Source organism: Tenrec ecaudatus, chromosome 17 (genome assembly GCF_050624435.1).
Source record: "Tenrec ecaudatus isolate mTenEca1 chromosome 17, mTenEca1.hap1, whole genome shotgun sequence".
Taxonomy (NCBI): Eukaryota; Metazoa; Chordata; class Mammalia; order Afrosoricida; family Tenrecidae; genus Tenrec; species Tenrec ecaudatus.
The window spans coordinates 15546498-15690676 of NC_134546.1; the positions used below are offsets into that span (position 1 = coordinate 15546498).

General features: G+C 48.0%; 2 protein-coding genes across 3 annotated transcripts; one reads left to right on the forward strand and one right to left on the reverse strand.

The window, feature by feature from the left end:
• Positions 1–5848: 5848 nt before the first annotated feature.
• On the forward strand, positions 5849–66738 carry ARHGAP25 (Rho GTPase activating protein 25). Of its 2 annotated transcripts, XM_075535390.1 has the most exons (11): positions 5849–5980; positions 6145–6344; positions 19330–19417; positions 22709–22825; positions 43491–43698; positions 50206–50338; positions 52976–53049; positions 55428–55549; positions 56352–56548; positions 62480–63015; positions 65868–66738. In XM_075535390.1, exons 2-11 carry the CDS (start codon positions 6162–6164, stop codon positions 66073–66075), a joined length of 1866 nt encoding a protein of 621 aa, XP_075391505.1. In that variant the 5' UTR covers positions 5849–5980; positions 6145–6161; the 3' UTR covers positions 66076–66738. The 2 variants fall into 2 exon arrangements, with proteins under 2 accessions (XP_075391505.1, XP_075391506.1); XM_075535391.1 differs by lacking the exons at positions 5849–5980; positions 6145–6344; positions 19330–19417; positions 22709–22825 and adding an exon at positions 29793–29945.
• Positions 66739–93840: 27102 nt separating this feature from the next.
• On the reverse strand, positions 93841–100219 carry BMP10 (bone morphogenetic protein 10). The gene is made up of 2 exons (XM_075536024.1): positions 99886–100219; positions 93841–94781 (listed from the first exon to the last, which is right to left on the reverse strand). Exons 1-2 carry the CDS (start codon positions 100217–100219, stop codon positions 93841–93843), a joined length of 1275 nt encoding a protein of 424 aa, XP_075392139.1.
• Positions 100220–144179: the final 43960 nt, after the last annotated feature.

Below are 144179 nucleotides of genomic sequence, written 5' to 3' on the forward strand. Positions count from 1 at the left end.
CTATAAAACTCTCTCTTATACATATGAGTTTCTGTGAATTTGTTTCTCTACAGTACCCAGGCTAACACAGCAGGCCTCTCTTCTGAGGCACCTCCAGGCAGGAATGAACCTCCCACCTTTCAGCTATCCGTCAAGCCCGCCACTTGCTTGTACGACCCAGGGAAGAATAACAATAGTGTCCATTTACTGCGACTGTATTAAGAGACAGGCACTGGCTGGGGCTTGCCCATCCTTAGAATGTAACCACCCCCCATGACACCTATTAGGAGCAAGATGTCACAGAGGAGCAAACGGACTCTCCGAGGCTGACCATGGCTTGTCCAGGTGTGCATACACAGAGGTGGGCACACCTGCTAGCTCGTCCTTTGTCAGGCACTGGGTTAGATGCTGGGGATACAAGATGAATAAGGCTCACACCCCACCCAGAAGTCCCATGACTTCTTAGAGCGCAAGTCGAGAAGGAGGAAGACAATGAAGCAGGGTGAGGTGCTGCTTCGATGGATATACTGCAAGTGAAGAGGAAGCAGTGCCAGGAAGTGACCGAGTCTGCTGCGCCGGGGAAGGCTGCTCACAGGAGGCACAGCCTCAAGGGAGCCTTGAAGGAGGAACAAGAGTTTTCTAAGAGGTCAAGTTGGGGTGTGTGTGTGCGCGCGCACAAAGAGAACACCCCAGCAGAAAGGACGGCATATGGTCCTGGGTGAGCCTTGGGATGAGTCTGGAGGAAGAGAAGGAGATACACTGGGCGGGGGAGGGGGGAATCCACAAACGCTAAGCCAGCGGTTCTCAACCTGTGGGTCGTGACCCCTTTGGGGGTTTAAATGACCTTTTCCAGGGGTCACCTAAGACCATCAGAAAACACATTTCCTATGGTCTTAGGAACCAAGACAACCACTCCTCTGTCGGTCTCCAGGTGGGTCCACCCACATGCAGACCTGCCCACATAACACCGGCATGAATGAAGACTGTTACCCATGCTACATCAAGCTTCAAGACAAAATTTCATTTATGTGTCATTACAAATAAATATTTCAAAATATAGACTTACATATTGTTTTGTGATTCATCACTGTGCTTTAATTATGTTCATTTGTAGCAATGAAAATACATCCTGCATATCAGATATTTACACGATGATTCATCACAGTAGCGAACTTATAGTTATGAAGTACCAATGAAAATAATGTTATGGTTGGGGGTCACCACCACATGAGGAACTGTCTGAAGGGGTCGCAGCATTAGGAAGGTTGAGAACCACTGCTCTACCCCAATGCGAGGGTCCTAGACTTCTTCAAAGATGAAGCTGTTGGACCGTTCGTGGACACATTTAGGCAGGAGATTAACAGAGCCAGGTTTCTGTTTGTTAAGGAAAATATCCATGAGGGATGTTCTCAGTGGACAGGAGGTGAGACTCAGAGGAGGGAGACAGGTGTGGGGACTGTTGTCGAAATCTAGAGGAGAGGATGGGACGAATCAAACCTGGTGAGGGTGGAGAGGCCCTGAGTTTTCACGTGTTGAATTCATTTAAATGTCCATAGCCACTCATGGCAGGAGTGCACTGAACTGCAAAGTGCTAGGGCTTGTTCTTGTACCCTCTTCTTGTCCCCCTCACCGAGACCCTTATTTCCCACGTGGTCTACAATATTCTGTACGTGCTTAGCTGCCGCCTTCCCGGCTTGCTTCCCTGGTCTACCTGCAGCTACCTCCCCAGCCCTGAAGGACCGGGGATGTGTACTTAATGCACAATGACTGACTCACAGCAGAACCCACACGACTGTTTATTTTCATTATGAGAAATAGTTCTATTCATAGTAACAGCTTTCTTTGTTTACTTTTTTCCAGAACAAGCCACACCTACAATGCAGAGAGCCTGTTTAAAGGGACTAACTAGGAAAGTTTGTCAAAGACTAGGCAGACTCGAAGCCTACCGGACTTTCTTCTCCAATATTTGAATCATTTCATGATTGGCTTTGTCTGGCTGGTGATCAGTGCTGAGGGATCAGGTCAACAGATGGCTCTTCAAAGGGCCCAAAGCTACCCTGCTGAGCCACTGGCTAGCTTGAGCTCCCGGATGCAAACTCTCCAGGCTCTGGGCAGAGTTTCCACCAATGGGGAGGTTTGCATGGGAGCCATCTGCACGCCAAAATGTGTTCTGAGTGGCCCGGAGGGCATGGGCATATCAAATATGGTGCAGATGGGAACAGGCATTCATGACATTGGTTGGATGCAGAGGCTCCTGGCATCAATTCTGAAATATGGAAGATGCTTCTTGATCATCTGTAGGTAAAACCAAGGACATCGCGTACGTAAACCCAAAGGGGTCTCAATGGAGAATGAAGTATCCTTATTCAAGGCCATTTTGAGGAGAGGTGTCTTATTCTTTGACTGGTTTCTCCACAACAAAGTTTAACTCCCTCCTGCCCCCACAAGTAAGCATAGAATCACATCCCACAACGCAGTCCTTGGTGAATTAGTGCTCTGTAGAGTCCTCTCCGCTTCTCCCACCCCTTCACTTCTTCAACACCATTCCATTTCTGCAGCCCGGAGACTGGTTCCAGCAAACTTCCGTAGCTCTCTGGCACTCGCCACCCGGAAGCCAGGTGAACGCTTCTCCCAATGGCTGCTGTGAGAAGGGACCGCCTCATGGGTTGACATTGTCTCTGGGAGATGGTCTCAAGGCGTCTCAGAGCTGGGTGGCATGGAAACAGCTCTCTGGAGGTCGGGGGAGGAGGTCACCCTTGCCTCTCTGTCTTTACCAGCTGTGTTGTGTGTAAACCAACTCTTCTGTTTCTTTTGACCATCTGTCCTCTTTAGAGGACGCATATGTGCCTTGTAGGGTGCGACCTCTGGCCTCGAAGGTCCAGAGCTGTCCTTCAAATAATCCTTCCTCCCCATGGCATTCCCCCTCTCCTTCCTCCAGCTCATTTACATCGTCTTAGAGTACGGGATATTGGAGACCTGGTGACTCAATGGTGATACACTTGGCTCGCCAATCAAAGATTGGCGACTGGAATCTACCGGTGACTCTAGAGGACAAAAAGAGCTGGCAATCTGCTCTTGTAAAGATTCTAGCTGGCGCTGCCCTATAGGGTTCTGTCGGAATCGACTTGAAGACTCACACACACAACTGCAGAGCAAGGGACTCATCCCAGAGTGGCTGTTTTGAGTTGGAGATGGAAGACGCTAAAGATAGCAGGTCGCTCAGGAGCCAGCTTTAAGACAAGGTTCTTTGATAGGGTATCTGAGCACACTGATGCCAACCCTTTGTCGGCCTGCGGCCAAGTCTTCATCACCATGGAGAACACGGCTTTGTTCCACAACTGAGTGTGCGCACACACTTATGATGGTGTCTTTGTCCAGTGGGAGATTGGAACGAACCCATCTTGCAACTTCGTGTACAACCTAGTGTGGCTTGCATAGGTCAGTGGTGGGAGGGGAGTGGAGGGAAGGTGTGCTGGCCAGCTGGCCCCCAATGCACTGGGATATGAGGGTCAAGGGAACCCACTTAGGGCAGAACATTCCTTGGATAGCAATACAAGGCCGAAGGAGCAAAATGTGTCAATCGGGTGGTAATCCTGGATATGATTCGAGTCATCGGAAGGAAGACTATGGTGTCGTGCAAAAGCCTGGAATTTCAAACAGCGCCAGGGACACAAGTGAAGGCTGAGAACCCCAGGCCCCCAGGGAAGGAGAGAGAGAGACTCAAAAGCAATGGGAGGCTGTTGGCAAGGAGAGCCACTGACGATGGGATCGAAGGGAACAAGCAGGCTGGATGACAACACCACGGTTTTGAGTGAGGACGGACGCGGGAGAAGCGCCCCAAGACCACCTGTGACTTTGCAGCAGGAAACAGATATGTGCTGATGGAAAAGAGCCTTCTGGGGTGCTATGTGGTGGTTCAAACCCACTCACTAACCCTTGCAAGAGCTACAGAGCTGCTGGTCTGCTCCCAAAATGATGTACAGTCCTGGATCCCCTCTCTAGAGTCCTCTTGAGTCGGAACCAACTTGGCAGCGGCGGGTTGGATTGGTGAAACGATCGAGTAAATGTCTAGCGCTGACAAGGTACTTGGCTAAATTCTTTGGCTTCACAAAGAATGTGGGAAAATCCCATGTTGGGAACCCCCACCCCCACCCTTATCTAGTATTATTGTTGTTGATTCCTACCTCTGGTGACCCCATAAGACAGAGTAGAACTTGAAAAGTCTAGGGCTTCCTTGGCTGCTTGGTCTCGAACCGGTGACTTTTCACATTGCAGCCAAGCACTTAAACCTAGCATCATCCATTCACCTTCAAGCCCAGTCCAACCCACTGTAGCCATGTGGGCTCCAGTGGCACTGACCGACAGAGCCCCCCGGGCTGCGCAGCTTCACGGCAGCAGGCTGCCACGTCTTCCTCCTGGGCTGGCGCCACCAACTTTGAAGTTAGCTGCTGAGTGCTTCCACACAGTGCCCCCAGAGTTCCTCTGGTATAGCATCAGGTACCCTTATCAATATTAATCCCCACAATGATTCCATGAAGGGGATTGTTATGACCCTAGGAGTCCCTGCGTGGCTCAGGGAGGTTGTCTACTAACCGGAAGATCATCCACATCCACCTAGCGGTACTGAGGAAGAAAGACCTGGTGATCTCCTTCTCAAAGACAGCCGCTGTTGAAAACCCCACAGAGCACTGTTCTTCCCTTGCACATGGGGTGGGACCACTACAAATTAACAGCAACTGGTGTGGCACTGGAAATGCTCATGTTAGTCTTGCCGGAGGACAGGCCAAAGCTCGGAGAACTTGCCTCCGTTCACCCAGGTTTACAGAGGCAGGGAGGGAAGAGCGGGTCTGAACCTTGGGAGTGGGGGACACTGCGGGCTCAGGTGGGGTTGGTGGGGTGAGGGATGAAGACGAACTGAATGAGAGGCCTGGGGGATGGAGGCTTTCTCCGGTGGCACTCGGCAGGAGAGGAATGCACACACAGCGTGGTGCACATGGCTAAAGCACTCAGCTGCTAACTGACCGGTCAGGGGTTCAGGTCCATCCAGAGACAAGTTGGGGAAAAACGACCGATGATCTGAAAAACTATCGATTGAACATCCCAGAGAGCACAGGGCTCCCGTGACACGCATGGGGCCTTCATGTGTTCGAACCACACCCATGGCAATGGATGGTGCTGTGAGAGCCTTAATGGCTGGCTGGTATGGCCGCACAAAGCCCAGGGAAATGTGGAGGCCCCTTGCGGTCCCCAGGGCTTTGTTGGCCTGGCTGGAAAAGCAGGAAGGGGAGGCTGAGAAGAAATGATTGAGCTGAGGCCACAGCCAGCAGGAGGGTCACAGAAGTGAAGCAGGGAGGGGCCGTGGATCCGGGCGTGTGGAATGACAAACCTGGACCTCATCCAGTGACAGGCTGGACTCCAGTCTGAACCATGAAAGGCAGCAGACCAGGGAGTCTGAGTTCAAATTCTGCACCCGTGCTTTCTTGGTAAATGCTCCTTCCTCCCACATGGGAGTGTGCTAACAGCCACCAGACAGACAGACAACCACACAGAGGAGGGCAGGCATGGTGAGGTCCAGCATCGAGTGCTGGGACCATGGCCTCTTGGAGGGAACATTCAGGAGGGCCCCGCTTCAGCACACTGCATTGTCTGGGACTAGGGTGCTCGTGGGGTCCCCCCACTCCCCGGGGAGAGGGGGACGGTCCACACTAACACACTTAGCTCCTCCCCAAACCGGCCACCGTGGGAGAAGAAGGCTTCCGGCTGCTTAGAACTCACCCTTCACCCTCAGGCCAGGCATTCTTTTCTGCGCCCTCTTGTCAGATACTGACTCCCACGCAGGGAAAAGGAAGCACCTTTTCTGTCGGATGCTGGGGCCACTTCCTCTTTACAGGCTCGGGCCACTCTTTCACTTTGCAGAATGAGGGGGCCGCCCGCCATCAGCGGCCGGACTGCCTGTGCGCCAGGCCGCTGGCTCCCACCTCCCAGCCCTCCTCGGAAGCAGGTCTGTGGGCCGTCTGGCTGGCAAACAGTGGTTGTGGCAGACCGGCCGTAGCACCAGCTCGGGGTGGGGTGGGGCTGGGTGTCTCCTTCGTTCGCCTCTCCCCGGAGGCTTGGCATGTTGCTTCAGAGCCCTGGGTCAGCCGGCCTGTCCCTTCCTCTCCGCAGTGCGCTCCCAGAGTGTGATGACTGGCGAGCAGATGGCTGCCTTCCACCCCTCGTCTGCTCCCAACCCGCTGGAGAGGCCCATCAAGATGGGCTGGCTCAAGAAGCAGCGGTCCATCGTGAAGAACTGGCAGCAGCGGTACTTCGTGCTCCGGGCACAGCAGCTCTATTACTACAAGGACGAAGAGGACACGAAGCCACAGGTACCGCCCGGCCTTTCCTCCGCGGGCAGGTCTGGGGCTGTCGCCTTCTGGCATGGAGGAGGGCTCTTGGTAGAGACACACAGGGGCCACTTCGAGCGGCTATCTGATCTGGCCAGGAAGGCAGGTCCCTGAACTGTGCAGGGGGAGGCCGGGTGTCAGCTCTGGGACCCTCCTCCTGCCAGGACCCCTTTCTCTCCACGAGGGCCTTCTCACTGCCATGAGACAGCTGCCTTTTTGGGGGGAGGTGGCTCTTTCCAATGCACCGTTTGCTGAGCACGTAGGCTGGCTTGCAAAGTGACTGTGTGGTCCTTTGGGGAGCTCCTGAAGGGATGAGCCTGGCAGGGTTTGCTTAGATGGAGCTCCGAATCCATGCTGGTTGCATGGTCACGGCGGCGGCGGTGGTGGTGAGGATAAAGGCTTGGAGGGCATGGGGTTGGTTCAGGGGGCCTGATGTGGTGCTTCATTGATTTGTCTATGATGTGTCACAGACACATCATACGTGTCACACACTCTGCAGGGGGACTTAAAGAAAACACGTGAATAAAACAGATCAAACACTAGACGTCATGGCACTTAGACTCCGGGAGAGACAGAAAGGCGACACGACCCTACAAGGGAGGGATATAATTTCCCAGAAAAAGCTGAGCTCTGCTGTGGAAGGAGAGAAAGATAGCCTGAGTGAAGCACGCGGGCCAGGGGCTACACGTTCACATGGGGTGTTCAGGGCGGACCTGATGGACAGAGTGACTTCTGGGTAAACACAAAGGAAGCGAGGGAGATGGCTGGGCCAAGGACCTGCAGAGGCAACAGCCCGTGTAGAGGCCCAGGGTGCAGTGGCTGGAGCAGTGTCAGGAATCGCGAGGGGCACAGGGTGGGTGGAGCAGAGCCAAGGAATAAAACAATAGGAAGGCGGTCGGAAAGACGGATGGCAGGGACCTGCCGAAGGCTTTATTGGCCATTATAAGGACATGGCCACGAGGAGCTGTCATAGGGTTCTGAGCAGAGAGGTGACATTTGGGGGCCCATGCTATCGAAGGAGGGCTCTGGCCTTTGTATTCTGAGAGGGACTTTGGGCCAGGATGATGGGGGGGTGCGGCGGGTGCCGGCAAGGCCAGGGCAGAGGTAAGGGTGTTTAGAGCCGCGGGGGTGGCTGTGGCTGGAGGGAAAGGGTCCAGTTCCTGGTTAAATTTGCAAGTACACAACAGGATTTCTCGATGGACGGCATGGGGCTGAGAGAGAGACAGGGCTTTGGCCCCAAATCTCGGGCCCAGGTCTCTTGCCCCCACCCCATTGGGTTTTCATGGCCGTTGTGATACGTGAGTGAGAGAGCCACCATGAATAAATCTCCTGGGGGGCAGTAAAGCGCATGTCAGGGACAGCCAGCACAGCGGGTCCCCCGCCCAGAGCCCGTGTGCTGGAGATGTCAGGGTGACGGTAGTCGCAATGGACTGATTAGGCAAGGTAACCCTGAACCCACAGATAAGCCTCAAGATGGGTGAGGATAAGAAGTATGCGCACTGGGGAGGGATGGGCGGGCTGTGCAGTGAAATAAAGTGGTCATTCTGGAAGAGAACAGCTCTCTAAGGCAGGTTGAGGGCCCTTGACATGCCAGCAGGCCCCTGGTTAGGCCGGTCATTGGGAGGGTTCTGAGGGTCCCTGTCCCTGTGGAGGCCCTCGAAGGCCACACAGAGCTCAGGAGAGATGAGGTTCTTGTCCAGTGAACTGAAGTGTGGCAACCGGACTTCCTTCTCATTTATCAACAACCTAGACCTCGGCTAAGCCAATTGGTTCTAGGCTCCGACTGGTGATTCGGGTGTCATCTGAAGCAGGATGTCTTCCTGCCTCTGGACAGTGAGGGGGATGGCCGTCCTGCATTGGCCTCTCTGTCCATAAGAAGCGCAGCTCAGTGTCATCTGTCTCTACAGGGCACAGAGGCTACATAACTTCAACGCTTGGGTTCTTTCCCTGGCTCAGCCACTGCCTGGCCACAAGACCAGATGGGACAATGAGAAAATGGCACACGAACATCTATAAGCATGTGTCGTGCACCAAAACAGTATGGTGCACATGTTAAAAGTTATTCAGCAATATCCTGGTTTTATCAAAATTCTAGAGCCCCTAACCACCCCCTCAAAAAAGGAAATGAACTGCCATTGAGTCAATTCCGATTCACAGTGACTCAATGTAGGATGTCCAAGGCCTTGCTAGTATTTATGGGAGCAGACAGCCTCATCTTTCTCTGGAAGAGCAGCTGGTAACTTTGAACCATCTACCTTTCCATTAGCCATTCAGTTTACCCGACAGCACCTCCAGGGAATCCCTCAAAAGACTCACAGTCATGGAGTTGATTCCAACTCACAATGGTCCTACTCCTGTAGCGTAGAGCTGCCCCTGTGGCTTTCTGACTATGACTCATCTGAGGGATGAAAAGAATAAACCTTTAAGGAGTACAATGATAACTTCTCAGGAAGACTAAGAATGTGCTGTGGTCTCTTACTACTTATATTTTCATTACAAAAATGACACACGAACATGTTTAAAAATTGGACAGCGGAGAAGAGCTTACAGCATGAAAATGTATATAATCTCACAGTAGGGACGAACCTAAAATACCAACTGCTTCATTCTTTTTCCTATATGCATGAATATACAAAATTGTTATCTAATTGCAACAAGTACACAGTATTATGATATTATTAAATTAAAGTGTAACGAGGAGGAAAACACACACAACATCATACTGCCTGCGAGTCCAGTCAGACTCATGGCTATCCGAGACAGGGTTTCTGAGGTTGTGAAACTCTTTTTTTTTAACCTAGTTCAAGCTTCTTCCTTTCTTTCTCTTTTCACACAACCCTTAGCACAATCCATACAAACATCCCTTGTGTCAAGCCCAGTTGTACATTTGTTGCCCTCCTCGTTCTCAGAGGTTGGGAATCTTCATGGGAGTGGGGAGCCTTCCCTTGCCCCCTCGGGACAGCTGGTGAGTTTGAATTCTTCTCTTGTCTATTGCGATCCTTCGACATCGCATTATGAATCATGGGAAAAGAATCTTCTGTGGGGAAGTTATATCACGTATTTAGCAAATGACTTATTACTGGGAATTTGTGCTCAGGTACTGTTATTGCAAGCTAGAGTCTTTGCAGGATTTTCCCACTTAATTATTTCACTAAGATAACGAGAAAGTAATATTAGTAATAAAGTCTGAGCATAATATTAGCAATAAAGTCTTAGCATCATTTGATATTATGTGGGCACTTTTAGACATTGCAAATGTCTGGAAATGAAATGAAGCAGCTAAGAGATAAATTCTTGGGGGGAAGGGGGATGTAAAGGTACATTTCCATGTCACATTTCATAGCATTCATGATTTTGTGTAAAAATTATCTAAATTTCAAGATGAATTCATATAAATACTAGAAGAAAATAGAATTATTTGCATTATCTTTGGGGACAGTTTCTTTTAAAAAGTATAAACAACAACAAAGCTAGGACAAATAAAAGATGTTTAATTGCACAAGTAAAAATGTCTATACCTTTATAACCAAGCGCATACGACAGAAAGGCAAATGATAAACAGGTACAAATTGGCACATGTATCTAGTATATCTGCATATGGGTATATATACACACAGATGCCATAAGCAACTCCTAATGTTTTAGATTTTCTTTTACGTCTGTCACGGTGGTCCGCATAGCACATAAAATGAGCAAGTGATACAAATGGATAATTTACCAAAGATGTGTTTTAGCTGATAAGTATGTATAAAAAAATCCTTAAAAATCTCAGTAAGAATCGGATATGCTATGTAGACAAATGAGACATCAATAGTTCCTTTTCCAGCTGGAAAGGACTTTCCAAACAGCTCCGTGTTGGCAAAGACTCCAGAGCAGAACTCACACGCACAGTTGAAGGACACGAGCACATGAATAACCTGTCTAGAGGGGAGCATGCCTTTTGAAAATACAAACCTTTGATGCTGCATTTCTAATTCTAGGAATTTAGTGTAAATGATAGGATGAAGATTTATTACATTTACTTGTACATCTTTTCAACATTGTCTCATTTATAGGAAAGCTGTGAAAACAGTGTCCGTGAAGAATGGCTGTCTTAGGACACGTTTATATATTGACATCGTGCAACATTGTTCAGCCACAACTATGATGCTCTGAATGAACACTTTTTGAACCGCAAACACATCCACAATGTTATTGTTTTTATTATGGTCCACATAAAACCAGGTTATGACAGAGGATGCCGTATATACTGTTCGCATTCTATAGATATATATGTAGATATATATGGGAAAAAATCATAAACCAGTATTTCTAGGAAAAAATCCAGAAATAAAACCTAGAGTTAATGCTGTGGTTATATCTGAATACCAGGGTTACACACAATTTCCAATTTCCCACTTTTTGCTTGTTTTCTAATTTCCTATCATGTAATTTAATACCTCATAAATTAAAATGAATATGTTAGTAAAAACAACAGCATAGACACACCCTAATAACGCTGGTACCCTCAGATGAAGGGGGCCCTCTTCTACACCAGTGCTCAGTGTGTACGTTACTCCAACCTTTCTAGAAAGGTATTTGCTCACATTTATCAAGTGCCCAAACAATGCCGTACCTTGAGCTCTATTAAATCTGGTTTTCAGAAGCTGTCTAAAAGAATTATAAAAGACATGCAGTTATTTATAAGAGAAACGCCGCACCTCCATGCAACAAAGAGCAAAGATAAAATAGATGACAGGGCTCTACGTGAGGAGATTTGCGTCCGTGCTTTGGGGAGCCGCCTGGAGAAGGCCGTTTTGCACTTTTTTCTCTGAACTCCCAGAGAGAGATCTTGCCCAGGTTTAAGAGTATAATGCTCTATAACACTACATCCCATTCCAAAGGGTCTTAGTCAGGGAAGTCCTTTGAGGCACAGAATCTGCAGAAAGTTGTCCGCATGTCTTGGCTGCAATGATTTTATCAGGCAATGTTAGCTTCGTAGCGTATAGGGTGTGCCCCATTGAACCCCTGCCCTACATTCTGTGGAGTGATCGTAAGTGGCCATCTGTCTCTGGTGTGCTGGGAACAGCTTGATAACTGGCGCTCTGGGGAGAGGAGTCTTGATTGGCAGTGTGTGCTAATTCCTGTGGTACACCCCCCAGTCCAAGGTCGACTCAACCTACCAATGTGACATCATTGATTGCGGAGTCGAGAAGCATGCACAGGATTATAGATGGAAATCCCACGGCACAGACTGAAGAGATGTAGACAAAGCAGATATACAAAATAAAACAGTAACATCCAGAGGAAATGACAAGGTTTCTGTTTTATTTCTTTTGTTTCCCATATAAAATATTTCATTGTCATTTTATATCATTTGACTTTGAATAATGGATGCCTTTCATGACTGGCTCATAAAGGTCCTGAAAATGTGATTGCTCATGACTGTGGGCCAGTACAGAATCTGTAGCACACCACGTTCAAGGACATCTCCTCGATTTCATGGTCACAGGGCCTGTGGACTCCAGCATACACTCTGCTCTCTCCCTGACTGCCATTGAGTTGATGCCGACTCACACACCAACCCTACCGGACAGGGTAGAACTAACTGCCCCTGTGAGTTTCCAAGCCTGTAACTGTTTACAGGAGTAGAAAGCCCTGTCTTTATCCCTCGGAGCTGCTGGTGGCTTCAAACTGATGAGCTTGAGGATCCCAACCCAACGTGTAACCTCTACACCTCCAGGGCTCCTATATGTCCCTCTCCCCCCTTGAATCTTCATGCAGTTGTTGTTATTGCTGTTCCGGCTGCCATCAAGTCAGCTCCACCTTATAGCCCCGCTCTGTACAACAGAACAAAACTCTACCTGCCCGTCTGTCATCCTCGGAATAACTGTTCTGTCTGAGCCCCTGGTAGCAACCACTGTGTCAATCCATCCTATCGAGGATCCTGGTCTTTTTGTTGACCTTCTACCAAACGTGATATTCTTCTCCATTGAAAGGTCCAAAGTCCCCAACACAGAGTCTCACTGTCTTCAGTTCTAAGGAGCACTCTGGCTGTCTCTTCCAAGACAGTTTTGTTCACTCTCTGGCAGTCCATGCTGTTTTCAATATTCTTGGCCAACAGGTGTATCCATTCTTCTTTGGTCTTCCTTATTCATTGTCTAACGTTCCCATTCATATGAGGTGATTGAACATACCATGACTTTGGTGAGTTACGTCTTCCTCTTCAAGGTGCTTTAAAAGCACTTAACCTTGCTTGTTGGTTCAGTTATGAAGATTTTTTTCTGCTTTCTTTATCTTTAAGTGTAATCCATATTGAAGTCTTGGATCTTAATTTAAGTACTTCAGGTCCTCATCACTTTCAGTAAGCAGGACCGTGTCATCTGCGTATTGCAGGCTGTTAAAGAGGCTTCTTCCAGTCCTTATGCCTCATTCTTCTTCGGATAATCCAGCTTCTTGGATATTAGCTCAGTGCACACAGATTGAGTAAGGATGATAAAAGGGTGCAGCCCTGATGCATCGCTTTCCTGATTTTAAACCAGTCTGTATCACCTTGCTACATCTTTTTATAATGCTTCTTACTTCATTCCATAGTCTGCCCAAAGAATCCTTCAATATTTCAACTCTAGGCTTGATTCTTTTTCTCTCAGTTGTTTCGATCTGAGAAATGAGAAACGCATTCTTCCCTGTGATTTTCTAATTCCCAGTCTCTGTTCATTTCATTATAATACTTCACTATGTCTTATAATACTCCCTACATCTTATAATACTCGCTGTGTCTTATAATACTCGCTGTGTCTTATAATACTCGCTGTGTCTTATAATACTCGCTGTGTCTTATAATACTCGCTGTGTCTTATAATACTCGCTGTGTCTTATAATACTCGCTGTGTCTTAAAATACTCGCTGTGTCTTATAATACTCGCTGTGTCTTATAATACTCGCTGTGTCTTATAATACTCGCTGTGTCTTATAATACTCGCTGTGTCTTATAATACTTCCCTACAAATCACTCTTCTAAAGCTTCTGCTCTTCAGTTCACTGTACCTTCAAAGTCAAGTTTCAGAGTCCCTTCTGACATCTACTTGGTCTCTCCCCCCAGCCCCCGTCTTTTAATGAACTTTTGCTTTCTTCATATATGGTGTTCTTGATGTCATCCTACAACTTGTCTTTGGGCCATTAGTGTTCAATGCATCAAATCTATTCTTCAGATGATCGCTAATTCAGGTGGGATACCCTGAGAGTTGTGCTTTGGCTTTTGTGAACCTCTAATTTTCTTCAGCTTCAACCTGAAGTGTCATATGTGCGATTGGACACTGGGCTTGTTCTAACTGAGGAGATTGAGTCTTTCTGTCTTCTCTTTCCACAGATACAGTCAGTTTGATTCTTTGATTCCTGTGTGTTTGGTGTGGGGTCCGTGGGCACTCATTTGGTCACCATTTATGTTGGTGAAAAGAACTATTTGCAATGAATAAACTGTTGTCCTTGCACTATTCCATCATGTGATCTCTAGAGTTGTTTATCCTCAAGGCCCTATTGACTAGTTCTTGCTTCATTTCTGTGTCCAACTTTCACATTCTAATCGCCAGGAATTACCAATGCATATTGATTTCATGTTTGAACCAAAAAACCAAACCGAATCTGCTGCCGTGGAGTTGATTCCGACAGGTAGAGACCCGACAGGACAGAGCGGATCCTGGTTGCAGCAGGACATTGACAGGAGCTGCCAGAGGTTCAGGCAGATTCAGAAGAGGATATGGAACCAGGGATACTGTTGCTGACATCAGATGGATTTGGTTCAAAGCAGAGAATACCAGAAAGGTGTTTACTTGTATTTTATTGACTATGCTGAGTCAATATTCGCCTGCGTGGATCCTAAGAAACTATGGATATCCTTGAGAAGAATGAAAATCCCAGAACACTTCATTACTTCATTGTGCTCAAGAAGAACCTATACTTGGATCAAGAGGCAGTTGTGTGACCAGAACAAGGGAACAGTTCATGGTTTAAAATCCAGAAAGGTGTACGTCAGAATTGTAGCATCTCACCATGTATTTCAATCTGTATGTTGAGCAAATCATCTGAGAAATTCGATTATATAAAGAAGATCTGGGCACCAGGATTGGAAAAAGTTTTATTTACAACCTGCGATATGCAGATGACACAACTTTGCTTGCTGAAAGGGAGGAGGACTTGAAGCCCTTGCCGTGCTATCAAGGGATGCAACTCTCATGGCCAGTTATTCTGAGCCTTTTAAGTGCAACTTATAAGTAAAGGTTTATTGGCAATTCTGGAACCACACTGGCTGAGGTTTGAATCATGGCTTTCCTAGAAACTAACTTAGGGATCTTGGGTCAGTAAATACCTTCACTGAGCCTTGATTCCTCATCTTGACAACCTAGAAATGGCCCTTTCTTGATAATGTTCTTAGGAAGATTAGCTGTGACCCTATATTTGAGGCATGTAGTACAGAGTCGGATGCCTAGTTAAGTGTTCAACCCTATGTGTGTTTATGTGGTATATATGTGTGTATCTAGTGTTGTATACTTACTATCTTTTATTAGCCACTTTGGGGCAGCGACTGATAATGGAGAGAGGCATGGGAGGAAGTCCAGTGCCTCTGGAATGATGCTTCCCTTCTCTTTCCAACAGGTAGTAGTCCCCTGCAGTCCACAAACAAAGTGGCCTTAGCACGTGTGGTCCATTGGTTCGGTGGTTCGGTGGTCCAGTGGTCCAGTGGCCCCTGGGATAAAAGACATCATGATCTGCTTCTGTTAAGATGATGGATGACCTCAGCAGCCCTGTCCTGGCGGCCCCCTGGAGCCATGGCATATCCACAGCAGCAGCTTACCAGCCCCGTCTCAGGATCACTTTTGTTCTGAAGAGCTGAATATAACTTACTAAAGATGGAGGGGAATCGTGGGGCTGAAGGACACTTTTAAATAACCAAAGCACAGGAATCTTGAGAGAATGCAAACTTCCAATTTTAGAGGTTTCTCTTCCCTTGTCTCCTCATCGCTTTGCAAATGTCTCACATGTTGTAATCTCCCTCACCCCCCCCCCCCTTCCTCCTTCTTGGCCTCTTCCTCCTTCTTTATCTTCCTCTTACTTCTTCTTACTCTTATTTTTCTTCTTCATTCAGTCTTAAATGTTTTTATCGATTGGCCTTTCTACTTCATAGAGGAGACACCTGGATTCCTTCAGGCTCCTGAGTCCCTCTTCTTCCATGATTTCCTTACAACCTGCTTGCTTTTATAGCCGTCTCTGTCACCAATCCTCTTCATGCACCCTTTATTCTAGAATTAAGACAGCTGTGTTTGATCGGTTCAAAACCAGTCATGTCTTCCACGGCTAGGATGTTGTCAATTATGAGTACTGCCGTGGCTTAGTGTCTATGCACTGGGCTGCTAACTGCAAGGTCAGCAGTTTAAAGCCACAAGCCACTACACAGGAGAAAGATGAGGCTTTCTACTTCCGTAAAGTAGGTTTCACAATCCAAGAAACTCACAGGGGCAGTTCTGCCTAGGCCTATGGGATCCCTACCCAGACCTATAAGATCCTATGAGTCAGACTCAATCTCTAGAAATGATGATTCTTTTTTAACTCCACTACCAATTAGTTTAGACTCTCAAATTGTTGATTTCCTCATCTGCAAAGCAGAAGTGACCATTCTTGCTGTACTCTTGATCTAGGGTTGTTGTGGCGATATCTTGGGACATTGTATGAGATAGCGCATTGGAAAAAGTAATGCATCCTAGCTAGACACGGGAGAGGAGACTTTTCCCTCTGATAACTCATCGGTATATGAGATGTTGTCTATCTTCTGAACCCTCGCTCGCCCTCTCTGGATCCCCTATCTTCTTTCTCACTTCTCGGGGCAGATTTAATTGGCTTGCCCCCACCGTCCCAACTCTAATGACACAGAGCACAGGGTTTAAACTCACTTCCAAGGTGAATTACCTCTCTGCCACATGCTAGCTTAGTGACCTCGGGAAACTACAGAACCTTCTGAAACTCTGAGTCCTCGTTTGTAACATGTACATCATGCTGCCTAGCTCGGAAGATTGCTGGAAAGACCAAATGGTTCATGTGGTCAAGGGTGTGAGAAAAGGGTCTATTGCCTACAAAAGTGTTGCTCAGCAACTCTTATTGCTACTAATTATCCGCACTCTGTAAGTGATTCCCTGTGGTTCAGTCTTCACTGCGCACCTGCCAGGTGGGATGGTCCACCCGGACTCGAGATGGCTTTTGCCAAGATCATCTCTCCGACTTGACCATGAAGTCAGGTCCCAGGAAAGTGGGGAGAGGCAAGGGTGAGTTCTGGCACTCTCTTTTTTTTAAGGCATTTTATTGGGGGCTTGTACAATGCTTATTACAATCCATCCACCCATTGTGTCAAGCACATTTGTACAATTGTTGCCATCATCATTCTCAAAACATTTGCTTTCTGCTTGAGCCCTTGGTATCAGCTCCTCATTTTTCCTCTCCCTCCCTGTTTCCGCCTCCCTCTTAAGCCCTTGATAATTTATAAATTATTATTGTTTTGGCATAGATTATACTGTCTGACATCTCCCTTCACCCACTTTTATGTTGTCCATCCCCCAGAGAGGAGATTATATGCAGATCCTTGTAATTGTTTCCCCGTTTACCCCACTTTCACTCCACCCTCCTGGTATCGCCACTCTTACCACTGGTCCCAAGTGGTTCATTTGTCCTGGATTCCCTGTGTTCCCAGTTCCTATCTGTACCAGTGCACATCCTCTGGTCTAGCTGGCACCCTCTTAATGCATTCTCCTGCCAGGACCATTTCTGTGTGAACCTAGCCTACTCTGATAGCTACCACTTGATGTCATCAATACGTTGATCTCTTTAGGTGGCACATTGGTCCATGTGGCCGCCTGACTCTAGTGTTGTGTTAGTCTGGGTAGACTAGAGAAACAAAATCATAGACACTAATGCGTATATAAGAAACAGGTTTGTACACAAGAGCAATTGAACATTGAGGGAAAAAAAGGCCAGGCCAGATCAAGTCCTTAAGTCCAAAATTAGCCCATATGTCCAATATCAATCTACAAAGTCCTCTTCAGTTTGGCAATGATGTCGAATGCAGGAAGATCACAGGCCAGTGGGTGGAAGTCTTGTAGATCTAGTGGCGTTGTAAGCATCTCAGTGCTGGCAGGGGACACCACGTGGCTTCTCCAAGTCCAGGGTTCTGGCTGGATCAGGGTAGGTCCAGGTGGCTTCTCCTCAGGGATGTCTCACAGGGAGTCAGCCTTGTCACTAGAGAGTCTCCAAGGAAGTGAGCAGAGAGAGAAAAATGTCTCCTGTCTCCAAGGAGGAAATCCGGGAGTTCCCAGAATTCTCAGAAGAAGGCCATGCCCACACAGAGGCCTCATTGGCTATGATCTGATTGACAGTCTAGATTCCACCTCTTCACTCCCATTCCTCTCAAGTCCCAAATTGACACCAGATTATGTAACTACTACAGGGGTCCAGCTGCCCTGAATTTTAAGTTTTTCACTGCTTCATTGACCTGGTTTCCAGAACCGACATCCACCACCACTACCTTCTGTAGCTGACTGCCATTACCCCTTGGCTATCAGATCCTGCCTACCTATCCATGACACTGATCAGATTATGTGCCCTGGGTTTATACATGTTGAGTCAACATTAGACTGTCACACTGTACAATTGGTCTTGACGAAAATATTTATAGACAAATATAGAATCCTGTCCAGGTGACCGTGCAGAGCTGCCATTATTTGTGTGAAATATAGGCAGGTGACATACAAAGAGGGTTTTCATCACCTGGTGCCATTTGAGAACCTTTAATCATCTCGGTCTCTTGATTTGTATCTGTTGCCGGTGAATTCTGATTCACAGCGGCGCTCTTTGACAAAGCACGACTTCCCAGTGGGGTTCTCAAGGTTCTCATCGCCACAGAAGCACATTTCCACATCCTTGTCCCATCCTGCAGCTGGCGTGTTCGAACCTCTGACCTTTCTATTAGCAGCCAAGCCCGTATACAAGGAACCACCAGGGATCCTTGGTTTCCCAATGTTCCGTCCTTTTTGCCTCCCTCAGGGGGCTTGCCCTGTGTGGCATGCTAGGGGGGAAAGCCCCGCAGCAAGGGGGGGCCAATTCCTGCCCCCCAGGCAATTCTGGGATCCCTTTACTGCAGATTGCCCAAGGGAACAGTGAACAGAGGCACTGGAAAGTAGGGAGAAATAATTCATGCTTGAAAACAGTCAACCTTTGATCCAAACAGTTATGCTGGAAAAATAGAAAGCTGTGTGTTCGTGAACCTTACAACAGAGTTCTGAAGAAAATCTGGTGGGGGAAGAAGGCCATCACACCATTCTCATTGCTCTGGACCTTAATCTAGACCTAGGCACAGGGCCCGTCTTTCTAATGGCTGTTGCCTGAGTGAAGGACTTTCAGGTCCTGGAAGGGACCGGAGCCTCCAAGTATCTTAAAAATCTTACCTCATTGTCCCACACCTATCCCTCTGTAGTGGATGAGAAAGCTTAGTGGTTTGAAAGTTTGAGTAAGAAGAGTCAGGCACATTCACACTATGGTGTAAATGACTGACACTTTTCTTTCTGGATTTAGGTTATTCTGGAAGACATTTTGTGTCTGGAAGAGGCAATAGATAGAGACTAGAGTTTGGAGAGCAGTTACTTTAAGCACCTCAAGACAGTTCTCTCCTAGACTTAGCCAAATTCGCTTTAGGGAAAGGTGCCAAGGGATGTTTATTTGGGGATAAATGTTCCCAAGTGAATGTGACTTCAGACCTTACCATATACACGGGAAGGTGGGTTGGGGTAGAAAAGAACTTGCCGAGGTCCGAGGAGCAGAAAGGCCCCATGCACAACTGGAGAGCTAGCTTCCCATGTTCCTCTCATGATCCATCCATTCTCCAACTTAATTTGAATCCTAGGGGATAGAATGGCCGCTCAGCCTAAACATACAACGCTTGCTCTTTCAGGGCTTCATGTATCTACCAGGAAGCACCATCAAGGAAATTGCCACAAACCCCGAGGAAGCTGGCAAGTTTGTCTTCGAAGTCATTCCAGGTATGTGACAAAAGGTGGGACAGAGGTACATTAGGCTTCCTTGTCACTTCTTGATCCTGCATGTCAGGGAGTCAGTCCATCAGCCAACTAACCCGACAACCTCTTAAGAATACGATTTCTACCTAAAGTGAAATATTAACCTATATTAACCACAATCCACTGTCACTGAGTTGATTTCGACCCAGAGCCACCCTATAGGACAGAGTAGAACTGCTCCTAAGATTTCTGAGGCTTTGAATCTGTATGGGAGCAATTGCTCACATCTTTCTTTCACAGAGGAGCTGGTGGGGTTGAACACCAGCCTTGCAGCTCAGCACCTAACCGTTGGCACTGCCAGGGCTCCTAAACTCTACGAGCTCATTCCCTAGTATTGAATGACTGAATAGTGCCCACAGACGAAGCTGTGTATCGGGTTCAACTTTGCAAGCAGCTACCCGGAGCATGCTGGGAGCCAGGCATATGTCTAGGCATGGGGAGACTGGTAGGAGAAGTGTAACGCGTGTGGAAGGAAGTTCAGTTTGGAGAGGGAGCTGCCTCTGGAAGCTAACAGCTACCATGTACAAGTAACCACATGGAATTGCCATCTTGGAATGTAAACATGGCTGAATGTCAGCAGGGTCACGTGGCTCAATGAGACAGAAGAAGAAGTGACGTTCCAGCTCACTGACCATTGGGTATGTGCAGGTGCCGATGGCTTCCTGTCACGTGCGTGCACAGCACACTGAAGTGCTTCTTCTCCTAGAAAAGTTGCTTTACTGGAACGTGGAGAGAGGGCTTCTTCTCTGCTGTTCCCTGTTCCCACACCAGTACTACCCCTGATGGAAACCGTGGGCGTCCTGAGGCCACTGGGGAGCTCCTCTGTTTCCCACTGGGGAATGCCAAGCCTCTAGTGGGTCTGCTCCTCAAATTCCCTCTTTACCTCTCACACAAGGCAGTTTGTGCTTACGATGCTTTTTGGACGAGGCAGTGTCCAGCAGCGACTGGAAGAGAACATTGGAACAGAGGTTTCCTGGGCTCATTCTACATGTTTAGAAAACATCAAGGGGGCCAGTCTGGCTCGAGTGGGGTGGTGACAGGGGTGTGGGATAGATTTTATAGGCACTTGGAGGCAATGCTAAGGTCTTTAGCCTTTATAAAGAGACCTGGTGGTGTCGTGGTCATGCACTGGGTTGCAAAGTGCAAGGTCAGCAGTTCGAAACCAGCAGTAACTCTTTGGAAGAAAGATGGGGCTTTATACTCCGTCTCATCAAGAGCTGTAGCTTCAGAAACCCATAGAGGCAGCTCTACCTGTCCTACAGGGTCACTAAGAGTTGGCATTAATTTCATGGCAGTGAGTTTGGTGTGGGTTTGCTTTAGCATTGACGTGATAAGGACACAGTGGTTTTGAGCAGAGGAGAGGTGTGAACTGACTTGTGTGCTTTTCAAAGACTGCGCTCTGGGGGCTGACTCAAAAAGAGCAGAGGCAGGACAGAAGCAGGGAGGGCAAGTAGGAGGCGATCAGAGTTGTCTGAGCGAGGAGAGATGACAGTGACGAAGGTGAGAACCAATTCATTCTGGGCACATTTTGAAGATACAGATGATGGGGTTTGCTAAGGGGGTCGAGGTAGGAAAGAGAAGTCTAGGGGAACTCCAAGGTTTTATCTAAACAACTGGAAAGATGGAGCAACTGGTATTTCCCAAGATTTGTGCATGTAGCAAGTTTTGGAGGGAAGACCAGAGTTTCAGCTTTGGACAAGTTAAAGTAATGTCCTTGATCTTCATAATATGGAAACAAGTATTCCAGATAACTCAGCTGCTGATTATGTGCTGGGCTCCAGGAGAAAGATCGGGTCTTCTACTGTGGAAAAGAGTCACAAACTCCGAAGCCCACGGGGGTCGCTATGAGTCAGCATGGACTCAATGGCATTGAGTTTGGTTTTTTTTGTTGTATTTTTGGTGGTAGACACGATGCTAAGGGGATATAGAATCGGGACTCCCTAGTCAATTTGGAGCCTTGCTGGTGGATCGGCTTTGCAAGGTCAGCAGTTTGAAACCATCAGCGCTCCATGGGCGAAAGACGGGGCTTTCTACTCCTGTAAAGATGTATAGTCTCAGAAACCCAAAGTCCTGTTCTGCTCTATAGGATCTCTGTGAGTCGGAAGCGACTTGGGCACAGTGAAAGAGGGAGAGTTAATTTGGAAGGGGGAGGGGAACATTTAGAAGGGATGTCTAGAAAAGACAACTTCTGATTTGGATTTTAAAGGGTGGGTAGAAGTTCCTTAAGGCAGAGTCAGAAAAGACAAGGGAAACAGACCATGTTGCATAGACCATGTGCAAGTGAGAGAATGTGGTTTGTGAGGACAGTTATTAGTTGGGGGTCTTTTTCTTAGCCAGGGCTCTGACCAAACAGAAACAAAACAGAACCCCAAGTGAGATAAATGCATGCATGTAGAGAAAGGTTCCGCTTGATGGGATTGGCTCGTGCAATTGTGGAAGCTGGGAAGTCCACAGTCTACAGATCAGGTGGTAGGCTGGAGACTCCTGCTGGCTCAAGGGTCTAGCTGTGGCGGGCTGACAAATCTAAAATCTGTAGACCAGACGACAGACATCTGTGCGATTGTGCACCGAGAGCCAGAGGACAGAAACAGGATGCGTGCGGCGCCGAGGGAGTTCTGCCAGAGAGTTCTCATCTGGGGGCAGACCACACCCTAAGGACCTCCCTCTGCAGCTGCTTGATGGATGACATGGCATGAGATGGCCTTATGGAACTTCAGTCACGAGTGCAGTGTGTGGTCCAACCACCGAGAACCAGAGCCTCGCCAAGGTGACCCACACAATGAACCATCTCAGCTTTGTCTTCATCTCAACCCATTTCCCTCAAAGAGAGTCTTCCTGCCACGCGCTCAGGCTCAGTTCCTTCCCCTCCAGTCGATGCCGACACAGAGTAACCCTAGAGGACAGGGTAAAACTGCCCCTGTGAGTTTCCTAACTCTTCCAGTGCTGACCTTGCAGTTAGCAGCCCAACATGTAACCTCTATGCCACTAGGGCTCCTGCCTTGAGACTCATCTGGGTAATCTTTGCCTCTGGGGTTTTGAACCTGCCTTACTATCCACTGATCCTTACCTTCTTTGCCATTTGGCATGATCTGATTCCGAATCCATTATCTCCTCTGGGCACCAGCTGTCCTGTCCAGAAGGGTCCAGCCATGGAGACCCTGTCCACTCAGGTCTTCCCCGAGAGTTGAGGGTTTCCCAGTTAAAGGGCTCCCCAGGAATTGCAAAATTCCTAAATGTCCCTTCTTCCTCCTCCAGCATCTTGGTACCAGAATCGAGCAGGACAGGATGCCTACGTCCTCATGGCCAGTTCCCAGACGGAGATGGAGGAGTGGGTCAAGTTCCTCAGGAGAGTGGCTGGCACTCCTTCTGGAGGTAAGGGGCGCTGTGGCTGTCCTGGGCAGGGGTCGGTGGGACACCCCTCAGGTGGGGAGCAGCTCCAGGTAGGATCTGCAGTCTGCTCGAACAAGACTGGGGCCATGGCCAAGTCCTCTGCAGGGTGCGGAAGACCAGGGTCTCTATTAGCTGGAGGGACTGCCCGGCCTTTGTGCTGACCGGTGTGAATGACCACTTGTCTCTCTGGCCTCAGTATTTTCCTTTTCATTGCGGGGGGTGGGTGGGGGGGGGTGGAGGCTGAAGGCATTGGATGGCTCACCCAGAGGTGCTCACTGGGTGGATAGAGCGGAATTCAGGCCAGGGATGCCAAGAGACCTCACGAGGGCCTGCCACCAGGAGATGGAGCCTCAGCCCAGGGCCTGTTCTGTCTGTCTGCATCTCTGGGGAGTGTAGCTTTTATTCTTCATTTCTCAGCATAGCTGCTCATGTTTGTCTGGCCAGTGGTCCACCTCATGCCCATACCTGTCCCAGACACAGCTGTGGGAGCCTCCACCCCTCCACCGGCCTATGCTTTTCATTCAAGTCCTCAGGAGAATGAGCTCCGCCTCTACAGCCCATTCAAATTCCTGAGAAGGCAGGCCCACCTGGCTCAGCTTGGCTCAAGAGCCCAGCTGTGGACCCAGGGTTTGGGCAGGGAAGCAGATCCGTGGCCTGTGACCCCCTGACCATCCAGGGCCACAGGAGAAGTCGCTGGGATGGATAGTCACACTCTAGAGCACTGGTCCCAATCATTATTAGCAGCTTCAGCCTTTGCTGGAAAGCATGACATGGTTTCATGAACTGTTTTCCATAATTTCCTGCCCCCCACCCCCCCTACCTGGGTTGCTTATGCTAAGATGAGACTTTTAATTTACTGAAGCTTGATGACATACTGTTGAGCCTGGATAATCATGGCAGTGACTTCCTTTAAAGCGCTTGTCATGGATTGAATTGTGTCTCCCAAAACTGTGCACCAGCTTGGTTGGGCCATGATTCTCAGTGACTTGGCCACTATGTAAAGATGTCATCCTCCTCCACTGCACGATTTGATGTGGACAGCCAATCAGCTGTTAGCGGGTTAGCATGGGATGCGACACCCTCAACAGGTCACAGTCCTGATCTACATAAGGGGAGTTTCCCTGCCACGTGGCCACACCTTTTATCTGACGAGGGGATAAAAGGAGAAGAAAGTAGAAAGGAAGTATCTCACTACCACATAGAAAGAAGAGCCAGGGTAGAGTACGCCCTTTGGGTTCAGGGTCCCTGTGCTGAGAACATCCTAGACCCAGGGGAAGATCCATGTCCAAGGACATGGAGATCTCCAAGGAACACCAGACCCACAGACGTGGAAAGGAGACCAGGACCTTCCCACACAGCCTACAGATAGAGAGAGAAAACCTTCTCTCAGCATCTAGCTGTCATCATAGCTCTGGATACCTGGGACAGCCTTGGTGATGAGAGGGGAGCCAGCTAGCCACTGTCTGCCGTCCGTCTGCTTGGCTCTTGACCCATGGTGACCCCGTACACGGCGACTAGAACCCTGACCAGTTGCACATTGCATTGCTGGGATCCGCAGGGTTTTCACTGACTGATTTCCAGGACATTTCTTCTTCCCCTGGGAGCTCCGCTGAAACCCTGTCCATTCCATTGCACCATTCAAGCCTCCACGGACTGTGGCGTGGCCAGCCACTTGCTGCTGCCGGCATGAACAGAGGCAGCAGTTAACCTCACCAGAGGCCGCACGCGCTCAGAGCCAGCTCACTCTGTCGGCACTTTCACCCGGACACATGTCCTCAGGAAAGCCTGCCTGGGCCCTGGCTGCACTCAGCGCTATCATGCTTGGAGATTTCTCCCTCACCGCACCCTAAGGCCCCTCCCTGAGAAGCAAGTCAAGCAGAAGGCCTCGAGTCCAGGGGAAGAGGGGACCAGGGGACAGCACTATTCATTTACTCCTTTACTAGATCGTTTAGCTCTGATGTAACCTATTTTTTAACCAGAATCAGAGGTCGCAGAACAAGAAGACACTGCCAGACAGCAATGAGTCCAAGGTCCTGGAGCAAGTCAGGTATTTGTCCTGACTGGTTGTAAGTCAGGAGACTTAGGTTCCGGAAGAGCGAGTGGCTTGGGCTGCAAGGGGGCCTGGATGGTGTGGGGCGGGCCTGGGCACCTGCCCTCCTGCTTCCATCGCTTGGTACAAGTTGTAACCAGCACAAACCAGACCCACTGCCACCCCGTCCATTCTGACTCCCAGCCACCCTGTTCAGGGTTTCCAAGGTTGACACGTTTTCATGAGCAAATGGCAGAGAGCCTCGTCTTTCTCTTGTGGAGCAACCGGTGGGCTTGAAACCCCTGACTTCGCAGTGAACAGCAGTTCTAACCCACCAGCTGCTCTGAGGGAGAAAAACGAGGCTTTCTAAGGTATAAAGGTCTTCCCCCATCAGTCTACTGTGAATCCCCAAGCGGTGTCACTACAGCCTCTGGAACCCCGTGGGAAGTTCTCTAGGGCTGGCTCCCTCCCAGAAGCCCATCTCATCATGTTTGCTGCTACCACCCTGGTCCAGGTACCAGCCTCTCTTGTTTTCTCACTGCCACGAGGCAGGGCTCACTCAGAGTGACCCACTGGGTGTTTCAGAGACTGGCGCTGTTTACAGAAGACTGGAGCTGTTTATGGGAGTAGAAAGCCCTGTCTTTCTCCTGTGGAGCTGCTGGTGGTTTCAAACGGCCTACCATGTGGATCGCAGCCCAACGCATAACCACTACGCCACCAGGGCTCGGTAGCCTCCAATGAACTCACAGCCTTTCACCTTATCTTCCGACAGTCTCTTTTCAACAGAGCAGCAGAGCCATCCTGCCAAACATCAGGCCCAAACTCAAAAACTCGCTGCCCTCAAGTCATTTCTGACCCACAGCGACCCTGTAGGACAAGGCAGAGCTGCCTCTGTGGGTTTCCAATTCTTTATGGGAGTAGAAAGCCTCGTCTTTCTCCCTCAGAGCAGCTGGTGGTTTAGAACTGCTGACCTTGAGGCTGGCAGTGTTACTAGTAACTAGTAACCCCCTTCTCCCCCCCCCCCCCACACACACACAGCACCAGGGCTGGCCAAAGAGTCCTTCCTTGACTGTTTCTCTTACCAAGTCATCTTTCTTCCTTTTCTTTATTTTTCCAGTCTTTTTTCCCCAGACAGCCGCAAGACTTGATGCCTTGTTTCCTTCAGATCTTTGCTCAAACCCTCTAGCGGACACGGAGCCCCTCCCTCACCCCGACGTTAGCACTCCCTGGCCCTCTTTCCTGCTTCCCGTTCCTCCTCCTGAGGACCGACCCTGTCTGGCGTGCTATATAATTCACTTCCTAGTCTTGTTTATTGTTGGTCTCCTCTTACTGGACCAGTGTTTTCCTCTTGTTTTTCTCAATGCTATAGTCCCAGGACCAAAATAGAAACTAGCTGCGTTGTAAGTGCTCAAGAACCACTCCCTGGTGAATGGTCCCCTCTTCTCACCACAGTCCTGTGTTCTGCTCTCTTGGGCTCCTCTCTCTGACAATGGCAATGAGCTAGTCTGAGAAATGCTCCAGCCCACGGGCTGCTCCCCGCAGACTCACCTTCCTCTCTTAATGGTAAACTTTGGTGTAGAAAGGGGCGCTACAGTGATTTATGCTCATAATCCCTTTGATACCAAAGCCGTGGAAACACCCCTGGGAGCAGTGGGGGGGAAACACCAGTGCCAACAACGTTTGTCCAACTGCAAGGGATTCTCAGAGTTCTGTAGCCTTATCTCTATGGAGCCCTGGGGGTGGAATGGGTCACACATTGAGCTGCTCACCACAAGGTCAGCAGTTTGAACCCACTAGCCACTCTAAGGGAGACAGATGAGGCTTTCTACCTCTTTCAAGTTGTGCAGGCTCAGAAGGTTACAGGGCCAGTTCTCCCCTGTCCTATGAGGTCACTATGAGTCGGAATTGACTTGATAGCAGTGGAGCTTGGTTTGTTTGGGTTGCCATCTGTGTGCCCCAGGTTTTAAATCCCAGCTTTTAAAGTCATCTGGTGACCACTGAAGTCTTTCGTAATCCCCACCTGCTTCCTGGCCCCTTGTCTCCCTCTCACACCTCCCAGGCCCTCCCTCTTGGGTCTTCCGGCCTCCCAGTTCCTCTCAGGCAGTCCAGGGGTATTCCATGTCATCATCCTAGCTTTTCCTTCCAGCCGGCCAGCTTATCTGTGTGTCACCACCCTCTCCTAAGGGCCTGCTCAGGGAGGTGAGGCCAACTCTTTCCCTCCGAAGTTTCCGATGGAATTCCGGGCTGCTGATTAAATAAGAGAAAAAGAACAGAAATAATCACACCTTGACATCTGATGACTTGTTCCCAGGTTCATAGCTGCCTGTTCTTTCCAAGCCAACACCCCCTTCCCCACCCCAATCCATTTAGGAAGAGGTCAGGCCTTCCCTGCATTCCCACAATGAAACCTGGTCTCTAGCCCCCACCCACAGGGAGCAGACAGGCCACACTGCACATCATTCTCGTCCAGGGCTTGTTCTTGTCTTCTTCATGGACTGGTCATCGAATGTGTCCTCTGGCCATTGCTAGCCACGAAGAATCCATGCCTTAAATCGTGCGTAGAGACTGCCTTGCACCAGGTATACGATGTGCTCCCCCCACCCCCACCCCCACACACAACAAAGCCTGTCTATGTGCCCTTGCCAGTGCCGGGATTTTGGCTACCAATGGAAAGCTGGGTGGCTCGAACTCTTCAGCTTCAGCTTCAGGAGGAAGCCTCACTCTCCGAAACCCTGTGGTTCCGTTCTACTCTGCTTTCCAGGGTCACCAAGAGCCGGAACCCAGCGGGCAGCAGCAGGTTAGGTTAGGCATTTGCTGGGTCACGGATAAACTGTCATGGACTTTGGACTCCTTTTCCTCCTCACATCCACTTAAGTCCCCTGCGTCCTTCAGAGCATGACTTACCATCCACACAGCCGTTCAAGCCAGTTGGAATGCTCCTGTCTCTATGACTCATTGCCATTCCGAATGCTCCCGGTTCCTTCTCCCCAGCTCAAGCAGATACCGAGGGAAGAAGAGGACTCTTACTTGATTCCACCAACCACACCCCCAGCTTCTAACTCCAGAGAGACAATTACTCATCCCTTCACGCACCACGTCTTTCTTGAGTCTGTACAACACACTGTCCTCGCATAGAGACTAGCAATGAGAAAGAGAGGGGGGGAGGTGGGGAAGGGGTGGGGTGGAGAGAAGGCAAGGTCCCTTTTCTGAAAGACCCCATACAGTGGTTCTCAACCTTCCTCATGCCGCTGACCCTTCATACAGCTCCTCATGTGGTGGTGACCTCCAACCATAAAATAATTTTCATTGCTACTTCATCACTGTCATTTTGCTACTGTTAGGAATGGGGCAACCCCTGTGAAAGGGTCCTTTGACTCCCAAAGGGGTCGCGACCCATAGGTTGAGAACCAGCTGGATAGAAGAGGCAGATCTTAATTAATTAAAATGACAGCAACAACAAAATATTACAAGGGGGGGGGGGGAAACCACATAGAATTGCAAGGGTGAAAAGTGCCGGGCAGGAAAAGCACCTGATTCTCTGTGTGGGGGGAACCCCTTCTTTGCCAAGAAAGTGGGGGGAGAGCCCCTGAGAGAATAAGGCCCGAGTTTAGAGGTGGGAGAGGGAGCACCGGGATTTCATTCCCAGGGAATGGGGTGCACAAAGAGCCCGGGGCAGAAAGGAAAGCAGACTGTGGAAGTGTGTGGGAAAGGTAGCGACAGTGAACATGGGTCTTGCAAGGCTCAGGGCAATCATTGTGTGTGTGTGTGTGTGTGTGTGTGTGTGTGTGTGTGTGTGTGTGTGTGTGTGTGAAGCAGGACTGTGATGAAGTCAGCGTGCATCTTACAGCTCATTCAGGTTGCTGTATGGAGCAGGGTTGGGCTAGGGGGTGGCAGATCCAGGAAGGCAGGGGATCAGATGTGAAGCTCATGCCGTCCTCCAGGCAAACGGGGAAGGAGGAGCTTGTGGAGGTGGAGGTGGAGACAAGTGAATGGATTGACACCGCATTTCAGAGATGAGTATGTATGGAGAAGGCGGGATGCGCCCTGGTGGTGTCGTGGGTGACACATAGCCCTGCTCCCAGCCGGATCAGCCATTTGAAACCACCAACTACTCCTTAGGAAAAAGACGAGGCTTTGTCCTTCTGTCCAGAGTGACCGTCTCAGAAACTCACGGGGTATTTCTACCTAGTCCTGCAGGGTCGCCGTGAGCTAGAATGGACTGGCAGACTGAGAGGAATGCATGGTATCAAGGGTGAGCCCTAGAGCCCTGGATTGTTAGGAATGAACCAGGAGGAAAAAGCCACAGGCAGACAGCACGAAGCTGCCCCCCGGCCCTTCCTGGCAGCCCCGCCCTGCCCTGCCTGTGCCGTGTGCTAAGTCCATCTCAGGTCTCCAGGGCAAGTCAGCTGAGGCTGCTGCCCGTTTGCTAACCCTGCTCCATGGGCGGGGGCCTCTCCCTCTGCCCAACAACCACCTCCAAGACAACATCTCGGCCTGAGCTGCCTGCCACGCTGAAAGCCTTTCCAGAGGAGCGCAGGCTGGCTTCATAAACCCTAAGTGAAATCCTGTGTTGCTGCCAGACACATTGATATATGGAGCAGTGCTGGCAGAGGCTTGGGATGGGGGTGGGGGGTGGAGGTGGAGGGATGCTTTTTTTTTAAGCTCACCTCCAGGATAGCTCTTGAATGGCAGTTGACAATTAGCTGCTAAGTAAAAGGAGGCACTTACGCTTATTGCTGCCCTGACAGCTTTATGCTCCCTCTTTAAAAGCCAAGAGTCATGTGTGTAAAAGGTGAGGGTGGTGGGGGGAGAGAGGGGAGGGCCTGGGCAGGTGCCGACAGATCCCTTGGTTTCCGCATCCGCATCATCGGAGTGGGAACTCGCGTCTGTGCGGCATGTGCTGATCCAGACAGCCATTCCAGCGTGGGGTGGAGAGAAGGCCCCAGGCGGGCCAGCCGGCCATGCCTCGTATCCCCAGGATGCCTCGCTGGGAACTGGGCTGTGGCTTGCCGGCCCTGGTGCTGCTCTTTTGCTGGGATTTCAGGAGGAAAACCCCCAAGCGCCGAAAGAAAGGTACTTCTTTCTCATTTGGGGAGCAGGCCCTGGCGGGTGTGGGAGGGAGGGCTGGAGGGTAGGTCTCCCAGTGACCAGGGCTGGGGAGGAGGCAGGGGCTGGAGGGGCCTTGGTCTGAAGCCAGGGGAGTGACAGACGAGGCAAGAGGACAAGGGTGGCAGCAGCTCTACCATGTTCGCTGCCCCGAGCCAGCCCCACGCGTGGGGTTTTCTGCCAGCTCTGAAGTGGGGGCTGGAGGCACGAAGACGGGAAGGTGTCCTGGGGGCAGAGCCTGGACGCTGCCAGTCTCTGTGGTCATAGGACCAACCCCTTCCTGTGGTTTTGCTCGAAATGGGTCCCTCTGCCCTGAGCTTTAGGACTGGGGATAAAGGAAGGGGAGCGTGGGGGGTGGCCTGGGCAGCCCCTGGAAGACGGTGCGAGAGGAGCCGGAATTTCACCGAGACCACTTCAGGCCATCAGCAGATTAGAATCTCGGGGCAGACACACGGGACCTCCAACTAGTCATCAAATCGCAGTCTCTGAGTTCCCCTCTGTAAGGTGGTGGGATTCTAACCTAGCTCGTAGGGCTCTGCTGGGGGCTATATACGATAGGGCATCTGAAAGCGCCTTAGGCAGTTCCTGGCTGGTGCCCAACTAGGTTAATTAAACGCAAATAATTAGATGAGTTAGTGATTAGGGTTATTATGCTATACACAATACATTCAAATAAAATAATTAAAATGTCTCCCGATTAAGGTAGAAATGTCTCCCCTAACGGTGTGTAGCCCAGACGCGGTGTATCTATCAGCTCTGAATGGGTGAATGAGTTCATTTGATCCTCCCCTTCTGGCAAACCAAACCAAACCAAACTCTCTGCATGGGGTCGATGCCAACTCCTGGCGACTCTGCTGGCAGAGGGTAACAGACTCAGAAGGACACTAGGATGGGCTTTATCTAGAAGGCGTGGCTCAGAAGGCAACTGGGTGGCCCCTGGCTGCCTTTGGGAAGGTGAATGGTCTGGGAGTAGCTCTCCCCCACTGGGCTTGGTCTTCTCCTTCCTTGTTCCTTCCCTAGATCCTTTGGGATGTTCCTGCTCATCTCTTTCCTACACCTCACCCTTTTTCAACCTTTCAGGGGGTGATGAGGATTCCAAAGTGGGTGGCACACAGGATTGGCTCGAGGCATATGTTAGAATCTGACCCCCTCATGTGAGGTCTGAGATAAAGGGAGACAAATTCTGGCCTCAATGAGCTAAGGACACCAGGATGCTCTTTCTCTCGCATCAGAGAGGGGTGATCTTGACACACACACACACACACACACACACACACACACACACCCAGAGTCTCAAGAGAATGGAGTTATTTCTTATTAAAAAGGAGATCTTTCAACTGACTTGCAGGCTAGGGAGGTAAAGCTCAGAGTCTTATCATAGAGGTGATCTTCAGCGTCATGTGATCATAAGAAAGTATGTGCAGATGGAAGGTCAAGTCCTGCGGTCACTCAAACTCCAAAGGACAGGGAGAGAAGTTGGAGTCCACTGAGGAACCAGCGAGCCAACTTGGGACCTGAGAGAAAACGGTGTCCCCAAAAGTCATTTGACAAGTGTCCCCGCAAAGAAGCCCCTTGCTGTGTTGTGCGCTAGCTATAGAGCCATTAAGAGGAAGACTGAGGACTTGACCCCAGTTTCAGTGTGGGGATGCTTGTCCTCGGTGCAGGGACCCCAGATTCTATTCTGGTCAATGCACCTCCTGCAGGGTCACCCTGACAACGCCCCCTCCCTCCACCTCTGGTCAGTGGAAGTTTGTGGGATTTGTGATTCTGAATAGGTTTCCACAGTGCTTTCAAACCAAGACAGAGGGGCTTGGTGATCTAACTCAGAAAAGCAGCCAAGGAGAACCCAATAGATCCCAACAGCCCGGCCCACCACGGACCGTGGGCACGATGAAGGATGGGGTGGGGGACATGTTTTTCTGAGGTGCATGTTTTCTCAATAGGTCAGAAAGCAACTCCACGGACCCTTATAATAACCACAGATTGTTTAAAGTCAAGGTTACGTGTCCCCGTGGCCCAGAGCAGACCTGAAGGAGTTCAGGGAGTGAGAGAGCCTGATCAGAGTGAATGGGCAGAGAGCAGGAATGATCTGAGACAGCAGGTAGTGGCAGGTCTTCTTGGGAGGAGTCCATCGTGGGCCAGGCACCGTGCCAAGGGACAAAAATAGAGGATGAGCCAGTCGGCCTGTCTGCTTTTGCGGAGACCACATGGAAGAGGGATGCTTAAAAAAAAAAATCATCATCAAATCTCAGGAGATGTGATCAAATGGAGTCCTACAGGGTTAGTCTGAGCACCGTGCTTAGGACTCCATCTGCCAGAGGAGGGTGGCTGAGCTCTGCCCCAGGAACCCCAAGCCCTGGCCTCAGGGCAGGACATCTGAACTCCTGTGTTCGTGTGTGGTTTCAGGAACAAAGCCCACCCCCCTTCCTTCTATCAAGGTCTCTAGCTACCAAGGAGCCTGGCCTGCAGCAGATGCTCCGTTTGTATTTGGTGAATGGTTTTGTGAGTTTCAGTGGAAGGAATCTGCAAGAAACAGAGTTTTATCAGAAAACAAAAGGGCTGCAATCATTTATCCGGCAGCATCAAGGGTAGGAACAGAACCTAGCCAAAGGGTATTCAGAATCCCTGAAGGAACTCTACTGGCATGGTGGTTATGAATGGGGCTGCGGTTTGAAAGCCCCGGCCTCTCCTCGGGAGAAAGACTGGGCTTTCTACTCCCACGAAAAAAGTTGCCGCCTCGGAAACTCACAGAGGCAGTTCTGCCCTGGCCTCTGGGGTCACTATGAGCTGGCATCCACCTGGCGGCAGTGAGTTTGAGGAGCCCTGGAGGCATCCTGGAGCATCCTGGTTGGGCTGCTGACTACAGGGTTAGCGGTTTGAAACCACCAGTCACTCTGCGGGAGAAAGATTGGGCTTTCTACTCCCTTGAAGAGTTGCAGTCTGGGAAGCTCACAGAGGTCGAGCTACCCAGTCCCTGTGAGTTAGCATCGACTTGAGGACACTGCGTTAGAAGGTGCTTGCAATTAAGGAGAGGTGCTGTGGGCAATACTGAGGCTCATAATTTGGGATGTGGGGTTGGGTTAAGTGCAAGGCTTTGGTGTTCATGGCTTTGTGTTCTCAGCAGTGAGCAGTGTCTGGTGCGTAGCTGATGGACGGGCGGAAGGTGGCTGCCCATGAGGCAAGCCGCAGGAGAAGCAGGGGTTGGGTTGAGGGGAGATCGAGATGGAGAAAAAAGCTGAGAGAACGGGTGGGTTCCTTGGCAGCCTCTAGGGGTTCAAAGCAGGTTCCTTTCCAATGCCCTTGGAAACAACATTGGGGAAGACACAGAAGTGTGAAGGGGCACGGTCACACCATCTGTCCGTGGAAGGGGGTATGTGCTCTCTGATGCCAAGGAGGTTTCAGCAGAGCTTTCTAACCAAGACTGAATCGGTTTCTCAGTGTGATTCTCCTAGGACAGCCTCGCTCCCCTGAGCAGGTGCATTGCTCTGGTGGGAAAGCATGAATGACTCGGCACAATTTTCTGGGCCTCTTTTGGACCAGGGCAGTTTTCTGTTTCTAGAAAATCATCTTCATAATAAGCTTCCATATTATTCTGTGTCCTCCATGAAAGTGGATCAAGAGTCCGCCTTTGGAGTCCCACCAAACAATGAATACCATTGTCTTTGAAGCTGACCCTTGACCTCAAATTTCACTGCACACCGCCCCCACCCCCCCGAGCCACTATTTTGATTGGTCCTTTTTGTTGTTGTGGAAGATACCCTAGTGCAATGGTTCTCAACCTGTGGGTCAAGACCCCTTTGGGGGTCGAACAACCCTTTCACAGGGGTCACCGATTCATCACAGAACCAAAAAGACAGTGACAAAGTAGCAACGAACATGAACATGATGTTTTGGTTGGGGGTCACCACCACACTCATGTATGAAAGGGTCGTGGCGTGAGGAAGGTTGAGACTAAGACAGTGTCTAAGAGAACTTGGCTGTAGCCCTCCACTGACCACCAAGACATGCTTTGTTTGCACAGACCTGCCCATGGGTGAACCAGAACCGTAGCAAGGCTGACAGTTTAAAACTACTAATCCGGAGAGGTCTGAGGGGCCAGCCCCAATCCCAACTACATGGACACCTGCCCCTCCCCCCAGGAGAATTTATCTGAGAGGATGGCACTGAATCTGCTGCTCTGGGAGAGGGATCTGTCTGATCGGAGCACACGGGAGCAGATGAAGGGGGAGGAAGAGAGAGTGGAGCACATCCTGGCCCACCAGGCCTTGAGGACGATGATCCCAAACAGAGCAGCACAGAGAGGACCACACAGCCAGCCCCACTATGAGACACAACATCCCTCACTGACCCATAGCCCTACAGGGGACAACACGGGGACACAGTGTGGGAATTGCACCCGATCTGATTCCCCCACATCGAGGAAAAACACTAAGGGCGTGCAACAGAACAGGGAATGCTGAAGGCGGACATTGGGGCCAGGGCATGGTGCCCCAACAGACTGGACTGGAAAACACTCTTAAAGGCCAACAAACAGTCCTTGAACTAACTACAAGTTTTTCTTTCTTGTGTTTTGTTTTGACTTTTTGTCATTGGTTTGTTATTGTTGTTGTTTTGTTGTATATTGTTGCATGGTTTTGTTCTGTCTTGTTTTTGTGCATGTTATTATCTCCTCAGGTCTGTCTAAGATAGGCTGGATGAACAATCTACAGGATAAAACAACAGGATCAGCAGTTCCGGGGGGACATGGGAGAGGGGGAGGTGGGGGCGGGGGAAAGGTAGTGGTGTTAACAAACCCAGGGAAAAGGGAAGAGCAAGTGAACCAAATCAGTGGTGAGGAGGGTATGGGAGGCCTGGTAGGGCTTGATCAAGGGTAATGTAACCAAGAGAAATTACTGAAACCCAAATGAAGACTGAGCATGATAGTGGGACAAGAGGAAAGTCAAAGGAAATAGAGGAAAGAGCTAGGAGGCAAAGGGCATATATAGAGGTCTAAATAAAGGCATGTGCATATGTAAATATATTTATATATGAGGATGGGGAAATAGATCTATGTGCATATATCTATAGGTTTAGTATTGGGGTAGCTGGTGGACATTGGGCCTCCACTCAAGTATTCCCTCAATGCAAGAATACTTTGTTCTATTAAACTGGCATTCTATGATGCTCACCTTCCCGACACAATTGCTGAAGAAAAAGCGGGTGGTAAGTGAATGTGGTGGGGAGGGCTGGTGGTGCCCGGCTATCAAAAGACATAGCGCCTGGGATCTTGAAGGCTTGGGGGTAGGCAGGCAGCCATCTGGCTCAGAGGCAGCGGGGCCCACATGGAGGGGGCATGCCGGCCTGTGTGGTCACTGTGAAGGATCATTTGCCAAGTGTCAGAGAATGGAAAGTCGCATCGTTGTGTGCTCACTTCCCTGATGCGGTCACTGAAGACAAATGGGTGCGTAGGCGGATGTGGTGGGGAAAGCTGATGGTGACCGGCTATCAGAGGATGTGGCGTCTGGGGTCTTGGAGGCTTGGGGGTGGACCAGCGGCCGTCTAGCTCGGGGGCGGCTGGACCCGCGTGGAGGGGGCTCGCCAGTGCAATCGCGGGGTGTGGGCAGGGGATCAGGGAATTGGGTGTGGGGCCTCGTCCGAGTGGAGAATCAAGTGTCATTGTGAGTGGGTGGGTGGGGGAGTACGGGGTGGAGACCCAGGGCACATCTGTGGGTAGTTGGACATCCCCTTACAGAGGGGTCTCTGGGAGGAGATGAGTCAGTCAGGGTGTGAAGTAGCAATGATGAAACATACAACTTTCCTCTAGCTCCTAAATGCTTCTCTCCCCCACTATCATGATCCCAATTCTACCTTACAAATCTGGCTAGACCAGAAGATGTACACTGAAACAGACAGGAACTGGAAACACAGGGAATCCAGGGCGGACGATCTCTTCAGGACAGTGGTGTGAGTGGTGATACTGGGAGGGTGGAGGGAGGGGGAACCAATGATAAGGATCTACATATAACCTCCTCCCTGGGGGATGGACAACAGAAAAGTGGGTGAAGGGAGACGTCAGACAGTACAAGATATGACAAAATAGTAATTTATAAATTATCAAGGATTCATGTGGGAGGAGGAGCAGGGAGGAAGGGAAAACAATGAGGAGTGGATGCCAGGGGCTTAGATGAAGAACAAATGTTTTGAGAATGATGTGGGCAATGAATGTACAAATGTGTTTTGCACAATTGATGTATGTATGGGTTGTGATCAGAGTTGTATGAGCCTCTAATGAAATGATTTAAAAGCAAAATAAAAAATAACTACCAATCCTTCCACAGGAGCACTGTGAGGCTATCTATAGCAGACATCCTAAGGAAGACTATGTAATGTCACTGTAGGAGTTTATCAAAGTATACATACACATGTGTGTGTACATATATGGGACTGTGTGAATACATACATACATACATGCATATATACACACACATATTATGAGCAAGATCTGGACTAGATATGCAGACTGGTAAGTGATCAGTTTGTAAATGATACCTGGATGGTCCAGGACCAGGCAGTGGTCCATTATATTGTCACCTTGTGACCCTACTTAACCTACTCAAGCACCCAGCAACAACAACTGATGCTACCCACATCCATGGAGTTGGATGGACTTTCTCCAGGAGAACGTCTAGAATGATCTGAGAAGAAGCTTGAGTTGGAAGCTTAGGGAATGATACGTCAAGCAATTAGAAGTTCGAGAATGGATGGGTTTGTAGCCACACAGGGAGAAAGTCTGAGGAGGAGGGAGAGGTGACACTCACTTCTCTGCGGGGAAGTCTAATGGGGTGTACAATCACCATAGGCTGAGATTTTGCCCTTAAGAGGAGCCCGGAGAATGTTTGAATCTGCCGTCTACTTTGCAGGAGAAAGGTGCGATGGCAGTCTATTTCCATAAAGATTTACAGTTTTGAGGAACGCTTTGGAATAGTTCTCCTCTGCCCTGCAGATTACAGTGAGTCCAGACAAGACTTGGCAGCAGGAGACTCGATTTCTTTGGGTTCTTTGAGATCTTACTGAGCAAATTCACTGGAGAGAAGGGGGCAGATGAACCGAGCTTGCAATGGGCTGAGCACGGATGACTTTCAAGAGTCCACGTATTAATGAGTGTGCTGGTGACGAAAGGGAAGGCAAATATTCTTTGTTTGCATAAGAAATGGAGTAGATTCTCTTTTTAAAAAATTGGAGAAAAATGCAGACCCACGTGGCCCTTTCCGATTGAAAGAGGAAATTTAAGACGCAGCAAAAAAAAAGAGCACACCACATCCTCCCCAAAATCCTTTAATCAACTAAAAGTCAAAGAGCTTGCCTTCGGAATCAAGCCATCTGTTTCCAAAGTGCAGCGTGGAACAGGAATGTGGGAGGCATTTCCATTAGAAACATGGATGGGGAGCAATTGGAGGGAAGGAGGCCCAATCAGACCCAAGCAAATCTAAAACCCAGCCGGATAAATTACATTAGCTGTCAACTTGAAAATAATCCTCGGTTCTTTGGGATCACTTGGGCAATGACTCCTAGCCTCTGGCTGGTGGTCATGACCACTGGATTTGGGGTGGGGACTCATTGAGTCTCTGGGATGGCAACTTTGCTCCCTTGGCTTTAGGTGGTCCCATTTGTCCATCTGAGTGATGATCCCACCCTCTTAATCCTTGAAGACCTCATTATTCTGTCCGTTGGGTTTGCTACCCTGCCCCTTCAGCTTTGGGTTGTGACCCCATTGGCACTCATGAACAGCACCCTTATACACCAGAACCACGTGGGTGAAGGTCTGCCTCTCTCAGACCTAGAAGGTTGACTTCGTCCACCCTCTGAAACGAACACAGCCAGCATTCCTAGTTCCTTCAAACTATTTTTTCATCTCCAAAATGCTTCACGGTGGTCCTTTTCTGTTCTTAGAGGAAAAACCAATGCAGCTCCCTCGGTGTGTTTCCTGCTCTTTAGGAGACTAGGTGTCCAAATTTGGGATGCTTGATCCCTCTCTGTTGGCTCTGGAAGAAGGTTCTTGTCTCTCGCGGCTTCTGTGATCACCACGTGGCTTGCCGTCACGCGTCCCCCAGCTCTGCTTGCTTGTTTAGTCGCTCTTCAATCTCAAAAGAGATTGGCTCAAGAACACCCTACATTATCCCCTCCATATTGTCATACGGAAGACCGCCCACTCCCAAATGGCATGATAACCAAATGCACACCCTCACATTGATTCTGACTTGAAGTGACCCTCCATATATTTCTGAGACTATAAATCCTTATTTCTGAGCCTGTAAAGCCTCGTCTTTCTCCGGCGGTGTGCCAGCTAGTAGGTTTAAATCACCAACTTTACCGTCCAGCATGAGGCTCACTCCGCCTCCAGGGTTTCCTTAACACACAAACAGAAAGGTGATGATTTACAGCACATGTTTTGAGGATTACAATTCAATTCATAACACCTTTTTCAAAGAGGACTTAATAAATGGCAAAGGGTCTGTAATTAAAGGAAGATGACTTCAATCTTATCCTTTTCCTGTGGTGGGAAACCAATCTACACAGTGTCTTTCAGAGACAAATACTATATGATGGTTGATTTTTTAAAATTTTTTAAATGTATTGTTTTCAGTGACACTGCCATTTTTATATCTCAGTCGTGAGCGATTGGATTGAAGCAGGACCCAGGTCTGACCCTTCCTCTGTAGAACCCCTCCCACGTGGCCTCTGGCTGGCCCATGCCAGGATACTCAATAAATGTGGCCTTCACAGTGAGGAGATTCCTGCAGTTGATGTTGCCGTTCATGCTACCCAGTTGGTATCTCCGTGCCTAGCAGAATGGAGCTCTGTCCTGCACTAGCCCCTTGACAGGTTTCCAACCTGACCACTGTGATGCTTAAGTTCTTTTGTTTAGAGTAAACTATCCTCGCTATCCACAGCAGAGGGGAGGTGCACAGGTAGACCAGGCATTATGGGAAGAGACTGCAGTAGAAACCGGTGGGAGGGGCTGTGGGCCTAGGAGCTTGCCACAGCTCTTCCCTGATGGAGACCCCCATCCACGAGGGACCGGAGTGGTGTGGAAAGCCAAACTACACTGGTGCTGACTCAGTCACCCCATGCGGTTTTCAAACTTGTGACTTTTAGGAAGCAAGTTGCTTGGCCTTTCTTCTGAGGCAATTCTGTGTGGGTGGGTTCAAACCACCAAGCTACTGCTTACTAGTGGAACACTTACCCACTTGCGCCACAGAGAGTGCTTGAGAAATGCCAAGTGTCTAAGAGCTGGTATCCTCGGGACTAAAGTGCAGTGAGACCAAGCCCAATCTGTGAGCAGGGGAATCCCGGGAGGAAGCTTCGGCCAGGTCTTCTGAGCGTTTGGGCCTTTGAGAGGCATGCGGGGCCATGGGAGAATGGGTAGCCGATCCCTTCATGGTTGTCCTCTGACTTATAACCTAACCTAGTTGTACCGCTGGGGCAGGGGACTTGGAGAACCAAGAGCTCACAGGGCAGGGGCTGTGGGGGAAGGCCAGGCCCCCACAACTAATCACATGTTCGATAAGTGCAATTGTAGGGTATATATATATATATATATATATATATATATATATATATATGTCATAGCAAATAAGGAGAGATAGAAGAGAGATTGAAATAATGGAGTCAGACACAATTCATGGTAGCATGTTCAGCTCCTCTTGTTCGGGCCAGGAGAGCGGGTCAGGGGAAGGGGGACAAGGAGTGAGTACCAGGAGAGAGCTCTTTATTTTTAACCAAAGCTTATATAGCTTGGGGAGGGGGGTCATGCAAGCCCACTAATTACAGGTAAAGACATCACAGGAAAGGGTTGTACTATAGGTAGGTAATACAGTAATGGGGGAGGACAATCTAGGGGTATACATGCAATAGGAAGGGGAGGGATTGGGGACACACATATGACAAGAAGGGCAGATCCTAGATACAGGGAGGCAGCCTGACTTTGAACTGTTCTCTGGCTCACTATAGAAACCATTATCACTATAGAAACCATTGTCACTGTAGAAACCATTATCAGAGGGCTCCACCTGTGGTGGGGACCAGACAGTAGTCTGAAGGCAGAAATGCATCTGACCTCCCACCATGTGCTGGGAAATAGCCTCTAATGTTTGGCATATCTTTGGGGGAGACAAAGCTGGGGAAAAGTCTCTTTTTATCCCACAAGGGGTGGAGTCAGTTTACACATACCTTGCTGAGGCACTGTCATTTGCAAAAGAAAAATATTTTTGGGAAGCAGTTTGCATCTCATCAAGTCATAAGAAGATGTCGAAGCCACTTGACCCAGTAATGCTGCGGTGGGAATTGGCCCTAAGGAAGCAGTCTGAATGAGTGAAAATCCTTACGTGTCTCTAACCACATGTTAATTCATCAATGAAACAATTCATTAGAAGTGATACATTGGAGAAGTAGGTGAAGAGAGACTTACATTGGAGAAGTGGGTGAAGAGAGACTTCGGACGGTGTAATATATAACAAAATAAGCAAATGTGAAGAAAGCTGATGGTGCCCGACTATCAAGAGATAGTGTTTGGGGTCTTAAAGGCTTGAAGGTAAACAAGCAACCATCTAGCTCAGAAGCAACAAAGCCCACATGGAAGAAGCACACCAGCCTGTGCGATCATGAGGTGTTGAAGGGTTTAGGTATCAGGCATCAAAGAACAAAATATCTTACCATAGTAAATGAGGAGGGGAGTGCGGAGTGGAGACCCAAAGCCCATTTGTAGGCCACTGGAGATCCCCTTGCAGAGGACTCTCGGGGAGAAGATGAGCCAGACAGGGTGTGATTTAGCAACGATGAAAAATGCAACTTTCCTCTAGTTCCTAAATGCTTCCCCCCACCCCCCACACACACCACTATCATGAGCCTAATTCTACTTTGCAAGTGTGGCTAGACCAGAGGATGGACACTGGTACAGATAGGAACTGGAAACACAGGGACTCCAGGGCGGATGACCCTTCAGGACCAGTGGTGTGAGTGGTGATACTGGGAGGGTAGAAGGAGGGTGGATTGGAAAGGGGGAACTGATTACAAGGATCTACATGTGACCTCCTCCCTGGGGGACGGACAACAGAAAAGTGGGGGGAGGGAGACGTTGGACAGGGCAAGATATGGCAAGATAATAATTTATAAATTATCAAGGGTTCATGAGGGAGTGGGGAGTGGGAAGGGAGGGGAAAAAATGAGGACCTGATGCCAAGGGCTTAAGTGGAGAGCAAATGTTTTGAGAATGATGAGGGCATTGAAGGTGCAGATGTGCTTTACACAATTGATGTATGTATGGATTGTGATAAGAGTTGTATGAGCCCCTAATAAAATGATTAAAAAAGATATGACAAAATAATAATAATGTATAAATTATCAAGGGTTCTTGGGGGAAGAGGAAGTGGGGAGGGAAGGGAAAAATGACTTGATACCAAGGGCTCAAGTAGAAAACAAGTGTTTTGAGAATGATGAGGGAAACAAATGTACCAAAGTGCTTGACACGATGGATGGATGGATGGATGGATGGATGGATGGATGGATGTATGGATGGATTGTGGTAAGAGTTGTACAAGCCCCCAATAAAATGATTTTTAAAATATATATATTATACAATGCCAGGGGAAGCCAGCCCCTAACACATGATCACGGGTCCAATAGGCACAATCGTACAGTGATAATAAGTAAAGATCATAGTAAAGTTACAGAGAGCATGAGAGATAGAAAAGAAATATTGAAATAAATGGAGTTAGACACAATTCATAGTAGCATGCTCACCTCAGCCCTGCTTGGTGGTCCACATGGAGGGGGAGAGAGAGACTTTAATGCTGACCAAGGCTTTTATATTCTCTGGGGACATGCAAGCCCCCTAATTGCAGGTGAGGACCTACGTCACAGGAAGGGGTTGTGCTATAGGTAATACAGTAATGGGAGGGGGTGATCTAGGGGTATCCATGTAATAGGAAGAGGAAGGATTGGGGTACACATGTGACAAGGTGGTGGATCCTAGAGTCAGGATGGCAGCTTAACTTTGACCTGTTTTCTGACTCTCCATAGGAACCATTATCTTAGGGTGTAAACCCCACCTACAGGAACCAAGCTAATGGTTGCAAGCTTCAGGGAGAAGTAATCCATTGTCTCCAGCACCAGGGAGCAGGCCCACCCCTGTGGTGTGGGGAGACAGCAGAGCAGTCTGCCTCCAGGGAGGGTCTGACCTCCCCCCACAATACAATAAAATAAATATATACAATTAAAAAATAAGACTTGGGCGGGGGGGGGGGGGAAAAGTGATACATTGGACCACACACAATCTGGGAACTCTGCTAGGCAAGAGAAGGTGTTCAGTTCGGCCATGCGTGTAACAGTAGAGGATAATAAAGGACCCAAAGCACTGCCCTGGTTTCAAGGCAATCTGAGAGACCCATGTGACAGACTGCCGTGCTGTCACGCTGTGCTGTGCTGTGCCGTGAAGCAGGCAGGCTGCAAACTGCCCGTCAGCAGCAGGGGTTGAGGGCACTTTCTTGTGCATCTACTGCATGGGCTTGACTTCTGAGTCACCCACTGGCTACCTGGCCTGGCCAGGTTCATTGCTGCCTGTAAGACCTGAAGGTAAGGTAGGCATGATGTTTCCTCCCGCGGTTGCCGTCAACAGTAAACGAGAACCAGTGTGTAAAGTGCCTAGCACGATTCCTAGCACCTGCTGAGGACTCTGAGAGCCCTGGCGTGACGGATGTGACACGTGTTGGGTCAGCAGTTTGAAACCACCGGCCGCTTGCTCTGGGGCAGCAAAATGAGGCTTTCTACTCCCATAAAGAGTTCACTCCCTCATCCTCTCCCACCCACCTCACTGCTATCAGGTTGACTCCTAGCGACACTAGAGGGTAGATTCGAACAGCCCCTCTCGGTTTCTGAGACTGTAAACCCTTTGGGTTTAGAAAGCCTTCATCTCTCTCTGTCAGAGCAGCTGGTGGGTTCAAACTGCCGATCTTGTAGTTAGCAGCACCCCAACATGTCACCACATCCAGGGCACAGTGGTTGACCACAACGCGGTTATAGTCTTGGAAACCGGAATTGACTCAATGGCAGAGAGACAAGTACTCTGAGGCTCTGGGTGGTGCAGTTACTTCACTCAGCTGCTCATTGGAAGGCTCATCATGTCAGTCCACCTAGCGGTGCCTTGGAAGAATGGCCTGGCACAATCTACTTCCATTGAAAACCCCGTGAAGCACAGTTCTATTCTGATAAATAGGGGGCTGCCATGGGGCAGAGTCGCCCCTGTGACCACTGATGTTTGGAATAAGTTCTCAGTCCACACAAGTTGCAAGAATGTGGCCAGCAGACAACGTCTGATGGGAATGGCCCCACATCGACAGCCACAGGAGAGAGCACGGCTGATTTCTCTCCCCGAACTCATTTTCTGTCCATGTATTAAAACCTTCGCGCTTAGAGAAACCTCCAAACCGGCAAAGGATTTCTCAGAATGTCAGGTGGGCCTGTGCTCTCTCTTTCCAGCGGTGTTTGGCCAGCGCTTGGATGAGACTGTTGCCTACGAACAGAAATTTGGGCCCCACCTCGTGCCCATCCTGGTGGAGAAGTGTGCGGAGTTCATCTTGGAGCACGGCCTGAATGAAGAAGGCATCTTCCGCCTGCCCGGCCAGGACAACTTGGTGAAACAGCTGAGAGATGCCTTCGATGCTGGGGAGCGGCCCTCCTTTGCCAGGTATGCTGACCTCACCCGTCACGTCATGTCCCCGCCTCACTCACTTCCCTGCTGCTTGGGGGAGACAGACTTCTCTCCGGTTGAGCCATGGGAAAGCATGGATGCTTCTGAGAGCCGTGGCTCCCAAGGGAGCTTTTCCTTGGGTGTGTGATTCAGAACCAGGGAGCATAGACAGGGAGGATGTTGGGCATGTAGATAAACGGTGCGGTAGACCAGAACGAGAGCCTTCCAGAGAATTTGAGATATAGGCTGTGAGAGGAAGCCCAGTCTTAATGCCCAAGTGTAGGGGGGGATGAGGAACATGGGCAAGCTGAGCTGGCTGAATCAAGAGAGTCGGCTCTGCTGCAGAGTGCTGGGTAATGATTGGGAAGGACTCCAGGGGTCTCACTCAGGCTTCCAGAAGTAGCCAGAACCGGCTGTCAGGGTGTCGATGCCAACCCATGCCACAGCTATGTGCGTCAGAATAGAATTGTACTCTCAAGTGATCAATGGCCGTGATCTTCAGGGGCATCTTGCCAGGCTGTTCTTAGGCGCTACCTCTGTGTGGATTCGAACCACCAACCTCTTGGTTAGTAGTCACGTGCTTCATCATGTCCGCTACACACTGCACCACTCTGAGCCTCGATCTGAGGCCCTCTCCTCTGTCCCTCCCTGTGTGGAGCATGGCCGGTGCAGGGGCATTTCTCCCACCAGTCCCCTCCTTCCCCACTTGCTCTCCTCACCCGTCACCCAGCAGAGGTTTCCTTCTCTTGGAGCTGAGCCAGTGCAGCCCCCGCCCCAGCGTCGCTGGACCCCTAAAGCCCAACACCCACCCCCAGTGGCTGCTCCTCCTCCCGCCCCACTCTCCCCATGCTCCCAGTCAGCGCCATTGTCAGCAGGGCCACCGTCTGTCTCTCCTGTCCTGGCATGGAATAGGCTCATTTACCAAGAGTGTCATCTGTGCTCCCAGGGGTCCCCAGGAGGAGCTGCGGGTGAGTGGACGGGTTCCTGGAACAAGAGTGCATTTCGGGCACTAAATGGGAAGGTCTTTCAGTTGCGTGATGAATCACACTCCACCGCCAGGAACCTGCCCTTTCTGCTGAGCTCCTTTCTATTCACGCTCTTCTCCGCTCTCCCTTTTGCTGGATCAGAAGGGACAGGCGGGCTGTTGCTAAAACCAGCAAACAGGAAGCCAAGAGCGATCAGGTGATGACTCCGTTTGCCTTTAGCTTAAAGTACTCTCCTGGGGTCGATCCAGTGCATGCTAACTCACAGCGACCCCTGTGGCTTCTGGATGCTGGGTAATGATTCTGAAGGTCTCCAGGGGCCCTACTCAGGCTTCCAGAAGTAGCCAGAACTGTTGATGGGAGTAGAAGGCCCAGTCTTTTTCCTGAGGAGCTGCTGGTGGTGTAGAACTGCTGACCATGAGGATTGCAGCCTGAGAAGCAACCACCACACCACTGTGTTAACCCATGATGCCAGCCCAGGGCCCGTTCAGCCATTGATTCTTATTAAAGACTGCAAGGAGGAATGTCCGCATCTCCACCCATGAGAACTGAGGGGTAGAGTTTACATGTTGTTAGGACGAAGGGTCCAGGTCTCTTAATCATCGCCCCAGTGGGCATAACCCATTGCCGTCTAGTCAATTCTGACTCACAGTAACCCTAGAGAGAGTTTCTGAGGCCACAGGTCTTTATGGGAGCAGGTAACCGCCTCTTTCTCCCAAGAAATGCCAGGTGGGTTTGAACCACAGACCTTGTGGTTAGCTGCCCACCACTTCCCCGACAGCACCGTGTTAGCCTCAGAGCCCCAAATTAAGTGAAGGAGAATAAGGACGAATTATCTACTAGAGTCTAGGCCCTGTTCCTGATAAACAGGAAACATGGGCACATAATCTCCTTGTCAAGATCCTACTGGGCTGCATTCTGCGTGGCCACAAAGCTGATGTGTTCTGATAGGCATAGTTCAGAGAAAAATGGAGGTACGGACATGATACATGATAAGTGTCAGTTTTGGGTGGGTGTGGGGGTGGGGGTGGATGTCAGCAGAACTCTGTTTGATGAACCCCTCTTTGATGGATCGGGTATTGATCGAGTCATTCCTGGAGTCAGTACCACCCAGGCCGCATTATAGGTGTGTAAGCAGAAGCCGAAAGCAGCTGTCTGTAAAGCAGAATCATCACCTGCGATTGCTTTTGGCTTCCTGTGTACATTGACTTGCTCTTCGCCCCCGAGTTCGTTGTTTAATTACTTCACTTAAGGATGTTTCCTTGGGATGGAGGAGCTACACTTTGAAGTCTGAGTCAGCCCTGTCACGACAGGCCACAGACACCGACCTAAACCTCTCTAGAAGTCAGAAGGCAATCTACACAGCTTGAAAACTAGAGGTGGGAAATAGGAGATGCAAGTCAAAACAGAGAGGCTTTGACATGGTCTGATGGGTGGAGGAAGACCTCCCCAAGAGGAGGACATGTACGCCAAGACTCAACTAACAAGGGAGCAGTGGGGGCTTAGCGAGGCGATCTGGGATTGGGCAGTTCTCTGTAGAGTTCAGTGTTTGGGGATGATTTCCATAACTGCAGTCTTATTATTATTTAAAATATCTATACCTATGGTATATATTACGTAACCCCTTCTCTTATTTAACTTAGATCTCTTTGCTGGATTCGTGTCCCCTGAATCAACTCTGGAGCCATTTGGCTTTTTAATTGCTTTTTCTTCCCAAGATGCGGGCGTAGTGCAATATAGGAAACACACTTTTTAGTCACTTCGACAGGAAGCCTTTTACTTTTCCAGTTTGGTGGCATTCATGACAGTTACCATGTTGTGCAACTCAGCTCTGTGCCTCTTAAACGGCATCTTCTCGCTTTCTCTTTTTGCTTGCCACTGGCAGCCACTTATCCATGGGATCTATATTTGCCTATTCTAGCAAAAGCTAAGCTTTCTGATTGATGACTGTGTTAGGCCAGGTTGACTAGAGAAACAAATCCAGTGACATTCATATGTGTGTAAGTGAGAACTTTATATCAAGAAGTAATGATAGCATCAATAAAACATCCCAGCCCAGTCCACATCATGTCTATACATCCATTACTAGCCCATAAGCCCCTCTGCAGATTCACGAAGCCACGTGCAATGATGCAGAATGCAGGAACATCACCGGCCGGTGGGTGCAAAGTCTTGTGGATCCAATGGAAGCGGGCTCATCTGTAGGGCTAGCGCAGGTCTCAGCGTGACTCAACAGGAAGGTGAGGGCAGAGAGGAGGTCCCCAGCACCCTCCTGATGAGGTGGTCGTTCCCACAAGGAGGCACCATCAGACTGTGACCTGTTTGACAGGTTAGACTCCACCTCTTATATCTTCAAGTGGACACGGAATTATGTAACTACCACAATCATGTACACTTCAGTTCCTGGTTTTCTTCACTGCTTGCCTGGTTGCATTTTGAGTTCTGAGCCCGGGCCAGGCAGTGGATCGTGGGCTGGTGCATAAACTCTGGAGGCAGGGAGACCAGCTAGGAGGCTGTGACAGTCTTCCCTGCAAAAGATGACAGTGTTCTGAGCAAGGTAGAAAACGTGGGGACAGATTCCGACTGATTCGCATAGTGTTTGGAGCCCCGGTGGCTTAGTGGGTTGCACACTGGGCTACTAACCACAAGGTCAGCAGTTCGAAACCACCAGTTACTCTGTTGGAGAAAGATAAGGCTTTTTACTCCCTTGAAGATTTAGTCTTGAAAGCCCACAGAGGCAGTTCTGCTCTGTCCTATCTCACGCTCACTCACTGCCATCCAGTCAATGCTGACTCATAGCACCCCCCTGTGAGTTTCCAAAACTGTCATTACTCACGAGGAAGCCCAGTCTTGCTCCTGTGGAGTTGCTAGTGGTTTTGAACTGCCAACCATGAGGGTTGCAGCCCCACTCATAACCATTATGCCACTAGGGCTCCTTACTCTCTTCTATGGGCTTGCTAAGGAGTTGGAAGTGACTCAATGGCAGGGAGTAATCATAGCAGTAGGAGAGAACATCTGTTTGGTAGAATCGAGGGTGTGGGAAGTGTAATTGGATGCACGGGGGTGGAGTGAAAGGCCCTAACCAAACCAGAATTTTGGGTTTGATGAAGACATTTGGGTGGACTGCATTGCAGGGATCCTCAGAGGCAGCTGTTGGGCAAATTGCCAGCTAGTTGTTTTTCTGCACTTCCTCTGGGCCTTCTCCAGGTAAATTCAGAGAGGTGCTTTCCCCAGCTTGTCTTTGCCCAGTAGTATTTTTAGGCAGTGACTCAGCAGAATCTCCATGTTCAGTGACTGGTTCCCACCCTAGATTTCCATGGGCGTGGGCAGCAGGAGCCCAGACCGGGCTCTGCGCCAGCCCCTGTTCTCCTTTTGAGGTAGAGAGTTCATGGGCGACAAAAGACACCTGCAACTCACAGGCTGGAACACCCCAGAAAAAGGTGCATGGACCAAGGAGATGGAGCTTTAGGACCAACCCTCAATGCTCTGGTTTCCACACCCTCCACCAGCTGCCTTCTTCCCCTTCTGTCAAATCCATGCCTCTGCCCGCATCCAAGAGGTATTTTCACCCAGCCTGGGGGTGTCGGAGCATCGGGGCTACACGCTGGGCTGCTCCCCAGAAGCTCAGTAGTCTGAAACCGCTATCCCCTCTGAGGGGAAAAGATGGGGTTTTCTCCTCCCATAAAGATTTACAGTCTCAGAAACCCACAGGAGCAGTTGTGCCCTGTCCTCTAGGGTCCCTGTGAGTTGGCATCAACTCGATGGCAGAGAGTTGGGTTTGGGTGGTACCAGTGTTCCTTTGACTTCTGATTGAAATTGGGGGGATGGGGGTAGTGGTGTAGTGAACCCATATGATGCCCCTGGAAAGACAGGCCAGGTGGCCCGCTTCTCCAGGACAGCCAGCGGAGGCTCTGTGGAGCTGAGTTCTAGTCTGACATACCCAGGCTCGCCCGCAGTCAGAATCAGCTCAATGGAAACAGGCGCTGGTGTCAATGTTCCTCACTACCACGGAGACACTTCTATTGTCTAGACCACGGAGCACATTGAAATGCTTACTTGCATGGTCTCTGAAGAAGGGCAGTTTTTCTGGAGATCCTGGGAATCAGCATTTCGTGGCGAACGAGCTCCATGTATATGGTAGAGCCAGCCCTCTGTCCTCCTGCAGAGGAAAGGCAATAAACCCAGGAGCCAGGGGTTGTCAAAGTCTCCCATAACCTCACGGACACTCAAACTGAACTGCCATCGAATTGATCCTGACGTACAGGAACCCCATAGAACAGGGTACAGCAGCCACTGTGCATTTCGGAGACTGTTGTTGTTTACAGGAGTAGAAAGCCTGGTCTGTCTCCCATGGGGTGACTGGTGGTTTCGAACTGCTGATCTTGCTGTTAGCGGCCCAATATGTAACTACTATGCCACTAGGGCTTCCTTCCATAAATTAAGCATATGTTAGACACCTGACCACGCCAGATGGTCTCTGTTGTGGAAGCAGCCAGAGGCAAGGGGAAAATAAATGAGTTTTATTTATGAACACTGAAATATGGATTCACATCACAAAATTTTCTCTCTCTCTCTCTCTCGCTCGCTCTTTTAGTTTCTTTCCAGCTATTTAAAATGTAAGGAGCCCGGGGGTTATAGTAGTTATGGGCTGGGCTGCTTACTGCAAGGTCAGCAGTTTGAAACCATCAGTCACTCCAGGGTAGAAAGATGAGACTTTTTCCTCCCATAAAGGATAGCAGGTCTCAGAAACCCACAGGGGCAGTTGTCCCCTATCCTATAAGGTCATTGCGTCCATATTGACTCAATGGTAGTGAGTTTATTTTAAAATGTTAGGACCGCTCTCGGCTCTCACAGGCTCCTACAGGCCTTACCAACACAAGCAGCGAGCCCGGTGGGCTACGGTTTGCCAACTGCTGTCCACTTGGCAGGAGTCCTGGTAGTGTGGCGGTTAAGCGTTGGGCTGGGATCCAAATGGTCAGCAGTTTGAAACCACCAACAGCTGCTCCAGAGAAAGACTGGGCTTTGTACTTCCGAAAACAGAAACCCACAGGGCGCTGCTATGAGTCAGCATTGACTAGGTGGCAGCGAGAACTGTAGACTCGAGAAGCGGATGGAAGAGGTGGAGTCTTTTTCAGTCACTCGGGGGAGGGTAAGGATGCTGCCTTGTGTCCTGGCCAGCACCTCCTCTCTCCATCCTCCCAACTGTCTGTATCCCTCCTTGGGTAACTCCCTCTCTCCCAGTCTCACCTGAACGTCGGGAACTGTTTCCCAAATCTGACTTGGATGGCCCTTGCTGGTACTTGAAATCCTTGTGGCATATCTTCCAGCATCATAACCACATACATGCAAGGCATCGCAGTAGGATAAACGGACAGGTGGGCAGTCTGACACATCTTATCCCTTCACTCCTCTGAAGAGCTTCCCTTTGGAGCCCGGGATTGTGGTCGGTGGCCAGCCAGGGGGTGGCAGTGACGACAGTTCCAGGACTCGCTCTCAACAACCGCTGCTGCCTATCTTCCAGGGACACCGATGTACACACAGTGGCCTCGTTGTTAAAGCTCTACCTCCGAGACCTCCCAGAGCCCGTGGTTCCCTGGAGCCAGTATGAGGGCTTTCTGCTCTGTGGACAGCTCATGAATGCGGACGAGGCAAAGGTTTGTATCTCGTTAGAGGTTCTTGTCTTCCTTCGGAAGAAAGCAATTGTTTCTTGACTCTGGTAGGGCACGGTGGAAAAGGAGTGGGGGTGGGGATGGAGGGAGCATACCTTTCTGACCATGACTCCCACCCTCAACTTCCTCCCTTCAGGCCTGTTTCTACCCAAGTTGGCTCCATCCAAGGCTATTTGAGCATCTCCTCATGCATAGCAATGTGCATGTGACAGGGCAGAAGGACCACAGTCTAGGGGCTGAGGGGGTGGGTAGCTAGCTGGGAGGGCTGAGTCCGGGGCAACCTTTGAAAGGAATCGAGTAATGAAATGGAAGAGACCAGCATCTCAGTGTTGGCCAGGAGGTAGGCACTCAGGATGCGTTTGCTAACGGAATCTGAATGTCGGCCATCCCTGCGTTCTGAGAATGTCAGACTGACGGGATACCCAGTCTTTCATGGTATGGACAGTGGCCCTGCCTTTGAAATGATTGAACCCACTTCTACTCCCAGAAAATGCGTCATCACAATCACCCAACTCTGCCGCACAAGCAGCTCTGACATCACCCAGAAGACCTCCAGCCCCCTCTGGCATGAAAACCCACAGCCGCACAGTAGCTTCTGACGCACGGAGACCTTCTAGGACAAGAGCAGAACTGCTCCCTAGAGAAATTCTCCCCATGTCAGTCTGCCTGGGGAGTAGAGAGCCTCCTCCTTCTCCCTCAGCATGGCAGGTGGGTTTGAACTGCTGACTTGCAGTTACCAACCCAATGTGTAACCCACTGAACCCCAAAGCCCAAACCCACTGCCATCGAATCAACACTGACTCATCACTCACTGCCATCAAATGGATTCAGACTCAGAGTGACCCTAAAGGACAGGATAGAACGGGGCCCGTGGCTTTCTGATACTGTAACTCTTTCTGGAAGGAGAAAGCCTCTTCTTTCTTCCACGGAGCTCCTTGTGGTTTTGAAATGCTGACCTTGTGGCTAGTAGCCCAACAAGTAATTCCACTACACTCCCAGGGCTGCTTACTGACTCATCGCAAAGCTAACGGGGTTTCTGAGACTGGAAAGCTTGGTGCGAGCACACAGCCTCATCTTGCTCCCTGGGAGTGACAGGTGGATTTGAACTGCCAACCTTGTGGTTAGCTGCCCAACACTCACACCATAGTGCCACCAAATAAGAACCACGGGCACCTTTTTCTACTTACCCACAAATTGCACTAAAGTCTTAGTGCCACGGTTAGGAATAGGGCCTATGTGTAACCAGGAGACTACCTGCACAATGGTCTCCATCATGATGTTGCCATTGCCTGATATTTGATTTCTGTGATGAGGAGTGGCTCAGGCCTGAGGAGAGGCCCTGGTATCATGTGAGCTCTGACCATGCAGTGTGGCAGGGGGTACAGAGATCAAGACCCCCACTCTTCCTCTCCTAGCACATGTGCTCCCTAGCTCACCAGCCTTGAAGCTCCAGGTGGCCAGAGAACTGAACTGCCAACTCTGCACCCACCCCTCAGTTTGGCCAGCCTGCCGCGATGTCCCAGCAGGCCACAGCAAAGCCCTTTTACTAAAAACCCTTCCAGAAATAGTCTCCTTCTCCCACCACTTTTTAAAAAATTATTTTCGAGATATTTGAATATGGTCTAATTTTTATTGGTGTGCTAGGTCTCAAGCAAGGGGCCTTGGTGATTTCTTAGGTTAGGCCTTGGGCTGCTAACCGCAAGATCAGAAGTTCAAAACCCCAGCCACTCCGGGGGAGAAGGATGAGGCCCTGCACTTGTGTCGAGATTTCCAGCATTGGAAACCCACAGAGCAGTTCCAACCTGCCCACAGGGTCGCCATGACTCGACAGTCAACTCAGTGGCAGCGAGTTGAGTTTGGTTTTTTGGGTCTCAAGCAGTGGGCCCTGAGAGGGTAGTGGGTCCTGTGTTGGGCTGCTAACTGCAAGATCAGTAGTTCGAAGCTTCTTTGGAGAAAGTTGAGCCAGTCGACTCCTGGAAAGATTTACAGTCTTGGAAGCCCACGGGGCCTGTCCTGTCAGGTCCAGGTGTGGGAATCGCCTCAGTGGTGGTGGGTTTGGTTTTGGGAAATCACAAGCATTCTTTCCGACAACGGTGACTGCGTCCCAGAGCTGATTCCTCCTTCTTGCTCTGGACGAATCCCAAACCCACCAATCCAAACTCACTGCTCTGGAGGCCATGACACTCAGAGTGACTCTATAGGGCAGGGAAGAACAGTCTCTGTGGACTTCTGAGACGGTTACTCTTTAAGGGCGTAGGAAAGCCCCATCTTTATCCCGAGGTAGTTTCAAACTGCTGGCCTGTGGAGTGCAGTCCAACCCGTAACCACTACCTAGGGCCCCAGAAGATGTAATTCAACACACATACATACATACATACACACACACACACACACACACACACACACACACACAGAGTACAGCAACCCATGAGCCTCTTTGCCCTATTATTTTCAACTTCTGTGAATCTATAATTATTTCAGAATCAGTTTGAAATAGTTGTTCTAAGCTCCTGGAGCCGGAGTGACTGCCGAAGCCGGGCTTCGGTGCAGAGGAGCTCATGCCCCAGGGTCTTGGCTGGCAAAGGGCAGGCTCCTTTGATGTTCTCACACATCTCTCCCCAGGCTCAGCAGGAGTTGGTGAAGCAGCTCTCCATCCTGCCCCGAGACAACTACAGCCTCCTCAGCTACATCTGCAGGTGAGCGTCCCCGGATCGAGCCATCAGGCCAGGAGCCCCTGTTGCCACCGTGGCAGAAAGAGGTGCTCCCTAGAAAGGCCGGGCATTTCTCTGTGAACCCAGAGATGACTGCACACACCTTGGGGGGGGGGTCATGTCTAGTCATAGCCCTGAGGTAGCTTCCTACAGCCACGAGATAGGCTGAAGGACCCCCTGGGAAATCCAGCCAGCACACAATGAACCTGCTTCCTCCTTCAGGCTGACTTCAGCACAGCCGGAGTCCTGGGGCATACAAGGGAACCTAAGATCCTTAGTGTTTCTAGAATTCTCTCCCGTTTTCCTGACTCTGAGCCGGAATTCAGTACCTCCACAACATTCCTTCCAGACCCCCCCACCCCTTTTTAATGTTCCTCAAACTCTCTCTGGGATCTACTCTGTTATCACCTCCATGGAAACATCTACTAGGTGGATTGATCAGGCATGTTCTAGAGGCTGGGCCTTTCTTCCTGAAATTTGGTTTTTATTGGTATGAAAGAATTCGGTGTCATTCCCAGCTTTTAAACATGACCTAGGTGTGACTTGGACGTCAGGGCATTACAGACATTTTACAATAAGAGAAGGAAAGTTGCCCCCACCCCCTCGTCCAGAAATCATCACCATTTGGAGCGTGTCCTTCCGGAGGTTTTCTGTCCGTGACACATCTCTAGAGGAGCAGAGAGCCCCGCCTTTCTCCCTGGGAGCAGCTGGTGGATTCAAACAGTGAGGGAACAGCCCACTCCATGTGCAGAGGGCCCGAGAAGGGTTCCTTATCGGTACCGTACACACGTACATACACGAGGGTACGTAGAAGAGTGTTTGTACAAATCGTCCAATGTGTTCTAAAACAAAAAGAACCCTGAAGATGTGAGGCTGCTGGCTCTTGACATACCATCCTTCGAGGTCAGCCAATTTCTGAAGAGAATTTTTCCATCTCTCCAACCCTGCTCTGGGAAAGACCGTGGACTTTGGTTTCTACCGGGTCCAAACAACGGTGTCGGCTTTCTTTTCTCGTCTTGTTTGCTTTCATGAATAGACATTTATTTTCTCACAGGTTAGGCGGCTGAAAGTCCAAATCCAGGACTCCACCTCTGGGAGAGGACCTGCCCTGTCCACTCAGCGCCAGAGGAGAGCCCTGGCCTCTCAGGTCCTCTTCCTCAGCTCCTTGGCACCAAGCTTTTCTCCCTTACGACCCCCTTGATTTTGCCCCTCGCCCGCTCCTTCTCTTTGAACTGAGTGCTTGGAAGCATGCCACGTTGTTTTCTAAACTATGGACCCTACTCTCAAGGATCCCCGATGCGGCAGTGGGTTGCACGTTGGGGTGGTTAACGGCAAAGTCAGCCATTTGATATCACCAGCCGTGGTGAGTGAGAAAGCTGAGGCTCTTCATTCTCATCAAGAGCTATTGTCTTGGAACCCCCAGGGGCAGGTCTCTTCTATCCTAGAGGATTGCTTCCTGAGCCAGCCTCCACCCAGAGGCAGTGAGTTCCTGCGGCTCTTTATTTGGTGGGCAGAGACTCCAGCGGTCTTCTTCTGGAATGTTCTTTGAGCTTGGAGAACACAGAGAAGTCTGGAGGGGCAAGGTCAGGGCTGTAGGGTGGTGGTGGGAGTCAGGTTCTCCAAGACGTTCTGGAGGACACCCCTTGCTACCCTTAAAGAGTTAGCCCGTGGAATCGTCCCGATGGGGCTTAAAACACCCAACAGTGCCCGTTTATCACCAATGCGCCTTTCCGTTGTCTGGAATTCTTGTTTCTGAGCAACTCCCATGACCACTCTGTGTCCTTCAAGGACATGGACGAAGGTGACTCTTTTAGGAACCACAGAAAGAGTCACCGGAGCCTTCTGAGTGGTCCTCTCGGCCTTGAATTTTACTGGCCCGGCAGATCTCCCCAGAAAAGGAAACCAATGAGATGAAGACACACGTAGGCCTGAGCGAAGGTGCCCGCTGCGATCCACTGCCCACAGAGACGCGCTGTGCCACGTTTCGTTTGGAATGCACCTGGGCACGATGTCCTGGAGCTCTGGAAGCCACGTTTGCTGTTAACTCACCCTAGTATTTGTTGACCACAGGCCGCTGGTCAGCCCTCTGTCTATCTGCGGGCGTAACCCTACATGATTTCCCACCTCAGCCCAACTTGAGAGTCTCCTACCCACCCTGGACGATTCACTGGCATCGGATGGATCACATCTGTGATTGCCTTTACCTTGGTTGCCTTGAACGTGTGGGCAGAGATGGGCTGGCACCAGGCCAGAGACCAGGAGGAAGTCACTGGGACTCAGCCCTGTGATTTCCTTGGTACCTGGAACAACTTCCTTCTGCCAATTTCCTGGTTTCCACTGTGGGATTTCTTGGCCACCCCCAGGTTCCTCCATGAAATCCAGCTGAACTGTGCCGTCAACAAGATGAGTGTGGACAACCTGGCCACCGTGATCGGGGTGAATCTCATCAAGTCGAAGGTAGAAGACCCTGCTGTCATCATGCGAGGTAGGGCGTTCGGTGGTGAAAGCTCAGCGGGAGAGTGGACTAAGGGTTCCCACGCCACCACCCATATGGGTACACGGCCCCGCAGCTCACCAACCAGTTCATCGGATGAGCTCATCTGAATTACACTGTGGACATTGAGGCAGGCAGGGCGGGAATTACGCCACTTCCCACATCACAGCGGAACAGAATTATACAGATTTCCTCATTGGTCACACAAGGCAGGACTATGGCATTCGTTACCTTCTATTACTTCATAGGATTTATTTGATGCCCCAACTCACACACAGGCTACTTATAAAGCTGTGTTAGAGAAGGGTTCTGAGGTCACGTCTCACTCAGCAAGTCGAACTTCAGGGATTAAGGACTGAAGTCTCCTCTTGTTGCAGGGAGACCATATCTCAGGCACGTGGCTGCTGCTCGCGAAGCCAATAGGCCAACAAGCCAATAAGAAAACTGACTGTCCTGTTAGGGATTGCTATAGGTGGGACCGACCTCTTCATGGTCTCCCCTGTTATCCTGCCGATGTTCCTGTTCAGAAGTGGTCTCAGTAGACTGTCGGCTGAAAAATAACCTTCTCGGCTCCTTAATTCTCTTCGCTCTTTTACCCTTTGTCCCTTGCACAGTTCCAACTCCCATGGCAACAGCAAGGGCTACCAAAGTGGCCCATCCTACATATCATGGGTCTGATAGTCTCTTGTGCTGTTAGAGTCAGATTTGGAGACATCACAGGGTGGTGGGGGGCTGTCTGCCTCCTTCCTGCTGGGGGTCCAGCACTACTAATAACCATCCTTCTCTCTCCCAGGGACTCCTCAGATCCAAAGGGTGATGACAATGATGATTAGAGACCACGAAGTCCTCTTCCCCAAGTCCAAGGATGCACCCTTGTCTCCTCCTGCCCAGAAAAATGACCCAAAGAAGGCACCCGTGGCCCGGAGCTCTGTGGGGTGGGATGCCACTGAGGACCCCCCAAATTCTCAGACAGACGGCTTCAGTAACACAGTAAGCTATCAGCCTTCTTTCTTCCATCTGTCTCTTCCTGTCAAACTCACTGCCACCAAGTCTGTTCTCATACCCAGCAACCCCAGGGGACAGAATAGAACTGCCCCCATGGGTTCCTTTTTATTTTGTATTTAAATTTTAAAAAATCATTTTAATGGAGGCTCGTACAACTCTTATCACAATCCATACATACATCCATTGTGTCAAGCACATTTGTTTATTTGTTGCCACCATCATTCTCAAAACATTTTCTTTCTATTTCAGCCCCTGGCATCAGCGCCTCATTTCCCCCCTCCCTCCCCATCCCCTCTCCCTCATGAACCTTGATAATTTATAAATTATTATTATTTTGTCATGTCTTATACTTTCTAACATCTCCCTTCACCCACTTTTCTGTTGTCTGTCCCCCAGGGAGGAGATTATATATAAATCCTTATAATCAGTTCCCCCCTTTTACCCCACCTTCCTTCCACCCTCCCAGTATCATCACTCTCACCACTGGTCCTGAAGGGTTCATCTGTCCTGGATTCCCTGTGTTTCCAGTTCCTATCTGTACCAGTGTACATCCTCTGGTCTAGCCAGATTTGTAAGGTAGAACTGGGATCATAAAAGTGGGTGGGGAGGAAGCAATTAGGAACTAGAGGAAAGTTGTATGTTTCATCATTGCTACACTGCACCTTGACTGGCTCATCTCCTCTCCATGACCCTTCTGTAAGAGGATGTCCAGTTGCCTACAGATGGGTTTTGGATCTCCACTCCGTACTCCATCTCATTCACAATGATATGATTTTTTTGTTCTTTGATGCCTGATACCTTCAATACCTTGCAATCACACAGGCTGGTGTGCTTCTTCCATGTGGGCTTTGTTGCTGCTGGGCATCAAAGATGGCCACTTGTTTACCTTCAACCCTTTAAGACCCCAGACACTATAGCTTTTAATAGCTGGGCACCATCAGCTTTCTTCAGCACATTTGCTTATGCACCCATTTGTCTTCAGCAATCGTGTTAGGTAGGTGAGCATCATGGAATGCCAGGTTAATAGAATAAAGTGTTCTTGCATTGAGGGAGTACTTGAATGGAGGCCCAATGTCCATCTGCTACCTTAATACTAAACCTTTAAATATATACACATAGATCTATTTCCCCATCATCATATATACATATATTTACATATGTACGTGCTTATATTTAGACCTCTAGAAATGCCCTTTGCCTCCTAGATCTTTTCTCTATTTCCTCTTGTCCTACTATCATGCTCAGCCTTCATTTGGGTTTCAGTAATTCCTCTCCGTTACATTGCCCTTGACCAAGTCCTAACAGGCCTCTTACACCCTTCTCACCACTGATTCTGGAACACTTGTTGTTCCCTTGTCCCTGGGTTTCTTAACACCACTTCCTCCTCCTCCCCCCCCCCCACTTATAGGAGTCTAAAGCCCCATCTTTCTCCTGAGGAGCATTTGGCAGGTTTGACCCACTGGCCTTGGGATTAGCCGATGCATGACCCACTATACCACCTGGGCTCATCTCTTCCTAGAGGCGATTCTAAGAGCTGGCCTGGAGTGGCAACTTTCAGTATTTGGGACAATGCTGTGGCAACAGAGCCAACTAATGCATGTCCACTGCAAGACAGCTTGAGAACTCATCTCCTTTTTGCATAGTTTCTATTGATGCCCAAGGCGTCCTGGAGTTATAGTTAATGACTTTTTTGGCCAGTGTTCCAATACCTGAGCAACAGGGGTCCTCAGGGAAGGCCCCTCTGAGAGAGGAACTTGTTTCAACACAGTCCAGGACATGCAATGGTGACAAAAAACGTATGCATACTGTATTGTAAATGTTTTGGTGAGAGCTGTTGAAATTCTGGCTGTAAGTCCAGAGAGAACTGGTTTCCTGCTAACCCCTGAAACGTGATTTCTTTCTGAGAGATGTGATGAGTTCATGTAATATTTCTCATTCCCTGATAAGCCCTCCCAGCAATGTCAAGCCCCTGGTTTGTACTGAAGTGTTGGGGCTCACGTTCTCAGTGTCTAAAACTACCCAGACTCTGAGATTTAGATTATTTGAGGGCAATGATTTACAAAGGCCTCTTTTTTTTGTATTTAAGGGGGCTTCAGAAAGTTCCTGGAACATGGAATTCAGAGATAATGTAGTTCTATGAACTTTTCGAAGCCCCTTAGTATTTACAGGGACTCATATTTGTGAAAAGGACATGTGATGTTTACATAGCAGCTTGATTTCTGGCTGACCAGGTAACTTAAGTTAATCTCCAGAATAATTTTTAAAATATTGACACAAGAGGTAGGTAGGTAGTGGCCATGGTTATGATCGTCCTTAGGGGACATTTGTCTGCATACAGTGCCTCTTGTTAACACCCTATGCTTCTGAACGTCCTGAACTTCAGAAAATGCCCATACTTCACTTAGTGAAATCATCCTAGCAGTCCTTAAGAATAGCCATTGTCATGCTCATTTGGCAGTGAGCCACTGTTCAGTGGGGTGTGTGTTGTCATACTAACCACAAAGTTAGCAGTTTGAGCCCACCAGCTGATCCATGGGGATAAAATGAGGCTCTCTGCCTCTCTAAAGATTTACAGCCTCAGAAACCCATCGAGGCAGGTCTACTCTGTCCTATAGGGTTCTGTGAGTCACGAATTGACTGGATGCCAATAAGCGGAATACTGGCTGACCCTATGCTGGTCAATTTAAATAGATCACTTCAGGACTCCTGTCTCTAATTCAGTAGGGTGTTACTTATCATCCATGGCTTATGGTTGAGCAGCTAAAGCTCAGAGAAGTTGTCTAACTTCTCCAAGATGGCAGCTTTCTCAGCAATGTTGGCATGTTCTAGATCAGGGCTCTGATCTAACTCTGATGTCAGGACTGGGAGCTGCTGACTCTTTGTGGGTTTGCTACAGCAAGAGATTAGCTAGAAGAGTTGGAGAGAGAGTTAGAGCAGAGGTGTTCTGACGTTATATTTAGGGCTCATGGTTTTCTCTTTTTCATTTATTTTTTAAAAATACATAGCATATGTCTATGGTTCAAAATTAACAAAAAAAATATTGGGAAATTCTGCTTGTATACTAAGAAATCTCTATCCCCATCTTCCCCATACCTTCTTCCTGTCCTTATTCATTTGCTGTTTCTCCTTCCATTATCTCCTTATGCTAACAGAAATGGGCGTAAATGTAAATTCCTATTCCTTCCCTTTGTGCACAAAATGTACCATTATTGTGTATATGTCTCTCTTCTTTCTTTCTTTGTTTCTTTGTGTGTGTGTCTCTCTCTCACACACATTATTTTTCATTTTGCTTTTTTCTAGTGAATGATATGCCTGAGATTTCTCATGTCAGTGTCTAGACAGCCACCTCTGGCGACCTCAGGTTTTCAGCAAGTGTACTATGTTCCAAGGCTCTCTGGTGGTGCAACGCTTAAATCGCTCACCAGTAACTGAGAGGTCATGTTACACACCCACCAGCTGCTCTAGAGAAAAGAGCTCTAGTGACTGAAGCCTGCAAACCACTTCCCTGTGGGGCAGTCCCATAGAGTTGCTCTGAGTTGGAATTGAGAAATGAACTCAAGGACAGCAAAGACGCGGTGCTCCATTGCACACATGGACCATAATCTTTTTAACCAGCCCGCATTGATGGAGAGGTTGTTTGTGTCCCAGTTTTCTCATGCTGCTGAAAGAGAAATGCCATAAGAACAGACATTTAGTTTCTCACAGCTCAGGTGTGGGATTATAGAGACTTTTCTTTGTCTCCCCCAAAGACGTGCCAAACTTTAGGGGCATTTTGCTAGCATATGGGGGGAGGTCAGATGCTCACAGACATCCTCCTTGAAGGCAGTCAGTCACCAGACTACAGTAGGCCCACTCCCTCCTGTTAAGGACAACGGGCCACTTCTCCCTAAAGGCTTGGCACATTAGCTTGGTTCCTGTAGGTGGGGTTTACAGTACACCCTACAGATAATGGTTTCTATGGAGATCCAGAGAACAGGTCAAACTGGCTCAGTGACATCCAAAGTTAGGCTGCCATCCTGAATCTAGGATCTGCCCATCTTGTCACATGTTTACCCCCAATCCCTCCTCTTCCTATTACATCCCTAGATTGTCCCTCTCTCATTCCTGTATAACCTATAGCACAACCCCTTCCTGTGATGTATGTCTTTACCTGTAATTAGTGGGCCTGCACTCCCCCCAAAGATATATAGCCCTGGGTTAGCAATAAAGAGCTCTCCCTCGGCTTTTCCCTTGACCCTTCATTGGCTCCCCCTCTCCTCTCCCATCCTCGCTCCCCTGTTCCCTTTCCCCTTGTCCTCCTTCCCCTCCCTCTCTCTCCACGTGGACCACCAAGCGAGGCCGAGGTGAGCATGCTGCTATGGAATGTGTCTGACTCCATTATTTCAATCTCCCTTCTATCTCTCATGCTCTCTATGACTTCACTATACTCTTTACTTATTTTCGCTGCACAATTGCACCCACCGGGCCCATGATGATGTGCTAGGGACTGGATTTCCCCTCCTACTCAGGAGACCAGAAGCCCACAGTCAGGACACTGGCTCAGTGAAGGCTCTCTTCCAGGTAGTTCTGAAGGAAGAAGATTCTTGTCTCTTTCAGCGTCTGTGTCCCCTGGAGTTCCTCCGTCCTTTGGCCATCTTCACCTGGCACCTGCGTTCCCCGTGTTTGTGCTTATATTCCTGCGTCTAATGGACCCTCTTTGTAACTCAGAAGGCATGTCCTTTGGTGCACACTTTACCCTGACACGGACACATGGATAAAACAGGCAACCCTCTTTTTAAATGGGATTATGGTCACAGTTTAATCCATCACACAGAGCCTCCAGCCCTTGGCAGGAAATAAGACCGCAGCGACTAACCTTGACTGGCCTCATTCTGTACTGGTGCAGATTTATTTCTGGGACCAAGTCTCAGAAGCAGGATTGCGGGGCCCAAGGGTAAATGAATTAGTAACGGATCGTTCTGATTGAATTGTTAAATGGAGGTTGTGCAGTGCTGCATTCCCACTAGACAGACTCCTTTTCCCCTACAGTTTGACTAACAGAGTTTCTTGCCAGATTGGAGACTTTGCCCATCTGATAAATGAGAGCTGGGCTTTTAGACATTTTCATTCCAGGTTCCCCTATCACGAGAGAGGTCGAACATCTCTTTTTTATATCTAAGGGCCGGCTGTATTGTTTTCCTTGCTCCGTGAACAGTCTAATTTTGTTCCTTGCCCATATTTATCTTAGTCTCCTTTTCTTATCAAAGGTTATGAGTTTTAGATATTAGGGAGAGAAGTCCATTATCTGTGATAGGCGTTTCTGTAAGTTTGTCATTTCTTTTTTGGACACCATTTGGTGATTTGTTCTATGATATGTATGAGTGTGAACAAATATATAAAGTTCAAAACGCTTGGGGGAAAATGACATTCTTTTAAAATTTCATTTTCCCGTGAACATATTGAAGTGCTCTCATATACACACACACACACACACATATAGAATTTTTTCTTCATTTGGGGGAAGGTGAGGGGCATGCAGAATCATTTGGGCTGAATTTATTCTTTTTATTTATTTTTGTCCCCTGGATTTTTTAATATTAATTTCAAAGGCCCCCGTCATCCTAAGGCTGTGAAGAGATCCCCGTGTATGACTCTTTTTTTTTTAACCACAAAAACGCAATTCCTTTTAGACAGCATTTTACCTCCAGAGTATCCATTTCTTTCAGTGCCATGATCCTCTTGTGAAAAATCCCAAGGAGATCATCAACTCGGGCGCTAACGTCTGAGCGGGTCCTGTGATTAGAAGTCTCAGGGGTGTCCAGCGAGAAGGCATTTCCTTTTGACACCTGAATGAGAGAACTCCTATAAGATCCACGGCTGCTGGTTATACTTAAGGGACTAGACAATCCATATAACCCGGGGCTGTTTTTTTCCTAGGCAAGTGACTCAGACCTTACAAACCCCACGGGGCTCCAGCCGAGCGATGGGCTTCTGGATGACAGCGGCAAACTCTCCCGGGAAAAGACAGGCGACTGGAAGCTGCAGTCTCGGAAAAGGACTCAGACGCTCCCTAACCGGAAATGTTTCCTGGCTTCGGCCCTGCATAGTGCCAACAGCGGCAAAGCGGAGATCTTTAAAAACGAGTTCTGGTCGCCCGCGGAGACCAAGGCCAGGGAAGGGCACCAGAGGGCACAATCTCAAGACTGGCGCCACCTTCCCGACTTCCAGCGGACTTCTACCTACGATAACGTCCCTGCTCTGCCAGCATCCCCGGAGGACAAAGCGAATGCACCCTCTTCCCAAGGCTGGGACTCCAAGGCAGACGCTCAGACCAGCCCCACCGCCGCCTCCACAGCCAGGCCCGGAGCCAAGGACTCTGGAGAAGACAACCTGGAGTCCTCCCAGAGAATGGTCCAGGAGCTCCGGAGGGAAATCGAGAGACAGAAGCAGGTCTACGAAGAACAGATTAAAAAGTAAGTCACTGAGAGGGCCACCCAGGGGCCTGTGGCTTCCATTTTAAGAAGCAATTGAAACGGTTCTCATCTGCCCACGAGGCAACGTGATATGGCTTTCATTCAGAGAATCCAGTAAAGTCTAACAGTCGACCGTAAGAAAAATGAATGGGCTGTGAGAACGAGGGAAAACTCTGACATTTGTGAAAACTCTAAATAATATATATATGTGTGTGTGTGTGTGTGTATACATATATACACACACAAATATACAGCTTTTGTAGCTTGATAAACTAGTTCTAAGTAGTGCCTCTGTCAAGGTCAACAGACTTTAATGGATAGAGGAATTTCTCAATTTTAAAATTTCTCAATTTTAAAATTTCTACCCCACTCATCAATTCCACGAATGCGCCTCGAGCATCGAAGACATGTCAGGCACCACTTCAGGTGCAGGGAAATAACACGCAACAAAAGTCACCCCAGTTTCTGCTCGTGTGGTATTTTCATTGCCCCAAGGGACGAACAAAGAATGCAAACAAGCAGTTAAAACATCTGCTTGGCCAAATGACGTGAAAGTGGTGGTCAGGGAGGCCTCACTGGACAGGTGGCATTTCAGCAAAGGCCTGGAGGAGATGAGGGGACAGGTTAGGTCCATGCAGGTGGAAAAGCACTCCTGGCAGAGAGACCCACAGGAAGCAGGTCTGGTGTGTGTGGACAGGAAGGGTGGGGTCAGGGCTGTATCAGGGGGTAGGGAGGGTAGGTGGTAGAAGATGAGGTTAGTCAGCCATTCCATCAGGTGGAAGTCAGAGGAGGCTTTGACCCGATTGATGCTCCGGAGCACCACTGGCTTCCAATTGTGCACAGGCTGCAGGAAGCCAGTTAGTACGGACCGCCATACGCTTACATAAATTCCTAAGCTGCTTGGACACAATTTGTTCTCTGGGGTAGATAAAAACATTTCCTTGAACTCTTTTTCACAGCACTGATTGGCCAACAAACTCTCTTTCATGGACCACAAGCTCAGTTCAGTGGCACCCCTACTAGTAGCTCCAGTCCAGCTGTGAAATAGGAAGTAGTGGACGTTTTTCATATGAAGGATGGAGTCACAAGGTCATGTGAATGGTTAGGGTGCAAGGCTGCTTGCTAACTGAGAGGTCAAAAGTTTCAGTCCACCTAGTGGCACCTTTCAGAAGAAAAGCCAGGTGATCTCCCTGGGAAACAAACGGCCATGGAGACTTGACAATGCCCAGTCCTGTCCTCACAGTGGAGGGCTACCGGGATGGGACTAGACGTGACGTCAACCTGATGAGTTGTGTTTCGTTTGTGGTTTCATGTTAAGGATACTTTTCAGCTCATTAAGCCTCGGGCCAATGAAAGGAAGACTTTTGGGGAGCTCCCCCCCCCAACCCTTTCCCCTATGCAGGGCTGACCTTTGGTGGTCATGTGTACCTTTGGTGGTCATGTGTAGCTGCTTTGCCTGAGAATGTGAAGCCAGTCATTTGTAGAATGGTGACATCTTGGCTGTTGAGTTGAGAAATCCAGAAAAGGTCCACCCTGGACTCTATGGCAGAGTGTCATTGACAGTAGAAAGGAGATGGTCTCCATGCCCATCCCGAATCAAGGAGAGTTGACAGCTCACCTGGCAGGGGAACCTTGTAACTCCTCAGCCCCATCGTGCCTGCTCTTCATTTCAGGTTTGGCATTCACCTTCCCATTTACCTTGACGGCAATCCCTCGTAATCGGTCATATCCCCAATGTTCCAGAAGGAATGGGGCCTTGGAAGTGCCAGCACATTCCTGAAAGTCATACAGCTAACTAGTGGTTGCTTTTAAATCTAGGGCATTCAGGCTCCCAAGCCCTCTCCCTACTTCCTCTCCCCTGGAAACGATGGTTCAGGTCTATCCCAGTGTCTTGCTTGTATTGCCCCAGAGTGAGAGGGAGGTGCCAACCTTGGAGAAGAAAGCTAACTTTGGAATTGGAAGGACTAAGTCTAGTTTAGCTTTAAGAAGGGCAAGGCGGGGGCAGGCAAGGCTTTGGGCAGGGACCAGTACGCACAGAATGGGCCAAGGCCTTGTATGGTAGGTAGAACCTAAGACATGGGCTCACATGATGGTTGAAGTGTCCATAGGAAATTGGGTAGTGTGGCAGGAGAATGAAATTCTGGAGGAATTCATGAATCACACAGTTTTCCTGCAGGCTTGAAGTTCCTTCCTTTAGTTTAAACATGGAATCTGTATACTCATTCCCAAGGGTTCATTTAGCACAGCCTTGTGGGGAAGAGAAGAGAGCACCTGAGACGACATTTGGATTTTGTCCAGTAAACAGTAAAAATACTGGAAATCCAAGTTTCTTACAAACCTGAAACAGCAATCAGGAATGAGTACAGGTTTGCCAGGCTTGCTGTTTCCCACAGGGCAAATCCCCTTGTTCTCCAAGGGTTGGTCCCTAGCAGACCCTTCCTATGAAGAAGTCCGGGTCTGTGCTCTCCGTGAGAACAGGATGAGTGGGCACTGGTGCACACAGAAGGTGTTGGGAACCCCAAGTGTCGATAGGGCTTCCCCAGATGATCACCAATTTCTATCGAGCAGGAGCAGTGCAAGACGTTAAGAGGGTAAAGTTCTAACATCTTAGAGGTGAGTCCTTCTTCCAGAGCCCTTGTTATTGGGAAACAATAACACCAGTGATGCCATGAGACGGTATTCAACAGCCAAGAAAAGGCTGAGTCATAACTGGGAGCTCTGGGGAAGGACGGGTGGGATGCGGGTAGTTGGAGAGTAGGAAGGTCTGGCAGGCGAGATGAAGGACGTTGAGTGGGAGGTTGAAGAAGCATTTGGAGCTGATCTTCCGTTCTGTCCTTCTCTTCTTTGTCTAGCCTGGAGAGGGAAAACTATGATGTCTGGGCGAAGGTGGTGAGGCTCAACGAAGAGCTGGAACAAGAGAAGAAGAAGTTTGCGGCCCTGGAAATCCGCTTCCGCAATGTGGAGTCCTCCAAGGAGGATGTGGAGCAGAGGAACGAGGGCCTGCAAGAAGAAGTCAAGGTGTTGGTCAAACCCACGAAGGAGCCAAAGGCCGATGCCTGAAGGGGCTGGGAGTGCCCCATGGACAGCCTGGCCCTTGTGGGGCCAATGCCACTGTCTGTCTCCGTGCTCCCTGAGCAAGACCTTGGGGAAAAACAGTATTTCCAATGAGGGAAAAGACATTTGGGGAGAACACATCACGATGTCAAGCAATTCCATGGGATTTTGAGGAAGAGGAGGGTGAACAGGGACATCAGTGGCTATCCTGGCTGTGTGGAAAGGTGATGTTCTTCCCCTGTGGTCTTGGGCAGAGTGAGACAGAACCTCCCACCACCGGATACCTGTATCCTTGGAGACGTTTTGTGGGAAACCACAGCTGAGGACCCAGGAAACAGTCTGGCGCCAACGCAGACAGCGGACTGTCTGGGCTGAGGCAACAGCTCCATTCTTTGGTTTACTGGATGGGACAACCCACTGTCAGGTGGCCTCAAGCCACCTCTGTGTCACAGAGACCGAACATGATGCTCAACTTCCAAGGGCTCCCTCGTGGCGTCTTCTGTTTGGGGGACGGCACCTGCCAAAGCCAGAGCTCCACTCTGCCAACCCTCCACGGTGCATACTCTCCAGGGGGTGGAAACACAACATTGTTACTTGACTAAGAGAAATCAAACAACAGGATTGTATTTATAAAGACAAAAATTATATCAAATAAATGGAAGGAAACTAGCAGGGTCGTTGTTAATCCATATAATACCTCTGAAGGAAACTGACAGAATGTACCCCTTCCCTGGGCAGATGCACCTCAGGGAAGAGGATGGATGGCAACCCTCTGACCCACTTCGCTGCGCCCGGGACCTACCCACATGCCTAAGGAGACCTCAAAAAGTCCATGGGGACCTTCCTTCTCTTTCCATTCCATTTTCCCCAAGACATTTTGAAGCCCCCTTGTATGTGGGGGGGGCACCCCTACAATGTGGTCTCCTGGAAGACTGGCTGCAGGTTTAGTTAGGAACATCTATTTGGTAAAATATTTTCTATTTTTACCAAAGTGCCAATGACTTCATCCTTCAAAGGGCCGCCTGGCTCCGGAGAAGAGCTGGGGCTGTCCCAACAGACAGGGGCCAGGTCTCCAGCTCGGCTTGGCAGAGGGCCCAGGTGAAAAAAGCAAGAGTCCAGGAGCAATAGGCCTTGCTAGGTAGTTGGATCGAATCTCTTTTATCATTGTGCTGGTAGGTAGTGTCCAAAGTCTTTTGATTGGGTACACCATCCACGTACCACGTTAGCGGACACAATACAATGTTTTCCCCAATGTCTCCTCCCCAATACAAATATATAGATTTATAAATTATATGCATGTGAGCCAAAGCCAAATGCATTTCCATTAAATTGAGTCCAACTGCCGACCATCCAGGACAGGGTGGAACTGCCCCTGTGGGTTTCTGAGCCTGTCACTGCTTACGGGAGGAGAAATCCTCTCTTTTTCTCCCACAGAGTGGTCGGTGGTTTTGAACCGCCAACCTTGCCATTAGCAGCCCAACCCATAACCCACTATGCCATCTCTGGTATGCATATGATTACATATTACATGCGTATTATAAAACCCAACCCATAACCCACTATGCCAGCTCTGGTATGTATATGACTACATACTACATGTGTCCATGATGTATCATGAATACATCATGTATGTTATACAACATCCGTCACACCAACATTGAGTAAGGATGCTATCAAGACAAATCTAGGTATTGTCAAACGTCCTCTCCTGCACGGAGATCCCTGGTCTTGTTGCCTTCTACACCTTCTGCACATTTCATCCTCTCGGCCCCATAGACGTACTGGGAGTTTGAAGTCGCTGTATCTTACTTAGTGGCTGGAAACCTTGGGTTACCACCGTGGGAGATTTTCCTTCCCCAGCACGTGTGCCTCCTCGGGGATTCCTGTTTTATTTTCTCACTTTTTCCCTCTCTTTCGGTGTTCACTCTCCGGAGACTTGGTCCTCCCTTGCCTGTGGTCATGGCCTCCTCCCCACTGGGTGAACAAACCTTGCAAGAAGAGTCCATTTCTTGCTGCTGCTGCCCCTCAGGCCCCGCCCCGCCCGCACAGCCCCCTGCAGGCCGGATTGGCTGCGGTGAGGATGATACAAGATCCTCTGGTGGACTCGCCGAAAATTCATGAGACATTCCAAACCTTCGCTTCTTTTAACAGCAAATAAAACAGGCACTACGTGTTTTGGGGTCTTCTTTTGGCAAACTATGGAACCCCCTCACATGTACTCTCCTATGCACAATACGCATGTTCTGCATGTGTGCATATTGCTTCTGTGGATGCATTATATGCAAGAAAGATATTAAGGAAAGCAATAAATTGCTTTATTTCTTGGGGCTTGCTCATCTTTCTAACCGAGCGCACACCAAATTTTCACTAATGCGTGCCTGCACGTCTACCAGAGCTCTATCCCATGTCCTTCCATTTCTTCTCACACAGACCCTTCGGATGCTCGACAAGCTGCCTACAGCAATGCAGGTCTCACAATCCCCAATGGAACGTGTGCTTAAAGTGCCAGGGGAGGCCCTGCCGTCTGCTCTCAGGTTCATGATATAGGAACCTTTAGGATGGGGGAGCAGGAGTTGAGGCTGAGGGGCTGGGACCCATTTGAATGCCCACTCCCTCCTGGGCTGGCAATGCCCCCCATTCTACTCCTTCAGCAGAGTACTGTGAGATCCTCGAGCGGCCCTCCCGCCTGGGAAGTCCCCGGCAGACCAGGAGGGTCAGCTGCACACCACAATTGAGAGGTGGGACCCCGTGTGCTTCAGTTGCTAGCATTTGGTCCCATCTGCCCTCCGTGTAGGATCACTACGACAGGACAAGACATCATCTTTGCAGGATCCTAGGTCCTCCTGAGCTCTAAGGAGGGCCAGGGAAGCAAGACGAGGGTCCAGAGCCCCTGTGCTCAGTGCCTTAAAAGGCTACGCGTGAGATGCAAAGCGGAGGAGCTCCTAGCCTCGCTCGGTAGGCAGTCCTTGAAGACAACCCTGTGCCCCCGTGGTGGTTTCTTCTGCCTGTAGCAGGCAGGCAGGCTTTCAAAGCCCTATCTTGGCTAGCTTTCTCTATTAACGAGGTCTTTTCCCAGACAAACCCCACCTCCATCTCCCCCATCCCCTTATCCATCTACTCAGACGCTGGGAATCTAAAGGCCTTCCTACCGGTCTGAACCATACGCTGCAAATCCCACTGCCCTTTTTGTTCCCATCAGAGGCAACTCTGTGAGGCAGCGTCCAGCGTGGCCCTTATCAGAGGCAACGTTCTTTTCCACTGGAAGGCAGTCTCGATGGTTTCCCAGTGCGTTTGTGCACTGGATAGGAAATGGGCAGCTTGGCCGGGAAGATTTGCTTCCAGTGAGGCTCAGACCTGAGAGATCGACTGCGTGGCGTCTTTAGTTACAAAGCCTGCTGCACGGCAACTAATTTTCTTACACTGTTTGGTTGCCTTTAAAAAAAACTTCTGCAAGCTCTGCTCAGAGAGCTAACCCCCTCTCAGAACAGTCCCGGGCTACTGAGAGGAGGCTGCTGGGTGGGAGGGGTGAGGGCGGGGGTGCCGGGGGCAAAGTGACCAGGCCGGGAGAGGAGGGCGGGTGTGCATTGTCGTCTTGTAAACTTCCACATTCCACCACTTCCTGTGCAGATACCGGCAGCGGTCAGGCCACGTGCTTCCCGGGCGCCGAGAGAGAACACTTAGCTGGGCCTGCACTAACCCAGCTGGGCTGTGTTGCCCAGAACCACTCTGCTGCAGCCGCTCATCTTGCTGAGTGAAGGGAGGGTCCAAGGAGACCCAGCTCCTCCTCAGGAGGACCCATCCGGGCATTGATCTGGCCTCTGAGAAAGCTTAGCCGGCTTCCCAGAGCACTTCCAGACAAGGAGCAAGCTGAGACTATCAGGGCCGAGTGTAATTGTAACCTTTGCTTGAAAAGAACCGTAACCCACTGTCAAGGAGTCAATTCCAGCTCCTAGCGCCCCTCTGGGGCAGAGCAGAGCTGCCCCATAGAATGTCCACGGCTGGAATCTTTATGGACCCACAGGTGGGCATCAGTGAAGCAGAGAACAAAGAATAGAAAAAGAAGTCATCTTGGACAAGTTATCAGGTTTGTCTCTGAGCAAGCCAGCATCACCATCCTGCTGTCTGAAACCCCTTCTTCATTTTAAGTTCCTCTCCCCCTGCCCCCAGTTCTTTATTTGCCTCCCAGTTCTGCAAGTCAGTTTCAGAGAATATTATTTGATGGTCCCCACCTCCCCCACCCAACCCCCACCATACCTTTGATCTACCAACACAGCTTTTGTGTTCAGTCTCCCGTTCTTTATTTACACACTTTTCCATTGGGAATCAGGTACGTACTGTAAAGATGCTTTCCGTGATCAATGGTTTCGTGGTTGTCTCACAGTGCTACTACATTCGTGGTTAATATCCAGAGGGTACAGGTAGGGATTCTTGATTTAATATACGTCTGAAGGGGGATGGGTGTAATCAGAGCTACTCCCAGAACTCTTTAAAATGAATCCACAAATGAATACCTCATTTCCCTATATTTAGAATCAACCCTTAACAACAAGTCGAAAGCAGCCCCTGATTTTAAGAAATTCTCAAAATCTTTTAATTTGTTCATGACTAAGCTATTATTTATTTGAGAATTTCTTGGTACCATCTTTAGGCTCAGCTTTCCTTATCTGCAAAATATGTAGCTAACATAATCCATTTTCCGTCTCCCATGCATCTCTTATCCTGAAAGAAAGAGCACGTGGTAGACCACCGTGTGAGAAAGGGCACGTTCGAGGAGCTGTGCCAATTCGAGATAGGGAGGGGAGCAGGCAGGGCTAATTAGATCATGGGGCACAAACTTGAGGCTTTAGAGCCATGCTGATCAATTCTGGCTACAGATTAGAATCCATTGGGAAGTATTTTAAAATACATATAAACGCGTAAGCCTCATTCCCAAAGACTGATTCCATCAGCAAGGGACCTGAGCTGAAGATATTTTGAAGGCTCAGAAGGCAGTTCTATTGGGCAACCCCGCCTCTAGAAGAGTCTCAGTCACACACCAAGTCCAAACTCAACTCAACTGCCATTGAATGGATTCCGACTCCCAGACACCCCTGGAAGACAGGGTAGACCTTCTCCCGAGTACAAAGCCCTATCTTTCTCCTGCAGAGCGCATGGTGAGCATATGGTGTTTTCGAAATGCTGACCATGCAGACAGCATCCCAAAGTGGAACCACTGTGCCACCAGGCCTCCTCCCAGTAACACACAGAGGTGCACATGCATCCTGGTTGGTGAGTCTTCATTGTGACCCAGAGCTGAGGCCAGCTCATTTAGGAAGCATGCAGCAACGGAGGCTCACTGGTTGTACATCATGGCTATGGTCTGGGGCGATATTCCTCGGGGAAAATTCAAGAATCACCGAATTATGGATTAGAGGCCTTCTCAAAACTCACCTACATTAGGCTTCTTCCTCCAACAGTGCGAGCGATGGCAAGTCAGCCTAGAACTCTGAACATCACTTTTCCTGTCTGTCAACTAAGCAGGTTCAATGGCATGAACTCCAAGAAAGGTTCCCTCCAGCTCTGTAATTCCCTCATCCTAAGGTTGTTTCCCAAGGAGACTGCAGTTTTGAAACCAGCCTCTATGTTGTGTCGATTCTGACTCAGAGCAACCCAATGGGACAGCACAGAAATGCCCCTGTAGGTTTCTAAAACTGTAACTCTCTTTTTAAAAATAATTTTATTGGGGGCTCGTACAACTCTTATCACAATCCATCCATCCATCAATTGTGTCAAGCACATTTGTACATTTGTTGCCCTCATCATTCTCAAAACATTTGCTTTCCACGTAAGCCATTGGTATCAGCTCCTCATTTTTCCCCTCCCTTCCCGCTCCCCCTCCCTCATGAACCCTTGATAATTTAGAAATTATTATTATTTTGTCATGTCTTACCCTGTCCAACATCTCCCTTCACCCACTTTTCTGTTGTCCATCCCCCAGGAAGGAGGTTATATGTAGATCCTTGCAATCGGTTCCCCTAAAACTGTAACTCCTTGTGAGAGTAGAAAGCCAAGTCTTTCTCCCACAGATCAGCTGGTGGGATCGAACTGCTGATCTTGTGGCGAGCAGTCCAATGTGTAGCTCCTCCACCACCAGACAAGAGTAAAGTTTCCAATGACATTTTCTTTTAAGAGGAGTCCTTTGGCGGTCCAGAACACACACACACACACACACACACACACACACACACACACACACTACTATGTGTCTTTTCTGATTTGGCACCAAGGTTGGGAGATATCTTGGGCCAAAGTTTTCCTTGTTCTAAGTCACGCCCTGCCTGCATGTCCCAAGAGGTCACACACGATCAGGTCTTTGCCTCCGGCGGATTCAGGATCTCATGTCACCATCTTTCCACTCAAAAGCCCCCGAGGACATCGCTGTGGCTTGCGGTCCCCGACTCCAGAGTCCTGTCAGGGATGAGTCCCTCAGATGTCTGTGTTGTTCCCTCCCCTCCTCTCCGCTCCTCTTTCTTGAGTTTTCTCTTTCCGAGAGCCTCCGGACCTTCGTGGGAAGCATAGCAAATGAGCTTGAAGGGTGTTCCACCGCCGGTGAGACCTTCAGGAGAGAGGAGCATCTCTCTCGCTCTGGAAGGACTCTCTGTGAATGGAGCGGTGTCAATGGAAGGAAATAAGGTCACGCATTCCTCACATTTTCCTCCGCTTCAGATGCGTCATAAGTTAAAAACAGACTGTCCTGTACAGCCTGGACAGCCCCTCTTGACGGGAGGTCTGCCGTGTCAGTGCCTGGGACACTGGAATGTCTTCAACAGGTTCCAGCAGGTCTGGCGTTACCAGAACCCTCCTGGGGGAGGCTGGGAGCGAAGAACCCCCGTGTCGGTGTGAGTGCTTCGTATCCCGAGACTCCCCTAATGATGCATCACACAGACTTGCCCTGTGCGGGTTGAGTTTGCTCATGGCTACATCTTTGGCTGGGATAGGAAGCTCTTCTTTCCCTTCCAAGTTGTTCTTTGCCCTAGCTGTTCACAAGGCTAGTGGTTTGCCTGTCGGGAAAGAGTGGAGTGAGACACGGCTCACATCAGCTACCCTGGAATAGACACCAGGCATATTTTCTAGGAACATGAACCCGATCACCAGGAAGCAGGTGGTGGAGATTAGGTCCTGGTCTATTTCAGGGTCCGGACATGACCTTCAAGGAAAAACCAAGCTTGCTTAGAAAAAATCAGCAGCACACTGAAATGCTGCATTTGCTCACTTGCTGAAATGCTATTAGGCCAAGTACCTACCCTTAGAGTCAGGAAGCCTGGTGGCATCGTGCTTATGTGTTGGGCCGCTAACTGCAAAGCCAAAAGTTCAAACCATCAGCCACTCTGAGGGACAAAGGCAGGGCTTTTTACTCCTGGAAAGAGTCACAGTCAGACCCGTCCAGAAGCAGTTTGACCAGGCTCTGTGTGATCTCTACGAATTGGCATCAACCCAAGGACAGTGAATTTGGCTGTGTTTTGGGAACACCGTCCGCATTCCAGCTGTCACCTTCAAGTTTCTCCTTTAGGATTTCAGAGCCTTGGACCCAGTTGTGTACATAGGAGTGGTTGACCTGTTTGTTATTCATGGGGCTTACTCAGTCGTAGCCAATCCCTCCTGGTGTTCCCATTGCTCTTCTCAAGGACTCAAGCCAGCTTACAAAGAACCTGAGGGCGGTTGGGAGAAGAATGTGTGGAAATCGTACTTCACCTGGCAGTTGCCAGGCCCTCCTGAGACAGCTCCTCTCTGTACAGGTGTGTTGGCAATGACATCTTATTCTAACTGGATGCACTTAGGGTACAGAAAATGGTTACAACACTGAAGCTTCCCCTGTAGTTAGCAGGCGTTTTAGAAGATCGACATTTGGCTTCTTATTATTGTCATTTGGCAGGTTGTTATCATTAGATGACGGTTAATCACACCGACCCACCCCCCACCTGCCCTGTTGTTCATGGCTGCCCCGGGAGTCATTCTCAGTTTGCATCATCCCGTGATGGGTTACAGATCAGAACACGGTGATCCATACATAGCCTGAATATAGTTTGCTGCCCCCCCATAGCAGTTTTATTGATATATCATTTGCACATCACACAATTCAACAATTCAATCACACCCCAAAGGGTTGTATACTCATCACCACAACCCAGTTTCAAACATTTCTCTCATTGGCTGCTTTTCAGAAGCAGGTCCTTAGGCCCTTCTTGGCCTCTCTCGGTCCAGAGCCTGTCAGTATGATGGCAGCAAGCAAGCCTCCGACCACGACCACGAGTGCCGGCCATGCGCCAGGTACAGTCACCAGGAATCAAAGCCAGGATTGAAAGCCACTGAACCATCCTCTCTCACCTTGGGCTATGGTCATTTCAAAAGATACAGTATTTCTTGAGCTTTCTCCACTCCCCCATCAGGATGTTCTCTACTTCACATGCACTCTTTAAATGCATGTGGTTGCTTTTATCATGCCCATTTTCCGGATGGGGAAAATAAGTCTTAGAGAGTTCACATTTAGTACTCTATCTCTAAGAGAAAAGAGACATTGAGCTCGTTGATCACTTCTGACACAAGTATGCATCGGATTCTGAATAGAGACCGCAGTTGTTTACAGGAGCAGAAAACCCCATCTTTCTCCCACAGAGCAGCTGGGTTTTGAACTGCCGACCTTGCAGGTCACAGGCCCAACGCATGACCACTAAGCCACCAAGCCTCCTCGATGGGAATAAAGGGACAAATAAAAAGTTGAGAAACGTATGTGGCCCACTCTTGCCACTAGTAGGCACTCTAGATTCACACCTCCCCAACAAGCCAACCCAAACCCAGTGTTATCAAGACCATCAGACTCATAACAACCTTACAGGACACAGTATAACTGTTCCTTAGAGCTTCTGAGACTAATCTCTAAGGGCACACACAGCCCCATCTTTGTCCCTCAGAGCGGTCGGTGGATTTGAACTGCCGCCCTGCAGTTAGCAACCCAAAACTTATCCCAGCAGCACCACCAGGGCCAACACACAACCCAGGGGATACAATGAAGGATGAGGTGATGGACTCTGAAGGCTGGGACAAGGGAATCGGAGTCTCCCCCCTACAGTGTTCTCTTTGGGGAGTCCTCTTGCTACGTAAAGCTACTTTGGCAAGAAAATCCCGGTGACTTGCCCCCCCTACTTGGCCCCTTAAATGTTGTTAGATTTGACAGTCACTGGTAGAGAGTTAACGGGAGCCTTGGTGGCATAGTAAGCGCACACTGGGGCGCCAACCACAAGGTCAGTGGTTCGAAACCACCAGCTGCTCCGTGGGAGAAAGATGACACTTCCTATTCCCATAAAGAACAGCCCCTTGAAAACTCACAAGGGACTGTTCTGCTCTGCCTTCTCGGGTCATTAAGAGTGAGAATTGACTCGGGGGTGGTAAAGTTTGGTTTTTTTTTGGTTTGACTAGAGAGTTAAGATTGGAGACTGAAGGCACAGAAGCTTGGGACACCAGACATCCCTCCTCCAGGTTGTAAGCCTTCACAGAAGGCATCCTAAAATCCCCAGAGGCCCAGGCAGGCCCACCAGGAAGGTGTCTTTTGGATTTTTAGTAAAGCCTTATGGAAATAAAGTGGAGGCCCCCCCTGAGAAGCAGGCTTGACATCCGATCTGTGTGACGCTGGCCTTTTGGTTGCAGAGTTGATAAAATGCAAATAGGGAATACAAGTCAGCCTGCGGACAAGGAGGTGGCAGTGCCCTGTCTGGTTCTAAGGTTTGAGAAACTAGGTAGGACAGGCGTCCTTGGCCACAGCCAAATGCATTTCTCAAAGACTCGTGTTGCTATTTTAAGTGCATAATCCTAGAAGTAATGGTTTTCTTCCCCATTCAAATCTCTGTTTTTGAAAGGATAATGCCGAGTACAGTCAGGCCTTCTCTCGCTCTTTTTTTTCCTGTCAAAGGAAGCACCTGCTGAGATCCAACAGGGGAGTGATTCCTCTTCCAGGCCTGAGAACAGCCTTGCTGGCAGCAGCCTGCCTTTACCGCACTGCACACAACCCAGTCTGGGGCGGTCACCTCTTCCAGACCCGAAAGTCATGGTTCTACGTCCATCTGGTTCACTGCATTGGGCCCCCGGAGGAAATGTTAGACGGCCAGGTTAGGAGTTTGGGTGGCTAAATTATTACCTACAAGATCTGTGCTGCACAGAAGCTGAGGTGTCTTTACTCTTAGAGAGTAACCTCAGGCCGCAGGCCATGGGCTGTTCCTCTCTGGAGTCTCTGGTCTCCGTAGAGCATGGTAGACAATAAATACACAGAGAAGGTAGCATTTTTAGATCCTTTAAAACAGAGTGCTACTATTTTCTTTCTGTCTTTGAAAGACCCTCCGTGACATTGTATTCCTTCCCAGTTCCCTAACAACCCACACTTCTCCGAGGCCCAAGCTCAAAATCACCTTCTCCCTGGGCCTAGGGTTCTGGTCTTTGGTAGGTTGTGCTCATCCTGGGGTTTCCTCCCACCTCTCCTCCTCTCCTTCACTCACTCAGTGTGCCCATCTACCTTTGCGCGTGTCGATACCGTTAGGTCTCCCCCTGATCTGCTTCTCCCTTTCTTTGCCACCACCCGCTGCTGGCTCATAAGAGCCCTTCATCTGGCCAAGAATTGGCCTTGAAACTCTAGGAAAAACACTTCAAGTTGGATTCTGCTCCTTTTGTACACATGTGCCCATCATCACACTGCACAGATAACACATGGACTTCAACAAAAAAGACCCCCAGAGTCAGTTGTAGAAAGGGTTATGGTTGCTCAGTTTCTAAACCGGCACTGCTATAAGAATCCATTGTGATCTGGAATTTGATTAAGGTGCTCCAGCTTCAACCTCTACCTAAAAGTCAGAGGGCACAACTACATAGAGCCATCCCTAGCTCTCACCCACATGTGCATTCACATACCAAATAACCAAACTCTCTGGCAACAAGTCCATTCTGCCTCCCGCTGATCTACAGGGCAGGCTGGAACCATCCCTTTGGGTATCTGCGGGTTGAATCATTATGGAGCAGGAAGCCACGTCTTGCTCCCGGGTGGCTGATGGATTCACACAATTGATCTTGCAATTAGAGGCCCAAGGTGTGATTCACTACACTCCCAGGGCTGTGCGTGTGTGTTTTCCCCATCAAATCAGTGATTTGTGCAACCTTGACGCACGACTAAGCATTGGGGTCCCTTAAGAATAGAACAGAGAAGCGCACTCCAAGAAGCCCCATGGGAGAATGTTGACTCAGACACAGAGAAGCTGGCCTTGGATTCACTCTCTTCTTATCACTGCCATGGTGGTGGAAGATGCACACCTGTCAGAGTGCTTCTCACAGACATCAGTGTGTCAGCTGGAAGGACAGAGTCGCAAATGGGCCCACAATTCACCGTGTGTGGTAGTTACATAATCTGGTGTCAACTCGTGGAGGGGTGGAGTTTAGCCTGCCCCTGTGTGGGTTTCAGAGACTTCAACTCTTTAAGGGAGTAGAAAGCCCCATCTGTCTCCCTTGGAGTGGTTGGTAGTTTCAAACTGCCGACCTTGCAGTGAGCAGCCCAACGTGTAACCGCTGTGCCACCAGCGCTCTGAGGTAAGAGAAAGTCACCGTTCTAAAATGATTCTAGAGCCTGGTCTTCTCCTGAAGCACACGCAGCCCTGGCAGGCAGCTGTTAGCAGAGTCTCGCCAGCATGGGAGGTCAGACCGGTGAGATCCAGCAGGTTTCAGTTAGGTTGGCCGGACTGACAACAAATATGGACAAGGAGGTAAAGCGACAGGAACGCTCATTCAGGGGCGACGATCTGGGATGATACAGGACCAGGTAGCGTGAAGTTCTGGTGCACCTAGAGTCGCTGTGAGTTGTAACTGAGGCGGCGGCAGCTACCGACAACCACATGCTCTGGGGACTGGGCCGAGCGGCCACACCAGCCCCTTCAGAAAGTGCTGGAAAGCAGATGGCAGCAATTGTATTTCACAACATTTGATGTGTTTGCTTCTGCTCCAAAAGAGCAATCCTGAGAAAGGAAATGGACTCCAACCAGAACCAGTTGAGCTGTTCCGTAAAAAGAAACTGGCTTAGTCATTCTAGCAGTCCCGCAAGCAGTGCATTGCTTACCAATGAAAAAGGTGCACTGACATAACAGCTAAAAGGTTCGTGGTTCTTAATCGCTAACAAAACGTTCTTCGTCATGCCACTTATTGTCATTAAAGATCTTATGGTTGTCTTCTAACTACTACTTAGCACTGTTTAGAACAGAATTATTTGCTATTTAAAGGGAGTGGGGAGGGTGTTACTGGAGTCCATAAGATTAAAAGAAAACTGACATGAAATACGTTCCTTTGTAAAGGATGTGAAATGTATAAATTTCATAACAGCATTCTTTATGCTGGTTCAATTCTAATAGAATATCATGGCAGTTTCTCGTTGTGATTAAGAAAACCTTTTCTTTTCCCCAAATAAATGAAGTGTTAAAAAGCAGAGATGTCACTCTGAGGACTAAGCCTGACCTGAGCCATAGTACTTCCAGTCACCTCACGTGCATGGGAAAGCTGGCAGTGAACATGGAAGATCAGAGAAGGATCTATACCTTTGAGTTATGGAGTCTCCGATGAATATTGAAAGTACTACAGGCTGATGGGAAAGAGTCGGTTTTGGAGGAGAAGCAACCAAATGCTCTTTAGAAAGGAGGACAGCTATGGAACCAGGAGAGCGCCAGTCCTGGAGAAGGGCGCCCTGCTTGGTAGAGGGTGTGCAAGAAGGAGGACTTCAAGGAGAAGGACTGGCGTGGGGGCTGCAGCAATGGGCTCAAAGATAGCAACAGTGGGAAGGATGGTGCAGAGTGGGACTCTGTGTCTCTCTGCTGGACACAGAGTCACCGTGAGTCAGAGGCAACTTGATGCCACCTCACAGCAACACCAGCCAGCAGTCACACTCCTAGATATATACACAAATGAGCTGGAACTTCTGTCCACAGATACAGTCAAACACCAATATTTATAGCACTTCTATTCATAATTGCCCAAAGTCAGAAGTAATCATTATATTCATCAATAAGTGAATAGATGCACAAACTGAGGTGCAGACATAAGACAGAGTTATTCCATGATGGAAAGAAAAGTGCAAAGTGTGAAGAGGGGAAACTCAAATGCACAAGAGCTCTTTAAAATGTTAAAAAGCCAGGATGTCACTTGAAGGACTAAGGCTCCCCTGGCACAAGGCCGTGGTACTTTCAATTCCTTTACAGGCATGTGTAAACTGGACAGTGATAAGAAACCCACAGTAAAATTGATGCATTTGAAGGGTGAGGTTGGCCTCATTTGCAGGAGGCGAAGGATGGTTCTGGAAGCCCCCAGTCCATTGGCCGTGTCTCTACTTGGATTGAGCCTCTGGTGAATCCCCTCTGCCCCATGTTGAGGGACGTGGGCAGCCTTGTTGTCAGACCACGAACACAGTAAAGTTGATGATGGCAGAGCTAGTTAAGTGAAAATACAACATCTTATCATTGCTCTCCCCCTTTGATTCATTTTAAAGTTGTTCTAGTTAAAAAAGAAGAAGGGGAAATGCATATGGATGAAGCCTTTGGTGAATCCCCTCTGACCACGGATGGGCATGTGACTAGGCTTGCTACCAGGCAGAGTGCACTGGAAAGTGAATTCTTACAGATGCAGCCAGGTTAACACTTAACACTTTGTCTTTGGATCTACTTGCAATTTGTTCTAGTTTTTAATATTTTCTGCTTTCTTTTTGATTGAGGCTTTAAACTACTTGACTTTGTTATTGTTGTTAGATTATTGTTGTTGTTTTTCTGTAGGTGAAACTCAGGATAGGTAAATCTATAGAGACAGTAACTGGGTTTATGGTTCCTTGCAGTCTTGTCAGGAGACTTTGGGGGCAAACAAGGAGCTAATATTTGATCTTCATTTGTCAACTCAGTTAAGAAAAGTCACTTCCTCCAGTGTCAGCTGTGGATCCCGAAACATGTACCAGAGATAAGCCGTCGCCATGGTGAAAGCAACATAAACCTAAAGGTGATGGATCACGGGACTTGGTTACTGTCCTTGCCCGTGAATTCACTCGGCCTTCGGCGTTCCGGGAGCCGCAGCTTTTCAACACCGGGCCCTGGGCTGTCTCAGAAGCACTTTGCCTCTCACTTTGCACAAATGTCCTTCAACCACTGTACGTGCGCGCCGCTGATGAAACAGCGCTGCCGGACAGTATTAATCTGCTAAAACGCTGACTTTTTCTTCTGTAAGCATATTCCCGAACCTTTGGAAAACGCAGACTCTAGTCTTGGTGGATCCAGTTATTTTCTTTTTTTGTTTGTTTTATGCCTCATCGAAGCTAGATCTGTGTGCGTGTGTACACACCCACACATACACAGAGAGAGAGAGAGAGAGAGAGATCCTAGGGTAAATCTTGATTAAACTATTTGGGGCTTGAAGTTGATCTTGATACCAGAAGTTGAGATATGCTAGGCCTTGTGATTAATTCTTTCACTGACTCATTAGGTGGTTTAAGTGAAGCTACTTAATCTTGGTTGGATGCCTTTGTCCAAAGAGCAAGAAGAACCAATATCATTTTCAAAGTGATTCACTGGCTAGCTTAAACTTATTGTTTAACTAACTTGAGTGACCATGTTTTTGGAAAGCTTCTTTTTTTTTTTTAACATTCTATTAGGGGCTCATACGACTCTTATCACAATCCACACATATACATACATCAATTGTATAAAGCACATCTGTACATTCTTTGCCCTAATCACTCTCAAAGCATTTGCTCTCCACTTAAGCCCTCTGCATCAGGTCCTTTTTTTTCCCCCTCCCTTCCCGCTCCCCCCTGAGTGACCGTGTTTTTAAAAGCTATCATGATTTGATTTTTTTAAAAAACCAACTAATTTCCTTTTAAGGCAATATCTGACATGCCCATGACATCTTTAATGCTTGGTCTGGTAACGGTGGATTTCCTTAGCCAAGTTCTCCCTGCTGGGATTGAGAGGAGGAAGGGAAGTGCCTGGCCTTCACTTCAAGTCTACGAAGGGCTGTTGGAATGGCAGTTCATAGAGTGCTTGATAAGAGTCCCCGACCCTTTGCTGGGGGCAGGGCATGAAGGGCTCACTCCTGCCTGACCCTCGCCTGGGAAATCTGAAGTCAGGAGGCAGGCTAATGGCCTGCTTGTGCGGAGAACGGGAGAAGAGACATCGTTGCTGAATAGGCCTCGCCAGGCTTCCGATGGGTCCTGTCGAGGCACATAGCACAGAATAGGAAGGAGCCACTTAATGTTTTCTTACAAGATGAGCTGTGATGGTGTTGGAAGATGTCACTTTGCTATTGTTATCTGGTGTCGCTAAAACAGAAAGACCACAAGTGGGTGTCTTTGACTACTGTGCTGTTATTGTCGTTAGGTGCCATTGAGTTGGTCCTCACCCATAGCGCCCCTGTGCACAGCAGAACGAAGCTTGATACGTGGTCCTGCATGAACGCAGCACTCCTATGTGGTGCCGTGCCATCCTCTCGATTGGTCTTAGGCTTGAGCCCGTTGTTACAGCCCTTGTGTCAACCCGTCTCCTTGAGCGGCTTCCTCTGTCCCACTGCCCCTCAACGTTACCAAGCAGGGTGTCCTGCTCAAGGTAATGGTCTCTCCTGACAACTTGTCATCAGACACAAATAGAAATGTATTCTCCTACAGTTTACGAGGCTAGAAATTGGAATTCAGCGGACCAGCTTTAGGGAAAGGTTTCCTCTCTGCATCGGCTGGAGGGGAAGGTCCTTGTCTCCGTCCACCTTCCCTGGGCAGTCTCTGTTTCTTGGCATCAATCTTGTCTAGGGTTTAGAAGGCTCTCTGCCAAAACCTCCAGACATGAAGGATGTGCTCCATGCTAAGCCCTTCGTTCTTGGTCACAGTGGCCCCTAGGCTTCCTGCTGTCTTGTTTAATCCCACCTTGGGCTGCTAACCACAAGGTTGGCAGTTCAAAACCATTGGCTACTCCTTGGGAGAAAGATGAGACTTTCTACTCCTGTCAAGAGCTTTTGTCTTAGAAACCCACCAGGGAAGTTCTACTCTATCCTGAGATGAAATCAACTTGGGGGGGCAGTGAGTTTGATTTGGGTTTCGTTCTATATCTCCAAATAAATGGGCTCAAAAATACAACCTGCTTCCACCACCGCACCCTGCCTCATGAACATGACCACCTCTGATTCTGCCTTTGAACATGATGGAGGCGAAGCTTTACAGCCCTCAGCACACGCACCACTGTTTGGTCCGTACTCTCTCAGGGCAATGCTGACCATAGAGTGGAGCTGCTCCTGTGGTTCCAAGACTAGTTCCTCTCTGCAGGAGCAGGAAGCCTCATCCTTCTCCCATGGAGCGGCTGGTGGTTTCATATTGCTCACCTCATAGTTAGCAGCCATTAGGGTTATTGCGTCAGCCCACAATATGGAGGATCATTACATCTACCTGAGAACCAGCACCGGGCCAAGTTGCCGTGTTCAGTCCAGATGACCGAACCCCCACTCTCCGACTGCCACTGCACAGAACGCTCCAAGAACAACTCCTTTTCTCTGGGCCTCAGTTATCCCCCCAGATTCACCAGCAAAGTCAATATTCAAAGTCACTGGTGGGCACGGTCTGTGGCTCAGTGATGGAAAACCAGAACACACCTTCAAATGACTACCCAAAGCCCTCATGGGACCTTAGCACCAAATAACCTGGGCCGACTCCGGCTCCCTGGGCTTCAGTAGTCACAGAGCGGAAGGGTGAAAGCCCAAGAGAGTGAAGCTTTATGCTTCTTCCAGGCACAGACAGTGTGAAACTGGCTCATTTTTAAATGACTCTAGAACTTTCTATTTCTTCATATAGACCAGAAAAAGACATCGCCCCTGCTATGGGTTTATACGTTGGGAAAACTTTACTCTCTCCTGCTCCATTTAAAACCACAGAACGTTGTTTGGTTTTATGCTGAGTGTCACTTCTTGAATACACTATGTAGGGTTCGAGATTTGAGCCATCCAGCAGGGCTAAAGATATATAAAAAGGTAGGGGTGGGGTTTAACCTGTCAATCAGGTTACAGCCTGATGGTGACTCCTTGTGGGCGGGGCCTTCTCATAAGGGGCGTCCTGGGAACCTACTCGACCCTCTACCTCCACCTTCCTGCTCTCAAGCCACCCTGAGATCTGCCAGAGCTCCGGAGATGTGTCCACCACCATTGGATCCACAAGGATTTGCACTCACCAACCTGTGTTTCCTGCATTCTGAAACATTGCTTGTGACTACGTGAGTCTGAAGAGGAACTTATGGACTAGTATCCGACTTATGGATGTGTGTTGAGCTGGGCTGGGGTATTCTCTCCATGTATAAATATTTCTTGATAGAAAGTTCTCCCATACATATAGATGGGTGTCCCTGGAGTTGCTTCTCTAGTGAGCCCAGCGCCCACAGTGGGTGACATTTAGGCTGAAGAAGAACTTGGTGGTGCTGATGTTGCTAGTTGTCTTCAAGGCAGTACAGCTCCTGCCACAGAACACAGGGTTACCTGTGCCATCATCCTGCTGATGGGCCAGCAGGACTCGGAGGCAAACACATGTCCCACCGGCCTGTGTACGTGTGTGTGTGTGTGTGTGTGTGTTTGTGACATCTGCACTTTTCACCATTCAAGATCATTTCTAGGCAGAAGGCGCAGTGACCCCTGAACCTAAAGGGATGTGGAGAAGGCCAGATAAGGGGGCTGGCCCCATGCTGCTGCTGCCTTGCATGGAGAATAAATATTCTCTAGGATCAAGCATTGAAGGCGCCTTGAAAAGAAGACAGGAAAGCCGACAAGTGGGGCCCCGGGTGAGGGCGGGTCCAACTGGGAATGTGACTGCCCTCAGACCTGACGCAAGAGGCCCACTCAGTGCCTCTTCACTCTGCCTTAGCAGATCCCAGGGCTAGTCCCTCTGTGACTCAGTCCCTTACGCAGAAAATGATGTATTTTGTTGGTCCTGCTTTCAGGACTCTGCAGTTATCATGGCCAAGTGCATCTCCACCTGAAATCTCAAAGAAGCTGTCTTCCACTACAAACCCCGCTAGCAACAGGCTTGATTCCTGGTCCTCTGACTACATGTCTGAGAAGGGAAGGGAGATCTAGTTCATTTCCATTTCTCTCAATGAACCTTTCCAGGCAATTCCTGATTAGGGCTGCTAGTTTTAGCAAGCGCAAGTATGAGCGCCCCAGTTAAATTTGAAGTTTAAATAAACAATAATTTGGGGGCGGGAGAGGGGATAAGTATGTCCCATGTAGTATTCGGGTCATACCTCCACTGAAAAAAAAGAGTGCGCTGTTGATCTGAAATTTAAATGTAACTGGACATTCTGTATTTTATTTGGCATCCTGATACCCAACCCCAAATTGCACAAAGTAGGTGGACTGGGCCCTTGGAAACTAAAAGTATATATAATTTATGATATAATTATATATCATATAAAAGTACATATATTATATATCATATATAAAAGTATATATATCATATCTCTCTATATATATTTATGAGAGAGATTCCACTATTTACATTTCACTCAGGGATATTCTGCAAAATTGCTTTTTCAGGAACTGGAAAAAAAAAACCCTAAATAAAAAGAACAAAACATGTGACCATTACAGCAAAACATGTAAGAGGAGCTGGTCTCAAATAAATCTGAGGTTAATTAAGACGAGTGGCCTGGAGTATAAACAAAATAGCTGCAGGGGGGCTGGTATTTGTTCTGGCCGGGTTTCTTAATATAGTAACTTGGTTCCCATCCTGTTAGCACTCTGCTTATCAACACTGAACTGGGGTATAAGGAAGTTTAAATTACCAGTGATTGGAAATCTATTTTCTAAACACTTGAAACAGATGGTTTCTTGCCTGAAAAGCATGCTTCCTTCTGGTTGTTTCAGGAAACGATGCTACAGCCCTGTGACTGACGCCAGGTTTGCCCTGGTGCTGAGCTGCTTGCTCTCGGCTGCAATCAGTCCCTGAAGTTTGCCTACTGCCTGAAGGTCTCATGTTCAGGGCTGCCTGCATGAGGTCCAGCGGCTGCTCCTACACAACTTCTCACTGACCCAAGAAAACACCAACAATCATGTAGGCTATTGATTTTTTTAAAGCACCATGTTACTTAACCTTGTACCATGAATAAGACTGAACATTTTACCAGCTAATGAAACCGTTGGCCTTGACCAACACCTCCACTTGCCACTGGGTTACTTTAAACTCATGGTGGCCCCATTGTGTCACTGTGGAACTATGCTCGTTAGGCTTTTTGACAGCTGATTCCTCAATGTGTTAGTCTGTGTCCACTAGAGAAACAAACTCCTAGACACCCATATGTGTAAAGAAAGAACCTTATATCAAAGAATAATTGCATATTAAAAACAAAAATCAAGTCCTTAAGTCTGATATTAGTCCATATGTCTGATACCAGTCTATAAATTCCTCTTCAGACTCATGCAACCCACGCAATGATGCTGAATGCAGGAAGATCACAGGCCAGTGGTGGAAAGTCTAGTGGATCCAGTGGCAGTGGAAGCATCTCAGCACTGGCGTGGGTCTCCACGTGGCTCCTCCAGCTCCAGGCCTCTGGCCCCATCGGCGTTCCTCCATCTGGCTCATCAGCAGGAATGTCTCATAGGTAAAGAATATGTCCAACCTCTTGGGAGGAAGACAAGAGTTCCCAGAATCCTCAGTAGAAGGCCTTGCCCACACAAAGGCCTCATTGGGCAGGTTAGACTGCCCAATGACCTGATGGACAGGTTAGACTCCACCCCTTTGCTCAAGTTGACAAGAGATTAAGTGACTGCCACACTCAGATGCAGAATTGCCACATCTTTCTTCCCAGGCACCTCTGGGTGGACTTGAGGCACCAAGTTTTGGATTAGCAGCAAGCACGTTAGTCATTTGTAGTTCCTGGAGACTCTGTAAGCATAACGATGATAATGGCCTTATTTTAGCTTTCTCCTTTTTTGATGAGGAGGGAAGGGGAAAGTTTGAGGTCTAAAATCTAATCCAGGATCACACGTTGCATTTCGTTGTCATGCCTCTTTGCATCCTGAGCAATTCCTCAGTCCTTCTTGGTCTTCCCTTGATGTTTCGCATGAGTACTTCAAATAACCATTTGTCAGGCAGCAGAAAAGTGGGTGAAGGGAGACAGTGGTTGGTGTAGGACATGAAAAAAATAGTAATTTATAAATGATCAAGGGTTCAGGAGGGAGGGAGGGCAGGGAAAGGGGTAAATGAGCTCATTCCAAGGGCTCAAGTAGAAAGAAAATGGTTTGAAAATGATGATGGCAACTTATGTACAAATGTGCTTGACACAATGGATGCATGGATGGGTTGTGATAAGAGCTGTACAAGCTCCTAATAAAGTGATTTTTTTTTTAAAAAGATAACCATTTGTACACTACAGGGCATCCTGCTTGGTAAAGTAGAAGGGCAGTGAAAAGTAGCATTCTCTCCACCCGCTGGATTGACCCAGTGGCTGCATCAATGGACTCAGACACAAGAAGAATGGTGAGGATGGGCAGGACCGGGCAGCATCTCCTCCAGTTGTCTATAGATCGGCGGTGAGTCGGTACAGAAATGAGGACACCTAACAGCAGCAGCAGCAGCAGCACCGCCGATATGGCTCCATGTGGGGTGGCAGGAGGATGGAGCAGTGTCCTGGGTGTGACATTTCTCTGCTGGAGAATAAAGCCTGCAGGGGTCTCATGGCCGGCTACTAGCCAGAAGGGTGGTATCTGAACGCAGCTGCTCCTGTGCCTGAGATGGAGGTGGTCGTCTGCTTCCATGAAGATGACAGCTTCGGAAACCCTGTAGGGCAGTTGTGTTCTGTCCTAGAGGGTCCCCAAGAGCCAGAATCGACTCGAGGGTACCCAATAACAATTACCCCATCTGACAGGGTGCTTCCTGCCAGGTACCAACGGCTCTTCAGTTGAACTGAGCCTACTGGATGTTTTATCATGATTTATTGCCAACGACACAGTTTGAAGGGTAAAAGTGGATCGGTCAGCTCCTGGGGTCCTATTTTTGGCTTGTGTTTTCTTGGAAGGAGACGAGCTGTTTGGATATGTGTGAATGGTCTGAGGAAAGCGAAGAGAGGGCAGGAGCTGTCTCTTGTAAACTGACAGTTCCAGGGAGTGAGTTGGAGATAATCCCATAATCCATTTATAACCGCCCACGTTAACAAACTCTCACATCTCCAAATAGGCCCCTGATTTACAAGCCCTTGCTTCTCCAAAGTGGGTGGCCGCCTGTGCGTCTTGAGTCACCTGCAGCAGGCACCTCAAAGACCAATTCACACGACGAATAGTAGCAGAACCTGTAGTGAGTTTTCCAGGGGGTACCCCGAGCTTGGAAAATATTGCTTCCATCTTCCATGGTGGACGATCGTCCCCCGGAGTCCCCAGTGGGCTGCGTTTGCCCAGCACGATCTCAGGCTGAGCCAATAGACCTTAGAACGCCCCAGAGCAAGGGGGACAGGGCCCTGTGCCCGTGGGATAACAAATATCGCCCAAATAACCTGCGATCCTCACCTGCTCAAAGCCTGCCTGTGGAGTGGCAAGGGACACGGAGATGGGATAATGGGGGAGAATGGCATGTGTCCGAGGCACGCGGAGTCAAGTCAGACTCTGGGGCCTTTTTGCGAACTGCCTTAGTGTAAGCCCCATCTTGGGTTTTCAACTCGGTTTGCTCGATGACTAGACCTCTTTGGGTCTCCCTTCATCCGTTCTCAACCAGCAACCAGGGCTAGGCTTCCCGACTGGCACACTTGCAAAGGCAGTCTGCCACCGGGACATGAGGGCATTCCTTCCTAACTTGGTGCAAGATGTCCGTGTGATGCAACAAAGTCTAGCTGACCTGGGGTTTTCTCTGCACTCTTCGAATCCTACATTCTTCCATGAGAGGGAACAGATGGCGGGTCTAGCCCGGGTGCAAGAGTTCTATCTTGGTCTATTTGCCTGGCCCTGTCCTCAGACACAGATCATCGGGGAAGACCAGGAGAAGGAGGGAGAATGGCCCACACTCAGGAAGGGCAGCTAGGAAGGTTGGGGACTAGGTGTGTGTTAGACCCAAGAGTTTTGAAGTCAGGAGGGATGCCAGGCAGCGTGGGGCACCAAAGGAGGAAGTCCTGACACCGTACTTCCCTTTGTCTCCCCACCAGGGCTGGTGGCACAAAGGAAGACGCGATAGTTCCCCCCCACCCCCCCCAAGCAAGGTCCCAGGTGCCTTTCACACACCCAGTATTTGCAGAAGAGTCGAAAGCTGTCGAAGGGAGAGGGGCATACGAGGTCAGTTTGTAAAGGTACCTCCTAATCTGAGATTCGATGAGAGTCAATAATCAAATGATTGGAAAATTTAGCCCGAATACGTTCTCCAAAGTAACTGCTCTTTTTATCAGTCTTGTTCCGAAATTGAAGTATAAACATTGATCAGGGATGGACCGAGAAGAGTCCATTTCATATTCCCCAGAGTTTGGGGGGCCTGCACAAAGTGGTGTGAACTGGCATCATTGTACGTGCTCTTGGGGTCCCCCCAGCAGGATGCCACAATCCAGGGCCTATTGGTGACACCACTAGAAGCTGGGGACAACTTCCTCTTCTTTTCCCAATGTAGCAAAATGAACATCGGGAAAATCGTATCCCCTCTGGATATGTTATGAAGAGGAAATGTAAAATTTAAGGGTAGCAGCGTAGGGTCGGGGTACCAAGCTCAGATTTCAGCTCAAGGGAAAATGAACCTGTAAGTAGGCTGAATATCTAACTGGGTGACCCTTCCATGGACTGTCTGAACACAGAGGATTTAGTTCCATGTTCATGTTAGCCGAGGGATAACGCCATGAATTCAGACACGGACTAGGAGCATGCTTGGGCTAATGTGGTGTGTCCACTGTCTCAGCTGACTTCCGCTCTTTGTGCAAGCTCCACAGGTGGGCATTGATAAAGCATATGAGTCCTGCAACAATCAGACCAGGTACTCACAAGTGCTTTGGTGTGATAGAAATGCACTGGCCACCGCATACTGTTGCTACTTGATGGCATTGTTGGTTTCTCAACACGTTCCCTCGCCTTCCTTTGTGGCTACTGGACAACGCTGTCCACTCTGCTTCTCTCTAATGTGTGCAGTTAAATGTCCTTGTGTGGGGACAATAAGATACACACCATTTCCTCTTTCACATGACCTTGCACAACCACAGGAGGCTACATGTAACCAAGGACGAGTCTATGAGCAGGTCCACAGTCTGATAATGGAGCTGTCTCTCCTGTGTTGCAGACAGCTAGAATCCTCCCCCCCTCCCCCGCCCAACAGCACAGCATTGTTGAGCGTTAGGGTCTGTGGATTAAAGTAGCAAGACGTGACATGTGAAATCTCTCCAGGAAAACAACCTTTCTCTTAAGGAATACAGATTCACAAGGAGACCAAAACGTTCACAGACATGTCTGAGGGGGAAAGGCTTCCCATGCATTCCCCGGGCCCCAAACATTATACAAAGGGAAAGAACTGAGACACTTGGAGGTCCACTCTTTTGGCAACCATGAAAAAAATTCAAATGCTGGCCGTTTGGAAAGCGACTGGTAAATCGAAGCACACGTGTCCCATTGGGCCTCGGAACGAAGGAGCCGGTGAAGGTGCGGATGGACACAGCCCGAAGAGAACGCACTCACTTTGGAGGTAGAAAACCCAAGCCAACCGAACCAAACCCACTGCCGGTGAGCCCAGCGTGACTCAGAGAGACGTCGTGCCCAGTTACCGGAGCAAGTAGTTGTCACTTTCGCCCAACAAGCTGCTGGTGGGTTTGAGTTAGTGATCTTTCCGTTAGCAGCCCAATGCTTACTCAGGATGGCCTGGTTCAATACTGAACCGGTTCCCTGAGTAGCCATCAGATTCTGCCATCTTTCCTTTCAGGGGTTCGTTTCCTTTCCTGGGTCGGCCCTGGGGGAATGTTCGAGGCCTGCAAAAAAAACGCCAGTCAGGACCTGCCACAACGAGTGTTTATTGGTGAACTGTGTCCAAGACTGTCTACATGTCAGTTAACACTGGACAAACCTGCAATGATCCCAAGGGGGCTCACAGCATGCTTCCAAGACACAACTCTACAGAGTGATGGCAAGCTTTCTTGGCATAGCTCCTTAAAATAACAGGAAATATCCAGGCACAGAGAGGGGTGCAAACACACAGGCCCTCCCTCAGAAATGAACGGTCGTTTTGAAGAAGAACATGATTGGAGAAAGCAGAGAGGGATATTTTATCCTACTGGGAATTACAAACACAAAAATAAAATATTTGGTATTCTACACTATATTACAAAAATAAATATAGCAATCAATAAATAGGAGGAAGCCCAGAAACTTCTACATGGATATTTGGGTTGTCTGCCAAAGTCTCTGCTCCCACTGCCCCCAAGGCTTGTTTAGTTTTCTGGATTCCATTGATGAGCACTCTGCCATCGAATGTCTGTCAGGGGCCCCAGTGGAAGAATGCCGCTCTGACTCTGACAGCCTTCTCGTGGAGGATGAACCGGTGGGATGTGGAGCTGCTGCAGGGGTGCTGGGGTGGGGGCGCTGGAAGGGAGCAAGTTTGAGAGGCAAAAGAGAAACTTCCCGTTCTGGTTTACATTTTTTTAGGTTTTTGTTTTTATGAGAAGACAGCCAAACAAACTTAAGATATGAAATTAGCAATATTCGAAGAACCACTACTAGGAGACTGTACATTCTCTTTCCATACTGAAGAGGGGGAAAAAAAAACTAGAAATACAGGTTGATATCAGGACCACGCTGGAAAACGGAGACGCGTCTGCGGGATGCAGGTGAACCGCGGATGGCTTAGGTTTGCATGGCTGTTAAAAAGGCTCAGGATCCGCCGTGCTGCCAGCCAGCACTCACCAGGAGGCCCTTGGAGGGCGGAGGGCGGAGGGGCAGCAGGAGCTGGCACGGTGTGCGTGTTCTCCTATCAGTGTGCTTATGCCAGTAGCGTGCTGGCGCACATGGGCCCTTGAGAGCCCTCAGTACGTTTTCAGGATTTTGCAAGCCAGTCAACATCTCGCTGGTGCTTGAGATAAGCCATGAATTTTTGGTATCAGGTGGGAGCCTTCACACTGCTGCAAACTACAAATCCACCCCACTCCGGCTCCAGGGAACATTTACCAGCACACCCTGGTCTTAGATTTTAAACACAAAGAACAGATTGCTTGAAGTGTATCTAGCCAGAGCTATCCTGTTCAGCCACGGTTTTGCTGTCTGGTGCGAGCACCAGGTGTACCGTAGAGTATGTATTGTGTACCGTAGAGTATAAAAGATGTACCACATCCCTTTGAGGACACTAAGCTTGGCTCTCCAAAGCCAGTTGCACACACACACACACACACACACACACACACACACACACATGCACACAAGCACGTGCACAGGTTAGTTTATATGAAAGCTATTACAGAAATGGATGCTTCTGAGTTCCCTGGCCATTTCAAATTCCCTCTGTCTATAGATTCAGTACTGGTTGAAATCCCAGCCTTCCTTGGGAAAGCATTACCCCCAGGACCACATCCCCTCTGGACAGCAGCGGGTAATGGAGGTATACAGAGCTGAGGTCAAAATTAGGCAAAAGGTCCTTTAAAATAACTAGTCTTGCCTTCATTTGATAGTTCAATGTAATTTTATAACTGGAAGGGGTTTGTAGAAGGGAGACCAAGAGCTTTCCAGGTTAAAGAACGACAAAAAGCACAAGGCTTGTTAAGGGAGCATTAATCAGGGGTGAATGGTGGACATTGTCCTGGTATCCACTAGACAGGTGTGACCTGTCTAGAGATGTGAGGTGGTTTGAGAACTACTCTGACCTGGTTCCTCCTACACAGAGCCCCTGACCCTATTGATGTGGAGCCAGGGTCTTAAGGTATTTCCCAGTCCCCACCTGCTGCGCAAATCATTAGTCCATTCCTGCCAGGAACACTTAACTCCCCAGACCCAGTTCCCTGAAAGGAAAGGGAGGACTACACAGTTAATTATTGGGAGCAAGCCCGATGCCAAAATTCTGACTTTGCTATCAAGTCCTTCGCTTGCGGGCCTATTTATTTATTTACTTAATTACTTACTTTCGTTTACTTGTGTTCTTCCTGGGCAAAGTATTTCATAAAGCGTAATGTCGAAATGGAACCATATTTAATATCTAGGGGGAATCTAGAACACCTAACCATTCCACATTGACAGCCGCTTCTGTCGTGCGCCCCCTCTAAGCTTACAGCCAGGGTAACGGCAGCCCAGGGAGACAGGGGCATGGGGACACAAGGAAGACAGGAGGCACGGGGGCCAAGAAGAGAGAGGAAGGAGAAAGAAAAGGAGCAAGAACAGAGGGTGCAGAGGCAAGAGAGGAAATACTCAGAAGTGGAAAAACAGCTAAGAGGTGAATAGTCTAGCAACACAAGTCTCTGCCCTTGGCCTTGAGGCATTACTTTTTTGTCCCAAAGACGGAATTCTCCAATTAGAACTGCATATAATTTTGCAAACGCATCTATTTCCTGTGCCCCTTCTCCCCTACGAGCCCTCTCTCACTTCCCCCACCCTCCTCAGCAACGAAGGCCACATCATGACCTTGCTTTTCTGTTGTTTCAGCTTGAAGTCCTGCTTTCCTTTCTTAGCCAGGTGCTGCCCTCTAGAGCCACCTGGGCCCCTTGTGGGCTTATTGGTGGCTGTTCCCAAGCTCAGGCCCTTGTGGCCTCCCCCAGGGAGGTGGTCTTTCTGTCAAAGATCTCCTCCCGACAGACACAGTATCCTTCTGCTCTGAACAAGGGCAGAAATTCAACTGGCAAACGCTGCGTGTGGATGATAGGGAACACTCCATGAAGACAATTTTTAAAATGGAAAAAACCACCCCAAGTTGGATTGAATCCATCCAACCCACAGGGACCCCATGTGAATAACCAGAACTATAATCCACAGAATTTCTTAATGGCCCTTTTTTTTTTTAAGCCAGATTGCCAGACTTTTCTTCGGAGGCACCTCTGGCTGAACTAGAACCACCAACCAAACACCTTCACCATCTGCACCGCCCAGGGACTCTGCGCAGGACAGCTAATGCGCTGTTGTGTGTCGTCACGCTGACTCCAACTCCCAGCGACTCTGAGACAGAGTCCTACTGTCTGGGATGGTTGTCAAGGCTGCCGACTTTCTAAAAGCAGTGTGCCGCCTCTTTGCCCTGTGGAGCAATGAGTGAGTCTGATTGACGGAGCTTTCATTTAGCATCCTAGAGTCTAACCATTGGACCACCAGGACTCCTTGTGTCTTCACTACCTTACTGCTGTGACTCCTACTTGGTAAAGGGGTAGTTGAATCTAGGCCGCTCGCTCTGAACATACGGTTCACACCTTTGAATGAGTCATGTACCATGAATCCAATTGGCCTATATAGAACCTGAAGATATGGTTCCCTTCATGTATGCACACATGTACATACACGGTGTGTCTTTTGATACTATATCTCCGTGTTGGGGTTGTTGCTTTCGTGAAGGACAAGGGAGGGGTGCGGGCCTGCCACTGGCTGTGAGAGACAGCCTTGTCAGAAAAGGGCAAGTCCAACAGAAAAGAGGTCATATGGGACCAGGGTTTACCACAACATGCACGTTTCCTACAGCATACCGCCCCGCCCGCTCCCCTAAGGCAGGAAGCCGATATTATCTGTACACCCTCATTAAATAATCTCATTAAATAGGAACACAATGTACACATTTACAGTTGTTCAATAAGCCAGAGGACTCCTCCCCTATCTACAGCCACATTCAGCGACGGCCATGCCTTCGTATTTAAACTTGTAGGTGACGACACCCTTGTCTAGATAGAGGATGGAGATGGGCTCCAGCTTCGTGGGCACGCAGCAGGCTTTGGAAGCCTTCTGGGAATTCTTCAGGTGCACCAAGGCCTGAAGAATGGCATGCTTCGTGGGGGTGAGATGCTCGGCCAGGGGGTAGTTACAGACCCCACGGCATTCATAGGCTTCATACCCGGGCGGAGCGATGATCCAGGAGTCCCACCCGATCTCCTTGAAGTCAATGTAGAGCGGGGTCCGTTTGCAGTAGTTTCCCTTGGCATTCCTTCTGATCCGGGCGGTGGAGTCATAAATGATGTTGGAACGCAACTGCAGCAAGGCTTCTTCCCCGGGACCGCTGGGGTAGCCATCCGCGGCCAGGTTGCCCAGCTCCACAAGTTGCTCATGAGAAACCATGTCATTCAGTTCCTTCTTCTGCTCCTTCCCACTGCTCTGGTCATCAGAAAACACCACGAGCAAAGGCACATGCTTACTCTGGGCGCTGGTGTCTATTTCCAGCTGCCCCCTGCCGGGATCCTCCACTTCCTCCCGCCTGCTTTCAATGTGGACTTCCAGCTGGTGGGTGGAGGAGTCGGACTTTTGCCAACGCCGGACGGCACCCGTGACATCAAAAGTCTCCCACTCGCTGTTGGTCCCAAAGATCTCCGCAGAGATCAACACCAGCATGTTGCTGTCATGTCCTCTGTCCTCTCTGTCCTCCGGGACTTCAAAGATGGTGATTTTCCGGTCGACTCCTTCATAGAGCATTTGGTCTCTTTGCACCAGGGTGTACAGCCGGAGTTCAGCCATGATGACCTCTTCGTGGTGAGGAATAGATACATTGAAGAGGAGAGGATATTTCCGGAGCCCGTTAAAACTGGCTGGCTGGGAAAATAGATCTGAACAAAAATAAAGAGAGAGAGAGAGAGACAAAAATTAGATTTTCAATAGGTTTGGGAGAAAACCAGCTGCTTGTTTTTGTAAGGAAAGGGCCTTTCCACGTAGGAAATTTCATCATGCAAGGTGGAGGAAGCAGAAAGGAAAAAAATGCAATGTTGGCATTCGCTGATACAGAACATACCAACAGGTCGAGGGTGGGAGGCTAAACTGAATAAGGCGGCCAAGGCGAAAGTAAAAAATGCCCGTCTAATGAGTAAGAGGACTCCCACCCCTCCTTCTCCATCAGCTGACGGAGCTTGTGAGGGTGCGCCCCTGGGCGTCTAGCCAGTGACCAGCCATGTCATGGGCTATGTGGTGGTGGGTCTTTTCTGGCCATTTTCAGGAAGGAGAACCTCTCAGCTTTGCACACTTGTATTTGGGAGGGGCGGCGCTCACCGCCTGGTTCCCTTGGCCATGGCCCCCCTGAAAATCTCCATTCAAACCGACGCTCAATGCTTCACTCAAAGTTTGGCATTTGGAAGTCCGCCAGCAGCTCCATGGGACAAAGACCCGAGGCAGCCCAGGAAACACTGTGGGGCCCTTGGACGCTGACCCAAAGGACAGCCCAGCCCCTTTTGTTCTGCATTATCTAGACCTGCTGGTGTGCTACAATGGCAGGGTGGAAGCGTTGCAACAGATAACAGATGACCCACAGAGCCTAATATATTGGCTGGCTGACCCTCTAGAGAAAATCTTGCTGAAGGAAGAAGTGATTTCACAAGTCAGCAAGGTAGCCATAAACCAATGGGGTAACAGTACTGGGTATTGGGGCGTGTGACCTCGATGAGGTGGTTTGAGAGAAAAATAAAGCTCGAGATAGGTTCGTTACCTTGATAGCATACTTCCAGCATCTGACAGAGTGGAGCACATATAAAGCATGCAATACTGTCCACTAAACAACTGTTCTCGAGAGTTCTTGGGGACATCATGCTTCGTAAAGTCAAAGGGCACAGAAAAGGGAACAAGGCTCTTGAAGAGATGGACTGACCCAGTGGCTGTACCCATGCATAGGTTTACACATAATGATTGTGCAGACGGCACAAGACTGGGCAGTGTTCCGTTCTATCGGACACAGGGCCCGACTCACTGGCGCCCAACCACCGCCACCACCGGATAAACACACCTGCAAACCCTCACTTCATATCTCCAGATTTTACCGTCAACCTAAAGTCCTGTGCACTAGCTCAGGTAAGCCATGCCCATGAGGAGTCCTTGGGGGCATTTGTGTCAGGTTATCAAAGGGACCCTGACCCCAGTGATGCTCTCTCTACCCATGAGCCCATTCTGAATCATAGCAACTCTATAGGACAAGGTAGAACTGCCCCTATAGATGAGAACTCTTTGTGGGACTAGAAAGCCCTGTCTGTCTAGTCTTTCTCCATGGGAGTTCCTGGTGGTTTTGAACCACTGACCTTGTAGTTAGCAGCCCAACACATAACCACTCTGTCACCGCTGATGCTGAGGACCACCGATTGAGGTGCTCTCCATCATCTTTGGCAGTTCTCCTACAGCTATACAACTACCAGCCAGCTCATGATTTACGTCTCTCGGGTCCCTGTTCCAGACTAGACGCTTCAATCGTCTCCTTTAACTTGATCTGGTTATGTTTGTGCTTACTGCCTCTGTCACACTGCCCCTCAGCCACAAATTCATGAAATGAAGGGTTTGATGTGATCATTATATTTTTTCCTTATAATCTACAATAATGGAAGATATCAAACTTTAGTATGCCAGCTTCCTCTGAGTACCATTCCAGATCACCTTTCCCACTGCTGGAGGGAAATTGTCGCTAATGAACCAAATTTAAACTCGGTAGTATGGCTCTCAGTACTGTTCAATGGCGTGAATTCAAGCTCATGAACTTGTCTCAATGGATGGCTAGCCACTAGAGGGAAAATGGAAGATGGGGGCTTACCCATACCATCTCCAAGGCCCCTCCCCATTCTGTAATGGATGATGGTTAAGTCCTAACCTCTAGATTCCTCCATCCATCCCATCCGTCCTCTAGGATACACGGGCACAGCAATTGCTCCATTAATGTTTGCTGAATGACTGAATGGATTTTTATAAACTAACGTTTGTCAAGAGACTGGCCTCTCCAATACTTGAGAAAACACTCATTTGCTTCGTTGTATTTCATCCCTTTGGATATATGTGTATTCCGATCTCTGGAAAACCATCTGGCCTTGTCTCTACTTAACAGTTGTACTACAAGACCCAGCTCTAATCCCTTCCTGTGCCTCCCCCTCTCCCTCACCTCCTTATCTAGACATTCACTCCCTTCTGAGTGACTTGAGCACTTACTGTCTATATATCTCCTCTGGCCTTTACTGCTTTGTGTTTCAATTGTCTTTTTATGAATAACTGTCCCAACTAACCTGTCCACGTGCATCGGGTAGCAGTGCTTAAACTACCTTTGATGCCTCCCATTTATAATGATACCTGGAGCCATGACCATACTTGTTTAAAAGAACTAATTGATAAAATATTGATGAACGGATGATATTGGGCACCAGATGGCACACACCCTTACTATATCATTCAGCTCTTGAATGAGCAAAGTTAACTTGAGCGCTAACCCCACACTGTAAGAATAGAGCCACTGAACTCTCCTTGAACAGAGAAATGGGAAGACCGAAGATGAGGGAGAGACTGGATGTTCCGTGAATAAGGAAACGTAGAATAAAGGTTTCTTATGGTGTGAGGAAGGCGTTACAAAGGTGCGCAAGAAAATTCCTGTCAGTGATGTTTGTACTCACTATCTTGATTATGGTAGTGGTATTAACAGGTGTTGACATATGCCCAAACTTACCAAATTATACACTTTACATGAGTAGGTTATCATTTGCCAATAATACTTCATTGGAGAATAAGTTCACATCAAAGTTCTGTGCATATGCAAATGAAGTAAATGATAGGTAAAATCAGAAAAACCAAACTCACTGCCACCGAGTCAATTCCCATTCATAGTGCTCCCCACAGACAGAATAGACCTGCCCCCGTGAGTCTCCAAGTCTGTAGCTCTTACAGGAGCGGAGAGTCTCATCTTTCTCTCATGAAGCTCCTGGTAGTTTCAAACTGCTGATCTTGTGGTTAGCAGTCCAACAAGTAACCCACTATGCCATGAGGGCAAGGGAATGAATGATGGCTGAGCTAATTTGCAAACATCGTTTTGTAAGCATTGTCCTCTTTCATTCTTGCAATACCCCCTGAGGGTCAGGTGCATGACCACTCGGCTCACTTTATGCTGGAAGATGTCGAGCCTCAAGGCAGACAGAGATGATCAGTCATGAGGTAAAGCTATGCAGTGCTCGGAGACAAAGGCCTGCCTTGCCACCTTGACATGACCTTTATTTAGCTAGACTGGAAGATTGGGGTCTTTGTAGTCTCAGGGAGCTGTACTAAGCAGACCCAGTGGGTCAGAATAGACACCACAGCAGCCAACAGGGACGCCCCTGTGTAGGATTCTGGCCTCTCCAGGCTGAGCAGAGCAATCCACCGTAGACCTGCAGAGGTCTGACAATTGGGTTTCCATTCTCCTGCCTTCAGTAACCTCAAGTTCTGCCAACTCCACATCCTAGCCAGGCCCAGCCAACTGTGCTCTTTAGGAGAACTGAGAACTGGAATCAGTCCTATTTTCCCAAGGGATGCAAACATAAGTTCCCCACTCGTGCTCTCTACCAAGTTGGGCACCATCAGGGACGGTCCCCACAGAAGGAGGCGGTGCATTTTCAATTCAGCCCCACCTCTAAAAGGAACCTGTAAATTCCTATGTTGCTGGATATTATAAATGCTGGAGGTTGATGGATGTCTATAAGCAAGTGGTGGCAATGCTTACTCGACATGTATTCCAATGCCTAGACTATTAAGCAAGTGATTAAGAAGAACCAGGGTTGGTTGAGTCCTTCAGAGCAAATGGCGGAATCTCACCTGTAACCTCTACGGAATCACTCAGCTCTATGACGGGGCTGCCAGTATCCCCGATTTACAAACGAGGCAAACAGGGAAGTTAAGCAAATTCTTCTCAGCCGGCTCTCAAAATTCCAACTCCTGAGCATATCACTCTGACACTGTCTTTCCTGCTCCCAAGAACATCTGGACAACATCAATCTAAGCTCGCTTTCATCTGTGCCTAATGACTGTACAAGCATAATTGGCAAATATTAAGGAATTAGCCTCGTGAGACCCACAACTCCTACCCTCCTTGTTAGGCGGGGGAATGGAGAAATTGGCCAATGAACCCCATATTAAATAAGGGATTCGTTTGCTGCCCCCATTCGATTTTGTTACTGAATTTAAAGATCTGGGAGGAGAAAGCATCGCTCCCACCAAACTCTTAAAACTTTGTGCATTATCTTTCATGAAGATGCATAAGTGATCAGCGGGGCCACCGTTGGGCGCAGACACTTCCCCCCACGGATAGACAGTGTTCGAGGATACGAACAACTATCACGCACAGCACACTGTTAAGGAAGAGCCTCCAAAAGAAGCCCTTCCACCCGTTCGAATAGTCCTTAAATGAAATCGCAAAGGGAAACACCATCAAAGGATGAGCGAGGCACAAGTCATCGTTCCCCAGTTTAGGGCCGTTTTCATCATTCCAGTGACATTGGCAGTTGACAATGCGTGCGGTCAATTCAAAGTCAAAATGGAAACTGAGGCCTATCTGGTCCACATGGCAATGGCAAGTATGGGAGTGGATCAACTTCATATGACGGGAGATCACATTGAACTGCCAAGAAGCCCCCATCACAGTGTCAACATGGTAGACTCTTTTTTTAAGGCTTTGGATGAAAAGACTTTCTTTAATATCTTTTTGGATTCTGAAAGGACCGCGTAAGGGGAGTTGTAGACCAAAATTTGCATTGCAGGTGCGCCCCCCACTCTCCCAGTCTGTACCATTCCCACCAATGACTAATTTCCTTGTCGCCTGTGGGAGAAAGAAAGAAAGAAAGAAAGAAAGAAAGAAAGAAAGAAAGAAAGAAAGAAAGAAAGAAAGAAAGGAAGAAAGACAGAAAGAAAGAAAACTTGAGCCCATTTTCATCAGCGCAAAGGTGAGCTTACCTTCATTCTTGAAACTCCTAATGATGTTGGCGGACGGCATGGAGGTCCGGTCGGTGGCAAACCTGTTGTACAGCTCCAGCATGTACTCCGGCGGGTCCACTTTGGCCGAATCCTGCAGCGGGATGTCAGACAGGTTCAACGTCTTGAGAAATTCGTTCTTCATGGTCTGCAGAAGCGCATCCAAGTCCACACCATCTTGCTCTGACAAGACGTCTTCAAAGAGGGGCATGTCTTCTTCCAGAGGTGACTGCTCAAGACTCATGATGGGGCTGCCAGAAGCCGAGTGAACCACCAGGCAGAAGAGAGCGCACAGCCGCAGGGCCGGAGAACCCATGACTCCGCTCGAGCCCCCAGCCCAACCAGGAAGGTTTTGCTCTCCTGGGCTCCAAGTGGCAGCTTTATCTTGCAGAGCGTAAATGTCTCATGTCATCAGAGTTGACAAGTTTGGAAACTCTTTCGCACTCTCTCCCTCCGCCTCCTCCTCCTCCTCTCCCCCCAAAGGCAGGTTGCAGTAATTGGATAACAGAATCCCCTATAGGGGCCCAACCGTCCTTATCTGGCTACTGTAAACTTGCGCACCAGATTTTGTTTCTATCTTGCGATCCTTTTTCTTTTAATGAGCATTTTGTAAACAGTTCACATTCTGACACTAACTGAGAGATAGGACCATTTTCTTCTTTCAACTCACTTCCTTTGGCCAAGTTCTGCTTTTATTCATCGCCGTCTCACCCTTGCACATGAAGTTGTTAGCAGAAATCAAAATCATACACCCCAGCGATGATCTATATTAATCGGATGCTGGCGCTTATACCCTTGCGCAAATATTTTTGAAGAAACGCCACCTATCCAACAGCTCCAAGTTGATAGATACGAATGTGTTTATACACTTTTTTCTGAAAGAGTGCAAATTTAGAAACAGGACAGTGTGAACTTTATGCTCGATGGCCGTTTCCCTGCAGACTGCGTCTGGTTGCCATGACGTAAGAAAGCGTGGCCAGTTCTCAATTATCAAGCAGCTCACATGCATGAAGTGCTCCCTTCCAGGCAGTCAGTGTGCTAAATGCTTCACATAAATCATGGCCTGTGCCCCCACAGTGCCCCGATGAGGATCTCCATTCCACATATGGGTCTTCAAGGTTAAACAGCCGGTGAGCGGTCACACAGCTATAAAATGCTGGAGCCAGGATTTGAACCCAGGCACTCTGACTCTTATGTCAAAGGGGAAGAAAAGAAAAGCGACATCCTCGCCCACCACGGTCCCACTCGACCAGGAGGACTCCCCGCAGGAGGCGCGCAGTGCGCAGCATCGGCAGAGAGGTCCCAGTTGGTGTCCCCTGCCGTGAATTCTTAATATGAGCAATGTATCTGTCTGATCCAGTAGAGGGAAATCAACCTAGTCACGAAACAACTCCAATAGCAGGAGAATGAGGGGGTGACAGGAGAATGAGGGGGTGACAATCCGGGCACGGAAAGGGAAAGAGTGACAGTGGTCAGGCCTACTGTAGGGGAGGCAATTCGTTTCCATCTTGTCTCCTAACCCTTCTGGGTGCAGATGGCAGTCTTGACGCAGTCATGCAGCCTGGATAACTCTGGGGACCACTCCTGCGGGTGAATGCCATGGCAAAGCCGAGGCATTGGCGGGTTCTCTCAGGCTTGTTCTGGGCACCTACTCATACATTACGTGGGCACACTTGAACATTTGAGTGCTCTTTGGTCAGAGTTAAACTGCCCCCCAGTTACCCCAAGGGGTTAAAGATAATGTTTGTGCCTGGCTTGGGGGCTGCAGGTTCCCCAAGGGCTGGGTCAGACCCCTCCCCAATCCCAAAATTGTACTGCACTGCTTTGAATGACCGTGGGAGGGGCTGTCTATTGATGAGAAACCCTTCCTCAAAGTCATCTGTAGATTTCGAGTCAAGGTTCCACTTGAGGTCAAGCTTCTGCTCCTCCTTTTAAAAAGTCAGTGGCACCCTGAGAAGAGATTATACCCCGCGCAGGCCCGCAGGGAGGCCGTGGGCCGGCCCCAGGCTGTGGGTGACAGTGTTTGACAGCATACAATCAAGGCCCTTCCCAGCACGCCCCACATCAAGACAAGTACCCGCTTCTCTTCACACGCACAGAGGTGTCAGCACACACTCCACGACCCTGAGCGACAGGCAGGCATGTGTGTGTCCCTGTCCCCGGACAGCTGAGTACGTGCTGGTCCTTGTACCCGGGGCACTGGTCTCCGAGGCAGAGAGGGTCACCTGGGCCTGCAGATTTGTTTCCTTTCATTCCTGGGGTGAAAGCAGGAGCCTGAGATGTCACTGACTCCCCTGTGTCTGGCGGTAAAAGAATTCTTTCATGGTATTTCTCCAGCAAAATGCTTATACCCACAGGCGATTGAAGGAGAAGACATCTCAGTGCCCACGTTTTCTTTTGTTGTCGTTTGTTTTAATATAACCATTCATATGTATCTCTAAACCTCACATCTGACTTTCATGCTTGGAAGAAGAAGGCAAAGGCTTTCTTCCTCTGGGTTTGGGACTCTTGACATCAGTATCCCTGAGCTTGCCTGCTGAGCTTGTTTGTGATGAATCTCACCTGACTCTGCAGGATTAAAAGGCCTCTACATCCTTTCCCCTGTCTGGACTCTTTCGGCCACAACTGGTTCTATCACTTTGCCCTGAGCTCGTTATTTTGGCAGCATGAATGATGGCCTAATTTGGCAGCAAAAGTCAGTGAAGCAAGAGATGTATTCCACTGGCCAATTCACTGAAGAAGCCTCCTTGGAATCTTAAAGAGCAGAGATGTCACTCTGAGGGTGAAATCATGCCTGACCCAAGCCGGGGTATCTTCAGTGGCCTCGTCTGCCTGTGAAAGTTCGACAGTGAGTCGGGAAGAATGGAGAAGCATGGTATTGATGAAGGATATTGATAGGCACTTGCACGGCCAGAAGAATGTGTCCATCTGCCTCAAAAGAAGCACACTAGGAATGCGCTTTCAAAACGACGATGCGAGCCCACATCTCGCGTACTTTGGGCATGTTACTCGGAGGGGACCAGTCCCCGGAGGAGGACATGGTGCTTGAGGAAGCAGAGGGTCAGCGGAGAATGAGGAAGGCTCTCAAGAGGATGGGCTGACACAATGAGCGATGGCCATGGGATTGCTGCCCAATAACAGCAGCGCGTAGTGTGTCTCGCTCCTGTAAGAGAGGACTGAGGAGCATTCCTTTGATGAGATCGGGATGTAAAAGGCATGTGCAGATGTTTGAAGAGAAAGGATGTGGAAGATGAACTACTAATTATACATCAAGCTTTTCAAACTCCAAAGCTAAAAGCCCTGGGACCGCTACTGTGCAGTGTTCTAAGGCAGCCTTTGGTCGTTCCCTGTAACTGTACAGATCTTGAAGGATCTAACAGTGACTTCCTTCAGACTCCCAAAGACATCCGAGACAGTTCCAGATAAGCTTGAGGACCACTAGGCAAGACCCTTATGTACTTTGCTGTGCCCTGCGAGTACTGAGAAGGCCATGAACAGACGCAGTGGATAGAGTTCTCTTGGCTGACAAGAAGCCAATTTAAGTGAGCATTTTTTAATACAATTCTGGATTCCTCAAATGCCCTCCACTGTGGGCCCCACTTCAAAAGCATTACATTACTTCTTTCTACTTTCTCAGGAAGGTTCAGGCCTTTAGGGTACTCCTCCTCAAACCAGACATGATCATAAAAATATTAAACGGACCAAGGATGGAGTTCCCATCCACCAGAATAGATACTACCGGTTGTGCTAGAATCCAGGACCAGCGGCCTCCAACTTTACCTCGGGAGCCTGGAATTCTGTGGAAACTTGAGAGGAGTCTGGGAGGCAGATCAGAACAACTGTTGAACAACTATGGCAATGTCTTAATACTTTGGCAGTATCTTAATAGTTTGTGATACGGCCAGTATCTTAATAAATACTTTAGCAACCAACATCACTTTGTTACCTATAACAGTTGAAGGTAAGTCCTGCCCCAAATTCCTAAGTAAGAGCTGTACAAGCTCCATGCTCTGAAAACCCCGGATCGTGGAACTGAGTCTAATTAACACAACCCTAGAGAACAAGTGGGAACTGCCCCTTAGGGTTTTCTGCTCTGTACATCCTAAAGGGGGCAGACAGCCTCATCTTTCCCCTGGGGACTGGATCAGAACTGTTGACCTTGTGGTTAGCAGCCCAATGTGTAACACGCTACCCCTTACACACTAGCCAAACTCACTGCCCTCGAGCCAATTCCGACTTGTAGCACCCATCTATAAGGTTTCTGAGGGGCTACATCATGATGGGAGTAGAAAGTCTCATCGTGGCGGCTAGGCTTGAACTGCCCACCTTGTGATCAGCAGCCCAACTTCGGAATTCAGTGTGCCACGAGGGTTCCTTCGATGTAGCAAATTCAAACTGACGATAGACAGCATGCCCGGATGACCCCATGTCTGCTTCTAGAATCTTCTCTCTGGCCACCCTCTTATTCTTCAATGCAGATATTGCCAACCATGCCCAGACCTAGGGAACCATTTGGGGTCACAGGACTCCTGCTCTTCCCCTTGGCCATCATCTGTCTCCGTATCTCCCTTCGAGGCTCGGCGTTGTTTTAGCAATGGCATGGCCAGGAGTTTCCAGTCGGAAAGTGTCTCGGGCCTCTGTGGACCCCTCAGCCTTAACTGCTGTCAGGTGCCTCTCCTGCACCCTCACGTGGAGTTCCGCTCTGCACCTCAACTCCTTGAATGTGTGTGGCTTGAATCGTTTCTCAGTTCCCTCACTCTTCAAGGTCTCTGTTGTGAATCTTCAGCAGTAATTGGGGTTGTTGGTGTGAGGTTTCCAGTTGCTTCCGGCCCATAATGACCATATGGACAGCAGAATGAAGCCCTGCCCTGCCCCCTCCTCACAACCATTCCCTGCTCCAGCCCATGGTCGCAGCCACAGTGGCAAGTTCTCTCCTTCAGGAACTTCCTCTCTTCCGCTGCCCCTCTGCTTTACCAAACACTGTATCCTTCTCCAGGGACTGGCTTCTCCCGCAGCCTGTCCGAGAGATGGAAGACGAAGTCTCCCCATCCTGACCTCTCAAGAGCCCTCTGGCCACGCTTCTTCGAAGCCAGATTTGATTGCCTTTTAAATTTCATCATTGGGGTAGGAATAAGAAAGACTCCAGGCTTTGATAATGTGCCTTCATTCAACAAAAATGTATTGCGTGTACTGTCTGGGTGTTAGGCACCGTTCACAATCAAAACCTGCAGGAAACAGACAAGAGCCCTGACCTGTGGAGGTTGCTGTCGAGTGGCGAGGAGAGAGACACGAAGCACGTACACAGATACACTGCAGGGCATGCCGGGTATGGCGTCGCATGTGGTGGAAAGGGAAAGTCAAATAAAGGGATGGGAAGTGCTGAGGAACAGCTTTCTATTAAAGGTCAAGGCTAGCGAATGCCTCCCCAGCAGAGGGGCAAAGTCAGCCACGCAGGCCCAGGGAGGAAGACTACTGGAGGGGAAGAGAACAGACATTGCCAAGACTCTGAGGCCGGCCGGGGAGGGGTAAGCACCCGTGAGAAGGTCAGGGTGGTGGGAGAGACACGGAGCGATGAGGAGAGTCGCGGGAAATTAGGTCCAAAAGCAAGCTGGAGCTGGACCGACGAGGAAGGTCGTGGTTTGTTTGATTTGTACTAGTCCCCCCTCCTGTAGGAAATCCATTTGTAATGAAGGCAACTGCAAAATGAAAAGAGAAAATTGTGTCCCACATGTTCCTATTGGCCAGGTTGGCACAATCAACGTACCAATCACAGTTCCCAAACTTCCAAACGGAAGGGTGAAGGGAAGGCAATATGCAACAAGATGGCAGCAGCAGACAATACTGGAAGGTAAACAGGGGTCAAAGGCAACAGACATGATAGTTATTAAGTACCCAATCCTTTACGTTATAAAGATAGTTATTAAGTACCCAATAGACACAGAGGTTGAACCCTGGGGCTGGGGAAGAGCGTGGGAATGTACCCACAAATCCACGTAGGCAGTTACACAGAATGGACTCAATGGCGGTGAGTTTGGGGTTATTTACCTGTAGGGACAAAAGTAAGGAGATGCCTCCATATAACAAAACACCTTGAGGGAATGAGTCACTGGGCCTGGGGGGTCATCAGGACCATCATCTCTGGGGACATCAAAGCCAAATGACATAAATGACATAACACAGTTCACAGAGGGACAAGGACCATCATGACCTTGTGAAGGTCACCAACAACCTCTTCACAGAAAGACCTCAGATCCACACACGGCCACATTTACCAGTAAAGAGGTTAGGGCTTTCTTTGTAAGGGACACGTGGGGAGCGATAACAACATATGTGCCAACTCGAACGGTGAGCAGGAGAAAAAGCACATGCCGGACACTCACGTAGCAGCTTGTCTCCACGGAATACTACCGGCCGCTGAGGGCACAGCAATGGCTGGCCTGCCCTTCTGCTTCTGCCCTCGCCTCCTGCCAGTGTGTTCGCCACACGGCAGCCAATCCTGCCGAGGCAGCTGCTCCTCTGCTCACTGAGAAAGGAAGACCACGTCTGACCCCGGCCCTGACAAGACAGCTCGGGGCATTGCAGGAAGAACTCAATGGAACAGAATAAAGGGTCTGAAAAAAGCATCGCAAGCCCATGAAATATTGATATCTAATAGCTAACAGTGGTTTAATAAGTTCTGGGAACATTTAGTACGTTTGATTGTTTGTGTGAGAGATCATCTTTGACTTTGACCCTTCCCTTCATCTTGTTAGTGCAGAAGCCCTGAGGAGAAGTCCTAGGTGGGGCGAATCCTTTCACCCTCAGAACTGATACCTCATATGCTATGTGCAGTCTCAGAAGATGGCTGGGGAATCCATAAATTATCATGCGATTTCCCTTCTCCTTAATAAAAAAAAGGAGGAGAAAAAGTCAGCCCACGTTTAGAAAAATTATAACAATTTGTATAACAATTCTCTATAAGCCTCCAAAATAGCAAATGAGCACTATTATCATTATCATGGTGAGCTGGAGGGGAAAATCTTCATTGAGAATTGTGTAAAGTAGTCCACTCCCCAATTACACTCGTATTTTTTTTCTTTGCTATAAGAAGATGTGCCCCAAAGGGCACAGCAAGTTCATAAATCCTACATGTACAATTTGGTGATATTGTTAACATTCTCTGAGTGGTGTAACTTTTCTCGCTCTCCTTCTCCAAATGATCCCACCCCCATTAACGTGAAGGCACCACCTTTAAGCTTCCCTTTTGCCATTTTGAGATCCGTCTGTGATACAGCAAGCTGTATCTGAGATCTGTCTGTGATACAGCAAGCTGTCTCTTCAAAAGCACAGTTACAGGACAGACGAGGTAAGCCTGACGTGGCGAGTGAGGTTACGTTATATGTATTTTTGAGTAGCATTTTCATACTTCTTGATGGCTGACTTTTTTTTTTCTTGCATCTGTGACTTCAGAGGCCGATGCGAAAAGCAAAAACAGGCCCGCTGACCCAGGCCGTCCCGGGAGTGAAGCAGACTATCTGCCGGCTTGCCCTCAGCATCACCAGAGGTGTTTGACAGCCGCACTAAGCAACTACCCAGAGTGCAAAGACAAAGACGTAAACCCAGCCAGGGCTCTCTGCCACAGCCCAGAGATAAGTCAAGCCCTTTAACACCAGAGGCTGCTGGGGGTTTATTCCACACTCTCAGCCAGATAAGCTGCCATTCACGCCTCACCAGACACTCCGATCTGGAAAGCAGTTGAGGGGGGAGCTAAGAGACAGGAACCAGTGTGATCGCTGCGGTGAGGACAGTGAGCAGGTTTCGAGTTGTTTTGAGTCCAGGTCCTGGAGAAGTCACCAAGGAAGGGCCCGGGTCTTGCGGAGCTGGGTCTGTGCAAGCATGTTCCTGGGGAGCTGGGGAGAGGAGCTGGGCCCTGTATGCGATCCCACCGCCCATTGGCTCCCACTCTCTGAGCCTGTGAATCCCTGCGGGGTACCCGCCGGGCAAGCCCTCTGCTGCTAACTGAAACGTTGGCGGTTCGAATTCACCTAGAGAGACCTAGACAGCAAGGTCGGTTGTTTGCCTCGGAAAACAAGAGCAGAACCACCGCGGCTGCAAAAAAGACTCAGGAGCCATTGAAAATCCATGGGGCACGTTTATCCCCTGACACACAGGGCCGGCGCTGTGGCTACAGAACCTTTGGACTTACGCAATAACGCTGTGGTTAATGGGTGACAAGCACAGGCCTCACTCTGCATTCATTTTCTGATCATGCAGGTTAAACTGAGCGCCAAAGGTTGTTTGAACAGCCCTCGAAACAAGGTTCCAAACACACATGGCGCGCTTTACACAACCGCTTTAGGATAGCCGCTCACTGCCACTGAGCAATTCCGACTCATAGTGACCCTCTAAGAATAGTAGAACTTTACCTATAGGTTTCTGAGACTGTAACTCTTTTTTTTTTAATCATTTTATTGGGGGTTTGTACAACTCTTATCACAATCTATCCATCTATCCATCCATTGTGTCAAGCACATATGTACATTTGTTGCCCTTATCATTCTCAAAACATTTGCTTTCTACTTGAGCCCTTGATATCACCTCCTCATTTACCCCCCTCCCTCCCTTTCTCATGAACCCTTGATATATAATAATATAAATTATTATTTTTTTCATGTCTTACACTGTCTGATGTCTCCCTTCACCCACTTTTCTGTTGTCTGTCCCCCAGAAAGGGGGTTATATGTAGATCATTGTAATTGGTTCCCCCTTTCTACCTCACCTTCCCTTTACCCTCCTGGTATCGCTACTCTCATTATTGGTCCTAAGGGGGTTATCTGTCCTGGCTTCCCTGTGTTTCCAGTCCCTATCTGTACCAGTGTACATCCTCTGGTCTAGCCAGATTTGTAAGATAGAATTGGGATCATGATAGTGGGGTGGTGGTGAGGAAGCATTAAAGAACTAGAGGAAAGTCTTATGTTTCATCGGTGCTATACTGCACCCTGACTGGCTCATTTCCTCCACACGACCCTTCTGTGAGGGGATGTCCAGTTGCCTGCAGATGGGCTTTGGGTCTCCACAACTGTAACTCTTCACAGGAGTGAAAAGCCTCCTCTTTTGCCCACAGGGTGGCTGCTGGTTTCGTCCTGCTGACCTTGAGGTTAGTAGCCCAACTTGTAACCATGATGCCACCAGGGCTCCTTTTAAGGCATAGAGTCCATGTAATTGGTTTTGGGGAAGGTAATTAGGCCACGATGGAAAACCCTGAGTATTTGATTATAAATCAGTCACTGAGTGATTGTCTTCTCTGCCATAGCTGGTAATGGTGGCCTCCCCAGGTGGAATGAATCCTGTAATGTTCATAGATTTCCTGGGAGGTGTCCAAATGCAAATATTCCTTCTAGTTTCCCAAAAGGACAGGCAAGAGAGCTACAAGGTCAAAAGAAACCACACATCGAACTTGAAAAGTAGCTTGGATGATAGGAAAATGAGTGGTTTCATGAAAAGATTGACTTCAGTCCAAATCAATGTGCCCATAATCTGACACTACACTATGCTCCAACCTACCACACCTGTACCCGCTGCTGGTGAGTTGATGCCAACTCAGAGTAACCCTAAGAAAGGAATAGGTTTTCCAAAGCTGATTTTTAAAAATGTTTCATTGACACATAATCCACATATCATACCACTCAATGGTTCAGTCATAACAAGAAGAGTTGTACACTCTTCACCACAACCAACTTCAGAACATTTCCTTCTTTCTTGTGCTCATTGTTACTAGCTCCCCATTTGTCCCCAACCTCCCCTGGCATACCCCCAACGAACCACTAACCCAGTCACTATCTCCCTAGATTCACCCTTCCTGGATTTCATACACTGAAAAACATACAAAAGCAATAAACAACGCTGACAACAACAACACAATAAAACCGAGAAAAACAAGAACAACTTTAAAATGGGCCCAAAGGGAGAGCAAATGATAAGGCGTTAAATGTTACTCTTACTGTATCTGCCATAACCCACTTGCCAGTGTGCTCTGCCTGCGAGGAAGGCTCTTCACCTGCCTGGTCCATGGTTGGGGGGAGTGATGCTCGTGAAAGCAGACTGCCACCTCTTTTTCTCACGCTGTAGCTGATGGGTGACAACCACCCACCTTTCCATTAGCAGGGAAGTGCTTCACTCCTGCAGCACCGGGCTCCTTTGTCCAGTGATGCAGAATGTTATCCAAGAGCCGATTTATGTCACAATCCTCCAAGCTACCGAAGAATAAGACTCATTCTGCCGTGCAGACTCATCGACCCTCAAAGTTGGGAGGGCCACCAGCGGTCAGCAGGGCTGGCCTTGGACAGTCTGAAGGAAAAGAGACAAGGGAGGAAGACATAGCTGGGCCCTGCCTTATCAGTGGGCAGCTCCTTCTGTGGCCACTTTCACTTGACAAGAGCAGCAGTCTGCATGCCAGAAGAACTTCTTCGAGAAGGCTTCCGTATCGGCGAGATACTCTAAGTGGTGTGGAGCAGCGTGGATTTCTTTGTGAGGTCAGACCTGACAGGGGACGGGCCCATCTTCACTAGATGCCACTCACAGATCAAAGCGGGGCGGGGTAGCGGGAGAAACCAAAAGCCATGGGAAATCTTTGGCTGCAAGTAATGTTAAGACGGCACGTCTATTTACACATCCATCCTTCTGGTTTCTAAACTGGAAGGGTAGCTATTTCCTGCTTTAAAAGTCTTAGTCACCTCCTGGGAAAATAGCCTTTTCTTTTTTTCATTCTTCCCTTCGATGAAAAAAGGTCCGATGACGAGAGTCAAGTTCAAATCTAATCACGTGATGTCATAGAACAGCAATTCGGCTTCAGCAAGCCTTGCAGAGCAATGTGAATGTAGGACCAGAACACGACAAACTGAATCTTAAGATAGACGCCTGCAACGATGCTTCCACGGACACAACCTGAGCCGGATGCAAGTCCAACCTTCCCAATGCCGCAGCCCTTCCATACAGTTCCTCATGTTGTGGTGACCCCAACCATAAAATTATTTTGTTGCTACTTCACAACTGTAATTTTGCTAGTGTTATGAATCAGCTGACCCCTGTGAAAGGGTCTCTTGACACAGCCCCCCCCCAAGGGGATCGCGACCCACAGGTTGAGAACCACTGTCTCAGAGGATTCATTTATACACACCCCAAAATCCATAATGACTTACACACCAGCCCTGTGTGTATCGGACACACTGGTTAATTACCCCTGGGGACTGGGGATGGTTCAGATTGCTAACGGCACAGGAATTTTAGTGAAGGATGACAGGATTCTCAAAATAGCCAACCAGACATGCAAAAGGAGCTTGGATCGCTGACTTGTAGAAAAATGTAGAACTTTCTCAAAGAAATGCTTGCAGTCACTTTGATTCTGTGATTCTCATCTCCCAGCTAAAAGGGAGCATCCACAGGAATTTGGTGGGAAAGGCCAATGACCGGCATTATGATACACGATCTTCAGCGCTCGCCTCCCCATGCTGTTCTTCCAGGCATAAGAATGGCCACTCTCTGTGGCATGGTTCGCATACTTGTGAGTCGTATCAGCGTCCCTGAGATAAGGTTAGAATGCTGGCCTTCCCAAATACCCCGGACTTCATGAGGACAGGCCTTGTATTCCACTCATTCAGCCTAGGAAGTGAGTGTGAACCGTGACACCTGGTACATGCTCATTGAATTGATAGACAAAGAAGTGCATTTGGGACAGGGCCTCATGACAGGTTTATCTGCCTGGAGTTGTACATGCAGCTCGGTGCAGAAGATTAAGCTTAAAGATAGCCGTGTGGGCCTACATTTAAATTAAAGATGCGAACCTCCCCCCAAAGTCACCATCTTCCACAAAACGGCTGGTGCATTGCAGCTCCTAAAAGAATCGTGTCACTTGCCTCTTGCCTTCTGTCTGACTTCTCTGCATGTACCATCCCCACCTCTGCCCCCACCATGCCACACATACATACGTCCCCATACTATTTACTTGCTTGGGATAGCCTTTGAAAACTCTGCGTTTCTCTCTCCGGCTGGTTCTCTTTGGTTTAAGTGCTTTGGGGACACTGGCCAGTGGCTTGAAGCCTACCAAACCTGGTTCTCACCTGGCTGCTGAGAAAAGAGGAGCCTGGCATATTCCAATCCAAAGGGCACATCCTCCACAGCCCAGTCCTCTCAAACGGTGTCAACACAACACTTCGACCGTACAACTCCGGCTTTCTAAACCTGAGCCTGCCCAGTTCAGCCAAGCTCGGTTGGATGCGATGTGACGTTTGGGATAAAAGCCTAATAAGAATTCAAGATTTTGTCCACAGCATCCCATGCTACATAAATGCTGCTCTCTGGAGCTTAATCACGTGGGGTCAGGCAGCTCTGTGAGGAGTCCGGAATCTGAGCCCCAGCCAGATGCAACTTATCACGGCTCATAATGCCTCACCCACCGCCACCATGAGAACAAATGGTCCTTAAGCACCTACACTGTGTCGTGCACAGTGGCACTAGGCTGGCAAGGAAAGGCACTGTGCTGGCAATAGCGGAGGCCGATAATAAAGCCGATTAAAAGCTGCCATGCATTTGCGCTCCACTCCAATAGCCCAGGAACGGAGCCACACATTTCATGGCCCCCTCATCTCATCCAGTCATCCTCCAAAGGCGATGGACAGAGGCCATCACCACCTCTATTTTACAGACAAGGCTGCTGCTGAGAGCGCCAGGAAGAGGAAAAGCCAAGGTCGACACCTGATCGGAATCGTCAGTTCCCAACCCCCGTCCACTCACACATTGTTCTACACCCCCTAGCGGGAGACCACTTCACCGAGGAGGGAAGGCTTGGCCAAGGACACAGGTTGTGGGGAAAGGGAGAAGGCACCGGACCAGTTATCACTCGCTGTCTCGTCTTTGACTCAAGGCCATCCCGCGTGTGTCAGAGTAGAACTGGGCTCCATTGGGGTTCCAAAGGCTCCTTTTCTGGAAGTAGAGGATCGGGGTTTGTGTTTGTTTGTCTGATCTCCCAGAGGCTGTTAGATCGCCAGATCGTTGCTGCTGAAGTTGGCGGGAGCCGGAGTCATCTACTCAAGCGCTTTACTAAATTAATAAACACCTCAGGAAGGAGCTTGCTACAACGATTGAACCCAGTTTACACTGTTTCTCAGACCCTCCATCCGTTTGTCCTTCCCACCGCTTGTCAGCCAGGTCCATACTCCCTCTTGCTGTTTCTTGCTGTGCACACACTTGATCCAGGAAGGAAACACATGCAAGTTTCTCCCCAGTCCGTTGTTGGGAGCTCTCCCCAAAACAGGCATCCTTGGCGCTGCTTACCCGATGTCAGACTGGAACTTCCACCTCCCCTTCAGATGTGGATTAAAGCTGCAGGTACACTTGTGCTCATTTCATTCCAAAAAAGAGAAAGGGACAGAGGGAAGGAGGAAGCAGGGGAGAGAGGGGAGAAAGGAAATGAAGGGAGAATCTTTAGACACGTTTCATTTTACCTTCGTGGTTGGAACTTATCATTTAAGTTGTGTTCCCAAAAGACACAGTCTAGCCTAACATTTCCTACTGTTAAGCTTGTGGCTCTGTGGACAGACAACTTGAACCTGGTTCCAACTGGACATATTCTTCAGCCCTCCACGTGTTCCCTTTTATAGTTATTATTTTTCCATAAAGCAGAGATCGCAATGCTTGGCATAATAAGATTAATACTGATGGTTGTTTATTGACTCAGATTCCCTGCCGTCGAGTTGACGCCGACTCCTAGGGACCCTCCAGGACAGGGCACAACTGCCCCTGTACATTTCTGAGACGAATCCTCTATGACACGGGGACGCTCCGACCTTCTCCCATCGCTGTTATTGAGAATATAGACATCGCTTCAGTTCCAGACGTGGAGACCCTGTATTCTTCATTCTAGATAAAATCCTCGTTCAAAACCCAATGTCTTCTACATCTTCCAAATGTCCTAAACATCTCCAAGGAGCACTGATGGTGCAGTATTGAAGAGTTGGACTACTCACCCAAAGGGTCAGCAGCCGGAAACCACCAGCTCCTCTGAGGGAGAAAGACGAGGCTCTCTGTTCCGATTCAGAGTTACGGTCTCAGACACCCAGAGGGGGGCAGTTCTCCTCGGTGCTCCAGGATCACTGTGAATTGGAATCCACTCAATGAATCTGATTGGGAAGCCTCATGAAAAGGGCTTGGAAACAGTTAAAGTGCTGATTGAATGACTACCCACTTCATGCTCATTTAATTAGAAAAGTTTGCTCCTTGGAATGACGCATGCGATTTGCGCCAGCGGACATCGCTCAGAGAACAATCTGTACAAGGAGAAAGGTGCTGGGGTGGTGCTGTGGGCTCACCATTTGACTGCTCCTCTCAACATCCTCTGTTCAAACCCACCAGCCTCTCCACGGGAGAAAGACCATCCTGTCTGCTCCCACAGAGATCGATAGCCTTGGTACCCCTGGGCAGGGTCACCTTGAGACAGAATTGACTGGACAGCAGAGGGTTTGCTTTGATTTTCTTTTACACGGGAAGGTTGCCTCTTAAACAGCAAGCAAATCCCTTCTCGGTGTGTCTGCATAAGGGACACAAAGTACGGTGAATCGAAAACTTCCATGTGCAAAACAGAGAAGCACATTGGATTCTGTTGGCGGTCCTCTCGTGGCCACGTGGATGCACGGGGACGCAGCAATGTGCCAACGGAAGTAGAGGGAAGGAGGGCGAGAGGGAGGAACCATGTGAGCCGTTGAATCGTTCATCGATTGTGTCTTCCTTTCTCTCCCTCCTCCCTTCGCACCTTCATTCGGCCCTCCTCTACTTCTCTCCTTCCTATGCTACCCTCCCTTCCCAACCCATGCTTGGAGTGTCACAGGTGTCATTCACAGACACAGAATGTTTACTATTGCATACAGACATGAAATACGCCTATGTCCATATACATACATAGGGGTCTCAAAAGTCTGTGGGGAAAATGGAATGAAGAAATCATGGAATTTTTCCACGAACTTTTAAAAGTGCCCCCCGTGTATGTAATGTTATATATCATGCATGACATCTCTTTTTCGGTAATGAAACTTTGATTAGCGCACTCCCTGCTCTTTATTTTAATGCTCATTTAATTTAATTAAATGACTCTTCCTCGAGAAAGTCTATGCCATACCCCCCTGGTGGTGGTCTTAAAAATCAGGACTGGGGTCTAAAAGCTACACTAGATCTAAGCTGTGATGAACGAGGAAACGGGCAGTGGTCTCCTCTCCCCACTTCCCCTCCTTCCCTGGGAGAGTAGACTAGACAGCGTGAACAACACAAAGTTTAGTAGATTCGCTTACGGCCTTGGCCACTTCCGACGCTTAGTGCAGATTCTAAAATTCTATAGAAGGTTTGCTGGCAGTAAGTTTGAAATCACAATCCAAAGTGCTGGCAAAACTACACATAACGGCATCCAGTCTCGCTTGATCTCTACCAATCTATAAATATTGGAATTCCATAAATAATTCATTTCTTGTGTCTTTTACCCCATTTCCTTCGTTCCTTTTCTGCCCAAATGTAAGGCTGTTTTCCCAGTAAACGATTTTCCATTTCTCCCATGAAAGACTTAAAACCGAGAGAAGTTTTGAGGCATCTTGAATATCTATCTTTAAAGGATATATATATATATATATATATATATATATATACACATATATCACTTTCTAAGGATATACAAAATATGTCCTATATCTATATATTTTTTATTTTATAGTTTGTGCATACATCTTGTGTGTATTTTGTTGTGCATACATTCAAACTTCTGTAAAGTGAAATAGAAATTTAAACTTTTTAGTAGTTTCACATTTTACTTAAAATTTTGTGCTCAAACCCTTCAAATGAATCTTAACCATCATAGTTTGTGTCATCTCTCAAAGTCTTTTTTTAAATCATTTAGCATAGTTTCTAAACCGCATTGTATTGGTTTCTAAGACAACTGCAACATACATCTTACCCTGAAAATTTGTTTACAAGCAAAATATATTTGTATAATATTAGCTTTCAAGTGGTCAGTTTAAAAAATAGATCTGCCTAATACAACCACTTAATTATTGCTGTTTAAATAGTCACTGGTTATGATTGAAAAGTCATTCCAATTCTGGGAATAATTACAAACTATGGATTTGTTTCGTAGTCTCCTGATTTCTTTTATCGGTTAAATACCTAACTAAAGTTGCTAAAGCTATTATTTCTGACAAGGAATACTTTATCAGTCAAAAGCAACTAATTGAGAGAATACTCAAAGCATGATATTTTATAAAGCTTTAAGTTCTATTTCAGCTAAAGAGTCTCCTTACCTAACTGCGATTTAGGAGACACAGATAATGAACGAATAGCGATACAAAACCCCAGCAGACAATGCATGTGTGCCATGAGTGGGTCCTGTCCTGCCTAACAGACTCCTCTCAGAATTCTGTCGCATCTGGTATAGGGGACAATCTTTGCCTTTCACAGGTCTTGTACAACAAAGAATCTCTAAAAAAAAAAAAAAAAAAAAAAAAAACCAGCAGTCTCTGCAACTTTAGGAGAATGGCGAGGTGGTATTTCTATTTGCTTTCTTCACAGTCCATTGTAAGTCTCTGACCTGCTCAGGGACCAGAGGGCTTCCCACATAGCAAGACAGGGAAGACAGGAGAAGTCCGGATCAAGATGGGAATTATTCTGTGGGATACCAATGTGTGCCTGTGTAAGTGAGATCTCGCTTCACAAGGCCAGAAATGAGGCTTGTTTCGGTAGACGATGTGGCTCTTGGGCGGGCTGTGTTCCTAGCACTGGTGATAAGAGTCCAGGGACCAGCTCCCCAGTGTGACACATTCATTCATCATCAGGGTTTCAGTAGCTCTTTCAGAGCAGTGACATTCAGACCTCTGAATGGGAATGATTTCAGAATTTGCCATGTATGGGGGGAAATGTGGATGGGGACAATCATCCCGGAAAAGGCAGAAATGAGGATCTCAGATTGGAAACTAATTTTAGTTATCTGACACATGGCCCCTACTCCGCCCCTGTCTCTCCCTCCACCCCCTGCCCCAGCCCTGTCCCCATGCCTGTCATGCTCCTCTGTATCTCCCCTCTTACGAAAGAGTTTGCTTGTGCACTGACAGGATCTCAAAGCATGTATGGGCATCTTCATGATGTTCTTCCCAGAATGCTTTGAAAGAACTTCACATTGCCCTTTAGCATCCCAGGCATGACAATGATCTGTCTCATTCCATTGCCCGAAGAGCATTGATAGATATCAGGATTCTGAAATAGCTGCAGGGGCAGTTGCCAGCACACAAGTTTCAGGCAAAAGTTCTAGGGTGGTGGAACGCGGTGACAGAACTTTGGGAAAGAGCAGTCATCACGAGATAGAGTCAAGTGGCTCACACATTGGTTCTGTCTCCATTGGTGACTGTTGTCAGTAAACTCAGAGGCATCTTCTGCGGCAGAAGGTCTCTCCCCAATGCTTGCCCAAATCATAGATGGAACAGAGTTCTGACCCGGACTATCTTAGGAGAGGCACCATTGATGGTGCGTCTGGTGTTTTGTATTGCCATTTGGTCATCAGGATGCATCTCCTAGCTAGTTTATATTGGCCAGTGGGACTCTTTGAGATCGACTGGAGAAAGATGATCTTGATGTGAGAATGTGACTCTTTTCCCACAGGTTGAGGGTTCTTGGTAATGGACCGATCTAGTTTAAGTGGAGTAAATATGGGTTTCAACAAGAGGAATTGATGAGGCATGTTTTTCTGTCCTCTCTGGAATATAAAAGGAGGGGAGGGAAGAGATTGCACACTGTGGCTTTCTCTGTCATCTGTGCCATGGCTTTCCTCTGCTTGAGCAGCTCACTCACTCTGCCCTGCAGGGTAGCTGTGAGATGCCATCAGCAAGTAGCAGTGGTGGAGGTGGTGGCGGTGGTGGCGGTGGTGGTGATGGTGGTGGAGGTGGTGATGGTGGAGGTGGAGGTGGTGGTGGTGGTGGTGGTGGTGGTGGTGGAGGTGGTGGTGGTGGAGGTGGAGGTGGTGGTGTGGTGGCGGTGGTGGTGGTGGTGGTGGCGGTGGTGGTGGTGGTGGTGGTGGAGGTGGTGGTGGTGGAGGTGGTGGTGGTGGTGGTGGTGTGGTGGCGGTGGTGATGGTGGTGGTGGTGGAGGTGGAGGTGGTGGTGGTGGAGGTGGCGGTGGTGGTGGCGGCGGCGGTGGTGGAGGTGGTGGTGGTGGTGGTGATGGTGGTGGTGGTGGATGTGGTGGTGGTGGAGGTGGTGGTGGTGAGGTGGTGGCGGTAGTGGTGGTGGAGGTGGTGGTGGTGGTGGTGGAGGTGATGGCGGTGGTGGTGGAGGTGGTGGTGGTGGTGGTGGTGGTGGAGGTGGCGGTGGTTGTGGTGGCGGTGGTTGCGGTGGCGGTGCTGGTGGTGGTGGCCGTGGTGGCAGTGGTGGCGGTCTCTTGCTTGTGTAGCCCTTTAGTCTTTACTAAGCCCATGTTACAATGCTATGTGCTTGCTAAGAACATCTCTGTAGGCCTGACCGTCTGATTCCTGTAAGTTTTATTTTTATTTCACATAATATTTGATAGCACAGTCTGTTTGTTCCTTCAGGCCTATCCTCCACTTACTGACCCGAACCTGATGACAGACACACTCCGAGAGCATTTGGAAAGAGGACACTACACTAGTGCCTGCCCCATGGAGTTGTTGTAGGGCTGAATCAAGATGCTGCATGGCAAAGGTTTTTGGTCCAAGGCCGGTTGTTCACTATCTTTATTTAGCACGCATTTTTGTTTTTGTTTTCCTCTACTAGAATGAACCATTGCAATTGCTGTTTTGCATGTCAACGTGGTAGAATGTTGAGTACATTTCATATAGTCACACTTCATAAAGACTTTGTTTTCCAGATTAGTTTATAGTTGTTGCCACCAGGATTAAGGAGAGTTATCTACTTACTGTGTAAATAAAGAAAGACACATGGTATTCAAAGAAGTCCAGATCTACAAATTACATGCTTATTTAAGTAAGAATTGGTGTTTTATACTTCCTTGTATAACAGAGCCCTTGTGGGTACAATAGAGGAGATGCATAATAAATGTTGTAGGAATAAGCTTATACATATAAAATACCTGAACTTCAAAAATCTAAATCACTCCTTTTTCCTGGTTATAAGCTTGCATAGCTGATTCCCAAGACCAAGCAAGTTGACACAATCATTTCAAAACCATGACAAGCAAATAGTTGTGACTTGGGTTGGCCTTGCTGGGTTGGGAACTAGATCTAGCATACCCATTTCACTCCAAACTAGTGATACTTGATTAAAAATATTTTTTTAAAAGGAAGACTATAGAAACCACAGCATGGCATGAGTGTTAAGGGTAAGGGTTTCTGACATATCCCTCCACTTTTTAGAAAATGAAAAGAGATATCAGATCAGGAATTTAAAATTTTTAAAGGTTACAGGGGGCCTCACCCCAGCCAAGATGGTGAGCACCGTGAGGCCAATGGAAGCCCGAGGTCTCCAACCCACACACCCAGTGACATTACTGCCAGATCTAAAAACCACCCACTCTGATGGATCCACAGGAAACAGTTACATGACTATTTGCATCATGATCAATGGATGGGCTCTCCAGTAACACTGAAAGGAAAACTTGCAAGTGTAAATGTGAATTTAAACTATAAATTAGGAGGATGAGAGCATTCAAAAATTCTTCAGGCTGATAGAATGATTGTTTTCCTCATTTCCTTTTGGGAGTCCTTGGAGAGTATTCTCGCTGCATTCCCTAGAGCCCAGCGATGGCATCGAGCGCTTTAGATGCCAGTAGTGTGCGATGCCCGAATGAAAGCTGCAGCAGGAAGCCGGATGGGCTCTGGGTCCCACTGCCTGCTTTAAACAGAATATTCCATCCTTTTGTGAGTTGCTTGTATTTGAATTCAGAGTAAACTTTCACTTTTTCCAAAAGTTACTCATACATTTAAGGTTTGGAAATACCTGTCTAGTGTACTTCAAATTAAGGTTCTAGTTTATAACTATTGCCTTAATGCATAGCAGTGATGAAATGCACCAGTTGGGTAAAAGAAAGTCGATACATGGGGTCATTCTAAATTTTCATAAAGATATAAAATTTTATTCCTTGAAATTTAATTGTAAAATTAGCTGGATACCTCCTCGTGATTAAAGCATTCAGCACATTAGGAATAGACATGAACTTCTTTGCTCCGATCAAAGGTATTTATGAAAAATCCACCCCTAACAGCATATTTAATGAGAAAAGACTAAATGCTTTTCCCACCAAAAACACAAAGGCATCCATACTTACCATGTCTAATTAACATTGCCCGAGATGCGCTACCAGGACAATAAGGATGGAAAATCAAATAAGGAAGTAAAGTTAAAGAAAAAAATATAGCCCTCCCATCCCCCAGGGGGATGAGTAGTAGAAAGGTGGGTGAAAGGAGACAATGGATAAAGTAAGACACAAAATAACAATAGTAATATATTATTGATCAGGGATCCATGCGGGTGGGAGGGTGGTGGAGGAAAGGGGGAAAAGGAGCAGATACCAACGGCTCAAATAGAAAAAGTGTCTTGGAAATGTTGATGGCAACATATGCACAAGCATGCTTAATACAGTTGAAGGATGGACTGTTAGAAGATTTATAAGAGCCCCACAATAAAATGAAGAATGTTAAATATTTAAGACTATTCCTATTTGCCGAGTTTGTATGTAGAAATTCTAAAGAGTCCACACAAAAAAATATTGCAACTAGTCTCTGAGTTCAACAAGGTTGCAGGATAGAAGCTCAAGGCATAATATTCCATTGTAATTCTTTACCAATGCGCAAACCAAACATGAAAGAAAATGACTCCACTTAAAACAGCATCAAAAACAATATAAATGCGGGAGTACATTTAACAAAACAAGCACTCTGAAAATAAGAAATCAAAGAATACGTGAAGGGAAAGATTTAATATTTTAAAAAGCTTACCCAGTTTTCCTTTCGTTACTTGCACTTTAGGGGCAAAGAGTATGGAAAGGGCTACTGGGGCTGCTGCTGCTGTTCGGGGCCATTGAGTCTGTTCTGACGGACGGCCACCTACGTACAAGCAAACGAGGCACGGCCCAGTCCGAGGCCAGCCTCACCATTGTTCCTCTGTTTGAGCCCATTGCTGCAGGCAGTGTGTCAATCCATGTCCTTGAAGGTCAGTCCCTTCTTTTGCTGACCCTCTGTTTTTCCGAGCATGAGGTCTGTGTTAGTCTGGGTAGACTAGAGAAACAAATTCATGGACACGCATATGTGTATAAGAGAGCGTTTTATATAAAGAGAGTGTTTTATATAATTGTACATTAAGAAAGCATCCCAACCCAGTCCAGTCCAAGCGCATAAGTCCGATATTAGTCCATATGTCTGATACCAATCTACAAAGTTCTCTTCAGACTCACAAAACACATGCAATGACACCAAGTGCAGGACGATCACAGGCCAGTGGGTAGAAAGTCTTTGGATCCAGTGGCGTTGTAAGCATCTCAGCGCTGACAGCGGTTCTTCATGTGGCTCCTCCAGTTTCCAGGGCTGCATCAGGGTAGGTTCATGTGGCTTCTTCTCAGGGAAGTCTCTCAGGAAGTAAGCAGAGAGAGAACGGGTCTCTCGTCTTCTAGGAGGAAATCAGGATTTGCCAGAATTCTCAGGAGAAGGCCATGCCCACACAGCGGCCTCATTGGCTATCACCTGATTGACAGACTAGACTCCACCCCTTCACTCTTAATCCTCTCAAGTCCCAGACTGACACCAGATTATGTAACCACCACAAAGTCTTTCTCTAGGAGCTGGCTCTTCTTGCTATATTTTATTATAGAATTATATCTATAATATAATTATAGATATTGTATTATTTATATAATTATATATTATATATAATATAACATGACTTCCAGAAAAGTTTATATAATAATATATATTACTATGTATATATAATAAGAGAGAGTGAAAGATAGTAATTAAATATATATGAGGGGTACCAAAAAAAACCCCAGAACTGCTCTGAGCAGAACGGAGGTTTCATAGCATGTGTTTTTCACATTAGGAAGCATGGAACAACTCACTCTGAGTTAGTGCACCCAGTGGTGTTGCCTGGGAAGGTTCCCTCTGGTCACAATGAATGTTTTCATGAAAGCAGTTTGGCTAGAACCTCATTTTTTTGGTGACAGCCAGTTTAAGAAAACAGCATGAGGCTGTGACATTTTGTTTCCTGCTCAGGAAAAATGCCGCAGAAACTGCTGTGGTGTTGAAACCAGCTTACAAAGACAGCCTATGGGAAAACTCAAGCATACAGTTGATTTTCTCATTTCAAAAAAGGTGAAATGTTGATTGATGGCAAACCTCTTTCTGGAGGTCTGTCAACTTCCAGAAGAGATGAAAATGTCAACTCGTAGTGCATTGGCAGTTCATTCCATCAGGCCAGACTGTTAATCAAGCTTTCTACTTAGAGGTTCTGAAAAGATTGCATAACAATAAAAGGGCCTAATTTGTGGCAGGCCAGGGGACTGGTTTTGCCACACAACAATACACCTGCTCATGCAGCCATCTCAGTGCACCAGTTTTAGCAAAAAACAGCATGCCTCTCTTACCCCACACACCTGACTCACCTGGCCTTTCTCTGTGTGAATTCTTTTGTCCCTCGAATGAAAGGGACATGAAAGGACAGCGATTTGAAAACATAGAAGAGGTGAAGGAAAAAAATGAGGGAGGTGCTGTCAGCCATCCAAACAGAGTAATTTGGAAAAGGTTTCCAAGAGTGGAATTGCAAATTTGACAAATGTATTATGTGCAATAAGAGTATTTCAAAGATGATAAGATTTTTTTGTAAAAATAAATAAATTAAAAATCATAGCTTTGAAAAAAATCCATTTGAGGGGGGGTACCCCTTGTATATTAGATATTTTTAAATATGACGTCAATTCTTCTCCAGACTTCCCTTATTCATTGTCTTGTGTTGCCAATGCATAGGGAGGAGGCTATTGAAAAAAATCTGGTGTGAATTCTACCTTGTGGACCTGGTTAGACCAGAGGATGCACAACAGTGCAGTAGGGATCTGGAAACACAGGGAATCTAGGACAGATGAACCCCTCAGGACCAGCGGTGAGAGTGGTGACACTGGGAGGGAAGGGGATGTAGAAAGGGGGGGACCGATCTTGGGTATCTACATGTAACCTCCTCTCAGGGAGATGGGCAACAGGAAAGTGGGTGCGGGGAGATGCCGGGCAGTGTAAGGTAGGATAGAGTAATAATTTATAAGTTATTAAGGGTTTGTGAGGGAGGGGGGAATGGGGAGGGAGGGGGAGGGAAAAAGGAAAATGAGCTGATTCCAGGAACCCAAGTGGAAGGCAAATTTTGAGAATGACGAGGGCAATGAATGTATAAAGGTGCTTTACTCAATTGATGTGTGTATGGATTGTGATAAGAGTTGTAGGAGCCCCAAGAAAATGATTTATTTTTTTAAAAATCTGGTGTGAGTCAGGCACGCCTTAGTCATCACAGTGACATCTTTGCTTTTTAGCAGTTTTAAAAGCCCTTTTGCCGCTGGTCTGCCCAATGCAAGCCATCATTTGACTTCCTGACTGCTGTTTCCTTCGCCATTGACTGAATCCAACGAAGAGGAAGTCCTTGGTGGTTTCAGCCCTGCCTCTGTTCTCATGAGGTCACATATGGATCTAGTCATGAGGATGTTTTGTTTGCTTTGGGCTTGAGCCGTAATCCATCTCGAAGGTGGTAGTGTTTGATTTTCTTTATCAGTCACTACTTGCTCTTCACTTTCAGCAAGCAGGGTTGCCTGTCACAGGCGGTTAATGGGTCTTCCTTCCCTCCTCATGCCCCTTCTTCCATACAGTCCACTTCCTCAGACGAGTTGCTCAGCCTACAGATTGAATGAGTGTGCCGAAAGCTTACCACCCTGACCCACATCTTCCTGATTTTCAACCTGCAATATCCCCTGGCTCTGTTGATCTATGTCCTCACTAGTCAAAAGACAAAGAACTGAATTTTTCAAATGAGCAAATCAGCTGACACCTCTCCCGATTAGGCAGGGTTAGTCTTGCAGATGGAAAAGCCGGGCCCCACGCTGCTCTGGCTTCCCCTCCATTAGGATGGCTGGATTCCCAAATCCCATGGTAGGAAGTGCTATGGTAGATGCAGAGAAACCAAAGTGTACACTGGTGACGGGAACACAAAATAGGGCAGTGACTCTGGAATACAGTCTGGCAGATCATCAAAAAGTTAAATATAAAATGCTATCGTTTATTCCATCAATTTCCTGTTAGGGATCAATTCAAGAGAAACGAAAACATATTTCCACAACAAAGAAAGCATATACATATGTCATTATTCATAATAGTACAAACGTTACCAAATCTAGTTCAGCAAATGATGAACTAGATAAATAAAATGCAGTACATATGTCTGTACAAGGCAATATCAAAAGGGATGCTGTACTGATACATGTTAGAGCACACATGAGCCTCAAAGACATGCTCTAAACCCACTGCTATCGAGTCAATGCTGACTCATAGTGACCCTATACCGTACCTGTGGGTTTCCGAGACAGTATCTCTTCCTGCACTTGCATGTGTTGCATGCGTCTGAAGAAGAATTTACAAACTGGTACTGGACATATGGGCTAATATCAGACTTAGGGACTTGATTTTGACTGGGCTGGGATGTTTTCTTAATGTACTATTATTCTTTATATAAATCTCTTTCCTATACACATATCAGGGTCCATGAATTTGTTTCTGTAGTCAACCTGAACTAACACAGTAATGTATATTTTAAATAAAAGAATGAGGTCTAAATGCAAGAAGGCATTGCTTTCCCATCTAAGAGCTGTTCTGTGAAACAGGGCGATATGTGATTCGGATGCTGTGTGAACACCATATGAACACCATCTGGGATGAGTTCACTTTCAGACTAAGGGCCATAGTCTCGGGGGACCACCAGTTTCTATCTGACCAGCAAGCTGGTCTTTTTGTTTGTTTGTTATTTTGAGTTTTGTTCCATATTATCCTCCCACTCTATCCAGAACCTTCTCACGTAATACCTCCGAGCATTGCTCAATTTTCAGCAAAACAATAGACATGTTTATATCAGGAACAGTAACCCCCAGGAGGCACTCACACCAATCAGCCACTTGAGCTAAAAAAGGCACCGGTTACCCCAGGGCAAAGTTCAGAGGGTTAGAAAAGACGGCAGAATGGAAAAAAGAAACACAGGGAGGAAGTAGGATAAGTCAGATTACATTCTGAGGATTGCAATCAATGGTATGAAACAGTGAAACGTGTATGAATTATTGAATGGGAATTGATCTGCTCTGTGAACCTTCAGCCAATTCACAAGAAAAATAGAAGAAAAGAGAAAAACCAGCTTATTGAAAGCCTCTTTCAGTTGTCTTCATGCCATTGTTCCTGCTCAGCTACTGGAACTGCTGCTAGCAAAGTCAGAGCTGACCAGATGCACAAAAGGGTGGGAGCCAGAGGGGAGTGAGTAGAAGCCAGATGGGAGCCCACTCACTTAGCCCCACCCATAGCTCCCCTCCTGAGTAGGAAGAGCAGCCCACGTGCTCCCCAGACAAAGTTCAAGAACCAGCCCAGAGCCATGTCCTCTGCCCTCACCTTCCTGTATCCCACTCACAGTCCAGTGCTTCAAGAGTCTGGCATGGGGGGGTCTTTAAAGTCATGTTAAAATGCAAGCAAACAAGCTTATTGCCATCAAGTGGATTCCAACTCTTGGCAACCCTGAAACACAGAGCAGCCTGCCCTTCTGGATTTCCAAGGTCAAAGACCTCTATGGCAGTAGAAAGCTTCATCTCTTCCCATGGCTTTGAATTGCAACCCAACACATAATGATGCACTTCACCACCAGGGCTCCTTCAAAACCATTTGGGAGGAAATAATAAACAAGGCGAGACCTATTTCCCCCTTTAAAAAATAAACAACGTCTGTGGGGCCATTGACAGTCGAATGCACAGTCCAAATGAATGTTAGACAACTGTCTATCTGCATATGAGTGTACATTTACATAGTATTTATGAAATAGCAGCAGAACACTTTTCATTATTTAGTTGAGCCCGAGTAGAGTAGCGGCTACATGTCGGGCTGCGATCTGCAAGGTCATCCGTTCGAAAGCACCAATAGCTCCCCAGAAGAAAGAGGGGCTTTCTATTCCTGTAAACAGTGAGAGTCTCAGGAACCCACAAGGGCATGCCCTGCTCAAAGGGGCACTAGGAGTTGGCATCACCTCAATGACAGTGAGCTTTGAGAGATTTGCTTAGTCAGCCTCACTATTACTAACTCTGTGTAAGTGTGGGTTGACTAGAGAAAAAAATTCATAGGCACTCATGTGTGTCTAGGAAAGAGCTTTATATTCAAGAGCAATTGAATATTGAGAAAACATCCCAGCCCAGTCCAAATCAAGTCCACAAATCCGATATTAGCCCATGTGTCCAGTCCCAATCTATAAATTCCTCTTCAGACTCACAAAACACATGCAATGATGCAGAATGCAGGAAGATCACAGGCCACTGGGTGGAAAGTCTTGTGGATCAAGTGGCAGTGCAAGCATCTCAGCACTGGTGTAGGTCCATGTGTCTTGCCATCAGGAATACCAAGCAGAAAATGTGTGTGTCTTGCCTCCAGTCAGCTATTCACCTCCTTACTGCCGCCAAATGAAGTCATCAAGCTGTGACCTGATTGACAGGCTAAACTCCACCCCTTCACTCTCAAGAGTCTCAAGTTGACAACAGATTATGTAACTAACACAAACTTGTTTTCTTTCTTAATATTAAAAATGTATCTTTGTGGAGACCCAGGGCCCATCTGAGGGAAATTGGACATCCCTTGCAGAAGGGCTATGGAGAGGAGAGGAGCCAGTCAGGGTACTGTGTAGCAATGATGAAATATATAATTTTCCTCTAGTTCTTGAATGCCCCCCCACTATTGTGACCCCGATTCTACCTTACACATCTGGCTGGACCAGAAGATGTACACTGGCACAGATAGGAACTGGAAACACAGGGAATCCAGGACAGATGAACCCCTCAGGACCAGTGGTGAGAGTGGCTACATAGGGAGGGTGGAGGGAAGGTGGGGTAGAAAGGGGGAACAGTTTACAAGGATCTATATATAACCTCCTCCCTGGGAGATGGACAGCATAGAAGTGGGTGAAGGGAGATGTCAGATAGTGTAAGATATGACAAAATAATAATTTATAAATTATCAAGGGTTCATGGGGGGTGGGGAAGCGGGGACGGAGGGGGAAAATGAGGAGCTGATACCAAGGGCTCAAGTAGAAAGCAAATGTTTTGAGAATAATGATGGCAACATATGTACAAATGTGCTTGACACAATGGATGTATATATGGATTGTGATAAGAGTTGTACAAGTCCCCAATAAAATGATTAAAAATAATATAAAATAAATAAATCAAATGAAAAATATGTTTCCTTGTACCTAACCACAAAAATCATGTTAGAATCCCTGATAACAGACTGAATCCCTGATAACAGCACAGAGTAAAACCATTCTTGTGGATTCCGCAAACTGTAAGTCTTTAAAGAAAAAAGTAGAAAACCCCGTGTTTCTCCAACAGAGCAACTGGTGGTTTCAAACTACTGACCTTAGAGTTGGTAGCTCAACTCCTAACTCACTACACCACCAAAGCTGTATCAAAGGGCTCAAAGAGAAGAACACTCGTGAGGGTGGCACTGGACCAGGAAATGTTGAGTAGTACCATTGTACTATGAGCTGGAACCTAACAACAACTACAACAAAGTGTTGAGGAGCAAGGATGTAACTTTGAGGCTGAAGGCATGCCTCATCCAAGACATGGTACTTTCAATCTCCTTCTTTGCTTGAGAAAATTGGACAATGAGTAAGGAAGACCAAAGAAGAATCAATGCATTCAAATTATGGTGTTGAAGCTTGTTGATTACACCATGGACTACCAAAACAATAAACAAATGTCTTGGACAAAACACAGCCAGAATGTGCCTTAGAAGTGAGGATGGTGACGCCTTCTCTCACATGTGTGGACATGTTCTCAGAGGAAACAAACCCTGGTGAACGACATTGATCAATGAAGGCATGACAAATGTTTGATAAAATGGTCATCAGAAAAGAGAACTATGGTTCCTGCTCAGAGCAGCCGAAGCACAGAGAGGACCACAGGGCCAGCCCCATTGTGAGATAACGTCCCTCACTGACCCATAGTGCTACGGGGGACAACTCAGGAGACACAGTGCGGGGATTGTGCCCAATCTGACCCCACCACACTGAGAAGAAACAGTAAGGGTGTGCAACAGAACAGCAAGGGTAACTGAGCAACGAAGTCCCCAGGGAATACCGAAACTAGACTTAGGGGCCAGGGTGTGGCACCCCATCAGACTTAACCAGAAAACACTCCTAAAGGTCAACAAACATACCTTGAACTAGTTATAGGCTTTTCTTTTTATTTTTTTTGTCATTGGTTTTTGCTGTTGTTGTTTTATTTTGTTGCTTTGTTTTGCTTTGTCTTGTTTGTGTACATATTATTATCTCTGCAGGTCTATCTAGATAAGACGGGTGGGATAAACAATCTGGAGGAGAAAAAAATGGGACTGACAGTTCTGAGGGGACATGGGCGAGGGGAAGGCAGGGGAAAGTAAGCGGGTGTTAACAACCCCAGGGAAAAGGGAACATCAAGTGATCTAAAATCGATGGCAAGGAGGATGTAGGAGGTGTGGTAGGGCTTGTTCAAGGGCAATGCAACTGAGAGGAATTACTGAAACCCAAATGAAGGCTGAACATGATAGTGGGACAAGAGGGAAGTAAAAGAAAATAGAGGGAAGAACTAGGAGGCAAGGGGCATTTATAGAAGTCTAAATACAGATATGCATATATGTAAATATATTTATATATGATGATGTGAAAATAGATCTATGTGCATATATTTATAGGTTTAGTATTAAGGTAGCAGATGGACATTGGGACTCTACTCAAATATTCCATAATGCAAGAACACTTTGTTCTATTAGCCTTGCATTCTGTGATGCTCACCTGCATGACACGATTGCTGAAGACAAAGCAGGTGCATAATCAAATGTGGTGAAGAGAGCTGATGGGGTCTGGCTATCAAAAGATATAGCATCTAGGGTCTTAAAGCTAGAAGATAAACAAACAGCCTTCTATCTGAGAAACAACAAAGCCCACATGGGAGAAGTACACCATCCTGTGTGATCACGAGGTGTCGATGGGATCAGGTAGCAGGCATCAAAGAACAAAAAATCATATCGTTGTGAATGAGGGGGGTGTAGAGTGGGGACCCAAAGCCCATCTGTAGGAAATTGGACATCCCCTTAAAGAAGGATCGCAGGGAGGAGACGAGTCAGTCAGGGTGCAGTATAGCAATGATGAAACATACAACTTTCCTCTAGTTCTTTAATGCTTCCTCCCTCCCCCCACCCCACTGTCATGATCCCAATTCTACCTTTCAAATCCGGCTAGACCAGAGCATGTACACTGGTACAGATCAGAGCTGGAAACACAAGGAATCCAGGACAGATAACCCCCTCCGGACCAATAATGAGAGTAGAGATACCGGGAGGGTAAGGGGAAGGTGGGGGAGAAAGGGGAGCCAATCTACATATAATCCCCTCCATGGGAGACAGACAGCAGAAAAGTAGGTGAAGGGAGACATCGGAAAGTATAAAACATGAAAACATAATGATTTATAAATTATCAAGTGTTCGTGAGGGAAGGAGAGAAAGAGGGAGGAAGAGAGGGAGGGAGGATAGGGGGGAAAAGGAGGAGCTGATACCAAGGGCTCAAGTGGAAAGAAAATGTTTTGAGAATGATGATGACAACAAATGTGCTTGACAAAATGGATGTATTGTGATGAGAGTTGTATGAGCCCCCAATAAAATGATTTAAAAAGAGAGAAAGAAAGGAGGAATATTGTCAAGAAGATCTATTGATACGGTTACTGCCACTGTGGGCTCAAACATAACCCTGGTGAGGACTGGGCAGGGTTCTGTCCTGCGGGACACGTGAAAGGCAGCTAGATTAGGGATACAGGGGGTTGTCTCCACCAAATGACGCAATCAAGGGGTTGGACAGAAATCAGGCACACCTAGTAGACACCTATGGGAAAATCCAAACTGGGCATGTGCAGATTCAGGCCACCTAGGCTCAGGTGGAAGCCAACCTGGGCACAACCCACTTTAGGCACCAGAGATGACATTACACAGGTATGCCTAAATTCAGCCAATAAGTTCAGCAAGTACCCTCAACCCTACCACCACCACCCCCCCCCCCAAGTGAGCATCGGGAGGGGAAAGTGAGCCACAGCCCTTGTTCTGAGACTGGAACCCAGCTTTCTTTCAGAGAACAGAATAATTTCACCATCTCAAATTGGCGTCCCACACATAATCCCTTCTCCGTGGACTCTTCCCTGCAGTCACCCACCCCCTAGTTCTTCTCCCCATCACCTCTAAGTGTGGGAGCAGACGCTCGGATTGACACAGGATGTGTCTTTTTCTGAGATCCATTGTAGTTAGAGTTTAAGAGAAAGCTGTTCATGCAATTAACACAAAGATGTGGATGACGGCAGGTTGACTCCTCCTGGGAATATGTGTTTCAACATAGAAGAAACCGCCAATAAAGAAGCCGTCAGAAGCAAGGAACATAGGGAGGCAGCAGGATAAGTGATGTGGGGATGACGATCAATGACTTGTAACAAAATGTGGACAGCTTGTTCTGTCTTGTAAGTCTTCATCCAATTCATGGTAAAAACAAAAATATACCATAAAATAAAAAATTAATAAGCTTGTCCGTTGCCTTCCTGTTAACTCTGACCTGAGGTAACCTTTGCACTCGGATGACCCGGTACAGGGCCCGCCTCATCCCCATCATCATTGGTGGGTTTGAGACCATCGTTGTGGCTGCCCTGTCTGTTCATCCCATTGAGGATTTCCCTGCCTTTTTGCAGATCCTCTCCTTTGCCCAACGTGATGTCCTTTCCTATTGACCGGTCTTTCTAAGAACATTCTGATTTTAGTTCATCTATGACGGTTGGCCTTCTACACAGCCACTTGCACATCACAGCTCCCTGATGGTATGATAGCTACTGCCCACCCACACAGGCTAGCGAGTCTGCAGCGGGCCTTCCTTTCCCTGTACGGAGCCTGTAGGTGAAGTTAGAGCTCCACTCTTCTTGTAACCTAGGACTCTGTCCACTGAAAACACAGCCTCGGGAAGGGGGACTTGACAGCGCTGAGCTTCCCTTCCTGCTTCAGAAATAGAGGTCTGCCATTTGGTTCTTTACTTCTGAACATGGGCATCACCTAACTGCTTTGCAAAAGCCCAAGGGTCCTCTCACCGCCCCTTCACAGCCAGAAAGGAAGATGTGCCCCAGTCTACTTCCTCAGCTCCAAAGCGGCTCTTTCCACAGGTCATGGTGACGCACAGCTTGGAGCTGGGTTAACCCGCAGCTCTAGACATGGCCAAGTTAGAAAGATTAAAGGGAAACATCCGAAGTGTTTGAGAAAAGAAATATTTTATATATGTAAAAAAAATTAGACTCATCCTGGAATAATCAGCCATCTCAGATCCAAAGAGCAGCTCTTACCCAAGGACCAACTTCAGAAGGGTGAGGAAATAAAGAAGATGGAAACAGGGGGTAAGACTACGTGATGGTACAATTTGGGGGATCGAACAAGATGCAACGAAACTGCTGAAAGTCAAACTGTAGGAGTTGTTGAGTGGCAAACTGATGGTCGGCTCTGTGAACCTCCACTCGCTTCACAATGTGTTGGAAAATAAGTGAAGAATCATTCATTATGCAATGCAAGAACCCCCAACTCTCTCTCAGCATTCTCCCCCACCCTGCTGTCCCCCACTCTCTGCTTGCATGGGATCACACCCCTTCCATCACCATGAATCATCCTCCCTGACACATCCCGGGCTCTGCTTCTCCTTCCAGCCTTTCAGCACCCAAGATTGGATGCACATTCTTGTAGAGCCTGCAGTGGCTGCTGCCTCATGTGAAAGCGGCCGCGTGGTGCAGACCCACCCCACAGTCCACCGAGAGCAGCGGCACAGGTTATCAAAGATCAAATTCCTGGAGCAGCCACTTCCTCCCCTTATCAGGGTACCGGGCCCTTTTATGAGGATGGGGTTGGGTGTAAGTCCTCACAGGGCCGCGGGCAGCAGTCCCAATAAGCATGACTTCTCCGCACTGCACCCTGGGAGGAGCTCTGTCTGTGGCTACCAGGGGAGGGAGGCTGACCATCCTGTTGGCCACCAGTCATGCATTCATTCACCTCTCAAGCTAAAGGAATGTTGATGTCAGCAGACCAGAATGAGCGCAGGGGTGAGGAGGGAGGCCCAGGCTCACCCTGGAGGAGGGCAGACGGTAGACAGTGATTCATTGTATAAGGGGTTGTAGGATCACGGGATGGTGGGACAGTAAGAGGACTCTGAGATTGGCACATTTCACTCTGGCAAGGACCAAAGATCAGCACGTCAGAGACTTGTCTCTTAATGCTCCTGAGACCAGTGAACTGTGCTGTCCAGATGAGAACCCAGAACTGATTCCCAGCCCAGCAAACCCACATGCTCCTCGCCCCTCCACCTGAGTCTAGGGGTGGGCGAGGAGTCACAGAAATCTCCTCGGGGTCCATGTTCACAAACTGCTCCTCTCATTTCTGGGCTAGGTCGTCACTGCTCAAGAAGGCCCTTGACCACATGCACCTACTGTGGGAAGTTCTGGGGGGCAAAACTCACAGGATTTTGTGATCAGATTCATGCCCTTCCATTTTAAATGTGTTGAAATAGACAACATTGTGAATCGTGTGGTACAATTAAGTGGCCCTGGTGCCACAGTTGTTGCTCTTCCCATTCCAACCTGCTAGCTGATGGAGGGAGGGAGGCTTCCGGCTCCTACAAAGCCTTCAGCCCAGAAACTCTAAGGGGCAGTTCTACTTGATCCGGATGGGTCGCTATGAGTTGTTATAGACTTGATGACAATGGGTTTGGGTATTTGGCTGGTGGAAGAGTTTTCTCCTCCTTAATCTTTTAATAAACCTCTCATCTTCCCTTCCTGACAACTCATTAAGCATTCCACCCTGATTTTACTTGGGGAGACAGAATAAAGTCTATCGTTGCCAGAAAAGGTGGACTCAGATCAGGAAATATGGTAGTGCTAGCAATTGTCAAGAGTCTGAAGTAGAGAAAATGATGGGGGGCAGGAGGGTAGGCTGCAGAGCCTGAGCAGAAGGCAGAGAGTTTTCAAGTAGTGGGGGAGGAGCCAGGTTTCATGTCAGAAACTTCTGTATGGGAGGGGGGCATCCATAGGGAGGACCAATGGATGGCGCTGGGGGGATGAGTCACTGTAAGTGACTGATGGAATAGATAAATATCTCAGTGACATCGGAGCCAGAATTCTCCCTGGCAGGGGAGGCAATTACAAATTGTACAAAGTGAAAAACTTCATTCTTTCCATCTGTGAACCTATGAAACCTAGACTCAGGTGACCTGCTTCCAAGGCATAATGATGGAGCAGGTACAAGATAGACCTTTCATTACAAATGAGAGACATTGAGGGACAGAGGGGATAATAGGCACCAACCAAAGCCAAAGCACAACAGAACATATAACATTAGCTCTCAAGACTTGAAAACAACCCTATGTTCTTTGGGAGCATCTGCCCTCCAGAGTCTCTAGCAGCTATTGGCCATAGTCTCCCGATTCAGCATGGAGGACTTACCCTCCAGGCCTGTTGAGATGGAAATCTCATTCTCTCAACATTAGTCCCTTTCTCTTGGTCCATCTTAGTAGTGAGAGACCCTCAGCCCTAGGCAACTTCATGCCTGACCAGCAGCACCTTGCTAACATCCACGTGTCAAGCTACATTATGCTTATGGTGCCACACCTATTCTATAAGACTCTTGCATGCTCCCTTCCACTCTTTATGCGCCTTCATCAAAGTGGTCTTTGATGGCCATGGCCTGCCACCAGTCTTCAAGGCAACCTAGAGCCTTATGATGAAGCGCATCAAGATTCTCCTAGTTTTTACCCAACTCAAAATCACTTCCACATTTGAGGATGTCTGGCAGCAGCACCCCATTCCAGTGTACAAGCATCTGTCTGATGTATCAAATGCTGCTATCACGGAAGGAAGGGGGTAGCTTTAACAAATAAAAACAGATTTTATCACAGTTGAGGAGGATGGAAGTCCAAGTTCAGAGTGCCAGATCAAAGAGACGTTCTCTCTGGTGTATCTCTTCAGGGGAAAGTGCTATCTCTTTACAGCTTCTATTCCCAGGCTTCTTGGTGATCCTGGAGCACATATACCCCCACGTTTGTGCTAACTTGTTTGCTTTGTCTTCTCTCTTAGAAGAGACTGAATTAAGATATCCCCTCTACTAATACTGCCTCATTAATGTAGCAAAGAAACCTCATTTCTTATTTTCAAAAATCATTTTATTGTGGGCTCATACAACTCTTATTACGATACATGCACCCATCCATTGTGTCAAACACATTTGAACATTTGTTGCTATCATCATTTTCAAAACATTTTCTTTGTACTTAAGCCCTTGATATCAGTTCCTCATTTTCTACCTCCCTCCCTCAATAACCCTTGATAATTTATAAATTATTATTAGTAGTATTTCATGTCTTACACTGTCCAATGTCTCCCTTCACCCACTTTTCTGTTGGCCATCCCTCAGGGAGGGGGTCATATGCAGATCATTGTGATCGGTTCCTCTTTTCTCCCCCTACCTTTGCCTTACCCTTCTGGTGAAGCTACTTCCATTATTGGACCTGAGGGGTTTATCTGTCCTGAATTCCCTGTGTTTCCAGCTCTTATCTGTACCAGTGTACATCCTCTAGTCTAGCCAGATTTGTAAGGTTGAATTGGGATTATGATAGTGGGGGGAGGAAGCATTAAGAACTAGAGGAAAGTTGTATGTTTCATCATTGCTATACTGCACCCTGACTGACTTGTCTCCTCCCTGCGACCCTTCTTTAAGGGGATGTCCAATTTACTACAGATGGGCTTTGGGTCCCCACTCTACACTCCCTTTCATTAACAACGATATGATTTTTTTGTTCTTTGATACCTGCTACCTGATCCCACCGACACCTTGTGATCAAACAGGATGGTGTACTTCTTCCATGTGGGCTTTGTTGCTTCTCAGATAGAAGGCTGTTTGTTTATCTTCAAGCCTTTAAGACCCTAGATGCTATATCTTTTGATAGCTAGGCCTCATCAGCTTTCTTCACCACATTTGATTATGCACCTGCTTTGTCTTCAGCGATCGTGTCATGCAGGTGAGCATCATGGAATGCCAGGTTAATAGAACAAAGTGTTCTTGCATTATGGAATATTTGAGTAGAGTCCCAATGTCCATCTGCTACCTTAATACTAAACCTATAAATATATGCACATCGATCTATTTCCTCACCACCATACATAAATATATTTACATAAGTACATGCCTATATTTAGACCTCTATAAATGCCCTTTGTCTCCTAGTTCTTTCCTCTATTTCCTTTTTACTTTCCTCTTGTCCCACTAACAGCCTTCATTTGGGTTTCAGTAATTTCTCTTGGTTACATTGCCCTTGATCAAGCCCTACCTGGTCTCCTACACCCTCCTCACCATTGATTTTGGATCACTTGTTGTTCCCCTGTTGCTGGGTTTGTTAACACTCACTTCCTTTCCCAAAGTGACCAGTCCCGTTCCATCTTCATCAAGTTGGCATGCTTATGTCAACTGTGTAGCTCCTGCATCAGTTCATCTTATGTAGGGCAAGTCCCCCTTGTTTTTTTTCATGGCCCCTCTACTTTACTGAGCATGACCTCCTCTTCTAGTGATTGCTCGTACCCAATGAGGTGTCCAGAGTAAATAGGCCAAGGCTTTGAGGTCCATGGTATGTTCCATATTCTTTTCCAGTATCATCAGTCAAATTCATCCATTGTTTGGTCTTCCTTACCCATTGCTCAGCTTTCACGTGTATAAGAAAGGATCCAAGTGACTGTGATTTGGATCAGGTTAACCTTCAAACTTCATCAGAGTGACATTTTTTGCTCTTTAAAACTTGAGAGAGTCCTTTTTCAGCTGATTCACCCATCATAGTAGCCACTTGCTTTCTTGGCTGCTGCTTCCATGAGAGTTGATTATTGATGAAGTAGAATGAAGTTCTTGGCCAGGTCATTCTTTTCTAAAGAGAAACTCTGTGTCTGATGTTTCCATTAGAGACCTCGTGTGTATTGATCTGTTTCCTGGAGGGAGGAGATGAATTATGTCCCCTTTCCACATCTACACATTGGATGAAAGTTCCGTGGATTTAACAGGAAAATCACTCACAAAAGATAAAAGGGGAGCTTTAGGTTTTAGGTGTGTACATGTATTCATGAGACAGGAGAAAGATGAAGGAACTCGCTCCCTATTTTCAACCCTTACAGTGATGACCAGGCCATTCATTATGTCTGTACACACCTCTGATCTAAGTTTGGACCGTAGCCTCCTCTTCCTCTCATCCACAGGGCTCCCTGAGGCACAGCCAGTCCTTCCCAAGGAATTGCCTACTCTGATGCAGAAACATAACTGAGGCTTCTAATTCTCATCACAAGTCGATAGGAAATAGGAAGAGGCGGCACAGGGTCACATTTCCACAAAGACACAGGGAGCGTTGTCTTAGAAAGCAAGCCCTAAGTAAGGGGGCATATACCCCAGCAGCCTCGCAGTGAGTAGCATCACAGGGGTTGCCCTTTACTGGTTGGCACTGTCTGCTACTTGTTCCCAACATGCTTGCCCATTAGCTGAGATCACAGAGAAGGAGGCTACCTCAGGATGACTCTCATTGAACCAAGAGAGGGATGTACGGGCAGATCTCAGAGCAGATAATGGAAGAGTACACAGAGCCAGAGGGGAAAGGGTGGCTGCTCGGTGTCAGGAAGGCCCTGTCAGGAGCAATGGAGGGTGGGAGGTGGTTTGGCCTAGGAGCAGAATATGATAGCAGTGAGTCTGCAACAGAAAAGAGGTGACGTCAAAAGAGGCAGGAGGTCAAGGAATGGGGTCTTTGAGGCTGCTCAGACCCTGAGACAAATATACCAGGCAGGAATCTGTCACTGGAAGAACTGGTGAGTTGAGCATAGGGCCAAGTCAGTTGAGCAAGCAAAAGAATGCTACTGAACCTCGGGATCAAGACCAGATGCTCTCACGAGGAATGGGACCAGAGGACTAGGAAACAGAGTCAAAGTAGCGCAGCTTCTGAGATACCAAGTCACTGGTTCAAGGACACCCAGATCAGTGTTTTCTAGAACATACAGGGTGATGTAAATTAAAACACAACAGCAAAAAAAAAGAGGACCTGATGCAAGGGGCTTAAGTGGAGAGCAAATGCCTTCAGAATGATTGGGGCAGGGAATGTATGGATGTGCTTTATACAATTGATGTATGTATATGTATGGATTGTGGTAAGAGTTGTTTGAGTCCCTAATAAAATGTAAAAGAAGAAAAGAGAAAAAAATGATTAGGGCAAAGACTGTACAGATGTGCTTTATACAATTGATGTATGTATATGTATGAACTGTGAAAAGAATTGTATCAGCCCCAATAAATTGTTAAAATAAAAAAATTAAAAAAAAAAACACAACAGCAGAACAAATCTGAACCCCAATCCTAGGTTCTGTTGTCCCCACAAGGTATGAATTTACCTCCTAGAAAACTAGAAGTGCACACCTGCCTGATTTTGCGTGTCCTCTAACCTGTATCTGGTTGCATCATTCATTCCCTAACCCTATCAGTAAACCAGATACTATTGAATCAATTCCAACTCAGGACGACCCGGTGAATGTCAGAGTAGAACCCTGGTCCCCAGGCCTTTCAACGGCTTCTTTCTCAGAAGTAGTTCACCAGGTCTTCCTTCTGAGACGCCTCTGCGTGGATTCAAACTTTCAACCTTTTGGTTATCAGCTGAGAGCATGAAGCTGTTTTCACCACTCAGGCACTCCCAAGCCCTATGAGGTACTCAAATAGAGGGGATTGCCTGCTATTCCCATGCCCTTGACACTTTGTGCATCAACCCATTTGGAAAGTCTATGCCTTTGAACACCAACTGGCTTCTCCCTTAACCCGGTCACCCCATCTTTAAAGCAATCCTTCTATTTGTCCCCATGTTCTCTCTTGTTGACCAGTGAACACAACTTCCATGGGAATGGTGAGGGGCGGGAAGGGAGGATATCTTGGGGTCAGGACTGCCACCCCGAAAGGAGGGGAAGATGCTGTGAGGAGCAGAGATAAACTAAAGGGGGACCGTGCACAGGTTCGGGAACCACCTAAATTAGTGAGGAAGGTGAAAGGTGCATGGGACACGATACGAAGGCTGTGAGCCTAGGGATGATGGCCCTGCTTACCTCGTTAGACTGAGGTTTGGGATTTCAGACTCGATTTCTTGCTTATCACACTTCGAGAGCAGGGGGATCTCAAGTTGGCAGTGGGATGTAATCGACTTGACACACATGAGTTCGGCATTCTCAGACTGGCTGCTTATCAAGACAGAACTTCCTCTCTCTGAGATTCTTTTTTTGCCACACTGCCCCCACCCTTCCATAAAACATGAAACCATCACGTTCTTCACCTGTTGCAAGGGAAAGACTAACACGGACACGAACTGTTCCCGTCTAAGACGTGTTGCATAGATGCGATGTCTGCAGGCTCTGCTCAGTGAGTTATAGGTATGATCTGCAATCATTGCAAGCTCCGTTTTGTGCAGGACACTCATTCTTCCCTCCCTACCTTCACTTCCCCAATCCCAAATCTCTCAGGGAGCACCCAAGTGCCTTCTGTTTCTTCCCCTGCATGGCTCCGACACCCATCTTGTGGCCGCTTTGTGAATGGCACGCCACCGGGAAAGGGTGAGGAAGAACCAGAGGAAGAGAGAATGGCTTTGATATTTTTCAGGAAGGAAATTATTTGTTCAATCCCTAACCTCGTTTATAAATCCAATGTAATGCCTATCTGGATCCCTTGATAAAATGATTCTCAAATTCATATTGTGGAATAAATGGTCAAGAATCTCCAAGGCAATTTATGAAATGGGGAGAAAACATGAAAATACCATAGTGATTAATCTGTGGTATAGTCACAGGAGCAGACAAACCCATCAGTGTAACTCAGTGGAAAAGCTGGAAGCAGATCGGTGTACATAGGAATTCAGCGTATTTCTCTATCCGTTGGGAAAGATTCAATGAATGATATTGAAACAGCCAACTTCCTATTAATATTTTATTCACACACTCACAAAAACTAAACCCTTAATTGATTATAGAGCTGAGCCTACAAAACAAAACTACAGAGGTCTTAAAGAAAACATGTTTTATGGTAAAAACATTTTTAAGATAATTTTTTTAATCAATTACCCTTAAACCTTGAAGAAAACTGTGGTACTTATATACTCTGGTGTCAATTTGAGGATTAAGAATGAAGGGGTGGAGTCTAGTCTGTCAATCAGGTCATAGCCAATGAGGCCTCTGTGTGTTGGCATGGCCTTCTCCTAAGGATCCTGGGAACTCTGGTATTTGCTCCTTGGAGGCAAGAGTCACACTCTCTCTGCTCTCTCCCTGAGAGACCCTCTACTGACAAGACACATGGCACTGCGCCGATATAGCCCGTGACCTCTGGAGCCAGAGAAGCCATATGGAGACCCCTGCCAGTGTTGAGTTGCTTACAATACCACTGAATTTATAAGACTCCTCTCCCACTGGCCTATGATCTTCCTGCACTCGGCGTCATTGCATGTTTCATGAGTCTGAAGAGGTCTTCATAGATTGCTATCGGACATATGGGCTAATATCGGACTTATGGACTTGATCTGGACTGGGCTGGGGTGTTCTCTCAATATTCAACTGCTCTCATATACAAAGCTATTTCTATACACATGTGAGTCTCCCTGGATTTGTTTCTCCAGTCTACCCAGAAACAAATGACAAAAGTGCTTACATTATAACAGAAAGATTCTGTGCAACAAGAGACCACAAACAACATTAAAATATAAGTGAGAATATGATAGAACAGTTTGACAAACAAGAACATCCATATAAAGAAACTTGTATCAATTATTTTAAACAACAACCATTCAATTCAAAAAGGAACAAGAAATAAAAATAAACCATCATCAGAAGAAAAATAAATGTAAATGTATGAAAAAGATATAAATAATGACAAACAAGGAAATGCACATGTAAAGTCAGTATCATTCATTTTCACCAATATGATTGGAATCACTTGGAATGCTTTCTATAGCCAGTGATGAGAATATGAAGAAATGAGCATTCTCTTCTGGAGAGAAGGGAATATTCCACAGACTGTGTTAGAACTGTCCCTCGCAGTTATTCTGTACAAATGCAAAACACAGATCTCAATCTATGAATTAATACAGTCTCAAGACATAGTCAATGAAAATCGTGCTAAAATAAAATAATTTGACACTATTTATGTTAGCACAAAATAGATCTCCTGCAGATGTGTAGGCATGTGTCTGTAGATGCATGTGTATACATGCATTCAAATGTCTGTTAAGTTGGAAGACCCAAGATAGTGGACCAGGCAGACATACTATCCAGAACTTTCATAACAAAGACTCAGGAAACAGAGACAGCAGAGCATCCAGAGCTTCAAAGGGAATGACAAAGAAGATCAAATACTGATTCCAAAAAAAATTTTTTTTAAAGAAACTATGGAGCTCTAGGAAATGGTGGTTGCCCACTGGCCCACCACAAGGCATATATTCTGAGTTATAGCAAGGCGTGTTCTAATCAAGGGAGAACCAGAAAACCAGCTCTGCTCACCAAGGACCATGCCAGTACCACTGACTGCTTACCAGAGAGGAGTGATTGCCCCTTACTCCACAGAAACTTTGATAATCAGAAGAGACCCTTACCCACCCAGCATCCAGTCAAGTCTTTTCGCGGTGCCCCTCTCACTTATTGCTCCTTCAGGCCCCCTCCTATGTCCACCTCACCCCACTCCCCTGTCCCATCATTTCCCACCCTGGCAGCAGCCTGCTCCAACATGGAGCTCCACGAGCCCCCCACCCCCACCCCTTCCAGGCCCCTGCAGCTGGAGCTTGCACTGGTGCTATGCTGCAATTTTCAAAAATTCTTTTTCTTTTTTTCATTCCCTACCCCATTTTTTCTTGTCTCCCCCCTCCCACCTTTTTCTTGTTTTCTTCCCCTTCAGATGACAGCCAATGATTCTATCCAACTGAATTTGCCACACCTGTGTCTTTAACATCTGGAACTAACACCTGGACCTGGACTGTGCCAATTTCCCGCTCGTTTTTTCTTTCCTTGTTCTATTTTCTTTCCTCTTCTCCCCCAAACTCTCCCACCAGGCCCAGCAGTAGTTGGGAGCCAGACACTCTACCTAGACAAAATCACCCCACCTGCCAACCCTCCAACTTGGTGAGTGTCCCCTCCCACTCCAGCACCACTGGGTCAGTGACAGATGGCAACCCAGCCTGGCCTCAGCGGATGACACAGCCAGTGCTCTGAGACTTTGGCTCACACTCCCGCCCACTATCAAATCCACCCAGAGACAGAGGTTTAGTACATCAGAACTGCCAAGCAGACCTAACCCATGGTCCAGATTTTTCAAAAACAAACAAGGTTAAACCCAACATAAAATCAAGAAATAAATGCAATAACACAACAAAATCTCTGAGACAACCATTTCAAATCACTTTCATAAACACACACACAGAGCCAGGACAAGATGGCTTGAGCTAGTGGTCAAACGATAAGGCCAGAGAATGTTACAGAGGAAGAAATGGTATTAGAATTAGCTGATAAGGAATTCAAAAGAATGGTGCTTAGCACCCTTCAATAAATGATGGAAGCAATCAAAGAAAACAAAGACAAAACCAAGAATATCATAGAAAAAAATCAAGGAAAACACAGGCAGAAATCTTAAATAATTAAGGAAAACAGTACCAGAAAAAATGGACAAGCTAAAGTAAAAGTTAAAACCACACACTTAATATAACAAACAGAAATCCAAATGCTCAATGTTAAATTTCAGAAATAAAGGATACGCTTGATGGGCAAAAGAGTAGGATTGTAATAAATGGGAGACAGGAGCGGGCAATTTGAAGACAAATTTCTTAATGCTGATTTGTTAGCAAACAATCAGAAAAATGAAGGAAGCTTAAGAACTATATGGGAGATCAACAAAAGGAATCATTTATATGTAATCAGAATTCCAGACTAGAAAGGAATGTTTTAAAGGCACAGAGGAAATTGTTGAAGATTTGTTGGAAGAAAATTTCCCTAGTATCATGAAACATAAGAAAATATGCATTCAACAAGTTCAATGACACCACCCTCCTCCTAAAAACAACCCCCCCCCAAAAAAAAAACCCAACAACCCAAGACATATCCTACTAATACTTTCTAAAACCAAAAACTAAGAGAAAATCCTAAATACAACTTGGGAAAAATGAAAAATTACCTACAATAAAGGAGAAACAACAAAACCAAGTCATTGCCTCAACAGTGAAAATCCCAGGCATCCCCACATCCCAACAGGAAAGGCCCTGCTATCCTAGCAACCTGGAAAGAAGTCCTGGGCCTGCCCCAGGTCCTGGGAAGGGAGACTTGGCCTGCCCTGTGCTCCAGCAAGAAAGACCAGGACAGCCCCATGTCCCAGCATGGAAGGTCATGGCCAGCCCTGTGCTCCGGCTAAGAAGCTCTCGGCCAGATCTGCACCCCTGCAAGGAAGACCCCAGGTAGCCCTGCACCCCAGCAGGGAAACCCACAGCTACATCTGCTACCAGGCAAAACAAAGTCAACTGCCCCCACATGACCCAGAAACCCATCCAACACCAATAGTTACACCACAATGCAACTGTCAATCACAGTCCATGCACAGAGCAAAGGAAAAACAGGCACGAACTGAACACCCAGATCCAGTGGTGGAATTCATTCAGTTCTCCAGTGGTTTGGAAGCACTGATAGCTAGTTTTTTTGTTGAGTTTGGTGAGCCTGTCGTTAAAATGGACCTTATAATCAGGATTCTCCTTTCCAAGCCCCATAGTAATGATCATTCCATCCATAGGAATACAAAAATTAGACGGAAATGTGCTTGAGATGTTATTTATTAATTTCATAAACTCACTATACTTTTGATGAAACACTGCATTTTATTCACTTGTGCTTGCTATTTCAGCAAACAAACGTAGAATGTGAAGAGAAAACCTGCCAAGCAGCCAGAGGGTGGCACGCTGTCATTCATTGTCAGTGGATTAGGCCATTCCTGGAAGAGCTCAAAGACTGCTGCAGGCTCAGCAGAAGCAGAAAGGGGTGTTTGAAAGACGAATATAATAGGTTCAGAGAAGTCGCCTGTTGGTGGTATATCAAACACAATGACTATTGTCTAATTGGCTTACCTCTAAGGAACGGGATCTGACTCCTACGGGATCTGACTCCTACGGTGAAGAGATGGTTAAGGATCAACCACACAGCTGATGATGCTCGGATGACTCTGAAGAATATTGAAAGTGAGGATGCCAACCAAGGAGCAATATGGAAATATCTGAACTGTTTTATTGTCTTTTGTCAGGTATTATTTAATATTTTTCATTAATATTTTTAAACCCTTAATATCTAGTTTAATGTATCTTTTTTATTGTTCTTATTGAATTATCAACTTATGAAATAATAAAGTACCTTTCAGTATGTCTTTTTTTAGACTTACAACTGTCATTAGGGCAACGAACCAGTTGTTAAATTATTTGAATCCCACCACTGCCCAGATCCAAAGGACTTTTCTGAAGAAAAAGTCCTGGAACTGTCATAAAGCGAATGCAGAAGAGTGATGTTCAGATACTTTCAAAGGATGCAGGAAATGTTCCAGAGCACAAAAAGAACAGAAAAGCTAGAAACACTGCAGCAGATAGAATTATAGGAGTTAAATAATATGACCGCATGCTGCTATGACCCTGGGAGAGTCTGTCTCCGTTTGTGCTATGATTCTTAGGGTGTACGTCCAGGAGAAGTAAGAATGGATTGATGGAGTTTCTACTCCCAGTTGTTTGTGGTAGCGCCATGTCACTTTCCACAAAGGTTATACCCCACAGCTGTGGGTAAGAGTTCTGATCTCTCTGCGTCCAAGTTGTTTTATGGTGGTTTTTTTTTTAGACTGCCGTCGTTGGTGCGAGGTGATAGCTCATTGTCCTTCTGATTTACATCATTTGGAT

Coding starts and splice junctions, on each gene's coding strand:
- BMP10 (XM_075536024.1), bottom strand. CDS start 100,219: ATGGGTTCTCCGGCCCTGCGGCTGTGCGCTCTCTTCTGCCTGGTGGTT. Junction 94,782..99,885: donor TAGGAGTTTCAAGAATGAAG/GTAAGCTCACCT, acceptor ATTTTTGTTCAG/ATCTATTTTCCCAGCCAGCC.
- ARHGAP25 (XM_075535390.1), top strand. CDS start 6,162: ATGACTGGCGAGCAGATGGCTGCCTTCCACCCCTCGTCTGCTCCCAAC. Junction 56,549..62,479: donor CAGACGGCTTCAGTAACACA/GTAAGCTATCAG, acceptor TTTTTTTCCTAG/GCAAGTGACTCAGACCTTAC. Junction 63,016..65,867: donor TACGAAGAACAGATTAAAAA/GTAAGTCACTGA, acceptor TTCTTTGTCTAG/CCTGGAGAGGGAAAACTATG.